General features: G+C 49.7%; 1 protein-coding gene across 1 annotated transcript; it reads right to left on the bottom strand.

Moving 5' to 3' along the window:
- Positions 1 to 29180: 29180 nt before the first annotated feature.
- NWD1 (NACHT and WD repeat domain containing 1) lies at positions 29181 to 104465 on the bottom strand. The gene is given in 19 exon segments (XM_075537763.1): positions 29181 to 29476; positions 31742 to 31847; positions 34940 to 35490; positions 37839 to 38115; positions 42819 to 42973; positions 45116 to 45206; positions 50110 to 50382; positions 51756 to 51964; positions 54984 to 55106; positions 56534 to 56731; positions 71155 to 71313; positions 71762 to 71879; positions 74524 to 74683; positions 77692 to 77895; positions 85206 to 86484; positions 92234 to 92531; positions 101091 to 101207; positions 104386 to 104420; positions 104423 to 104465. Coding segments are annotated over 19 exon segments (4692 nt in total).
- Between the last annotated feature and the right edge of the window lie 9497 nt (positions 104466 to 113962).

The raw sequence follows: 113962 nt of genomic DNA, 5'->3' as shown, positions 1-113962 counted from the left end.
GCTTCAACAGACACCTGGGACGCACGGAGCCAAAACATTTCACATCTTTACGGAAGAAGTTTGCTAACTCTTGGGCGATGCAAATGATTAAACGATCAGTCTCTAGTGGAATGGTTGGCAGGTCAAGCCGACCCAGAGTCACCTTGGAGGAAAGGCCTGGTGATTTGCTTCTGAAAAGTCTCCGTGACCCAGGAATTGATTTGGCAGCAACTACCAACAAGGGCTTCTAGAGGGTTGGGGCGACAGTTCCTGAATCTCAGGCCCTGTGCATGAATTGCGTTAATTAGTCCCTGGCTTAGTTCTGCTTCCAGCCACACGTCCCTTAGCCTGACCTCATCAGCTCCCTCTGGACCAATTCAGACATTTTCCTCTCCCCAATTCTTTTTAAAAATCATTTTATTGGGGGTTCGTACAACCTTAATCACTATCCATCCATCCATCCATCCATCCATCCATCCATCTATTGTGTCAAGCACGTTTTCCTAGCCCCAATTCTATCAGGAATCAAGATCCATCCCATGCAGCCTCCAAACCTGTGTGGTCGTCCTGTATCGCATGAGATGAAGACGAAGCACTTACCCCTCGGAGCATCAGACTCGGGCTCCACCAACGACAGCCTTTTGCAGAATTTTCCACTCTCCATGCCGAACTTCCCATCACCCTCTGACCAGCGGGGCAACTTCCTAGCTTCAACCATCAGCACACACCATTCCCTGTGCCAGGAGTCACGTGGTGTCTCGTCGTCACCCAGGAAAAGCCTACACCCCCTTCAATAAAATACATCTCAAATGCCCCCCCTCTTGGCAAGTTTCTTTTGACTCTTCCCAGGCCCCTTGTGCATCATCTTTCTTTTTTCCTTTGTCTCTAATACAAGTGCCTGTCCAAGTCTCATCCACAAATGTTCACTGAGTGAATGAATAGCCAGGTAATGACCACGTGAACTTCTAAAGCACAGGAGAGCTGAGTGTTAGCAGGGGGCGCATGTGTCATTTCTCACACATTGTTTTGGGCGTCAGAATCAGCATGGTTGACAAAAGAGAGTCAGAGGTTCCCGGAAAGACAAGGACTCACACACAGGCACACGGACTCAACCACACCTGACTCACACAAAGAAGAGACAGAGTCTCGCTAGTCAGTTTCCCACGGGCATGGAGCATTCCCTGTAACAACCGATGCAGGGATGATGGTGTGCGGGTCCTGCCAAAGGAACACCTCGTGTTCTCTCTGCCGGGAACAGATATCAAAGCGGGGGTTGTCAGGCACCATGTCACACACACACACACACACACACACACACACACACACACACACACACACACACACACACAAGCACAGGGACTCAGCCAGTGCACCCTGGTTCTGCAGAACAGAGATCTAATTTTTTGTTGAGTTTGGCGAGCCGGTTGATAAAATGGCACTTGGCTGGGCTCACAAATTTACACCCCTTACTCTTTTTTAACATTCATGTGTGCAACAGGAGTGTTCTGATATCACGTTGAAATAATAAACCACCTTTCGATTGATCATGTTTTAATACGGGAATCAGGGTATGAACCAGTTGTTCAAGTCTTGGAATCCCACCATGGCTGGAGTCGCAAGCAGACTGGGTACCCAGAAGAGGGAAAGAATTTCCCTGACAAAGAGGAGGAAGAAGCAGGGACAGGCTCAGCATTCAGCCTCATTACCAGGGAATATTGTCGCCTCAAGGACTCTGATCACATGGTTCAGGGGTGATGGTCCATCTCAACCTGTCCTCGAATTTTCTGACGGCTGCTTCCATGGGCGTTGATTGTGGATCCAAACAAAAGAAAAGGCTTGACGACTTCAGTCTTCCTCCAGGAGGTCCAGGTGGGAGGATTGGGGTTTTCTTGTTTTTTTAAATAATTTTATTAGGGGCTCATACAAATCTTATCACAATCCATACATACATCAATTGTGTACAACACATTTGTACATTCATTGCCCTCATCATTCTCAAAACATTTACTCTCCACCCAAGCCCCTGGTATCAGGTCCTCATTTTTCCCCTCGCTCCCCCCTCCCTCATGAACCCTTGATAATTTATAAACTATTATTTTGTCATATCTTGCTCTGTCCGACGTCTCCCTTCACCCACTTTTCTGTTGTCCATCCCCCAGGGAGGAGGTTATATGTAAATCCTTCTAATCAGTTCCCACTTTCCAACCCACTCTCCCTCTACCCCCCCCCCCCCCCGTATCACCACTCTCACCACTGGTCCTGGAGGGATCATCCTCCCTGGATTCCCTGTGTTTCCAGTTCCTATCTGCACCAGTGTACATCCTCTGGTCTAGCCAGACTTGCAAGGGAAAATTGGGAATATTGGGGGGGGGGGGAACATTTAGGCACTAAAGGAAAGTTGTAGTTTTCATCGTTGCTACATCGCACCCTGACTGGCTCATCTCCACCCCGAGACCCCTCTGCCAGGGGATGTCCAGTGGCCTACAAATGGGCTTTGGGTCTCCACTCCACACTCCCCCACTCATTCACTATGGTATTTTCTTTCTGATGATGCCTTATACCTGATCCCTTCAGCACTTTGTGATGGCACAGGCTGGTGTGCTTCTTCCATGTGGGCTTTGTTGCTTCTGTGCTAAATGACCACTTGTTTACCTTCAATCCTTTAAGACCCCAGGCGCTATATCTTTTGATAGCTTTCTTCACCACATTTGCTTATTCACCCACTTTGTCTTCCGCAGTTGTGTCGGGAAGGTGAGCATCATAGAATGCCAATTTAATAGAAGAAAGTATTCTTGCAATGAGGGAGTGCTTGAGTGGAGACCCAATGTCCTTCTGCTACCTTAATACTAAACCTATAAATATATGCACATAGATCTATTTTCCCATCCTCATACATAAATATATTTGCATATGTACATGTCTTTATCTAGACCTTTATAAATGCCCTTTGCCTCCCAGCTCTTTCCTCTATTTCCCTTGACCTTCCTACTGTCCCACTGTCATGCTCAGTCCCCACCAGGGTTTCAGCAATTCCTCTTGGTTACATTACCCTTGATCATGCCCTACCAGGCCTCCCACACCCTCCTCACCACCAATTTGGATCACTTGTTGTTCCCTTGTCCCTGGGTTTGTTAACACTTCCTTTCCCTCGTCCCCCTGGAACTGTCAGTCCCATTGTTTTCTCCTCCAGATTGTTCATCCAGCCTATCTTATTTACACAGACCTGCAGAGAAAATAACATGCAGAAAAATAAGACAGAGCAAAACCAAGTAACAATATACAACAAACCAGTGACAAAAAAAACACAACAAGAAAGAAAAACTTGTAGTTAGTTTAAGGCCTTTAGGAGTGTTTTCCAGTCCAGTCTGTTGGGGCACCACGCCCTGGCCCCAAAGTCCACCTTCAGCATTCTCTGGGGACCTTGCCGCTCTGTTCCCTTGCTGTACTGTTGCACCCCTTAGTGTTTTGCTTCGGTGTGGCGGGATCAGATCGGGTTCAATTCCCACACTGTGTCTCCGGTGTTGTCCCCTGTAGGGCTATGGGTCAGTGAGGGACGTCGTGTCTCATAGTGGGGCTGGCCATGTAGTCCTCTCTGTGGACTGGCTGCTCTAATTGGGACCATTGTCCTCCTGGACTGGTGGGACATGATGTGGTCCATCCACTCTCTCCTCCTCCCACTTCGTCTGCTCCCATGTGCTCCGATCAGATATGTCCATCTCCCGGAGATGCAGATTCATTGCCATCTTTTGAAACAAATTATTCTGGAGGGACGGGCAGGTGTCCACTTAGTAGTTGGGATTGGGGCCGCCCCCCAGATTGGGGTTTTCTTGACATTGAATTTGAACCCAGATGGAAAACTGTAACCCTTGATCGTCATCAGCAAGTGCTTCAATCGAGTCGCTCTCCCTTCAGCAAGCCAGGTTGCACCCTCTGTGTATCTGCCATTGCTGATAAGCTCTCCTCCAATCCCGATGCCGCGCTCTTCTTCAAGTCGTTCTGCTGCCCGGTTATTTGCTCAGCACACAGATTGAATAAGGATGGTGAAAGGATCCAGCCTTGATGCACATGATGCTTTAGGGCTTCCAAGTGTGGAAGTCTTTCTGGGAGCAGGCAGTCTCCTCTTTCTCCTGCAGGGGGTTTTCCGAGCCCGTAAAGATTTACAGTCTTGGACACCCTATAGAGGATTATAGAAATGAAGCCGGAGATGGCCTGCTCAAATGTTGCACGGCCAATGACTTCTTTCAGTCCAAATGCCTTTATTTAACCACCCAAAAGGTGAGTGTACACGTGGACTTCTCCTGATGGAATACACCGGAATCAAACGGGCTGCATCTGTGGGCAGAGATGATGGAGAAGCTGGACATCAGCAGTCCAAACAAAGCCAAGGGCCGATTGTGGACCAGACATTCAATTGCTCATATGAAAGATGGAGTTGAAGAAAAAGAAAACTAAGTCACAAGGTCCAAAATAGGACCTTGAGTCTCTCCTGCCTGGATTTCAAGAACAGCTCAAGCATAGATTTGACTCCTTGAATATTAAAGACAGAAAACCTGGCGAGCGTCCAGCCCATCATCCACGGACAAAGGAGTTCATTGAAAAGAGAGGAAGGGAAGACACAATCAACGTGGATGTCAGCAGACCCTGAAACTTGCTCTTGGTCGTAGAGTGGCCAACGAAGTCAAATGGAAAAAAGGAGGAAGTCAAAAGCGAACCAGTTGTTAACGTCTTGGAATCCCACCACGGCTTGAGTCATGGGGCAGAAGATTTCCATCGGGCGGCTTGAGAAGACAAAGATTTGTGGTTAGAAAACCAAAAAGGGGGAACGCACTCAGCCTTTCTGAAGATGAAAGGGCTGAAGAAGAAAATTCACGCCTGAGGCTGTAATACTGGAAGATTTTATGGGCACAATATTGAATGATAGAGGCTATTGAACAATCGAAAGAAGGCAAAAGGAATAGGCCACAGAGTCACTGTACAAAAAAAATAATTGGTTAACCTTCAACGCTCTCAAGAGGTAGTACATGATCAATGGTCCTGAAGGACGAAGTCCCAGCTGCAGTAAAAGTTTGCATGAAAAACAAAACTACTTCCACCGCCATCTAATTGATGCTGACTCTTAGGGACCTGATAGGACAGGGTAGCACTGCCCCGGTGGGATTCTGAGACGGTGACTCTTTATGGGATCAGAAAGCCTCACATCTCTTCTGTGGAGCTGTTTGTTGTTGTTAGGGGCTATCGAGTTGCTTCCAACCCATAACAGTCCTATGCACGACAGAATGAGACACTGTCCTGGGCCACCCTCACGTCGTTCCTATTTTAACCCACTGTTGTAGCCACCGTGTCCATCCATCACTGCTCCTCCGCTTTACCACGTGCGACGTCCTTCTCCAAGGACTGGCCTCTCCTGACAATTGGTCCAAAGTATCTAAGACGATGTTTCACCAGCCTTGCCTCTAAGGAGCACTCTGGCCGTGCTTCCTCCAAGACAGATCCGTCTGTCCTTTCAGCAGTCCGTGGTACTTTCTATATTCCTCTCCAGGACCACAGTTCAAGTGCATCAGCAGATTCACCCAGTGCAGCTCCTCTTTTGATCTCCTGGCTGCTCCTCCATGCGCACTGATTGTGGATCTAAGCAAGACGAATGGACAACTTCCACCTCTTCTGCCTTTATCATGATGTTACCTGCTGGCCTCCTTGTGAGGATTTTGGTCTTCTTTACATTGAGGTGTCATCCAGATTGAAGGCTGAGATCCTTGATCTTCATCAGCAAGTGCTTCAAGCCCTCTGCACTTCCAGCAAGCAGGGTTGTGCCATCTGCATATCACAGCTTGTTAATAAATCTTCCTCCAATCCCCATGCCACATTCTTCCCCATATAGCTCAGCTTCTCTGATCATTTGCCCAGCACACAGATTGAATGTGCGCGGTGAGAGGCAACAAATATGTGGCACACCTTTCCTGCTTTCAGACCACGCAGTGTGCCCTTGTTCCGTTCACACAACTGCGTCTCGATCCCTGTACAAGTTCTGCACATGCACAGTCAGGTGTTCTGGGAAGTCTGTCGTTCCCAAGGTTCGCCATAGCTGGGGATGGAGATGTTGGGGGTTTAGAACAGCCACATTTGTGGCAAGCAGCCCAAGGCGTGACCACTTCCCCATCGGGGCTCCAGGAACTGACGGCGAGCTGATTGAAATGTTTCAACACACCGAGGCACTGAAATCCCTCACTGACCTCTGCTGAGAGATTTGCAAGGCAGTGGCCTGGCCTACCACCTGGAAGAGACCCATGTTTGTCCCTTTCCAAAGAAAGGTGACCAAGCAGAATGTTCAAGCTATCGACTGATGATAACTATTATCGAATGATGTCCTTAATATCATGCGCAAGTAAAATGTTGCTGAAGATAATGAAAAAACAGCTGCAGTGGGACAGAGACAGGGAGTTGCCAGAAATTCAAGCCAGTTTCAGCAGGGAATGTGGAGCAAGGGATCTCACTGCTGATGTCAGATGGATCTTGGCTGAAAGCAGAGAAAACCAGAAAGATATTTACTCAGGTTTTCCTTGACTGTGCAAAGGCGTTCGACTGTGTGGATCATAACAAACTATGGATCTATTTATTGAAGAGTGTCCCATCCCGCGGGACATCAACAACGTGGACCTGAAAGAGGGACTGGGAATGAAGATGGGCAAGGGCGCGAGAAATGGAGGCAAGACAGGAATCTGATCAAGCCTCGTTTATTGAGTTGAGAGCAGAGGTTTAAATAGCCAGCGAAGGGCAGGCACCATTACGTCACATGTAAAATAAGGTACAGCTGAGGTAGCCAATAGTCATGCATCTCTAAATAAGGCAAACAGGTAAGTATGCTAACGAAGCATACCTGGAGAGCCTGGGGGGAGATGACACCAGTTATGAATTGACCAATGAACATAGCAGCTGCTAGTGAAAGAGCACCAATCCTAGCAAGGGTCAAGACAGCCACCCTCTGGCAGGAAAGAAACAAAGGGCAGTAAAATCTCAGGGCAGTTTGTATGGCAGGAAACTGAGAGTAAATTCATAAAGGTCGTACATGGCTTAAATCCAGGGTGGGGGGACACGCAGTTCCCTACAGAGGAGGAGAATTTCAGAACACTGCGCTCAGGAGGCACCTGTGCACGAACCAAGAGGCGATGATTGAAACAGAACAAGGGAATAAATACCCCTTGGTTTAAAACCAGGAAAGGTGTGCTGCGGGTTGCATCCTCTCACCGTGCACATTCACTCTGTACGCCGGGCAAATGATCCAAGGAGCTGGAGTGTATGGGGAAGAATGGAACATCAGGAATGGAGAAACACTTAACGTGCGACACGCAGATGACGCAGCCTTGCTTGCCGAAAGTGAGGAGGACTTGAGGCGCTTGCTGATCAAGATCAAGGACTGCAGCCTTCAGGGGTGATTACAGCTCAATGTCAGGAGCACAAAACTCCTCACAATCAGTGCCCTGGGAGCAGACGTCCAGACACCAAAGGATGCATTGCATTGGGTGGATCTGCTGCTCAGGGTCTCTTGAAAGTGCTGAAGAGCAAGGCTGTCATTTTGAGGACTGAGCTTCCCCTGACACTCCAGCCCTGGTATTTTCTTTCTTTCTATTTTAAAACAGTTTTATTGGGACACAATCCCCAAAGCATAAAATTCAATAGTATAGTCATACCAGTCAGAGTTGTATAATCGTCATTACAATCCATTTTAGAATATTTTCCTCGTGTTCGTACTTCTTGCCATTACCTCCCTAATCCCCCCTCCCCAGCCTCCCATCCGACACCCCTAAGCAATCATTCATCCATCGACCGTCTCTATAGATTCACTCAGCCTGAATTTCACATACCAAAACACACGCAACACAAAACAGATAGACAAATTAAAAAGCTAACAGCAAAAACAATAAAAGAGGAAAACCTCAATTGAAAAGATGCAGAAAATATGAAAAATTAGAACAACTTTAAAATGGGCCAAAAGGGAGATCCAATGAAGCCCTGCTATTCTCTCTTTTGTTTGGTTGGTTTTTTCAAATCATTTTATTGGGGGCTCGTACAACTCTTATCACAATCCATACATCCACCTATTGTGTCAAGCACATTTGTACATTTGTTGCCATCATCATTCTCAAAACATTTTCTTTCTACTTGAGCCCTTGGTATCAGCTTCTCATTTCCCCCCCTCCTTCCCCCACCCTCCCTTCCTCACGAACCCTTGATAATTTATAAATTATTATTATTTTGTCATATCTTACAACGGACCGATATCTCCCTTCACCCACTTTTCTGTTGTCCATCCCTCAGGGAGGGGGTTATATGTAGATAGGTTCCCCTTTCTCCCCCACCTTCCCCTTCCCCTCCTGGTATCGCTACTCTCACTATTGGTCCTGAGGGGTTTATCTGTCCTGGATTCCCTGTGTTTCCAGTTCCTATCTGTACCAGTGTACATGCTCTGGTCTAGCCATATTTGTAAGGTAGAATTGGGATCATGATAGTGGGGGAGGAAACATTTAAGAACTAGAGGAAAGTTGTATGTTTCATCGGTGCTATACTGAACCGTAACTGACTCGTCTTCTCCCCACAACCATTCTGTAAGGGGATGTCCAGTTGCCTATAGATGGGCTTTGGGTCTCCACTCCGCACTCCCATTAATTCACAATGATAAGATTTTTTGTTCTGGGTCTTTGATGCCTGATACCTGATCCTATCAACACCTCATGATCACACAGGCTGGTGTGCTTCTTCTGTGTGGGCTTTGTTGCTTCTCAGCTAGATGGCCGCTTGTTTATCTTCAACCTTTAAGACCCCAGATGCTATATCTTCTGATAGCCAGGCACCATCAGCTTTCTTTACCACTTTTGCTTATACACCCGCTTTGTCTTCAGCGATCTTGTCAGGAAGGTGAGCATCATGAAATGCCAGATTATTAGAACAAAGTGTTCTTGCATTGAGGGAGGACATGAGTAGAGGCCCAATGTCCATCTGCTACCATAATACTAAATTTACAAGTACATGCACATAGATCTATTTCCTCCTCATCGTATATAAATATATTTACATATGTACATGCCTGTGTTTAGACCTCTATAAATGCCCTTTGCCTCCTAGTTCCCTCTTGTATTTCCTTTTACTTTCCATTGTCCCACTATCATGCTCAGCCTTGATTTGGGTTTCAGTAATTCCTCTCGGTTACATTGTCCTTGATCAAGCCCTACCAGGTCTCCTACACCCTCCTCACCACCGATTTTTGATCACTTGTTGTTCCCTTGTCCCTGAGTTTGTTAACACCACTTCCTTTCCCCTGCCTCCCCTTCACCCCTATCCCCCTGGAACCCTGGGTCCCATTGTTTTCTCCTCCAGCTTGTTTATCCTGCCTATCTTATCTAGATAGATCTGCAGAGATAATAATATGCACAAAAAACAAATCAACAAAACAAAACAACAACAAGAAGAAAAGTCTGTAAATAGTTCAAGGTCTATTTGATGACCTTTAGGAGTGTTTTCCAGTCGAGTCTGATGGGGTGCCACACCCCGGCCCCAAAGGTCTATATTTGGTATTCCCTCAGGACTTCTTTGCTCTGCTCCCCTTGCTGTTTTGCTGCACGCCCTTATGTTTTGCCTCGGTGTGGAGGGGTCAGATCAGGCACAATTCCCACACTGTGTCTCCAGTGTTGGGTGCTATGGGTCTGTGAGGGATGTTGTGTCTCATTGTGGGGCCGGCCCCATGGTCCTCTCTGTGCACTGGCTGCTCTGAGTGGGAATATCATCCTCAGGAAGCCCTGTATTTTCAGTGGCCTCATCCACATGTGAAAGCTGGACACTGAACCAGGAAAACTGAGGAAGGATGCTGCATTTGAAACTGTGCTGGCGGAGCACATTGAAAGTACCACGGCAACACAGCCAACAAAGCTCTCTCGGAGGGAGTCCAGGCAGAGTGCGCTTTAGAACCGAGGATCACGAGACTTTGAACATGTTACCAGGAGAGATTAGTCCCCGCAGAAGGACATCGTTCTTGGCAGAGGGGCAGTGAGAAAGAGGTAGACTCTCCAGCAGATGGACTGACGTAATGGCTGTAAAACAACAGGCGGCTACAGCGACCTTGATGAGGGTGGGGCAGGAGGGGCCGTGGCTGATCTGCTCCAGAGCGTCTCTACGAGGTGGGCCCAGCTGGACAGCATCCAACAAGGACCACAATGTGCCTTGATGGCAGGGGGCTTTGTTTGGACTTGGAGCTAGGTGACTGAGCAATCCCCGCTTGGAGGAAGCGCAGCCGGAAGAGTCCTTAGAAGGGAAACTCTGGGGCGGGTCATCGGGAAGGCCAATAGCTAGGAAAAGGCACTGTGCTCCACAAAGTAGAGGCTCAGGGAAGGTGAAACGGATTGGTATGCTGGCTACCACAGGAGCCTCTGAAGGACCACTAATTGTGAGGATGCACAGGACCAGGTGGGCTTCTTTCCGGTATCCCTGAGGTCTTCGTCAGTGGACCACTATCTTGATAGCACTTAACAAACAGCAGCCGCCGCAGCAGGGCCCGGAGAAGGCTCCGGAGAAGGGGGTATTCCAGCTGAGATCTGAAGGATGCCCAGTTGCTGATGAGGAGCAAAGTCAGAGGAAGCAGTCGTGCCAAGGCCCCGAGGTGGAGGGGAGCAGAGCACATTGGAGTAATTTAATTTAAGACGAAAGGCCAGTGTACCTGGATTTCAGAAGTGGAGGGGTGTGGGGTGGGGGAGACGGGAGGATGCAGGACAAGAGGGAGAGGAGGGTAGGGTCAGACCAGACAGCACCTAAGGGGGTCAGTTAAGGCTTCCTTGCTAATGCTGTAGAAACCAGGCTTAGGTTTAAGCAGGGAGTCATCGCTTGGCACTGGGGAGTGGCTGCTCCGGCTTGGAGGGGGTTGGAAGGGAGCCAGGAAGAGTACAGGAAAGCTCCTGTGCACCGTGTTGGTCTATGCAGAGTAGCAGTGGTTTGGCCCGGGATGGAGGTGGAGGATCTGGAGGGGAGGGTGGGAGGTAGAGGGTGGTGTGGCAGGGAGGGAGAAGAGGCATCCTGGGTAGGTAGCGCGAAATCCAGCAAGGCATTCTGCTCCATTTCAGGACACTGTTCTATGAGCAGTAGCTCAGAGCTGCTTAGTGGCCAGGCCCTTTGAGGTCCCAGGGGCCGGCAGTTCTCTGGCAGCAACCTGTTAGTCTCTGAACTCTGAGGCCAGTGGTGAGTGTGGGCTTCTGACAGGCAAGCAAGGAGTTCCCTCACGGTGTCCCCCCACTCAGGGACAGTGGATTCTTTTTAAGTCTCCAGTCTTTTCAGATTTCAAATGGTCAGAGAATGCCCTCCTTCCTGTGGAGAGAAGAAAGCCACGCGAGTGAGTATCTGAGAGGGTGTGTGACAGGTTTGGGTGTGTCGTGTGTCTGTGTGAGTGTGAGTGGGTGAGAGTGTGAGTTTGTGAGTGTTGTATGGGTGCAGGCAGGTATGTGTGTGTATGTATCAGTGTGAATGTGTGTACGCTAGTGTGTCTATATGTGTGCTAGTAGGCACGCATGAGTGTGTGTATGTGAGTGCGTACTCGTATATGGATGTGTGTGGCTGGGTGCAGGTGAGTGTATATGTATATGTGTGTGTGTGTGAATGTGTGCATATATGTGTGAATGTGAATGGGTAGTATGAGTGTCGATGTGCATGTGGAAGTGTGAGTGCTTGTGAATATATGAGTGTGTGAAAATGTGTAAGTGTGAGCGGGTATCATGAATGATGTTCTTGATGTCCTCCCATGGCTCATCAGGTCTTCCGTCATCCGTGATCCATGAATCACATCTGTTCTTGAGATGCTCTCAGAATTCGGGTGAGGCAGTCTCAAGGTCGTGGTTTGGCGCTTGTGAACTTGATTTCATTTTCTTTGGCTTCAACCTGATCTTACAACAACTCACTGCCATCGAGTCAATGCTGGCTCATAGCGACCCCTGTGGGTTTCCAGGACTGTAACTGTTTCCTGGAGTAGAAAGCCCAGCCTTTCTCTGGAGGAGTGGCTGGTGGTTTCGAACTGCAGACGGACCATGCGGACTGCAGCCCTGCGTGTAGCCAGTGCGCCTCCACCTGAACTTACACAGGAGCAATTGACGGTCTGTCCACTGCTGGCCCGGGTCTCATTTCAGCTGCTGATCTTGAGCTTCTCCAATGTTTCTTCCCACATATGTAGTCAATTTCATTTCTGTATATCCCATGTTTATTCATATGTATAATCAGTATTTGTGTTGTTGAAGAAAGGTATTTGCTATGAATAAGTCCTTGTTCTTTGAGATTATTCAGCTTTGCTTCTATCACCAAGACCATCTTTCCAACTACTATTCCTTCTTCTTTGTTTCCAACATTTGCATTCCAACAGCTCATACTGATCAATCCAACTTGATTGGGTGTTGGCTCAATGTCGGACTGAAGAGTTACTAAACTGAAAAAACTCACTGTAACAACAGAAACATGGGTGAAGGGAGACAGCGGACGGTGTAAAATATGAAAATAGTAATAATTTATAATTTAACCAGGGTTCATGAAGGCGGGAGTGTGGGGGAGGGCGGGGGGGGGGATGAGGAGCTGATACCAAGGGCTGCGGAAGAAAGACAATGTTTTGAAAAGGATGATGGCAACCTGTGTACAGCTGTGCTTGACAGAATGGTTGGATGGATTGTGACAAGAGCTGTGAGAGCCCCCAATAAAATGATTTAAAAAGAGAGAGAGAAAGAGCAAAACAATGAAAACTCACCGTGTGTGTGTGATCTTCACCCTCACTTTCCGCAAGCACAGTGCAGGCTGTTCATGGGCCTTCCTCCGATCCGGATGCCGAACTCAGTCAAGGCTGACGTACGGAGACATTGTAGGACAGAGTAGATCTGACCCTGTGAGTGTCCAAGACTAACTGTCCACGGGAGTAGAGAGCCCTGTCTTTCTCCTTTGGTGTGGCTGGTGCTTTCAAACTGACGACCTTGTGGATAGCAGCCTGATGGGTAACGATTATGCCATCCTGATCCCTGCGAAGATGTTGGTAGAATTCTTCAATTTCTGCATCACAACCTCTTGTTGGTTGGTGCATACAGTTGAATAACTGTGGTCTGATTGCATTTCCTCGAACGCTTATAGATGGAATCTCATCGCAGGCCGCGTCTTACTTCAGGGCACACCTTGAAGTGCCCCTTTTGATGACGAGTACAACATCATTCCTCTTGATTGGGTCCTTCCTGGCATAGTAAGCAACATGATTTTCTGATTCAAAATGGCCAATAGGAGCTGATGCCAAGGGCTCAAGTACAAAGTAAATGTTTAGAAAATGTTGATGGCAACACATGTACAAATATGCTTGATACAACTGATGTATGGAATGCTGTAAGAGCTGTAAGAGCCCCCAATAAAATTATCTATAAATAAATAAACAAAATTAAAAATAACACACACACACACCGCCCCAAATAGCCAATACCAGGTGATTTCCGCTCACTAACTATGCCGTGGCATTGACTGCATGGATCATACAAACTGTGGGTAGCCTTGAGAAGAACAGGAAATTCCAGAACAAATCCATTGTGTTCACACTGAACTTGCATATGGATCAAGAGGCAGTTATGTGACCAGAACAAGGGAATACCACCTGGTTTAAAATCAGGAACGGTGTGTCAGGGTTGTGTCCTCTCGCTATACTTGTTCAGTCTATGTGCTGAGCAAGGCATCAGAGAAACGATGACATGAAGACGAGCTCAGCATCAGGATCGGAGCAAAGCCTACGAACAACCTGCAATATGCTTGCTGAAAGTGAGGAGGACCTGAGGACCTTCCTGATGAAGGTCAAGGATTGTAGCCTTCAGTATGGATTTCAACTCAACAGGAAGAAGACCCGGATCCTCACAAATGGACCAGAAAGGTCACATCCTGATAGATGGAGAAAAGGTTGGAGTTGTCCAGGACTTCATCTTGCTTGGATCCACATCAATGCTCAGGGAAGCAGCTGTCAGGAGACTAAGAGACAAGTTGTATTGGGTCCATCTGCTGCACAAGACCTCTGGAGAGTATTGAAAGGACAGGATGCTATTTTGAGGAGGAAAGTGTGCCTGACCCAGCCATGGTATTTTCAACCGCCTCACATGCATGTGAAAGTTGTACATGGAAAAAGGAAGACCCAAAAGGGATCGATTTGTCTGAATGGTGGTGCTGGAGAAGAAGACTGAAAGAAGCATGGGATCTATCTCGGGAGAAGTACGGCCAGAGCGCCCCTCTGCTTCGTCGGATGTACCCTGAGCATCGTCAGGAGCGATCCGTCCTTGAAGAAAGACATCATGCTGGGTAAAGCAGAAGGGCAGCAAAAGAGAGGAAGGCCCTCTATGAGATGGATCGACACCGTGACTGCACCCGTGGGCTCAGACACAGGAACACTCGTGAGAAGGGAGTGGTGCAGGACAGTGTTTCCTTCCGTGGAGCAAAGGGTGGCTCTGGGTTGGAACTGACCCAATGCCAACAGTAAGAATGCCTCGGAGCTCGAGCTTTATGCATTCCATTTAAGTTTTGACAGTTCCAGTTTTCCTGGATTCGTACTTCATACATCCCACGTTCGTATTCCTTGTAGACTTTCGCAGCTGTTTTTTCTCACGTGGGGTCGTGCCTCATAAGCAAATGAAGGTCCCTAGGGCTTTACTCCTATCGACTTCACTCCATTCCAGTCAGTACTGTCAAGTTTACATTGGTGCCCTCTGACCCCTCCGATGGGGCTCATCTTCTGGCGCTGGCGCTGACAATGTGGTTTTCAATAGCTGACAATGCTTCCATGCCATCCGTAGGGTTTGCAGTGGCTAATTCATTCAAAGTGGACAGCGTCTTCTTTCTCTATAGTCTGTTCTTAGTCTGAAACCTTTTTAATTAGGATGACCCTGCCGGGACTGAAATACCAGTGACGTACCTGCCGACATCACACCAACACACAAGCCACCACAAAGTGACAGCCAGGTGGTGGAACTTGATCATAATTATTATTAAACCCAGACCGATTATCTCCAAATCCCTGCTCTCTGTGACTCTCATTCTTTTTTTGTGCGTGTGCTGAAACCCGGCACTGAGGACTCTCATTTTGATGCCGGTCCCCTCCCTTCAGACTGTGGTTTTGGCCTTGTGTGTGTGTGTGTGTGTGTGTGTTAACATGGAAGGGAAGACTTCCAAACTTTTGTTTGTAAGCAATTCTATTGACATATAACTCGCATATCATACACTTCAATAGTTTTGCTACATTAAGGAGAGTTGTACAATCATCAACATAAATTTTGGAATATTTTCTTCTCTTGCATTCATTGCAATTAGCCTTCCATTTCTCCCCAACCTTCCCTGTCATGTCCCCAAGCAACCATTAATCCAGTTCCTGTCTCTATAGATTTCCTTATCCCGATTTTCATATACAGAAAAGCAGACTAAAACACACGCACACACACAAATTAACAACAACGAACACTCTTTATAAGCCAAACCAGAAGACAATCAAGACTCCTTTAGCTTTTGAAATCAGCCTACTGCACTATCTTAAAAACATAAAAAGTATGAGTGCCTAATAAAATGTAAAAGAAGAAAAGAGAAAAAAATGATTACGGCAAAGACTGTACAGATGTGCTTTATACAATTGATGTATGTATATGTATGAACTGTGAAAAGAATTGTATGAGCCCCAATAAATTGTTAAAATTAAAAAAAAAAAAACATAAAAAATAAAAACTGTCTAACCATCTCAATAGATACAGAAAAAGGGTTTGGCAAAATTCAACACCAATCATGATTTGAAACAAACAAACTGATTTGGACTAGGTGGAACTTCAATCTAATAATAGACATCTTTGTTGGTGTTGTATATTGTTGCTTGGTTTTGCTCTGTCTTGTTTTTGTGCATGTTATTATCTACACAGGTCTGTTTAAATAAGATAGGCTGGATGAACAATCTGGAGGAGAAAACAATGGGACCAACAGTTCCGGGGGGCGGGGGGTAGGGGGAGGCTGGGTGAAAAGTAGTGGTGTTAACAAACCCAGGGACAAGAGAACAATAAGTGATCCAAATCAGTGGTGAGGAGGGTGTGGGAGGCCTGGTAGGGCGTGATCAAGGGTAATGTAACCAAGAGGAATGGCTGAAACCCTGGTGGGTACTGAGCATGATAGTGGGACAGGAAGAAAGTCAAGGGAAATAGAGGAAAGAGCTGGGAGGCAGAGGGCATTTATAGAGGTCTAGATAAAGGCATGTACATATGCATATATGTTTATACATGAGCATGAGGAAATAGATCTATGTGCATATATTTATAGGTTTAGTATTAAGGTAGAAGAAGGATATTGGGCCTCCACTCAAGTACTCCTCAATGCAAGAATACTTTCTTCCATTAAATTGGCATTCTATGATGCTCACCTTCCCGACACAACCGCTGAAGACAAAGCCGGTTACTCATGTATAAGCCGAGTTTTTCAGCGTGAAAAATGTGCTAAAAAACTGGCGTTCAGCTTATACACGGGTCAGTGGTACCCAAGCGAGGTGTAACATCTCGTGGATGATTGCCATTCCTCCGCTGTTCATTCAAAGCCCCACTGATACTGTAGGGCTTTGAATGTTTGTTTACTCACAGCTAACCAATCAGAGCCGTCCTATGATGTGATGGCTCCAATTCGCAGAAGCACTGTTGTGATTCACTTACGCCACCGGCAGCTGAACTGATAAGGATGTGTCTGTGGCTGCGCTCATCTCTCCTCTCTGGTTTCTGTGTTAATTTGCATCCTGTATTACCCACCCTAGGCTTAGACTCGAGTCAATCTGTTTTTCTGGTTTCCCAGGTAATAATTAGGTACATCGTCTTATACTCGGGTCAGCTTATATTCAAGTATATATGGTAAGCAAATGTGGTGAAGAAAGCTGATGGTGCCGGCTATCAAAAGATATAGCATCTGGGGTCTTAAAGGCTTGAAGGTAAACAAGCAGCCATCTGGCTCAGAAGCAACAAAGCCCACATGGAAGAAGCAAACCAGCCTGTGTGGTCATGAGGTGCCAAAGGGATCGGTTATCAGGCATCAAAGAACAAAAAATCATATAATTGTGCACTCACCTCCATGATATGATCGCTGAAGACAAATGTGTGCATAAGCAAATGTGGTGAAGAAGGCTGATGGTGCCCGGCTATCAAAAGGTATAGCGTCTGGGGTCTTAAAGGCTTGAAGGTAAACAAGCGGCCATCTAGCGCAGAAGAAACAAAGCCCACATGGAAGAAGTACACCAGCCTGTGTGATCACGAGGTGTTGAAGGGATCAGGTATCAGGGTGCAATGTAGCAATAATGAAAAATACAACTTTCCTCTAGTTCCTAAATACTCCCTCCCCACCCCCATTATCATGATCCCAATTCTACCTTGCAAGTCTGGCTAGACCAGAGGATGTACACTGGTACAGATAGGAACTGGAAACACAGGGAATCCAGGGCAGATGATCCCTTCAGGTCCAGTGGTGTGAGTGGCAATACTGGGAGGGTAGAGAGAGGGTGGAGGGTGGGTTGGAAAGAGGGAACTGATTACAAGGATCTACATGTGACCTCCTCCCTGGGGGACAGACAACAGAAAAGTAGGTGAAGGGAGACATCGGACAGGGCAAGATATGACAAAATAATAACTTATAAATTATCAAGGGTTCATGAGAAAGGGGAGAACGGGGAGGGAGGGGAAAATGAGGAGCTGATGCCAGGGGCTTAAGTGGAGAGCAAATGTTTTGAGAATGATGAGGGCAATGAATGTACAAATGTGCTTTACACAATTGATGTATGTATGGATTGCGACAAGAGTTGTATGAGCCCCTATTAAAATGATTAAAAAATAGACATCTTTGAAAATATATGGTTATCACAATTCATAGCGAAAGACTGAACGCCTTTCTTTTTTCTATAGAAAATTTTTTTGTTGTAAATGAAGTGGAGCTTTACATGTCAGATGATCAACTTTGTACTTAACAGTCTAAACTGCTAATCAAGCTCCCCAATAATTTACCCTTCACCCGCTCCTTGGTTTCTCTTCTCCCTCGTGTGGACTACTTCCATTCACCCAAGTCAGCACCCATCAACAGTCTAACCCATTGCTTTGCCTCCCCTCCCATGCCCTCTTTTGCTTCACAATCTCCAAAGTCCTTATCTTGTTCCCTTGCTTATAACAGTGGTGGTCTCATATAATGTTTGTCCTTTTGTGATTGGATGACTCCCCTCAGCGTAACATTCTCCAGGTCCCTTTGTGTCACGGGGAGTTTATAGTTAACTCATTTTTTATGCTTTTTTTGTGTGTGATGCACATTATTCTGCTGGGTGCATCTACCAGAGTTCCTTTATCCATTCTTCCACTGGTGGACATTTAGGTTGTTTCCACGAATGCTTTCCTCTTAAGATCAAAAACATTGCAAGAAAGTCGTGTCTCATCAAGTCAACTCAACATTGTACTGGAGGATCATGCAACAAGGCAAGAAAAAGAAAAGATAAAAAAGAACCAAATCACACAGATCATAAAAGCATAAGGAGACCTCACATTATCCTCGAAGAAAATCACGTGACCGAAACATTGTCAAATCTGTACTGCTGCGTTGGATACACACACAGCATTTTGTCCATCTGGTGATGGACATTTGGACTGTTTCCACCTTGGATATTACGGATAAGTTTAGTGTTTGTCTGGACTTCGGTCTTTATTGGACTTGTTGGGAGGTGCAAAGTGCTAGATGCGAAATGCGAACCTAAGGAGCTGGGGTCTGAGAGGCATCTTTCATGACGAAACGACTCATAAAACTGTGTTCTACACGTGTTACCCCAAGAGTGCTGGAGGTGCAATGAGTAAGCACTTGGGTGCTGACCAGAAGCACCGCTATTACTGTGGTTGGGGTGACCCAGTGCAGTAGCTCATATTGTCACCCGTTCCTCCCACCCACCTGCCATTGGACCTTTCCCCAAAGCAGTCCACACAGAATCCTTAGTAATTTTATAACCCACTGAAATCCCCGACCAACACATGGTAAATATAGTTATAGATTGCTTACATGTAATCCCTTTTTTCAACGATATTAATAAAACCAAACTCACTACGATCAAGTTGATGACAGCTCATAGCAACCCTATGGGACAGGGTAGCACTGCCCCTGTGGATTCCCAAGACTGTAACTTTTTACACGAGTAGAAAGTCTCATCTTTCTCCTGAGGAGCTCCTGGTGGTTTTGAACTTCTGACCTTGCAGTTAGCAGCCCAACTTGTAGCCATCACACCACCAGGGCTCCTATGAATCCGAACAACAAATCCCACCGCTTGCCTGTCAGTTAATCATAGTGTAGTGGCTTGCGTGTTGCCGTGATGCTGGACGCTAACACCAGCAGGCTCGCTCCAGGTGAACCGGTTTCGGTGGAGCTTCCAGAAAGGGAACCGACTACAAAGACGGAATCGACGGCCCCTTTCAGAGGGATGAGCCACTGAAAATCTTACGAATGGCGGTGGAACATTGCCAGGTTTGAAGACGCCACGAACAGCAGCGGGGCGTTGTCGGAGATCGTGCCAGAGCATGACTCTGCGTGTCAGAAGACACACAAAATATGACCGAGGAAGAGCCGCCTTTTGGGAACACAATCTGCCGTAAGGACAGGGACAGGGTAACGCCTTTGGAACTTCATGTGCTGCTGGAGCGGGGCTCAAATGAGAGGAAACAGCTGCAAACATCTGTGAATGACTGCAACTTGGCACGCGTGAAGTTTGAATCTAGGAGCGCTTTCCAGGAGAGGGATTGACACCGTGGCTGTAACAATGGGCTCAAGCCTGACAGCCATTGGGAGGATGGCTCCGGACCTCACGGTGCTTTCTTCTCTTGTCCAGAGGGTCCCCTTGAGTTGGAAACAACATGCTGGCACCCGACAACAATCACAACACAGTGATTGAGTAAACTCTTACTACCTTGAGTTACAATATTATTCAGAGCGGTCCTTAGGAGCAAAGATGGCGAGACTTCGCCCCACGGGCTTTGATCAGGCTGCCAGGAGAGACCGGTCCCTGGAAAAGGCTATCACGCCTCCTAAATTAGAGGGGCGGAAAAAATATCCTCGATAAGATACATCTGCACAGGGGCTACAGCAATGGGCTGAAGCCTAAGAACAATGACATGACATGTAACAGCAAGAGGAGGAAGCCTTTGAAAATGTTTCTCCTGTGACTTTCCTTTCACGTTTAACGTCATTCTCAAAAAGTTACTGATACAGGATCACCAATCCAAATGACCACAATCTTACAGCGAAAACCCCACTAACTTTGACCAAATAAAACACCATCGATGGAGAGCAAATGTTTTGAGAATGATGAGGGCAATAAATGTATAAATGTGCTTTACACAACTGATGTATGTATGGATTGTGCTAAGAGCTGTAAGAGCTCCCAATAAAATGATCTTTGAATAAAATCAATCAATCAAACAGACTTTTGTTCAAGGTTTCAAATGGGTGTTTGCCAATATTTTTACTTTTTAAGTGGATGAAATAAAAAAGATTGCAAGGTGAAATTTTAAAAACCCAAAATAAAACAGCGTAGCAACGAAAACAACGGGGAATGCAGACAAAACCAGGCAATTCGAATCATCACTGTCGTTGGGGATTATTGACAGCTCAGGCAGGAGCGCAGTGTCCGCTGCTGTCAATTTGTCTCTCAGCAAAATGATGGGACAGTGAAGGACTGTTCTGTGAACTTTCTGAGATTGCAGCTCATCGTAGGAGCAGACAGACTGCGAGGCTTCCCCAAAAGCAGGTGGTGGGTTTGACCTTTGGGTTAACAGGCCAAGAAAATTAAACAAGTAAATCAGCATAGAGTTTTAGCCTTGGTATATTGATCTCTGTAGACTGGCTTCTGGAAAAAAAATTTCAGTTTGATTGGCACATAATCCACATCCTACAATTCAATAGATCGTTCCATCACATCAAGAAGAATGGTACAATCATGGCCACAATCAATTTCTGAACATCTTCTAAACTCCCCCCAGGACTAAATCACCTTTAAAAATGAACTGTGCAGTCACATTCAGTTCCAATGTCCCTTCCTGCCTCCACTGTTCACTCCCCGAGTCCCCTTACCCTCCCCATCCCCCACACCCTGCATCCCCTACAAGTCCTTGCATCTCTACACAGTGCTTCAGAAACCGTTACAGCCAACGGAAACAAAGAAGCACAAAAGTGAAGTGACGTGTAAGGACAACATAATAGCGAGCTAAAGATAGGAGCACCCCCAAGAGGAGGCAAGAAGAGGCCTCCCTCCACATGCAGAAAGCCAGCATCGAGCTAGAAGGGATCCTTGCACCTAGTTTAAATTCAGGTTGGGTCTAGAGGGGGATCAGCTGGCCAGCTGTCGAGTTGGATCGGCCTAATCAGGATCTCACTGATGGATATTGGATCATAGGCTGTTCCAGACCTTTGCCTGTGGCTAAGGGGATCTACCAGCGACTCAATCTGACTGGATACTCCACAGCTGGGGAAAAGATTTTTGTTGTCATGACTAATTTCAGGGATATATATATCTATATAGATATATAGATATCATGACAACAAAAATATAAAATTTTATTGGGGGCTTGTACAGCTCTTATCACAATCTATCCATCCATTGTATCAAGCATTTGTACACATGTTGCCATCATTATTTTCAAAACATTTTCTTTCGACTTGAGCCCTTGGTATCAGCTCCTCACTTTTCCTCCTCCCTCCCCCACCCTCCCTCCCTTATGGATCCTTGATCATTTATAAATTATTGTTCTTTTTTCATGTCTTACAATGACTGATGTGTCCCTTCACTCATTTTTCTGTTGTCCGTTCCCCTGGGAGGGGGTTACATTTAGATCAGTTCCCCCTTTCTCCCCCCACCTTCCCCTCCTGGTATCACTACGGTCATGATTGGTCCTGAGGGGTGTATCCGTCCTGGATCCAGGGATTTTATGGGGAAATCACACATTTCTACCCAAACTCGGCACACAACACTTGTGGGTGGTTATTGTGGTGTTGCCCTCTAAAGCAGTGTCACCTGGTGTGATGTGCTAAGGAGGGTGACACCTGGAGAGAACTGGCTTCCTAACGTCACCTTGAATCACTGGTCTGGATAAAAGTCGGGGAAACCATTCTCCCTTAGGCAGCGCTCTTTGAGGACTTGCCTGTGGGCAGTCAGTTTCCAGAAAGAAACGTCCAGGTCAGACTAGAAGCTGTGCCATGACAGTGTTTTTGGTCATGTTTCCCTTGCAGTCGTCATCAACGAGGTGCATGTGCATGTGCGTGTGTGTGTGTGTGTGTGTGTGTGTGTGTAGAGGCTGTAATCATGATCGGAAGTGCTTTTCTCTTTAAAACATTTTTGACTCCTTAGTAAAATGGTACCCCGATGTGCGAATCACGTGTTCGTGAGACAAAGTCCCACCATCCTCACCTCGAAGGAGCATTCTGGCTCCACGCCTTCTCAGGCAGACTTGTTCGTTCTTCTGAAAGTCCCTGGTGTGTATTTCTTGCCAACAGAACCATTCGAGTCCCCACGCAGGGTCATAAGGCAGGGTCATAATGTCGTCCTCACTCAGGGTTGCTGGGTGGACAATCAGAGGGAGCACGTGACGTTTGTAGACAGAGACATGACTCGATACACTCTGGATTCGAACATGTTCGAACCCCCCATCGCTGTGAAGTGATTCCAACCCATGGGGCCTTCAAGGGTGTCAGAGAGTCGAACGGCACCAGGGGGGTGTCAGTGACTGAGTTTTCTGAAGGTGACTGTGTCAGTCTGGGTAAACTAGGGAAACAAATCCACAGAAACTCATCATGGATATGAGAGAGTTTTATAGAAAGGGTAAGTGTACATTAAGAAAGCATCCCAACCCAGTGCTGTCCAAGCCCATAAGTCCAACATTAGTCCATATGTCTGACACTGATCTACAAAGTCCTCCTCAATCTCACAAAACACATGCAATGATGCTGAACGCAGGAGGAAAACTGAATCAGTGAGTGTGTAAGCATCTCAGGGCTGACAGGGGTCTCCACATGGCTGCTCCAGCACCCAGGGCTGCATCAGGGTAGGCCCACATGATTTCTCCTCAGGGATGTCTTGCAGAAAGTGAGCCTTTCCAGCTGAAGCAGGGAACTGGCTAAGGCAGCTGTATCCTGGTCTGACCATCAGAAAGCAAGAGATCCAAGAACTTGAAAGACGAGGTTCACCGAACCATTTATAGCTCTGCCCTTCAATTAATCCCGCATGTTTTTATCGGCCAGATTGGCACAATAAACCTTAACTATCTCAGTGATAGATGCAAGAGCTTCTCCCCAATATGCATTCATATAAGGAGCCAAGTTTGCCAACCTTTGGTCAGCAGCTGAGGCCATCCAGGGATTTCAGGAGCTAATAGAGACATCTGCTACTATTATTATTAGGTACCGTCCACTTGGCTCCAACTCAGCAGTGACCCCACGTATAATGGAGGGGAACATTGCTGGTCCTGCGCCATCCTCACAATCATTGTTGGAGCCCATCTGTGATAGGTAGGTTTATTGTGCCAACCTGGCCAATAGTAACATGTGGGATTCATAAGGTCGCAGTTTGATTGGAGGGCAAAGAGATAAATGGCTTGGCGAGCCGCACCTGTCTCTCTCTCTTGCTCTCTGGTGATTGGACCAGCATGTGATTGCCTGACCTAGTTCTCTGCCTGAACTTGTGAGCTACTCTACCCATGGGACACCCAACCCGTGGATCCTGTCGCTAGAGCGTGAGGTCCCTTTGAGACCTGCTTTGCCACACAGCCAGTGTATACATCGCTGGGCTTGGAACTATTGGACCCTGTCATCTGGCTGACTGCTGGTGACCTGCCCTGCTGTTTGCTGCCTGGGGCCAGACTGCCCGCATTGCTCTACAGAAGACTCAGCTGTCTGCTCCCTTGACCTTGGGTCCAGCAGCCCTCATGAGTTGAAGAACTTCCAGTATATTAACTGTTCCACAGAAGTTAGTTGAACTGAGCCCTCTGTATTGCTGTGTGGACTCGTTAGCTCTTATATTCTTTCGTGCTGTATCTATCTATCTATATCATATCTATATCTATAAAATCATAAGTGTCCTGGTTTTGTTTCTCTAGAGGACCCCGTCTAACACACCATCGTTGCAGTCTTGTTCAGGGTCTTCTTTTTGGTTGACCCTCTTCCAACCAGGATGTTCTTCTCTGGGGATTGGTCCCTCCTGACAACACGTCCAAACTAAGTGAGACAACGTCCCTTCACCCTCACTTCCAAGGGGCATTCTGGCTGCATTTATTCTATGACAAGCTTTGTTCACCCCTCCGGCCATTCAACAGATGCGCTCGTTCCTCTGGCTATCTTCAGTATTGCTGCTGTTACTTGTCATCTCATGCTGTCCGGAGAGACCGGTCCATGGAGGACATCATGCTTGGTAACGTCGAGCGAGCGTGACGAAGGAGAAGGCGAGGGACTAGACGGAGTGACACCGTGGTTGCAACACCAGACTCGGGCGCAGGACCAATCGTGAGGATGGCACAGGACTGGGCAGCATTTCGCTCTGTTGTGCGTGGGGGCGCTGTGGGTGTGAACTGACGTGATAGCCCCTAGCAACAGCGAGAGCTGCTGTTGATGGGACCTGATGCAGGCAGCTGGCCCCTGTTGTTGAGTGCTGTGGAGGTGAAGTGTGCTCATAGGCATGCCATGTGACAGGAACACTGCTCCATAGGGCTTCTGAGACCGAGCATCTTTATGGAAGCAGACTGCCCAGTTTTCCTACTGCAGCGCACTGTTGGGTTGAACCCGGCAACCTTCTGGTTAGCAGCAGGGTGCTTCCCCACTGCTCCACCAAAGCACCTTCTCATTTCCTGCCTGCGAGTCATTTCCAACTCACGGCGATCCTATAGGACAGCGTAGAACTGCCCCGGTGGGTACCAAGACTGGAAAGCCTCATCTTTCTCTCAAGGAGCATCTAGTGGTTTTGAACCGGTCGACTTTGCAGTAAGCAGCCCAACATGTAGCCCCCGTCCCCACCAGGGTAGAGAACCACGGCCCTTCAGGTCAGGGCACCTGAGACCTACTGATATTTGGTTTCAAATGCTAGAGACCGAGATGGGGGGGTTGGGCAGAGACTTAGGGGAGTTTATTTATTTACTCACATCAAGTAGAAAAGAAGGTGACAGAGGCGAATGGAAAAATGGTGTAGTAAATAGCCACTCGCACACACTTGCGCATGCGCACACATACACACCCACCGACTCGACTACCATCGATCAGTTCCCACTCCCAACGACCCTCTATGGGTCTCCAAGGCTGTCCGTCTTTCTGGAAGCAGCCTTCATCCTCCTCCTTCAGAGCAGCTGATGGGTTTGCAAGGCTGAGGAGAGCCGCCACAAACTAAGAATGAACCCAGGAGGGTCGCTAAGAGTTGAGTCGGATAGACAGGGTTCTAGAGGACAAGGCATCACCTACATGGAGCTGCTCTTTAATAGCTGTGCGGGGGGTGCATATTCCCGGAGTTCCTGCAATATCAGGCACGTACCTGGGGGTGACAGAGCACCCCCATGAGGCTGCTCCTGGTTTCCAGACTGATCAAGCAGAGAACAAGAGGGACCTGTGGTGTGGGAGGGGGCTGCTCACCGAACTGATCACCACAAGGTCAGCGATTGGAACACACCAGCGGCTGCTCGGGAGAAAGATGGGGCTGTCGAGTTCTGTAAAGATGTACAGTCCTGGAAACCCCAAGGGGAAGTTCAGCTCTGTCCTGTAGGATCCCTGAGTTGGAATTGACTGGCAGCGACTGGCAGCGAGTTCTTGGAATGGAGAGCGGACTTGCATCTGAGCAATGGGTGGTCTGTGCTGGCCAGCCCCTGACCTTGTTTTGACTGCTGATTCTCCATCGTCTCTTCCCCCAAAGGTCATCAATTTGACTTCTGTACATTCCATATGGAGCAGTCCATGTGGTAATTATGTCGTTGGAAAAAAATTTTAAAGGTATTTTCAATGAAGTCATTGGTCTTACAAAATTTTATCAAAGGATCACTAGTTTTGTTTCTATCACAAAGGCTGTATTTCCCAACGATTGTTCTTTCTCTTTGTTTCCAGTGTTTGCATTTCAATTGCCAACAACTATCAGTGCATCTTGCGGATCAATTTCATACTCAAGTTGGTAGACTTCTTCAATTACGTCATTACTAGCTTTAGTGCTTGGTGCACAGACAAACATCCTAGTTCTGTGCATTCGTCTGGGTTGTCTAGAACAGCAAACCAATGACACCCATTGATGCACAAGAAAGAACTTTCTCTCGGGAAGGTGACCCCGGCCAGTTCAACTCAGCTCCATAGGCACCGTCTCCAGATGTCTTTCTAGCAAGTGAACCAACCCACTACGAACCACCTGTGTTTAGAAACAAAATGATCTCCTTGTATTGCATATGGATCCACTGCTTGGTAGAAAATGCATATTTCAATTTCTTTGAGTTTTGATGGTTTTTCATAGGAACTGTTCAATGTTCTCTGTAGCCAAGTCCCTTCTCCCCCTACCCCCACCCCCTGTGTACTAAGTTCAGACCTGAGGGAGAGAGAGAGCTTCGTAGGTGAGGGTGGCAGGTAAGAGAACGGTGGGTTGATTGTTTGTGGAGGAAGGATCTTTGGGAGATGGGCTGGAATTCCCACTGAAGGAGGCAGGGCTTTCCTTGGCGTGGGGGCCACTGTGTGAAATGCTTTGGAAAAGGAGAATGTGGGTGATTATTCGACTTGAAGAAGGTAATCCAGATGCTGAATTGTACATTTAGAAATTGCTGACCTGGCAAATACCTTGTTGGGTATCTTTTTACCATGATAAAAAACAAATAGATTAAAAATGATATGTAAAAACACACACAAGATAAGCAACAATTCAGATTAGCATTTTATTAGTAAAAATGTCTTCCTTATGTTTCAATTACTATTCACATAGAAAGCAATAGTTTATCACTGAGGCCCCTCTGATGGACACACACACACACACACACACACACACACACACACTTTTAGCCAGAAGTTATTAATGACATCTCACTCTGTTACATCTACTTCATTCCGTGTTGAGTAAACCTTTGATTCACAAAGAAGTGGTGGCAGAGAAAGGCAATCTTTTAAAAGATGCCCGGTGTAGCCTAAGTGGGTTTTTCAGCTACAGGACTCATGGTAGTCAGCTCCAGCACACACTAAAGCTTGCTAGGCAAGGCATCCGACTCTGAGTTTTAGAATTACAGCTTAAAAATGTTTTAAAAACGGAATTTGAGGTGGACATTTACACATCGGACCCCTGGTTTGGGAAATGACTGAGCCAGATCATCACGAGAGTGCTACTGACTGTCCTACGTCTGGTTTTGCTGAAACGTTCTGGAATTCAAAGGAAGTGGGGACAGGGAATAGCACCTTGAAGGGGTGGACTCCCTTATTGTTAGGGCAGTGGTTCTCAACCTAATCCGCGATCCCTTAACACAGTTCCTCATGTTGTGGTGACCCCCATCCATGAAATTATTTTCATTGCTGCTTCTTCATTGTCATTTTGCTACTGTTATGAATCAGGCAACCCCTGTGAAAGGGTTGTTGGACCCCCAAAGGGGTCACGACCCACAGGTTTAGAACTGCTGTGTTAGATCAGTCATCCTCTGAAGCAAGCCGTGGGCAGCTACAGGCTTTGGGCAAGGAAGGAAGGCCCTTTCCCAGAGGTGGGAAGAATCTGATGGCTGAACTTGCAAGAGGCAGACTGCCCAAAAGCACTGTAGAAAGAGGGTAAGCACCTCTTTCCATCTGCTTCCAGTAGCCTCTGGTTTTCAAAAAAGAAGAATGTTTGTATTCTAAAGTTTTGGAAGCCAGAGAGTAGGACTGCATGAACTGCACATTAAAAATATTTTTAATTCCATTTTGAGTTTTGAAGTTGACTCGTGACCTAGAAATACACTGGTCCAATGAATATAAAGATGTAAATTGAAACCAATCACAAACTTTTAAAAATGGGAAAACTTAGCATGAAAATCTGGACTTCCAGTTTTGCAGAAGACAATAGAGAGGTCTGGCAAGAGTGCGTTATTCTCCTTGGGGGGATCCTGGGCTGAAGATGGGTTGTGGTCGCCCCATCCACTCCTCTAGTAGAGCATGTGTTCTTCACCTCCCCACAGCCCTGACAGGCTCCAACACTTTTCGGTTCACCCAGGACCCTCCCCCACCACACACACACGCACAATGATCCAGATGCCTTGCTGAGCCCAGGGACATTGCATTCTACCACCCACAGAGTAGATGGTTGTGTTTCAGAGACCAAAATGGAAGCAAGAGCGCCGGTCAAGGATTGGGACAGGTTTCCCATTCCCATGTCTCAGGGTTTGTAGCTTGAGCTTGTTCTCTGAAATAAAGCACAGCTACACTCCACAGCTCAGGCTTCCTTGTTTGCAAGGTGGAGAGGAAACTCTGCCTTCCCTAACGTATGAACTGCTATGAGGATTGAACGTCAGCGCCTGGAACATGATAAGTCGTTGTCGTTTGGTCTGACTTGCATCCATCCTCACTTTGGAGGGTGCCAGCACCGTTTCCCTTTAGGGCGGTGGTTCTCAACCTGCCTGATGCCGTGACCCTTTCATACAGTTCCCCATGTTCTGGTGACTCCCCCCTCCCCCCGACCATAACATTATTTTCATTGCTACTTCATCACTGTCATTTTGCTGTTATGAATTGGGTGATCCCTGTGATGGAGTTGTTAGACCCCCAAAGAGGTCGCGATCCACAGGGTGAGAATCACTGCCTTAGGGAATACGCTTACCATTTTCATTCCACATGTTTGGGAGGTATTGAGTCCACTTTCGGTCCCAGTGGTGCTCATTGGGTCAGGCTGGGCAGTCAGAGTGATGCACTCTTATGGAGACAATGCTTGGTTTAGAGATGGGCATTGAGCCAATGGGGGAAAAGTCCTGGGGAAAGCAAGCTCTCTCTTTCCTACTGAATTCAGAGATGGTGTGTTGGCTAGCACATTGCCTGTAGGAGGGCAGCATCTGAGAACTTTGCTAACCAGGAGGAAAGAGGAATAGAAATATGGGTGACATAATCTGAGGCCCTGGATTTGAGCATACGCCAGCAAACACAGTCTCTTTGCTTCGACCAGACTGGAGAGGGCTGAAACTCCATACCCCCCATCTGGGGCTCTACAGGATTAGACAGACTTGTGAACGTTTGTTTGGTTTGGACCCATCTCCTTCAGCACTCTCAGAGTCTTGGGTTGCTCCTGCTGCAGTCGCCAACTCTTCCCTCTGCCTGGATTTGACCAGCCACACTGCCTTCTTGAAGTTCTTCAGTGGATCCTGCTGTGAGACTCTTGATGCGGGGCACTGGAAACGCTCCCGGATGAGATAACCGTGTCTGGTGGGCGCGATGAAACCATTTGACGTTGGGATGATTCTGTTCACCACAGCATGGACAAACTGGACAGTCAGCAGGGCCCCTGTGGGGTAGAAGGAGGGAGACAAATGAGAAGGCCATGGATCAGAGGGCCGGTATCATGCCTCCTAGAGTTGGATGTTGGATTCAGATCCCTGCTGGGCCCTTTGATGGGATTCAATGTGGTGGTTAACCTCTCAGAGACCGACTTGCTTGCTCTGTAAATGGCATTGGTAGCAAACCTACCTGCCAAGGGGAGTTTTGAAGCTTTAAAGGTATTATGCATGTCACATGCTCAGCATGGGGTTATTTCAGAGCGAGCCCAATATATATTTTTATTATTGGAAAAGCAGGAAGGGAGACTGTGAACCTGCTGAGGATAGGCTCTCTACCCCCTCTCCCACCCCAACTTTTCAATAAGTCACAGATATTTATAGACTTCCTTTGATATGCTAGGCACTCAGGTGAGTTCTAAGGCTGCAAAAGTGGCAGGACTTATTTTTTTTAATATCAACTTTTATTTATGGTAAGGATGAGCTTTTAAGGGCGCAACGAAACATCCAGTTTCTAAACCATCCTGCGAATTTTTGCTAGGCATATTTGCTACACTATATTAGACTACAGTGTTACAAGAATACCGTGGAGATATCTGGTTGTAAATCCCAGTAAATCCTCTATAGTTATAATATCATTTGTGAGTGTGTGTTATGCGTATTTTATATGTTACTCAGGCAGGATTAGTGTAGGTTAGATCTCAAGTCAATCTCGTTTGAGAATCGCTTCTCAGCCATTTGGTTAAGATCAAGTGTAGAATCTCTTTTGAGATATGAAAGCGATGATTAAGCAAACAAGTACCAAATATAATTGGGGAATTGTAGATGCCAAGTCACAAGGAACCAGGAAACAGAAGCTGAAGACGGAAGGGCCTTCCATCGCACCTGACAGAGAAGGAAAGCTCTTTCCTAGAGCTGGTACCCTGATTTTGAGTTTCAACCTCTTAGCCTGTGAGGAAGTAAATTTCTGTTTGTCAAAACACCCCGTTGTGGTACTTCAGTTACAGGAGCAGCAGACAATGAACACATAACTCTACTGAGAAATAACTCATCAAATGGCCAACAAGTATATAAGATGGCCAATAAACCCATAAAAGGATGCTCATTGCCGTGAGCCAGGTTGTTGGTTAACACAGCTAATTCCCACTCATGGTATCTTCACTGGGCAGAATAGACCTGCATACAGGTCTATTTCAATGACTGATTTCTCAGAAGGAAACCACCAGGTCTGTTTTCTGGGTGGGTTTGAACCACCAGCGTTTTGGCATAGCTATTTGTTCTACCCAGGGACTACTGGCTACCCCCAAGGTCATTAAGTTGATTTCAACTCATCTCAACCCTAGAGGACAGAATTGCTCCTTAGGGTTCCTGAGAGTAAATCTTTTTAGAAACTGCTAGCCTCATCTTTCTCCTTCAGGGCGGCTGGTGGGTTTGAACTGTGACCTTCTGTTAGCAGCCCAGTCCTTAGCCCATAATGCCGCCGGAACTCCTTTATTTAAGCCCTCAGGAGCTTGCAGATCAGAGACACAATGAGATACCACCTCATGACTATTAAGATGGCGGAGCTTAAAACACACACCTACCCAAAAGAAATCACCAGTGTTGGGGAGGGAGTGGAGAAACTAGAACCCTAATCCACTGCTGGTGAGAATGAAAAATTGTACCACCGCTGAGGCCAACAGTTCGGTGGTTTCTCAGAAAGTTAACCATGGGACGACCAGGAGCCCAGCTATTCCACTCCCAGGCAGATGCCTGGAAGAAGTGACGGCAGGAACCCAAACCAAAGCCTACACACCAGTGTCCACGGCAGCACTTTTCACAAGCAGCCAAAAGGTGGAAACAACTGGACACTCCATCAGATGAACGGATAAATGAAATGTGGCGTCGATAAACAATGGGATATCACGAATATTACAAGAGAAATGAAGTCTGTATGCATGCCACCGCAGGGGTTAACCTTGAAAACAGCACTCTCAGTGCAATGTGTCACCCAAGGAGAAGTGTTATATGATTTTACGTATATGAAATATAAATATATTGAGACTGAATTTTATTAGTGGTTATCAGAGACAGGCTAGAGGGGATCAGGGACACCCTTTGTACAGGAAGCAGTGAGTTTCTGTTGATGGTGATTGGAAATTTGGCAATGATTATGGGTGATGGTTGTCTGACACGATCGCTGTAAGCGAGGTCAGTACATTGCACACCTGGAAAACGCTGAATTGGCAGATGTTGTGTCACACCGATCTTCACAGAAATAATCTGAAACGACTCACCGTCCAGTACACTCCAGACAATGATGGAGCGATCCTTCAAGCCCGCGTACACGTACTTGTCATCTTTAGAGAAGCAGGCACACTGCACCCCTCGGCAGTAAGAACTCTGCGGGAACAGACAAGGAGGTCTTGAGTCCAGGCGGAAAGCTTCCAGGAGACCAATGTCAATGCTCTGGGAATCCTGGCTTGTCATCCCCCACGGAGCAGGGGCCTAACAAACCGCTGGAGAGATAGGTAGCTGCGGTCTTCTCGGGACCCTCAACGTCAGGTCAGAGGGAGCTGACTGAGACGTTCAGAGAATTTGTGCACTGGAGAGTGGGAGTGATAGATAGGACTGACTTTCTTAAATGGCCCCCAAATGGCCCTAGTGACACTACTGTTAGTGTGGCATTGGTGGCTCCCTAGTAGAATTCTTGCCTTCTGTGTGGGAGACCCAGGTTCAATTCCTGGCTAAGCCACCTCACGCACAGCCACCGCCCCTCTGTCAGGTTGCTGTGACTTCCCTGGCCTTTCAGAATGGCATCTGCTACAAAGCACTTTACAGCTCCCAGACTCACGACATGCTGATTTCATAAAGAAATGCTTCATCAACCTCGATCTATTCAGTGCTGAGGATGTCTCTGGGGCTGTCCTGGTGGCCTGCGGTTGGGGAATTCCCCATTGAGCAGAGCATAATGCCACCTCACAATGCCTTCCTCATGAAAATGAACCCCAAGGCTGTAATCTACCCCTCGTCGGTCAGTGTGTCGGTCAGTGTGTCGTGCCGTGGCAGCATGGCTGTTGCTGGGATGCCGGAGGCTAGGCTGATGGTATTTCAAATATCAGCAGGGTCACCTCCGGGGGACACGTTTTAACAGAGCTTCTAGACTAACTCAGACTGGGAAGAAGACCCTGCCAATCTATTGCCTAAAAAAGTGGCCAGCGAAAACCATCTGAACCTCAGTGAAACAGAGTCTGATATGGTGCTGGAAGATGTGCCTCTGGGGGCAGGGGGAAGGCACTCAGAAGCTGAATGAGGAAGAGCTGTCTTCTCAAAACAAAGCCACACTGAAGGATGTGGGTGGACCAAAGCGTTCAGGACCTGCACGTGCTGCTGTGGCAAGATTCAAAATAAGAAACAGCTGCAAACAGCTCAGCTCGCTCACCTCCCCCTCTTGTTCCTTGCTCTGGCCGATGGCACACGCCCGTTAATCATCAGAGCCTGGAAAGGACAGAGCGTGGCCCTACGGCACTTGGAGGTCATCAAACATGAGCGAGAATGTATAGAAATCTAAGTGCTGGGCCTGGTTGAGCTGCAAAGACCGGATTAGCCACTTTCAATCCGATGGTCATATGCTCTACTGTCAGGAAGGGCAGAACATCATGTTCAAGGTCAAAGAGAACATTTCAAGATCTATCCTGCAGCACACCACTGTCAATGATCGGCTAGTATTTGTATGCCTACAAGACGGACTACTATTCAAATTTATGCTCCCACCCCAATGCCAAAGATGAAAACACAGGTTCAGATTAATTAGGAAACAATGTCTACCTTGGGCATTGTGCTTTTTAAAAAAATGACGCGTATGATCCAATTAACAATAGTAACTGGAAAGGGTGGATTCGAAGCCTAGGGAGTGCTGAGTTCATATCAGTGTGGAGGAATCATTTGAAAAAGAGTTTCTTGGAGGAGAAAGGGGGAAATCACTGCGTTTTTATGGATGGTGATGGAAATTTTGGCAAGGGCTATTGGTGAGGGGGCACAGCACGATTAATGCAATTTGTGTCACTAAATTGTACCTGTCAAAGAGGTTCAACCGGCAAATATTGTCAGCTATAGTTTACAGCAATAAAAATATATATGATCTATTGCAATTGCGGAGTGTTTTGGCACCAAGGCATGATGGTTAATCTTAAGTGGCGAGGTGGCCCGGCTATGGTTCTCAGTGGTTTGTCCAGATACTGGACTGGGTGCTGTTCTTGCGGTAACGTAGTGTAACGCCATTCAGTAACTTCCAGAAGGCAGCATAGTACAGCATAATGGCCTTCTAAGATGCCATGTGACGGGATGAGCCTACCAACTGATGCGGAGTTTCCTGCCCCCCAGAATATTAGCAGGTCCAGGCAGACCTTGCTCCCTTCCTTTGGACAAAGCACTCTTTGCTTCCTTGGCCTATGGGTTTGGAGTCAAAAGGCTGCAGAAATCTCCTTCCCGCCACCAGACTTGCAGACGGTGATCCCCCCAGTCTCACAGTTGCTTAAGTCAATCGCTCGAAGAAAACCTCTATCTGTGTATACATCCACAAAGGGAGAGCGCAACGACCATGAGCTGAATGGGACTGGGAGGACTGATTTGGTAAAGGATGTTGATAACATAATCAATGCCACTGACTAGCACATGTGGTGTTAGCGCATGCCTTGCTGTGTGTATTATTATCGGCTTCTTAAATAATCTGATACAAATATGACCCCGCTTAAAGTCACCTGCCATCGAGTCAATTCTGGCTCACAGTGATATGTTTATCTGTCTTAGGGAAGAAAAAGGGAGCACCATTGTAAATATAGATTACGTTGAAAATATGAGGGCACTTCAAAGTTTGTGGGGAAATTCCATGCTAATTTCGCTTCTGTGTGTCGCCTTCTCACGAGTACTGCGTGTGAAGGTGAGTGCACATATGTGGCTGTGTGCAGGTGCCTATGTCTTCACCTGTGCCAACCTTCCCACAGCTGAGCCTTTGTCTATGCAAATATGTGAGAGATTTTTCTAAATTTCATGGAAAATTAGAGTTAAAGGATAATTACATTTTCCACAAACGTTTCGAGGTTCATCTATCTGTAAGTACGTACATGTGTGTGTGCACGCGTGTGTGTATCTACCTCTGACTGTTTTCCTCCCGAGAACTCGAACAAAGTCATCGCTCACCTCCCCCTACTATTCCTGGCTCTTGCCAGTGGCACACCAGAAGCCCTCAGTCGGTGGTCACTTCACCAATTTCCCAAGGGAGCCCCCGAGTGGCCCAGTGACACAGTCACCTGCAGACTGGCAAGTTGAACCGGGGAGTGCTGGGTGGATGGGAGATCTGCTTCTGAAAGAGCCCAGCCCTGGACACCCTAGAGGCCTAATCTGTTTTCACGGGGTCACCGTGAGAAAACAAGGGACACCATAGTTTGCTACCGCCAGGAGCTGGTGCGTGGGGAAGTGATGTGGGGGCCACGTACAGTGTAACTCATCTCAAACTTCCATTTGCATGTCTGCAGGTCCCAGAGGCACAGCAGGGCATCCTCCGAGCCACTCACAGCCAGCTGCTCCCTGTGGCTAACCTCCACGCAGGCCACCCTGCTCCGGTGGGCTTCCAAGGGGAACACCTTGGAGTTGGCGCACTCATAGAGAAAGAGGTCACCGTTGGTCATGCCGTAGACCACCCGGTAGTCGGCCAGAACAGCCACGCTGGAGATGGTCTCAGGCAGCTGAGTGTAAAAGGTGTAGGTTGGCCCATCGATGACGGGGCAGGGGTCCCCGGGGCTGATGTCCAGCACCAGGACGATGTTGTCGTAGGCGATGGCCAGGCGTTCCTCACTCTTGCTCAGCGACATGCAGTTGATGGCTTTGCGGGCCTCTGGCGGGGGGATGCACATCACGTCCTGCCGGGAGTTCAGGGGGAACACGAGGACAATCCCCGAAACCAGGCCGGTGAAGAGCAGCTGGTTCTGCTCGGCCACCTCCAGGCACCTGACCTCGTTGGAGGTATCCAGAGCATCTTGTTCCTCACCTGCCAAGAGAAGAGGCCATGTTGAAAACGGACCAGGAGCCCTGTGCCTATGACCTGAAACCGTCTTGTACAGGCATAGTTGATCCCGTAGCTATTGTTGAAAACATACAGTGGAAACACACCAACTCAACCAGTTCTACGTGTGTGTGGTTCCATGGCATTGACTGTATTCTTCAAGTCGTACCACCATTCTCATCTCCCTTTTAAAAAGGATACCTCCCCCAGGGATATAACTGTTCTGCCTCCTGAACTTCCTATCGCACCTTTCGAGTTGCCGCGTGTATCCATTTGGTCCCATAGAGACAGTGCTGTGAACGAGAACCATGCACTGGGCACTGCCATGCCGCACGATTGTGGAGCAACAAGAGTGCAGCGGATCCTCTTTGTTTAAGGTCATCTGAGGGCAGGAGTTTGTTGGGGGATTGGGGGTCCTTCAGCCTAAGTAGCTTCAGAAAGTCCCTCTAAGGGAATGGAAAATTCTGTTCCACATTTCCCCCACTTTTGATCGGTGTTCTTCTCTAAAATATTTGATCAAAGGAGCCTGGGAACGACTTTTAAACCTTGGGCCCAAACGATCCCACAAAGACCTCTTTAAACTAGACTGCCGTTGAGCTCATGGGATCAACCAGGTCGGCCCTGAGCAGGGCGCTCTTTGGAAGAAACATCTCTGTGAGAGCCCATGGATACAGCAGCTCTTCAACACCCACACAACGTTGAAGAGGCAGAGAGTCTCAGTTCATGGTGGTGAAGCAACACAGGCAGAGAGAGGAGAATGGTGTGATGCAATGTGAAGCAGGGACTCAGATGCCGCCCTCCCCGGAACGAGACCCACACACATCCCCTCCTGGAAGAGCTCCCGCAGGATGGCAATGACTAACGGGCAGGGGTGCAAAAGGAAGGGCCCCTTTGTTCAGATGGGACGGTTCTCTGGTGTGTACACAGCCCAGAGCTCCCCATGTGTTGTGGATCAAATGTTGCCACAACGGCACAAACAGATGAGCTCTGCCGAGTCTCAGAAAGGTTGGCAGACTGAATCCACCTAGAGGCGCTGCAGAGTAAAGGCCTGGCGATCCGCCCCAAAAGCTCAGTTTGAAAAAAAAAATCTCTGTGGGACTGTATACACCCCAAGTCATCGTAAGCTGAGATGAGTTGGGCCCACTTGACAGCAGCTCACAACAACAATGGCCAAATAAATGTTGGAGTCCTAACCCCTGCACCTGAAGATCAGGCTCCCTGGCGGTGCTATGGGTTAGGCATCGGGCAGCCAATCACAGAGGCCAAGGTGGGCACCCACCGGTCACCCCCAGGGTAAAGGATGAGGCTGACTTTCCCCACAAAGATTTACAGGCGGAAACCCTGTATATTGGGTTCGGTATGAGTCCGAATCAACTCTCGGCCAGGGGGTTGGTTGGGTGGTGCTTTTCCCGTGGGTGTAATTATGTCCAGGGATATGGCTTTCTTTGGGATGTTAATAAGATCACATCCCAGAGAAACCAAACTTACTGCCATCGAGCTGATGCCAACTCACAGCGACCCGATAGGACAGGGTAGAACTGCCCCTGTGGGTTTCTGAGACGATAACTCTTTTCAGGAGTAGAAAGTCTCATCTTTCTCCCTTGGAGGGGCTGGTGGATTTGAACTGCCAACCTTGTATTTAATTACCCATCGTGGAACCCGCTGCACCATCAGGGCTCCTACCAGCACTAGGGATCTAAAAACACCACAGGGTCAGGCTGATCCCACATCCTCACTTAGCTCACCTCTGTCCCTTGCTGCTCCCCACTCCATCCCTCCAGGCATCATCTATGCAAATCTCCCTACCTCAGACCCTACTCCTAGGCCACCTGAATTAGCAAGGAGCCTGGGGAGTACAAGCACTTTGTGATGAGCTGCCAACTCAAAGGTTGGTAGTTCAAACCCATCTGGTGCTGTGGAAGAAAGGCCTGGCCCACTGCTTCTATAAATTGACGAGACCCACTGCCATGGAGTTAATCCAAAGTCACAGGGACCGAATGTAGGGTTCCCAAGGCTGTATGTCTTCACAGGAGCAGACCTCACCTGTCTCCCTCAGAGCAGCTGATAGGTTTGAACCCCTAACCTTGTGGTTAGCGGTCTAGGACTCCATAGAAGGAATGCCATCCAGAAAGCCCTATGGAGCAGCTCTACTCTGGAATCCACGGGGCTACCAGGAGTCAGGGACCAATTCAACTGCTCTCCACTAGCAGAGTGCAACAGCAAGCTCTGCTTTCTATTGTTAACTTTCCAGCTGACTGGCGTGACTGCGCCTTCACTTCGCGCCCAACAAATAATATAAGTGGTCCTTCTGCTCATACTTAGTTCTTACAAACCTTCCGCCATGTCCCAGATGGTGACTTTGTTTTTGTCCCCAATCTTGGGGAAGTAGACGTAGCCTCCGTTGTGTGACACAGCAGTGAGGCCAGTGCGGTCCAGAAAAGGGACGGAGACGCGGGGCTTCTGGGAGCTGGTGACATCCCAGACTTTGAACGATGAGGATTGTTGGGAAGCGGATGCCACCAAAGGTCCTCCTCGGACCAGCAGGCTCACAGGGGCCCCAACACCTTCGAGGACGTCTAGCAGGGTCCCCTGTTCTGAGAGGCTCCACACCTGAGGATGAAGAACACAAGGAGTAAGGCCGGGATTCCCTGAGCGGGTTCCAGGGACTCTGGCGTCCTCGCCTCTTACCGATGCCGCAACCGAAGGAGGTGGATTGGGAGAGCAGAGAGTCATCAAGTGAGTCCACATGGACGAAGCACACCAGCCTGCGTGGTCCAAAGACGGCAGATAACAACACCCGAAGAGGATGAAGGGAAATTGTGAACACACCACTGGGAGAAGGCTATGGAGGACGGTGGAAGCCCAAACCCATCTGCGGAGTTCTCTGTGTGGATTAAGTCTCCGGCAGATCCCCAATGGCAACAGGCAAGATGATAGTAAATTTGACTCTGGTAGAGGGAACCACAGTCTAATACAATACTTGGTCTAGTTGACCTTCCTTTTGACCCATCCTGAATTTACTCTAGCTTTAAATATTTCTCACTTGTTCCTCACCAGAAAAGTTCTCTCTGGCTTACTTTAATATTGCCAGTGGTCTTTTCTTTCTTTCTCCCCCCACCCTTCTGTTTTGTTCTTATATATTTTTCATTGTTTCTGGTCCGTGTGGCCATTGCAATGCATTCTCCACCCCAGCAGGGAAGCAGGCTGGTGGGGGAGAGCCAGGCCGCTTGTCAGAATAAGGTGCAGAGAGAGGGAGGGTGGAGCGTGCCTGGCCTTTGCCTTTGGCAATCGGCTTGGGCTGGCGCAGAGTTTGAGTTTCCACTCTCCTGACGCGGGAGGTCTTCAGATGTCCCCCACCCCTCTCCATGACCCTCCTTCAATTACCCACATTTAAGCCTTTCCCTGCCTTCTTAACCCTCTCTTTTATGAACTCAACCCAAACTGACCAATCAAAGATTTTATTGTTATCCCTTGTTAGTTTCTGGCCCTGTCTCCATCACTGTCCAGGGCCCAGTCTCTCTGAACTGGCCATGTCTTCGCTGGTACAAACTGCTGATATTCTGTCTAGATGTCTCTTGAATGTGTATATATATATATATATATACATATACAAACACATACATATATACATACATCATATATACAAGAGGGTACCCCCCAAAACCCCAGAATTTTTCAAAGCTATGTATTTTTTTATATATAAAACAATCTTTTTTTTCCTCTTCTTTTCTTTTTTTTTACATTTTATTAGGGGCTCATACAACTCTTATCACAATCCATACCTATACATACATCAATTGTATAAAGCACATCCGCACATTCCCTGCCCCAATCATTCTCAAAGCATTTGCTCTCCACTTAAGCCCTTTGCATCAGGTCCTCTTTTATATAAAACAATCTTATCACCTTCAAAGTGCTCTCCATTTCACTTAATACATTTATCAAATCTGCAATTCTATTATTGAAAACATTTTTCAAATTAATCTGTTCGGATGGCTGACGGCACCTCCCTTCTTGTTTTTCTTTGCCTCTTCCATGTCTTCAAATTGCTGTCCTTTCATGTCCCTCTTCATTCACAGAAACAAAAAGAAGGTTCACAGCACAAGGTCAGGTGAGTGAGGGGAGTGGGGCAAGAGAGGCATGTTCGTTTTTTTGCCAAAAACTGGGGCACTGAGATGGCTGCATGAGCAGGTGCATTGTCATGTGGCAGAACGAGGCCCCCATCTGCCACAAATCTGGACTTTTTTGGTCACACACTGTAATACTATCGTTTCAGAACCTCTAAGTAGAAAGCTTGATTAACAGTCTGCCCAACACACTGTCTCCCTCACATCAAAAAACCAAACGAGCATCTTCTTGATCTTTGATTTCACCTGACGAGCTTTGGGGGGGAGGGGAACAGGTGATGATGGAGTCTTCCACTGGTATTTATTGATGTTTGCTTTCGGAGTCCTAAGAATAGCACTAGGTGTCCTCATTAGCAATGACCTGGGGGGGGAGGGGGGGCAGTCTGGGTCCTTTTGGAACTGTTCTTACAAAGCATGGCATGTTCCACTTGACGCCCCTTTTCCTGGTCAGTCAGAACTCGAGATACAGATGTCACAGTGACCCTTCTCTCTCCCAAATCTTCCATGTAGATTTCCTGAACTGAGCTCCGAGATAGTCCAGATAAGTCCCCATCTCTTCAATGGTCCATCATTGGTCTCTGAGCGCAACTGCATGAATTTTGTCAACATTTCTGTCTGTTCGGGAAGTTGACAGATGTCCAAAATGAGGTTTGTCATCAATTGATGTTTCACCTGTTTGGAAACCACTCATACACTTTTCCCATAGCGCTGTCCTTATAAGCTGTGTTCAACATCACAACCGTTTCTGCGGCATTTTTCCAGAGGAGGATACAAATTTCACAGCCACATGTTGTTCTCTTAAATCAGTCATCAAAAAAACAAGGTTCAAGCAAACTGCTTTTATGAAAAAAATTCACTGTGACCAGAGAGAACCTTCCCAGGCGACACCACTGGGTGCACTAACTCAAAGTGAGTTGCTTAATGTTCGCCTAGCATGAAAAATGCATACTAAGATTTTTTTTTTCATTTTGGAGGGTGGGGTACCCCCATATGTTTTAAGTAATTTTTCATAAGATCATGTTTATGTTAGTATATAATGGTTTTTTAAATTAAGTTTAAAGCAATTAGTGATTTGGCATTTTAGGGTTCCTAAATGTTAACTTGGTAAGTCTCAATAGATCCTAAATGCAGGGTTGGACCCTGGACTGGATCCTGGAGCAAAGCCTGTAGAACAGTTAGTTGTGTTTCCCAGCGTTAATTTCAGAATCTTGTTAATGTAGCAAGTTCATGTGAAATGTTGACACTGAGGGAAGATGGGTCAAGGGTACTACAAAAGCCAGAGCTTTGAATATGCTGGGCAACTCGGCACACAGTGGGTCTTCATGAGTAAGAATCGCCTCAACAGCAACAAACAAAATCACCACCTCCTAAACTGTGAGAAAATGAATTTCTGTTCTGAAAAGCCACCCACTTGTGATATTTGTGCTACAGCAGGTCAGGCCATGGAGACAATGCTCATCAATCAGGGCCATGGGATTTAGGGTTAGAGCTTGGATCCCTGCTGGGCAGCACCACTCATCAACTGGATGACCCTGAGCTAGTACCTGGACCTCTCATGGCCTCAGAGTCTTCACCTCTTAAGTGATGATGGCCGTAGGGCGGCAGGTGACAAGTATTGGATGTTGCCTCCCACACAGCCAACCCTCCTAGAGTAGCAGCTAGCACTGGGGTGGCCTGTGTGTTGCTGTGTTGCTGGAAGTGATTTCAAATACCAGTCGGGCAGCTCATGGTGCATAGGTTTCTGCGGAGATTGCAGGCGAGGAAGAAAGGTCTGGTGATCTGCTCTAGACCCCTATGGACCATTGTCTGACTCGCTTGTTTTAGATGGATCACCAGGAGGGACCAATGGCTGGAGCAGGAAGGACATCGTGCTTGGTGACGAAGAAGGCCAGCAGGGGAGATGCCATGTGAGATGGAATGGGGCAGGAGCCACAGCAGAGGACCTGAGTGTGCTGGTGATTGAGGATTCTGCAGGACCAGGAGACATTGGGTCTTGTTGCACAAAGATCTTCACGAGTCATACTTGACCCAATGGCATTGTCTGTCTATCATCTCTGTCTGTCTGTCTGTCTGTCTGTCTGTCTGTCTGTCTCTCTCTCTCTCTCTCTCTCTCTCTCTCTCTCTCTCTCTCTCTCTCTCTCACTCCCTACCTACCTGTGATAGTTCGGGTTTATGGCAACTGACTGAGCCTGGATTGTTAGTGGTTTGGCAATTAAAGCCTAGCAATCTCTCATAATGTGACCCAACACAGTGTAATCAACTCCACAAGGAATCTGCTGGGAGCAGCCAATCTGCTGTAAGAAGACTAGGCTAGAACGTGATCCTTACTCATGTCACAGACTTGATGCCATTGAAAGGACGTTTCCTCAGGGGCACTTCCTAGATAAGTGGATGCTGCAGGAATGTTTTCTAGCTTCTTGCTGGATCTGGATCCTGCATCTGACTTATCGGCCTCCAGTTCTTTGGACTTGAACCAACTGCCTCTCTTTGCCCCATGCGCCTTACTCACCTGACCTCACTCCGTGTGACTTCTTTGTGTGTCCCTGAATGAAGAGGGGCATGAAAGGACAGCAATTCCACGACACAGATGTGGTGAAGGAAACTGAGGGAGGAGCTGTCAGCCATCCAAACAGATTTGAAAAATGTTTCCAAGAATGGAATCGCAGCTTTGACAAATGTATGAAGTGCCATGGAGAGTACTTTGAAAGGGATAAGGTTGTTTTGTTAAAAAACAAAAAAAATCCAGGGTTTGTTTTTTTTTGGCTCCCCACACCCCCCCACCCCCACCACCACCCCCGCCGTATGTGAAACGTCATGGAGCTCCACTATAAAACAGTGGAGAAACATTCTCCTACAGTGCGGTTTCCTCACCCGCCTCATAACTTTACGCTTAAACAGAATGTTCCTTCCCTGGCCCAGCTATGCCCTGCAGGCAGGTCCGCCCCATTTTCCAAGCTAATTGGGAATGGCCTCGCCTCTGATATTTCAGTAACCACACCTCAGTGTGCTGCTGAGTCCCCGGACACAACTCTAAAGCTTCTCGATGGCCTGCCCTATTTTGCCTGTGCTAGTTTTTGTGGGCTTCTCTGCCTGGAAGCTAAGCGGTCCCCAAAGGATCCTATTTTGTATTCCAAAGGCAAAGGCAGAAGAGGGGGAGGGAGGTGCCAGCTAGAATCTCCTCCCTACCTGAACGAGTGAGTCGCGGGATCCTGTCACAATCAGATTGTTCTTGGGGCCAAAGACGGCCGTCGCTACTGTGTCCTCGTGTTGCAGATCGGAGGCCATGAAGTGGTGGAAGCCCCGCGAGTCTGCCAGGAATATGCGCACCGATCTTCCGAAGCCTGAAACAGCAGGGACGGGGTTTACTCTTTCATCCCTTGAACGGGAGAAGCATTTAATCAGCCAGGATGTTTTTGAGCACCTACTATGTGCCAGTGGAAGTGACAGTGAGGGCTAAAGCGGGGTTGCCTGCCCCAAATGCCCGTGCTAGGCACCAGCGATGGGATATCACACAGGTGCACCTGAACTCAGCCAATAAGGTCTGCCATTACCCTCAACCACGCCCCCTCCAGTCATGCAGGAGGGGGGAGGGCCCACTCTGGCAAGGCCTCTGGGGATCTCCTGCTCTTGGTTCCCCACTTGTGACTCCGAGCTCCTGTTCGGGTCATTTTCATGCTTCCCTGAAGTGGCAATCTTCGGTCATAAGCTCTTGTGCTTTCTCTGCATGGCCTTGTACCCTTCCCAGTAATGGCATGTCCTTTTTGAGGCTGAAATGCCTTTCCCTCACAAAAATTCCTTGGATATACAAATGTGCTTCTGCCGTGTGAATTCTTTCAGAATTGAGAAGCAAGAACCGGGGTCAACCACCCACCGGAAACCTACGAGAAGGAAGAGGGTGGGAGAAATGAGAGAGATGGTCCCAGTTATGACCCCACAACTCAGAATATGAATTGTATTCCTCAACCATATACCTGTGAGTGAGACGGCAGGTTGCCTAGGGCAAGGCCTCTTTAAAGAGCAAGGATGTCACTTCTGACAGAGAGGGCGAAAGAAGAGCAGAAAGAGACTGCTGTTAATCAAAGTACCAGAAATGTAACATAATTTAAGATAGTTTGTTAAAAATCGAAAATGTAACACCTCCTTCCCTTTCAGTAGCATTCCTTCTGGGCTTAATCAGCAGGGGTGTTCGGACTCAGGAAGGAAGCTAGCAAGGCCAGTAAGCTAACTATCCAGATACAAAGTATCCCCATGCAGCAAAGCCAGGCACTGAAGCATCCCCCAGTTTAGATAAGAATGGGTGCACGAAGCTTCAGGGTTTGGTGGGTGAATGGTCACTGGAGAAGTGTGGATATAGAGAATCTTCTAATGATCACTGTGAAGCCTGCCTTCTTGGAGTATCGATTATGTATCCTGTGATTGATCATTGTGAACCCTTGCTAATCTCTTCCTGTAATCATTGTTAATAAAACAAACCCCCAAACCCGTTTCCTGTCACCTAGGGCAGTGTGTTCCCTTGCTGGCCTGGGACAGAACTCTGACGCAGCTCAAAGGAACCCGGCTGCTTTTTGTTTGCAAGTTCTTGCAGGAATAAACCTAGGATTTTTTTTTTTAATTAACCTGTTCTCTGTTTTTGGCTAACGCAGTCACAGGCTCCCCCGAGTCCTTGCAGTTCGACAGCACTTTGAGGACTAAGGTGCGCCTGACCCAAGCCATGGTGCTTTCAGTCGCCTCGTGTGCCTGTGAAAGCCGGACATCGAACAAGGAAGACAACAGAAGAATGCAGGCCTCTGAACAATGGCGCCGACAATGAACATCGAACGTACCACGAACTACCAAAGAACAAACACATCTATCTTAGAAAAGTACAACTGGAGTTCTCCTTAGAATCAAGATGGCAAGGCTTTGTTCCCAGGTGCTTTGACATGTTGAGAGGGGAGACTGGTTCCTGGAGAAGAACTTCATACTCGGGTGGAGCAGAGAAAGGTAATAGAACAAGAGGAGAGCCCTCCATAAGGGAGACTGGCAGAGTGACTGCAGGAACGGACTCGAACATAACAGCCATTGTGAGGATGGCGTAGGCGGAGCAGTGTTTCATTCTGCTGTGCACAGTGTTGCCATGAGCAAGGACGGGCTCAAGGGCACCGTGAACCAAAGCAACTGCCCGCCTGTGGAGCAAACCCATTTGGGAATAGGCTCCTTTGTTGTGTTGGTGAGGCTACACCAGTATAGGGAATGCCTTAAACCAATCGCTTCTGAGATAGACTAGAAGTCAATTAGGCTCAGAACCAACCAATCCCACAAGCATTTTCATCTGAATATTGCAGGTGATTAACAAAGCTCTCAACTCCCCAAATACTTACTATCTGGTCCTTGACACAAGAAGTGGACGGGGCGGGAGCCTTTCCTTTCCCCAAGGCCCATCTCCCTTCCAACCAGATCTGGGTTTGCCTTCTCCACCACCCCCAGTGAGAGCCCACCCGTACCTGCAGCGAGAAGTGACTCGTCCTCAGAGGTGACCAGGAACCCCACAGCTTCCGGAAGCTTCTCCAGCAGACTGTCTCCTTCGGAGGAAACCTGTACCAAGTCGAGGATACTGATTATTGATGGAACCGTGTCCCTGGGCTGGACTCCTCCCCCGATACCTGTACACCTGTTTGAGACAAGGGTTTATGGTATGCTAATGAAGCCCGATCTGTATACATGAAAGACGGTGGCTTTCAGAATGGATTGCACCGCCGTGTAAAGAAAGCAAAAATACAGCCGGGCTGACACACAACATCATGGCAAGTGGAGAAAGGCTAGGAGTTGTCTAAGAGTTCCTCTCACTTGGGTCCGCCATCAGCACTCATGGAAGTGACCAGCTCAGAAAGCAAACCACATCTTGCAATGGGCAAGTTGGCTACCCGAGAGCTCTGGGAAGTATTGAAAAGCCAGGCTGCCACTTTGAAGACTAAGGGTCACCTGACCCAACCCAGGGGATTTCAGTCGTGGACCACCTGGACAATGGATAAGGAAGATCAGGGGGAAATTGGTGCCTTTGAATGAGGGTGTTGGTCAAGACCATTGAGCATGCCGTGACCTGCCAGGAGAATCAACAAGCCTGTTTTGGAAGTACAGCCGGATTGCTCATTAGAAGCAAGGATGACAAGACTGTCTCTGTATGTTGGGCCTATTAGGAGGGACCAGTTCCTGGAGAAGGACATCATGCTTGGTAATGGGTCAATGGACAAGAAGACCCTTAAGAAGATGGAGGGACACAGGAGCTGCAACCGTGGGCTGAACCGTAAGAACAGTTCTGAGGATGGCACAGGGTCGGGCAGTGTTTCATTCTGTTGTGCATAACGTTTTGTTACGAGGCAATGCCAATCAGGTGACACCTGATAATGATGTGGATCCAGCGTGTCTGACACCAATCCTGTTCTCCATCTAAATGAGCTGATTAGACACAGAGAGTTGTTGCTATGGCATTGGCCCTGACTGCCAAGCAGAAGAGCTATGCTCCATGAGGCTGTGAAGGCGGTGACCTTTCTGCTGTGGATTTCCAGGCCTTTCTTCCACGGGACTTCTGAGTAGGTTCAACCCATCCATCTTTTGGTGAGATGTCGTCAACCTTTTGGCTTGACTCCGACACACAGAGAGAGAAAGCAAAATAGGGAAGCGGCTGTATTTGACATGAGGAGATCACCAAGAACCAAGAAATGCAGGGTTACAGAAACTGAGACCAAGGTCTTCTCTCTGAGCTATGAGAGAGAGCTTTTGTCCACAGCTGGTTCCCCGACTTCAGGCTCCATTCCCTGGAGTTCCCAGGCGACACAATGGTTTAGGCACTGGGCTAGCAGGCAAACGTTGTGAGACCACCCAGACGAGCCTTAGAAGGCCTGGGGATCTACTTCTAAGAGTTAACAGCCCTGAACCTGTACGGAGAGTTCTGTCCTGTGCACACCGGGTCACCACCCTTCAGAAACGGTCCTGCTGTGCCACCGGGATGACTCCCTTTGCCGAAACACCCCACCACCATTCACCTAACCTGGCTACCCCCCTAGCCAAGACACCCCTCCTCTTCTTTTCCAAAAAAACCCCAAACAAAACAAACTCACTGACCTTGAGTCAATTCGGACTCATAGTGGCCCGATAGGACAGGCTAGACCTGCCCCCATGGGTTTCCAAGGCTGTAGCTCTTTATGGGAGTAGGAAGTCTCATCTTTCTCCCACGGAGCAGCTGGTGGCTTGAACTGCTGGCCTGTGGTTGGTCAGCAGCCCAGTACATAAGCAGCGTGCCAGAGCTCCCCTCACATGCCACAAGGGGCACCCTAATCCTCAGTTGTTTCCTTATATTTGCTTAACCACACGAACAGGCTCGGACACGGCGAGGAAATCAGTTTCTGGCCTTGAAAGCCACCCACTTGTGATGCCTGTGCTCCAGCTGCTCTTCCTAGGACCGCAAGCCAATGTCCATCCATCAGTGCCATGGGGCTTGGAATTGGTGCTGGATGTATCGCCTCAGAAACCCTAGGGCGCAGTTCTACTCTGCCCTATGGGCTTTGTGTCTGTTGGATGACTTTGTGTCAACTCGAAGGCGTATGACAGTGTGGGGTGCAATCCAAGCTGTCAATCAGGTCACAGGATGATGGTGCTTCCTCAGGGGTGTGGTTTTCTCATAAGGAGGGTCCCAGGAAACTTCCTTCTCTCTCTGCCCCTTTGCCTTCCTGCCTGGCCCTGAGAGTTACTGACCCTGTCACGCTTCCACCGGCTTTGGATCCACAAGGCTCTGCACCCTCCAGCCAATGATTTTCCTGCATTCTGCACCATGCCATGTGGCTGTGTGAGTCTGGAGAGGGACTTATGGACTAGTATATTGGACTTATGGACTTGAGTTGAACTGGGATGGCATGTTTTCTTGATATAAATCTCTTCCTTATTCTGTTAGTCCGGGTTAACTAGAGAAATAAATCCATAGACACTCATTTGTGTATAAGAAAGAGCTTTATATCAAAGAGTGATTATTTATGGAGAAAACATCCCAGCCCACATCAAGTCCATACGTCCCATATTAGCCCATTCCTCTTCAGACTCATACAGCCATGCAATGATGCAGAGTGCAGGAAGATCACAGGCCAGTGGGTGGAAGGTCTTGTGGAGCCAGTGGCGGTGGAAGCATCTCCACGCTGCTGCAGGTCGCCAGTGTCTCTTCCAGCTCTGAGTGTGCCAGCAGCAAGAAAGGGAGGCAGAGAGTGGGTCTGGCCTCCAGTGAGCTATTGACCTCTGGTGTGCCTCCAAATGAGGTCATCAAACTGCGACCTGGTTGACAGGCTGGACTCCACCCCTTTGCTCAAGTTGACAGATTAGGGAACTGCCACACATACACACAGGAGGTCACTGGATTTGGTTCTCCAGTCAACCCGGCTGACACAGGGCTGCTGTGAGTCAGAATCAACTTGACGGTAGTGGCAGGGGCGGGGGGAGTGATACTGGGCATCTGCTTGTTGGACTTTTGTATGTCTCCTTTGGTGGATAAATGATAGATCACTCAATTTTTTAAGGCATGTAGCCTTACTGAAGGCACAAAAACAGGATTAGACCAACACCTTATTTTCTTTGTTTCTTTTTTGCTCTTTTTCTAAAGTTAGCTTCTGTCCTGGCTTCGTAGGTAAGAGGAGAGCAGCACCACAGATATGGTTATACTTAGGCAAGGAGAAAGTACTGCAGGAAATCTATAAGCTGTATTGTGCTGAGGGTTGGTTTGTCCTCAGGACGTACGTGATAACACTAGATCTTGGCTTATATCATGTTTGTTCTCAAGAAGCAGATTTGTCGGGCCGATCTTGCTGAAGATTCTTGTGCTGAGAGCAGCCTCAGAAGGATGTGCCCCTCTATGGGCGTGCATTTTACCCGATGTGCGTGTCTGATGACTGAGACGCTTCATAATCCTTGCAACGAACTAACATCATTAACCATACCTATATGGTGTTTTAATCCATGTCAACCGATCTGGGAAAAAGCATTTAAAAACAAACAACAAAAAAATCCTGTGTCCTGGGAGCACTCTGCAGGGAGCACTGGACACCTTTCTTTGTGTTTCTTGGCGATGGCTGCCCTGGGGCATGGCGGCACTTTATCCCCAGGAAAAATTCCTCTTGCATTTCATTTGCATCAGCCTTTGTGCATGTTAAGGAGCCCTGGTGGCGCAGAGGGCTTTGCCTTGAGCTGCTAACGGCTAGGTCAGCAGTTCAAGCCCACCTTGGAAGAAAGGTGAGATTTATTTCCCCTCTCAGAAAAATGGACAGCTTGGGAATCTCAGGGAGGAGATCTACTCAGTCCCATGGGGTTGCTGTGAGTCAGGGTGGACTCAACAGCAGTGTGGGGGTGGATTTGTGAATTTGGGGTCCCTAAAGTATTGGGTGTCAGAAGCCAGAACTTTTGAGTCCTACCACAGTTTGCATGTGGGAAGGGGGTCCCTTTCCCAGGCCCAGTTCTCACCAATCGCCAGCTTGGATACTGATAGAGGCACGAGCTAATCAGACGGCTCTGCATCCTTGACAAGCCCCGCCCCACGCAAGGGGGGTGTTACTGGAGCGCGGGGCTTGGGATCTTGCATTCCCATGATCCCTCTAGGCCTCTTCAGAGCATCAAAAACCAGGAGGTTACTTGGAGGACTAAGGTGGGTCTGACCCAAGCCATGGTATTCTCCATTCCCTCATATGCCTGCGAAAGTGGAACTCTGAATCAAGAAGACGGAAGAAGACTCATGCATTTGAACAGCGGTCCAGTAAAACCAAGCTGGCCTGTCTTGGAAGAAGTCAGGCCACAGCGCCCCTTAGAGGCAAGGATGGCAAGTCTTTGACTCACCCCCTTTGAACATGTTGTCGGGAGAGACTGGTCCCTGGAGAAGGACATGTTTGGAAGAACAGATGGGCAGGAGAAGAGGACGGGGTTCAAGGAAATGGTTGCCTAGGAACAAGTGTGAGGGTCACGTGGGGCTAAGCAGTGTTTCAAGCTGGGGCGCATAACGTCAAGTCAGGAAGGCCTCGATGGCCCCTAACAATGACAATAGCAACTCTAGGCCTAACACGGTCCCTAACCTCCAGGAGTTGCCTCTAGATGTTTCTCCTGCATGGCTCCGGGCAATAAACCCCTAGAATTCAGAAGAGGTCCCTGGGCGAGCCAAATGGTCTGCACTTGGCTGGTGACCTAAAGGTTGGCCATGTGAGCCCAGCTCGTGGCAACACAGAAGAACGACCTGGTGATCTGCTTCCATGAAGCTGACAGTCAAGAGCACGCACACACACACACACACACACACACACACACTCGTGACGCCTCCATGAAATGGAATGGACTCAAAAGCAACACCAACAAAGGATTCAGGAACCAGTGGCGTCCATAGAAAGATTCACGGGGAGAGGATTTCTCCCACTTCCCAGAACACCCGAGGTTTGAGGTCTGAGCGGATGTCATCGGACTCAGTGAAGGTGCTTACCAAAGAGATGGAGCCGCTGCTGAACCCAGTAATCAACCTTCCTTGTTTCTGCACCGCCACCCCACAGGTGGGTGTTTCCTCTTTGATGCTGGACAGATGCCGCTTCCCCCGCAGTTCTCCTGTGGCTGAGCTCCACAGACTGACCACGCCATGCATGGACACCATCAGCAGCTGGGCTCGGGAGGCAAGGACTGCGGCGCACACCCAAGGGTCTGAGGTATCTCCCAGCACCCGAAACACTGGCTCTGCGGCCTGCAGACTCCATGCATTAACCTAATGACGTAATGAAAAGGGGGCAAGTAATAACGAATGAAGATGTAAAGCTCCGTGACCTTGTAAGGAATTGAACTGTGTCCCCTCTCACGTCCAAGCTATGCGCTGGAATCCTAGCCCCTCTACCCGCGGCCGTGATGCAATGTCATCATATTTCAGAACAACCTAATGCAATCACTTTCCATGGCTGTTGTTCCAAGCCCTGCATGCAGAGTCGAACCGCCCCGTGGGGCTTTCAAGACTGACATTTCAGAAGCGGGTCCCCAGGTTCGCTTTCCAACGTGACTCTGGGCGGATTCAAGCTTCTGACCTTGGCTATACTTGAATACACAATGATTTCCACTCCGTTGGCGGCCTGGTGGCTTAGTGGATTATGTGTTGGACTCCCAACTGAAATTTGGTTGTTCAGGCTGACCTGGCACGCTGTGGGAAAAAGATAAAGCTTTCTGCTTCCCCAAAGATGGATAGCCTCAGAAACCCAACGGGTAGTTCTACTCCACCCTGTAGGGTCTCTGAGAGTCAGAATGGATTTGATAGCAGTGGGTGGGCAGGAACATAGCGGTGCATGGAGAAAGATGGACGTTGTCAAGGATTTTGTCTTGCTTAGATCCACAATCAGTGATTCATGGGCGCAGGAGTCAGGTGATCACACTGTGCTTTGCACTGTCCTGGGTAAATATGCTGCAGAAGACCCATTTAAAGTGTATTTAAGGTGTGCCTGACCCAAGCCATGCAATGTCCACTTGTCCTGGATGCATGTGAAAGTTGGACACTGAATAAAGAAGAGTTAAATGCTAGGGTTATGATTAAGTGGAATGACATGATGGAATATGTATTATTTTAAGATGCTTAAGGAATAGTCACCCCGATAGGGCATTTTTAATTTTGGCCATGAAACAAATAGAAGTAAATTTAGAAGGATTCAAAATATATCCTTTGGCTACAATGGAATTATATTAGGGGGAAGCAAATAACAGACAGTTATTTGGAAAACCCCAAAATTTTTGGAAACTAAAAGCTTCTTTCTAAATAACTCATGGATCAAAGAAGGAGTCAAAAGGAAAATTTTTAAAAAATATTTTAAGCTAAATACAAATTAAAATATAACAATCAAAGTTGTAGGTTGCAGGGAAAATGGTACTTAGAGGGAAATTTATAACCAAAATGGATATAGAAGGGAAACCCCCCAACTCTTAGGTTAAAAAGAAACTACCAAATCATCTAATTAAGGATGAAATTCAAAGCCTCTTAGAAGCATCCTCTTGCCTCAGTTTACAAACCCCCTTATGTAAGAGAGCCCCTCCTTATAGAAACAGCATGCTGCATCTTTGAATGTCCTAGACATAGCCTTCTATAGAGCAGATGTTTGTTACCTTTGAGCCAGATGTTGAATACACGACTTTGCTTGCTTCATCCACATGAAGGTTGTAGAACTGCAGCTCTGTGGGATCTTCTGAGCCTTCATCACAAATGACGGCTTTCTCCTGGCCAGAGAGTAAGTCCCACAAGCGCAGCGTGTGGTCCTTGGAGGCCGAGATGGCAAGCGTCCCTTTGTCAATAACTTGCACACACCTCACTTCTCCTGTGGCAGGTCGAGAGAGGAGGTCATATCAGCTGGGAAGATTTTGACCTCCTACTGGCGTGTCATACGGTCAGATGGTTCCATCATATTAAGAAGAGTTCTTATGCCATCATGGCCACAAGCAACCTTGGAACGAGTTCTTCTTCGCTGGACCCATCCAGCTGACCCCCCATCACCCCCACAACCTTCCCTTCTGGGCCCCCTGGTAACTAGTCCAGTTGTGGTCTTCACAGACCCACCCATCCTGACCTCCCTCTAGAGACACACACAAAACAAAGACACACAAAAGAGAGAATCCAGCCATGATGAAATAAGACAGGGGAAAATCTCAATAGAAAAGAACGCAGAAAGTATTGGTTGTTGTTGTTTTTTTTTAAGAATAAATTCAAAATGGGTCAAAAGGAGATCTCAGGACAAGACCCAACCCAGCCCAACCACAGCTACCCCCGTCCACTGTACAACACTCTCTGTCTGAGAGTAAGGCTGTTCACGTTTCTAGATGGAATGGTCAGTGGGGAATCGCTGGACACTCAGTCCACATTGGGATCCTGCACATGGACTTTGGGCGTCCACACACCAGGGGGTTAGAATTCAAGTTCTGATACTGTTCCCTCCCTTGAGTTTGGATTTTATTATTTACAATCCTTGGGTCACACCAGCTACTTCTTCCATGTGGACTTAGCTGACTCCTCACTTAGATGCCTGCTTGTTTTGAGACAAGCTTTTAAGAACACAGGTTATTTTTTTTCTGATAGCCTGGCATCATATTCAGTATTCTTTTTTAAAAAATCATTTTATTAGGGGCTCATATAGCTCTTACCACAATCCATCCATCCATCCATCCATCCATCCATCCATCCATCCATCCATCCATCCATCCATTGTGTCAAGCACATTTGTACAATTGTTGCCATCATCATTCTCAAAACATTTTCTTTCCACTTGAGCCCTTGGCAATCAGCTCCTCATTTTCCCCTCCCTCTCCACTCCCTCCTCCCTCATGAACCCTTGAAAATTTATAAATTATTATTTTTCATGTCTTATACTGTCCAACATCTCCCTTCACCCGCTTTTCTGTTGTCTGTCCCCCAGGGAGGGGGTTATATGTAGATCCTTATGAAAGGTTCCCTCTTTCTCCCCCACCTTCCCCTTCCCCTCCTGGTATCACTACTCTTATTATTGGTCCCAAGGGGTTCATCTGTCCTGGATTCCCTGTGTTTCCAGCTCTAATCTGTATCCGTGTCTATCCTCTGGTCTAGTAGGATTTGTAAGGTGGAATTGGGATCATGATAGTGCGGGGGAGGACATACCAGTGTTCTTGTCAGTTTGAAAATAACCTGCTTTGGTAAGAAATCTCATGTTTCGAAAATGACCATGACAACTCTGTAAAAGTTTGCTTGATGTAATTGATTTATGGATTGTTATCGTATCTGTAAGAGCCCCCAATGGAATGATTTTTAAGTGCATTCCTTCACATTAATTTATCTGTAAGTGTAAAAAGTAAACAGTGACACTTAGCTCTGCAGGAACAGACAGCATTGTCTTTCTTCTGAGGAGCGGCTGGTAGGTTTGAACTGCTAAACTTGCAGCTAGCAGCCCAGTCTTACCCCACAGCATCATCAGGGCATCAGACTTTGGTGATTAGATGCCTCAAGACTCTTCCAGTTTCTACCTATTTAGTACCTGATTCCAAAACCACTTCCACAGGTTCGGAATCTGTTAAAGCTGTGTCCCACTCTCAGTGCCAAACTTTGTTTCGGTTCATTCATTTGGTGTGGCCCTGGGTCTTCATGGCTCTGACCAAAAGACTAGGTGGGACCATGTGGATGAGGTGCTTGGTGATAACATTTATGGTACAGTACAGCCTGGTGGGGATGGGACCAGGCAAGTAAGGGGCTTCATCAGTTTTACCATCCCATTAAGCTTAAAAGAGAGAAGCCCTGGTGGGGTAGAGGGCTGCTAACCATATGGTCAGCAGTTTGAGACCCCCAGCTGCTCCATGGGTGAAAGATGAGATTTGGCACTCCCGTAAAGAATTGCAGCCTGGAAAACCCACTGTAACAGTTCTTCCCTGCCCTATGGGACCACCGTGCATTGAAAATGACTCAATGGCAGTGAGTTTGTTGGGTTGGGGTTGAAGTTTAAAAAACAGACCATGACAAATCACAGGGGCTGGGGGGATACCCGACTACCACTCCCAAGAAGAGTCAGGGACAGAGTGTGACCTTTGAACTTGGGATCTCCAGCTTCGTGGGCACCCGTGTGTGCACAGTGGGGCTGCTTCACAGGGCTTTCCACGCAGTGGCCTCTGGGAAGCAGATCATCACTGGTTGAACTGCCAACCAGTGGGCTAATATTGGACTAATCATTTGCACTACCCAGGGTAAATTGGGATCATCATAAAGAGGCAGAGCATGGCTGAGAGGGGGAATGTGCTCTGTGTTGGAAGCTTCCAGAAAGCCTCCTGCTCTGGGCTAAGTTATACCTCTGGAGACTGCTTAATACTAGCCTCCCAAGTGAGTCTTTTTTTGGTCTGTTTGGCCTCTACTCACCAGCGCAAAGCCTCAGGCGTGGCCTAGAAATCCCAGACCAAGGCCCTCCATTTACTCCAATAGCTATATCTCTGAAGCCAAGGCCACAGACCGCCTTGCTTAGGGTAAGATTCACTCTTTGGATGCATAGAAGCCTTGTGTGTTTCTGCCCTCCTCTCTGCATGGGTTAGTGTGCTGGGGGATGAGAGGCCTTGTGGAGCAGGGTTGACTAGTCTCAGTCAAAGTCATCTTGGATCAGCCAATGTCCTGCTAAGTGACTGCAGATGGATGAGCAAGTTCAGCTGAGAGCAGATGAATCACCCAGCTGAGCCTAGCCTGAATTGCCAACCCACAGAAGATGACTTACATAAAGGGCTGCTAAGGGACCTTTGTTATGCACCGAAGCAAAGGCCAAAGTTTCAATCCAGGGAAGTGAATCAATGGTGGAGAGAACCTTAGGGAAAAGTGGATCAAGTGGTGAATCTTACCTGTGTGCCCAGTTAGGAGGTGGATCACGTGGTGCTCTTTCATATCCCACACAGCCATGGTGCCATCCTGGGTGCCAACCACCAGCAGCGACTCCTCCAGGCTCCATGCCATAGCAGTGATGCCTGCAGCCACACAGACAACAATTGGGAGCCGAGTTCTCGTGCCTGAGCTCTAAGCCAGGTGGAGTCCTCTGATGAGCGAGCACTTCACAGATCAGATGACAAGCAGAGTCCTACAGTTAGGACGTGTCAGAGCTGGGATTTGAAGTGAGGGCTATCAGACACCAGCATCAGATGCTCAGTTGGAGAGTTTTTGTTGCTCTGAGGTCATCCTATGGATTTATTGTGTCTCCCCAAAAGTTATAAACCCTAACCTCGGTTCCTGTAAATAGGAACCTGTTTGGAGACTGGGGTTTTCTTTTGTTACATTAGTGAGGTCTTGCCAGAGTAGGGCAGGTCCTAAACCTAATCCCTTCTAAGTGGTGTCTTATAAACAGAGCTGAATAGGCACAGAAACCCAGCTGAAAGGGGAGAGGGGAGCAGATGCCAAGGCCCCAAGGAATAGGAATAAGCAGAAGGAGAGAGGAAAGAAAAGAGGGAGAGAGGGGAACAGATATGGGGTGAATGGACAAGTGGAGAGATAAAAGAGGTGACAGGATAGATGGATGGATAGAAGCATGGAAAAAGGAAGAATGCATGACGACTGATGGAAGTATGGGTGAAAAGCCAAATGGAGGGAAGAGTGAAGGGATGGATGGGGAGAGGAAGGGAGATATGGATGGATGGTGAGTGGGTGCACAGCAAGAAGGATGAATGACTAATGATAGAAGGATAGACAGATGATAGCAGGATGGATAGATGGATGAATGGAAAGATGGATGGAGGACAGGTAGGTACGTGATGGATGATGGATTCATGAAAGGATGATTAAATGGAAGGAAGGGTAGATGGATAGATGGTGAGTAGATGGATGGATGGATGGATGGAAGAAAATAAAGGTGGGTGAGCAGATGATAGACAGGTAGGTCGATTGATCATGGGTACATGAAAAGATGGTTAAATGGAAGGAAGGGTAGATGGGTGGATGGGTAAATGGGTGGATGGGTACATGGATAGATAGGCAGGTATACAGATGATGGAAGGCTAGCTGGAACTAAACCCTCCTTTACCCCTGACATCCCCCGATGCTCTGTGGGAGTCAACAACTCCACCAGCCTCTCAGGGGCCTGTCAGGAATCACCCCCTGGCTTCCGGAGCAAACCAGCACACCTCTGCCAGTTTCAGTAACTATCTGATAGGCGAGTGCTTGGTATCTCTGAGATGCAGCGGGCATCCCCACAGCCCTGGCTCATTAGCAGTATTTACGCTGGTAATCGACAGTCCCTGGGGAGTCAGAGAGAGTGAGCCAAGTCATCATGAGACAGCAAGGGCTCGCCCTGATGACACCCTGGGGGCTGCTTACTGGTGGAGGGGACCCCAGAGAGTAGCCCAACATACCTGCCCTCATCTACCCTGACCAAGCAGGCGCCTATAATGCTGGGGAGACTCACCTTTGTGGCAGCCAGTGAGGGTTGCCTGGAGGGGTCCACCGGGGGGTGGGAGGAAGCCTGTGAGGGGCACCAACACTGGGTGGGGGCACACCCGGAACCAGCTCTGCGCCTGTTGGCACAGCTGCCCCACCAGCGCTGGGTGCGAAGTGGCAAAGAAATGGAGCCTGGCCAGGAGTTCCGTGTAGAGGACGCTTTTCTCTGGAACAAAAGGGAGCAGCTTAAGTGGGGGCAGGTGGAAGTGGGGGGGGCACTGCTGGTCGGGTTGAGCCGTCCTTTGGGGGCTACAGAACAGAGAAGATGCAACACCTCAGGTATCATTTAGTCTAATCTTGGCAAGGTGGCCAAAGCCTTCCATGAAGTAGCCTCCACGCCCCCTGGGCAACTGCCCATCTCTTCACTCCCTCCCAGCGGAAACCTCTGACTCTGCAATCCCTGAATGTGCTGTGCTCCTCCCCACACCTGCCTGTCTGCTCTTCCCCTCCCTTTACTTCCAGTCCTACCTCCCTCCCACCCGCCTCCTCACAGCGAGCAAACTCTAGAAACTCGCCCGGGCTCTCTCCTTACCCAGACTGAGACCGGTCTTCCCAACACACGCTACCCACAGCACTGCTGCAGTCTTACGGCACATCAAGACTATCTTTTCATGCTTACCATCTCTCTTTTATTTATTTTAATGTAATTAATTAATTTATTGATTGATTTTAATGTTCCCTCCTTTTGGAAAGCCACACAGACCAATATTTAGATCAGAGGGGTAAGGACTCTGGAGTTTTTTGGTGTTTTTTCGTTCATGGGGCAACTTTTATTTCGTTTATTTATTTTCCTGTTAAGCCCTCCATCTTTTGCCCCCGCCGCCCAATCTCTTCCCCTTTCCCATCCCTGTCCCTGATCTCCTCATCGTCATCAAAGTCTTGGGCTTTTTGGTGCCTACAGGACATTTTGTCTTCGTTTTCGCTGATAACAATGGCGATATTAAATGATAGCGACAACGGTGATATTAAATGCTTATCTGTGAGATGGCCTGAGTCTGCTACGCAGATCATCCTGTAGTTTTGCCCGAGTCTTGTGAGTTGTCGCTGTTTTTTATTGATGCGTGAAATTCCATAGAATAAACGTGCCCGAGCTTATTTATGGATCCCTCTACACGTGGAGTGTTGGGTTGTTTCCCTGTTTTTGTTGTTCCACGTAGACGTAAGCACAGGTATACAGCAGTCTGTTCGTGTTATGGTCTTTTGTGTGTTCTTTCTATCCTTAATTTCGTGTTTACCACGTCTGTTATTGCAGTACCAGAACTGCCGCCTCCTCCGGATTCAGTGAAAGTCTGATAAAGGAATCGTTGACTTAAGAGGTTGTTGCTAATCTTGCTCCTACAGCCACATTGTGCCAAGGTAAGCAAGGACAAATGGTTAAGTCATTGGCTTGATTAAGGCTATTTTCCCGAGACTAACTCTGTGGGAAAGTAGCACCGTTTTAAAAAGGACATCAGGTCGAGTTCCTGGGTTCTCTCCGATCTCTTCCTCTGACCCTCGGCTAGGCTCCTGGGGCCCCCAGATATACCAGGCTTGTGGTAAGGGGATGAGGGAGGGGTGCGACCCTCCTATCAGGCCACATCTCTGACCCAAAGTAAGAGATGCTTTCCTGGGGCGTGGCCAGCATCCTGTGCTCTCTTACAAGAGAGACAAGGGGAGCAGAGAGCAGGAGGAGCCTGACGACCACCAAGAAAAAGAACCGGACGTAGAATGCATCCTTTGGAGCTGGGGCCCCTGAGCTAAGAACCTCCTAGACCCAGCGGAAGGCTGATGCTGGGCTACAGGAGGTCATCCAGGGGCACCGGGCCTCCCGATGTTGAACGGAAACAAGGACCCCCTCCCCAGAGCGGACAGAAAGAACGCTCTCTCCTGGAGGTGCCACCCTGAATGTGGGCTCTGAGCCTCCGAAAATACGAGGGGAGGCATTTCTGTTTGGCAAAGTCATCAGAAGCGTATTTCACGCGCGTGTGTGGGTAGCAGCCCGAGCAGAAACCAAGACAGAGGGCCTCCGAGCGCTGGTCAGTTCCAGGGGATCAGCTTTCCAAGGCTGCTGTCGCCAAACAGCCTCAGTGGCTGGAAACAACGCTACTTGCCCTTTCACAGCTCTGGTGCCTAGAAATCTGGAATATCAATTCCCAAGGCTCTAGTGGGGAGTCTGTTTCTTTTCCTTATAGCGTCTAGCGGCTCCCGGTGTTCCCGGGCTGTGCCTGTGTCTCAATCTCCTCGGCGTGCCTGTCTGCTCTCCCATCTGTCTCAACTCTCCGTCCGCCTCTCTCTCATAAGGATACAGGTACTTGCATTTAGGACCCCATGTGGATGCCCTAGGATAAGCCAGAATCGAATGATTCTAAACTGAATCACACCGTCGGCCATCGAAGGCAACACCCACCGGTTCCTGGACTGCTGTTGGGCGGGGGGGGGGGGGCGGCTCTGCTGCGAGAGCAACCTGGGGTTCAACAGCACACAATGCGGCCCAGGCGGGCCTGACTGGCACTGACAGTCGGTGTCACGTCTGACTCTATCATGGTGGCTATTGTGTCCATTCAGCTCACCCAGGGTCTCCTCTGCCCTCCCCGGCTCTCTCCTTCACCAGATACGATGCCCCCCCCCGCCCCACCCGCCTCCAGCTCCTGGATCCTCCTGTTGGCATGTGCAAAGCACCGGCCAGGGAAACGTTCTCGTGTGATTCGGTGGTGATCTTTGGCAGTTGACCACCAGGCCTTTCTTCCTGGTCTGTCTTATTCCGGAAGCTCTGCTGACACCTGTCCTCTGCAGGTGACTGAGCGAGCATTTAGCGGTCTTCGTTATCTGGTGCTGCCCTACCTCCAGCAAGGGGCTTTAACAAACATACAGTGTTGCTTTTCTCACAGGAAGGGGCTTAGCCGTTCACATCCAGGGTGCCGGCTGGGCAGAAAGCTTTCTTTCTCCGTTGGCTTCCGAGGAAGGCCCTTGTCCTTTAAGGTGACCAGATTTTAACATTGGTAAAGCGGGACACCATTGATAAAACTCATATCCTGGTGAAATAGCCACATGGCAGCCAAAAACCATACACCCTAGCTTGTCGTGCATTCTTTCCAAAACTCAGGACTTTTCAAAAAATGCCGCGGGATAAAATCCGGACGGTCCTGCCAAAAGCAGGACGTCTGGTCCCCTTACTGTTGGGGCTTCTGCTCCTGAGTGACCTTCACGTGGTTTGATATCTCTCTTCTCCCATCTCTGCTAGCTCACTTGCATGCTCACTTTTATATTTCAAAAAACATACCCTACCTCGGCTTAGCCCCCGAAGAGCCCCCCAAAATAGACCTCAGTCTCGGAGGGGCGGTGCCCAGGACCAGTGGAGAGATAGTCATGAAGGTCAGCGGACAGACCTGGAATTATCTATGCTTTTTCCGTTTTTTCCCTAGTTATTATTTTCTTTACATATGTATAGTTTTCTATTTTTTCAATTATTTTATTTCTTTTTGTATTATCTCCGTTATTGTTGGTTTGCCTACTTATATAAGATAAGCATGGGAAGCAAGCCCAAGGAGAAAGCAACAGGACTGAAGATTCTGGAGGGACTTGGGGGAGAAGGAGGCGGGAGAAGGGAGTGGTGAGCAAACAACACCGTAGACAGGGGAACAACTGGGAATTACAATCAACACCGAGGAGGACGTCGAGCTCCTGGGGGTGTTGGAACCACAGCAAGCTAGCTGAGAGGAATGACTAAGAGGCAGAAGAAGGGCAAGCGTGATGGTGGGAAAGGAGGAAGGAAGTTAAAAGGAAACAGAGGAACGATCTAGGAAGCAAAGCTATGGACAGAGGTATAAACATAGGTGTGCACTTGTGTAAATACATTAATTCATAAAAATAGAGGCTCTTGGCATGTGTACATATATTTATATGGAAATACATTGAGGAAGTGGATGGACTTTGGGCCTCTGTTCAAGCCCTCCCTCGATGCAAGAACACTTTGTTCTAACAACCTGGCATTCTGTGATGCTCACCCTCCCGACAAGATCGCTGAAGACAAAATGGGTGCACAAGTAAAGAAGAAAGCTGACTGTGCCCGGCTATCAGAAGATATAGCATCTGAGCTTTTAAAGGCTTGAAGTCAAACAAGCGGCCATCTAGCAGAGAAGCAGCAAGCCCACATGGAAGAAGCACACCAGCCTGTGTGATCATGAGGTGTTGGTGGGATCTGGTAACAGGCATCAGAAGACCCAAAACAAACAAAAATATCATATTGTTGAGAACGAGGAGGGGTTGGAGCAGAGATGTAAAGTCCATCTGTAGACAATGGGACATCTCCTCACAGAAGGGTCGCAAAGAAGGGATGTGACAACCAAGGTCAAGTGTAGCCCTGATGAACCACACAATGTTCCTCTGGTTCCTTGAGGCTTCCTCTGACTCTGCAATCCCTGAATGTGCTGTGCTCCTCCCCACACCTGCCTGTCTGCTCTTCCCCTCCCTTTACTTCCAGTCCTACCTCCCTCCCACCCGCCTCCTCACAGCGAGCAAACTCTAGAAACTCGCCCGGGCTCTCTCCTTACCCAGACTGAGACCGGTTCCTGCCAATGTCTTCCCAACACACGCTACCCACAGCGCTGCTGCAGTCTTACACCACATAAAGACTGTCTTTTCATGCTTACCATCTCTCATTTATTTTTAATTAATTAATTAATTAACCATCTCTCTTTTAATGTTCCCTCCTTTTGGAAAGCCACACAGACCAATATTTAGATCGGAGGGTTAAGGACTCTGGAGTTTTTTCGTTCATAGAGCAACTTTTACTTTCACTGTGGGCTAAACCGCAGCATGTGCACAGGTACAGATAAGAGCTCAGGACACTTGGAATCCAGGTCAGATAAGCCCCACGGGAACAGAAATGGGAGTAGTGATACCAGGAGCATAGGGGGGAGATGGGGAGAGGAACAGGGAGAAACTGGGGAGAGGCGGAGGGAGATAGTGGTCAAAGTAAGATATGAAAATAATAATAATTTATAATTTATCAAGGGGTCACGAGGGTGGGAGGGGAGAAAAGAGGAGCTGATAAAAAGGGCTCAAATAGAATGTAACTGTCTAGAAAATAATGATGGCAACATAAGTACAAATATGCTTGATACAATTAATATACGGATTGTTATACGAGCTACAAGAGCACCCAATACAATGATCTTAAAACAACAAACCATAGCCTACACTACTACTGCTTCATTCACATAAAAATAAAAACCATCGCAAGCTATAATCTGTCGAGGCCATGAGCGCGGGAAGGGGGAGGGAGGGGGAAAGAGGGGCTGATCCCAAGGGTTCAATGGAAAGTAAATGTCTAGAAAAGAACGATGGAATATATGTACTAATACGTCGGATCCAATTGATGTATGGATTGTAACGAGTTGTAAGAGCCCCCAGTAAATGATCTTATCAAAAATAAAAATAAAAACCATTCCCAAATGTATTATAATCACAGGTATGGGAGTCAGATTGACAACACAATTCCATCCATAACCTGGTGGCACAGGTTGAGTATTTATTTCATGACAGCAACACCTCGTCCACTGCAGGGTGGCGTGTGGACAGATGGGTGACGGTCCCAGGACTCTCCAAAACCAAGCTCACTGCCATGGAGCCGAGTCTAGCTCATGGTGACCCTGTTAGGCAGGGTAGAACTGTCCCTATGGGTTTCCAAGACTGGGACTCTTTATGGAAATGGACATTTTGGGAATACCGATCATGTCTTGCTTTAAAATGTTGTTTTCACCTCTGTCTGTCAGTTGACATGTTTGTTGGAGGTCTCTGGGTGGTACAGTTTACTTTGGACGACTCACCGAAAGGTTTTTTGGTTTTTTTAATTAATCATTTAATTGTGGGGCTCTTCAGATCTTATGACAATCCATCATTCAATAGTATGAAGCACACTTGTGCATATGTTGCCATCAACATTTCCCAAACAATTTCTTTCTCCTTGAGCCCTTGGTATCAGCGCCTCTTATTCCCCTCCCACCCTTGTGAATCCTTGATCAATTGCATATTACTGTTGTTATTTCGGGTCTTACACTGTCTGTTGTCTCCCTTCACCCGCCTTGACCTCGAGATCTGGCCTCCCCCGGTGGTGCTATGAAAGAAAGGCCTGGCGGTCTCCTCTGTAAAGAGTGTATCCGACCTCTCGCTTTGAGGACGCCCAGTGAGTGGTGGCCCAGGACCACCGTATAGTTACTACTTTAATGCGCCCCTTGCTGTCTTAGGGCATGTATTAGTCTGGTAGGCAGGGCTCTGCCTCTGAATGGGTTTATTGAAAGTTTTTCCCTTAGCATTAACCCCCCCCACACACACACACACATTGTTCATGTAATAGTGTCCAATCACTTAAGCACTTAATCTGTACACGTCAACAATCACGTGTTGTGGTCTGAAAAGCTGGGCTTTACACGTGTCATTTCCTTTTCTCAACAGTGGCTTCAACTCTAGACCTCTGGCTAACGTAATGGCACAGCCAGTAGCATCACCTCATGCCCCAGGGGGTGATTTATAATGAGCTCTCATGTTTTCTGTGGTGTGGGTGAAGAATATCGAACATACCATGGGCTGCCAAAAGAACAAGCAGATCTGTCTTGGAAGAAGTACAGCCAGAAGGCTCGTTAGAGACAAGGAGAGTAGGGCTTTGTCTCAAGTGCTTCGGACATGTTGTCAGGAGAGACCAGTCCTTGGAGAAGGACATCACGCTTGGTAAAGTGGAGGGACAGTGATCCCAAAAGAGGAAGACTCTGGACACGATGGGTGGACACAGTGGCTGCGACCATGGGCTCAAACATAAGAACGATGTGGGGCTGGGGTGGACCCGGCGGTATGCAGGTCACTAGGAGCTGGACCAGCCTCGGGGGCCCCTAACAGCAGCATCATGAAGTCACAGTGTCTCCGAACTGAAGCAGAGACACACACAGACCGTCGAGCTGTGAGCAGATTTGGGGCTGACACTTCATTCTAGTCCTGGTCCAAGCTCAATTAGTTCGTATGACATAGCCTTACTCGATTCTTGCCCTCATAAATAGACCCCTGGAGATATGAGTGCTATATAAAAATGTGGTGTAGACACCAGAGGATGCCCATCTATGAGAAAGAATGGCGTCTGGGATCTTGAAGGTTTGTGTTCAAACAAACAGGCATGTAAGTGAGGCTACTGTATATACTCGTGTATAAACCGAGTTTTTCAGCACATTTTTAATGCAATTTTTGTGGTAAAATCAGGTGCCTCGGCTGATATTCGGGTCGGCTCATACTCGAGTATATACGGTAAGTCTACATGGAAGAAGCATAGCAGCCTGTGTGATACAAGCATTGCGTGAATAAAATCCAAATCCAAAGAGGAAGCAGTGCCAGAGCTTACATTCGAACACTCCGTTTGCAGAAGGCTGTGAACGACGGCGAACGCCCACATCCACACGCAGGGTCCCCACGTGGATTCAGTCTCAAGTGCACCCCCTGGCCATAATCTAGGGGTCAGTATAGCCTTGCTCTCAGACAGACAGCGTTGGAAGGGGAGTATGGAAGATGCAATGAAGTTAAAATGTAACACTCGATCCGTGGATCAACCTTGTGAGTCATTTTTCACAATTGCTTCATTTTTAAAATATGTTATGCTTTCTTTGCAGTCGAGGTTTTCCTCTGTTCTGTTGTTTTTTCTTTGTGTTCTGTCTGATTTTCTGTATATGCCCATGGTAAGTAAATCTATAGAGATAGTGAGAGGATTAAGAATTACCTAGAGGCACAAAAGATCCTTGCCGACCCAGTATGGGCAGAACAACAACACTCACCAAGCATAAATAAGAGACCACCACATAGAACAACCTCACACAGAGAGCAACAAAGAGAAAACAGACCCCAAGATACATTGACTTAAATATAGAAAGACTTGAAAGGCTGCTGAGGTAAGTTTAAAAAAAATTTTTTTAAGGCAAAAGGGGCATAGGGAAAAAGCCACAGTATACATATATTCCTGGGGTGAGGACCAGGTAATATGGCAGGAACCAGACCAAATACAGGGATACACATGGTAGACAACTAAAAAGAAGGTAGGGAAAGAAAAAAATAGAAAATAAAAGGTTACGGGGGCACAGGGCACTAACCCATCCAAGGGGAGGACATTGTTTGTGTCTCCACAAGGAAAGAGGGACCAGACTTCAACCCGATTCTCCAAGATGTGAATGCAACATGCCAGAGTGGAGTAGAGAACCAGTGGAGAGGTCTGGGGGGCCATCTCTAACCCCAACTACTAAGGGGACATCTGCCCCTCCCCTCAGAAGAATTTATATCAAAGGACGACACTGAATCTACAGCTCCGGGAGAGGGACATATCTGATCAGAGCATACGGGAGCAGATGAAGGGGGAGGAAAAGAGAGTGGAGCACAACCTGGCCCACCAGGCCGTGAGGATAATGTTCCTGATTACAGCAGCCAGTCGACAGAGAGAACCACATGGCCGGCCCCACTATGAGACATGATGCCCCTCACTGACCCATAGCCCTACAGGGGACAACACCGGAGACACAGTGAGGGAATTGCACCTGATCGCAGATCCCGCCACACCGAGGCAAAACACTAAGGGGGTGCAGCAGAACAGCAAGGGAAAGGAGCAGCGAGGTCCCAAGGGAATACTCAAGGTGGGCTTTGGGGCCAGGGCATGGTGCCCCAACAGACTGGACTGGAAAACACTCCTAAATGCCAACAAACAATCCTGGAACTAACTACAAGCTTTTCTTTCTTGTTGTGTTTTGTTTTGTTTTTGTCATTGGTTTGTTGTTGTTGTATAGTTGCTTGGTTGTGCTCTGTCTTGTTTTTGTGCATGTTATTATCTCCACAAGTCTGTCTAAATAAGATAGACTGGATGAACAATCTGGAGGAGAAAACAATGGGACCAACAGTTCTGGGGGTGGGGTAGGGGGAGGTGGGGGAAAGGAAGTGGTGTTAACAAACCCAGGGACAAGGGAACAACAAGTGATCCAAATCGGTGGTGAGGAGGGTGTGAGAGGCCTGGTAGGGCATGATCAAGGGTAATGTAACCAAGAGGAATTACTGAAACCCTGGTGGGTACTGAGCATGATAGTGGGACAGGAGGAAAGTCAAATGAAATAGAGGAAAGAGCTGGGAGGTAAAGGGCATTTATAGAGGTCTAGATTAAGGCATGTACATATGCAAATATGTTTATATATGAGCATGGGGAAATAGATCTATGTGCATATATTTATAGGTTTAGTATTACAGTAGCAGAAGGATATTGGGCCTCCACTCAAGTACTCCCTCAATGCAAGAATACTTTCTTCCATTAAATTGGCATTCTATGATGCTCACCTTCCCGACACAACTGCTGAAGACACAGTGGGTAAACAACTAAATGTGGTAAAGAAAGCTGATGGTGCCCAGCTATCAAAAGAGACAGCGTCTTGGGTCTTAAAGACTTGAAGGTAAACAAGCAGCCATCTGACTCAGAAGCAACAAAACCCACATGGAAGAAACACACCAGCCTGTGTGATCACAAGGTGTCAAGGGATCAGGTATCAGGCATCATCAGAACAAAAAATCTTACCATAGTGAATGAGCAGGGGAGTGTGAAGTGGAGACGCAAAGCCCATTTGTAGGCCACTGGACATCCCCTTACAGAAGGGTCTTGGGGAGGAGACAAGACAGTCAGGGTGTGATGTAGCAACGATGAAAAATACAACTTCCCTCTAGTTCCTAAATGCTTCTTCCCCAGCCCCTCCCACTGTCATGATCCGAATCCTACCTTGCAAGTCTGACTAAACCTGAGGATGTACACTGGTACAGATGGGAACTGGAAACACAGGGAATCCAGGGCGGATGATTCCCTCAGGACATGTGGTGTGAGTGGCGATACTGGGAGGGCATAGGAAGGGTGGGTTGGAAAGGGGGAACCTATTTCAGGGGTCTGCATGTGACCTCCTCCCAGGGGGACATACAACAGAAAAGTGGGAGAAGGGAGATGTCGGACAGGGCAAGATATGACAAAATAATAATTTATAAATTATCAAGGGTTCATGAGGGAGGGGGAAGCGGGGAGGGAGGGGAAAAAATGAGGACCTGATGCCAGGGGCTTGGGTGGAGAGCAAAAGTTTTGAGAATGATGAGGGCAATGAATGTACAAATGTGCTTTACACAATTGATGTATGTAAGGATTGTGATGGAAGTTGTATGAACCCCTAATAAAATGATTTAAAAAAAAAGAATGAGGAGCTGATACCAAGGGCTCAAGTAGAAAGCAAATGTTTTGAGAATGATGATGGCAACAACTGTACAAATGTGCTTGATACATGGATGTACATATAGATTGTGATAAGAGTTGTACGAGCCCCCAATAAAATGATTGAGAAAAATAAGAATTTCCTGGAGGCCGGGGAGGGCAGGTGGAGAAAATAAGGAGCTGGAACCCGTAAGAGAAGGAATGTTCTTGTATTGATTGTGGCAATGACTGCTCAAGTTTTCTTAATGTAACTGAGGGACTAAATTGTGTGCTATGTGAATTCAATGCCAATAAAACGATTTTTAAAATGCAGCCCAGCTTAAACCTAAATGAACAACAAAAAAGATTCTAGCCAAGAAAATCCGAAGGCGCATTCCCACCTGTAGCACCCGGAGCGCTGTGGTGTGAGTGGACTCCACGGCAAAGGGGTGTTTTTATGTACCGACTTGTTTCCTCACTGTGCCAGGAGCTGTGGTGGCAGAGTGGCTAGGTGTTGAGCTGAGGACCACAAGGTCAGGACTTCAAAACCACCAACTTCCCCTTAGGAGAAAGACGAGGCTTTCTATACCTATCAGCAGTTACAGTCTCAGAAACCCACAGGCACAGTTCTGCCCTGCCCTAGGGGGCAGTGGGTTTGGTGTGAGTTTATCTTGGTTTGGACGGGCTCGAGAACGTTCTGAGAGCAAGTGGTGGCCCAGCTGTTCCCTCTGGTGATGGCATCTGTCCCGCGATGGGAAATAGGGGCAGGGTGGGAGGGTGCTCACAGGTTGTAGATTCAAAGAGTCTGCCAAGAAGGGGCAGTGGTTTGGGGCTTTTAAATCTTTCCATGAGGGAGGAGTTGGGCCCATGCTGTTTTGGGTGGAAATCTTCCTCTGCGAGGTTTAAGATCCCTGGGAGCCTCTGATCCCTGACTGTTCCTCTCTCTGTTCCCATCTCCTCTCTTGAAGGATGGGAGGGGCTTGAATCCTCCTTAGGCTTAAATAACAACAACAATCATAATTAGGGCTCTGTGGGGCCTACCACTGAAGTGGGAATGAAGGCAGGGTCACGCCCATGCTTGAGAGCGATGTGAACAATCGGTGGCTTGGGAAGGGTCCCCCCAAAAACAATACAAACCCGCTCAACCTTACAGGACAGAGCAGAACTGCCTTTGTGAGTTTCCAGGACTGTAACTTTCTTCTTTTTCTTTTTTAAAATATTTAAACATTTTATTGGGGGCTCTTAAAGCTCTTATCACAAACCACCCATCCATCCATTCTGTCAAGCACATATGCTGTACATATGTTGCCATCATCATTCTCAAAACATTTTCTTTCGACTTGAGCCCTTGATATCAGCTTCTCATCTCCCCCTCCCCTGGCCGTAAGTCATTACAGAAGAGCCTCTTCTTTCTCCTTCGGCTTGCCTGCTGGCCTTGCAATGAGCAGCCCAGCCAGTAAGCACCAGGACCCAGGACACACTTTGGTCTGACTTGGCGTTCACAGATGAAGTGGCTCGTCCCAGACCATGGTGTCCACTATATTAATGCTACAGTGTGACAGTAACAGGCCTGTGCACTGTGGCGACACTTGACGTGTATAATCCCTCCCGACAGCCCGAGTCTATCTGTATTCACATCGTGCAGATGGGGAAACAGAGGATGGGGTGTTTAAAAGACTTCCAGTACCACACTGGCAGTGACTGGCGGAGGTCGGATTCAGATGGAGGCATGGGGCCTGAAAGCCACAATCTGGGCCCGGACTTAGTACCATGTAGGTACTAAGAAAGAACTGCCATGGACCAAAGCTCAAGGCAATGGTATAAACTGCAGGGGTTGGAAGGGCAGGTGTCTGCTTCAGAGGAGACTGGGCGAGGCCCTTGCAGGAAGGGCATCTGACCAATGAGAGAAGAGGCCACAGAAAGACTAGGGGGCAGGTCAGACATGGCCCCAGGGCCCGGTGACAATGATTCCCACAGCCAGGCATGTGAGCTCCAGGCATTTTCCCTCTCCAAAATTCCAGAGTGGCAGAGGCAAAGGGAGCATCTCCCAGGAGACTGGGGTTTCTGACGCCTGCAGTTTTGGGTGTCATCTGATTTGGAAATATGGTTTCCTTTTTATATTACGGAGGCAGGACCCATGTAAGAGGTGTCCCTAAAAAAAAATCACTTCTGAGTGACAGAGCAGCCTAAACGAGAGCAAAGCAATGCTGTGTGGAAGGAGCCAAGGAACTCGGGACATCAAGAATTCGAGAAATTCTGAGACAAGGATTTCCCTCCCAGAGTGAACAGAGGGTAATTTACTTCTCCTCCTGAAGTCAGCTCCCTGACTTCCAGTCTGCGGAACCCCAAGATGATACATTTTCTGTGTTATGTTGCCCTCCTGTGGCGCCTCTGTTACAGTCACACTTAGGAGCAGACAGGGCATTTCCACCAGAAACCTCCAGCCCAGGCGACTGAGAAACTCTTCCGACCGCGGCCCCTGACCCAAATCCAGCCCATGCCTCTGCCGGAGACTAATGGACCGTACCGATGAATGCTGACATCCGCGTAGAGGACAGAAACCCCGAAAAAGAACTCCCGTACACTTGTTCGAATGATTGCTGTTCTGTCCTTAAAAGCGATGTGTGTTGTAAGGAGTCTTGGCGGCACAGTTGTTATGCACTGTCCCACTAGCGCAAGGTCAGCAGTTTGAAACCACCAGCCGCTCCACGGGAGAAAGACGCAGCTGTCTACCCCTGTAAGGAGTCACGGTCTCGGAGACTCACAGGGTCACTCTGAGTAGGCGTCAACTCGGTGGCGGGGAGGTGGTTTCGAGTTGGGATCTAGGTTCTCCGTGTGGCTCTATCTTTAGCAATGATTACTGTTGTATTTTGTCAATAGTGGTGTTGTCACCTGCTGCCATCGGGCCGGCCCCAGCTCACAACAGAATGGGGTGTCTCCTGGTCCCGGGTTGGGGCAGATCAGATAACTGGGATTCACGGGGGTTTTACTGGCTGATTTTCAGTGGCAAAATCAGGTCTTTCCTCCTAGTCTGTCTCAGTCAGGAATCGCCTCTGACATCCTATGTGCCCGCTAGCAGGTGGGCAGCGGAGGCAGCAGAGACTGAGAGTGTGGCGCACTGGCCGGAATGGAACCTGGGCTGCCCTTAGGGTCAGAGGGAAGTCCACCATGAAGGCTCCACTGTCCCCTTCTGTTTAGTCGCAGCAGCACCTCTGTCTTGTCCTCGGGGACATTTTTAGAATATAGTTTGAGTTTTGCCCATTAAAATATACATATTGTCATTATGTGGTTGTTAGGTGTCGAAACCCCACCCGGTCCCGTGACCCCCTCACCATTGTGAGGCTTGAGCCCATTGTTGTAGCCATGGTAACAATCATGTCATCGAGGGCCTCCCTCTTTCGCTGCCCCTCTGCTTTACCAAGCACGACGTCCCCCCCAGGGACTGGCCTCTAACAATGATGTCATGTGATGTACCTATGACTAAAAAGTAATGAGCCGCGGAGCTGACCCAGAGTCCCGGCCACCCCTGCGTGGCCGAGCAGAACTGGGCGGACATGCAGGGGCGGTGGAGGAGCTCTCTAGACCTTTCTTCCAGAGCTGCCCTGGAAGACCCCAGCCTCCAGCACGTCAGTCTGTGAGGGACCTCACTGTTCTGAAACACACCAAACCCAACCCACTGCCTTCTCCCCATTCCTGCTCCCAGAGACACCCCAGCACAGCCCCGGGGGCGTTTTGGACCATGCTCTTGACTGGAGAGACACGGCCACATCTTCCCCTGCAGAGCAGCGGGGAGCTCCGACCATGGACCTATGGTTAGCCACGGAATGCTTAAATTCATCTCTGTTGAGGCGATTCGGACTCATAGAATCCCTGAAGCGTAGACCAGAACTGCCTCTCGGGTTTTCAAGGTGGCAAACGTAGCGAAAGCCAACTGCCACGTCCTCTCCCCTGGAGTGGCTGCTGGGCTCAAACCATGGACCTTCCGGGTCATGGCTGAGAGGCTGAGCCACTTCCTAAGGCACCAGGGTCCCCGCTGTCACAGGGGCACCTGTGCGTGTGACGGCTGGCTGGTGGCCGTGAGCTCAAACATGAGGATACTGTGGGAACCACACAGGACAGGATGGGCGTTCGTCCTGGGTTGCTGTGAGTCGGCACTGACAACTTATTCCTGGTTTATTGGGCCTCCAGGGAAAGGTGGCTGAGTCCAGGGCGGGGACCAGGCACCGCTCTGGGGTTTCCTTGGTCCACGGCCGGAGCAAACCTAGAGCTTTCCACAGGAGAGGGGGTTGGGTAGTGGGAACCAGGTGTGCTCAGAGAGCAGACTGGGCCAGATCCAGCAGCTTCTCAGACCATCCCCCGGGTGTAGGGGCCCCACTCACCCAGGCCCCGGAGCTCCACGGCGGGGCAGGCAAGCTGCAGGGCCTCTCGGACCAGGTCAACCTCGGGCGAGTCCACGTGGGGCGCACACAGGTCAAAGTCATCCAGGAGGTCCTCAAGACCCCCGGACACGGCCCGGCAGGAGATCCAGCTCATGCTGCCTGTTGGGGGAGAAGGAAGAAGAGGGGCTGGATGCCTGCCGTCTGGCCACCCTGGGATACGTTCCCTGCAAGCTGGGGCCCTGGGGTCACCTCCAGCTGCCCCAGGGGGCTCTCAGACTGGGCACTGAGGACATTTGGGACTCTGGTCATTCCCTAGGGACCATCCTCTACACTGTAGGGTGTTGGCTGCATCTCTAGTCTTGACCCGCTCCACATCAGCACTACTCCCACCCTCAGCAGTGACAACCCACAATGTCTCTAGACGTCAGCACACGTCTCCACCCACTTGATGCCTGCGGCCCCCTCTGCCCCTGGTGATGACCTCAAATGTCCCCAGAGATCACCAAGTTCCCCTGAGGACAAAAGCCACCCCAGGGAGAACCGCTCTCTAGAAAGGAGTTGGTTTCCCATTTGCCCTTGGCCCCGGCTCCCAGACAGGGCGCCTTACCCAGCACGTCCTGCTTCAGCTCCTCGATGCGGCCGGCATGGAGCAGATGGAAGGGCAGCTCCTTCAGCTTTCGCAGATTTGCCACCGAGTCTGAGAACCAGAGGGGTTGAGGGGCCACCTGGGGGCAGGGATGGGGGAGGAACTGGAGGTCAGTTACTAGGACCCCTGCTCCTCCATTCACCTGGCTGCAAGCACCGCCGAGCTAGGTACCAAGGGGTGGGGACACAATGGCACACAGAGGGCCCCAAACCCAGCCCACTGGCCTCGAGTTGATTCGGATGCATCGTAATCTGGCCCACGGGGTTTCTAAAGCTGTACATCTTCACAGAAGCAGGAGGGCACCTTGTGGTCCTGCAGCACATCCGGTGGGTTTGAACTGCCAGCCTCTTAGCACCGTTGGGTGCTTTAAAAAGAACCCACCCACCCCAACATCCCCTCGGTGTCAGTCTGGGGCAGAGGGTGGGGCTTGGGGTCAGGGGGGCAGCATTCTCCAGGGACTAGAAGAGGTTTCCTGAAGCAGGGGCATCGGGCTGGGCCTCAGAGCATGTCTAGGAGTCTGGCAGGGAGTAGGTGCTGGAAAACCAGACAGGTCAGGCCAAGGGATTAGCCCAGGTCAGGACCCAGAGGGGTAAGAGCAGTACCCCCATATAAGATGGGGGGTGGGGATCTTAGTGATGAATGAGACTAGGGAGGTTACGGGTGGTGGATCTTGGACGTCACTGAATACCAGGCTGGGGGCTGCGCTTCATACAAAGGGCACTGGGGAGCCATGGGCGGTGTTAGAGAAGGGGAGGCATGATCAGCCTTGTGCTTTGGAATGGCCTGTTGGAGGTCCTGAAGCTAGGCTATCAGGCAGGGAGTCAGGCCACGTCCCCGATGGACAGGATGAAGCTGCAGCTTCAGGGCCTGTGGCCAGATGTGGAAGAGGGCCTGGGTGCTTGGAGATTTATTGGAGAGGAGGAAAGAATCCCCAGAAAGAGGAGTTATTGGAGGAGGTAGCCCCCAGACAGAACCAGGCCTGGCCCTGCCTTCAGTCTCCCCATCTAGTTGGGGCAACAAAGAAGATCATCTTTAAACCCAGCAATGCCTGTCCCTCTCCCCTCCAAAACCTCATTGCCATCAAGTGGATGCTGACTCACAGCAACTCTGTAGCCACCAGTTTAGCTTAATTCATAAAGAGCTCCTGCTCTGAGGCTTCTGTGCCTTTGAAAAGCTATCTCTATGGGATCGAACTGACCGTGGCAACTCGAAAGGGTAGATGAGACACCGAGCGAGCCGTGAGTTTACATTCACTGCGGCCAAATGAAATGGTAGCAAAAAATTTAAAATAAAAGGTAGCGAGACTGGTGGTTCATCTTGAACACCGTGACCCATGTCATCGAACCCCCACGTAGACATGGTTGAACTGGTGCATCTTTTGCTGTGTCTATTTTCACACAAAAAAGTAACTGAAATGTATCCGTATATCAGGAAGGTGTCCTGTCTGGGGCGATTCCTAAGATGAGTGTTGACTTAAATGACTAAGTTGTTTGTTTGCTGTCTGGGGTGTGCCTCAGAGTGGAAGGAGCAGAGAGCAGGACAAAATACTCCCAATCCTGGCAGACTTCCTGCAGGAAGCGGTATGTGAGCGGCCATTGAAAGTTTGAAGGGGGAAGGAGGTGGCTGTGTCAGACTAGAGCTCGTGGGCGCCTGAGGGAAAAGAGACTAGAAGGAAGTGTGTGGACGGGTGTGTGGTTGAAAAGGGTGAGGTGCGTGACCCGGGAAGGGGAGAGATCTTCCTGAAAGGGGAGTTGAAGGTAAATTTTAATTTATTCTTTAACCTCTCTGAGTGGGTTGTGTTGACCGTACACTAATAGTCGCTGGGTCAAGGACCCAACTCGAACCAAAAGGTTGGCAGTTCAAAACCACCCAAAGGTTATAATGCTATATAATAAGAATCGTAATGGTTCTGAGGGGTGGGAGAGGGTGGGAGAGGATGAACGGGAACAGATAGCAAAGAGTTCATGAAGAAAGAAAATGTTTAGAAACGGATGGTGGTAGCAATTGTACGATTATGCTTGGTCTAATTGAATTATGGAATGTTATAATATCTGTAAGAGCTCCCAATAAAATGATTGACTGGGGAAAAACAACAACACCACCACCCAAAGGCACCTGGGGAGCAAGACCTGGCGATGTGCTGAGAGCCACGGCCGTAGCCCCATGGCAGCGCTGGGCCACCCCGGGATGCACAGGAAGGTGCCAGAGGACAGCGGGGACCGGGTGACACGGTTTGGCCTCAGACACAGAGGGAGCGGAGCTTAGCTAATTAAAGCGCCAAGATGCCAGGGGGTTGAGGATATGGGCGTGGCTGCACCCCAAAGAGTTGGAGGCCCAAGCCTACCCATGGGCATGTTTGGAAGAGGGGCCAGGAGACGCCCTTCTCTGAAGTCAGTCATTGGCACCCGAGGGAGCACCTCTCCACGTGGACGCCCAGGGGGTCGCCGTGGGGTGGCGTCAACTCAGTAGCAGGTGTTCCTGTTTCCAAACCTTGTGACCAAATCAGCGCCCTTGAAAAGTTAGAGGAAGGGCCGGATCCTCCCCACACGTGACTCACCATCTTCCAGATGATGCTCCGAGGCTGAGGGGGGTCACAGAGGAGCCGAGGCGACATCTCAACCCCCACAGCAGCAGGAGAGGAAGGAGGCTGGCCACACCAAGCCAACACAGAGCGCTGGGCTGGGTGAGTGAGGCCAGGCGGTGAGCCTGATCCCTGCCCTCACCTTGCGATCCAGGTTCAGCGGCTTCCCCAGGAGAGGCAGGGTGATGAGCTTCTTGGTGCCCTGACTCCAGGCCCCCGAGAAAAAGTCGGCCAGGACACCATGCCGCTTGACTCCCTCGGGCCCGGACAGGTAGCGCTCCCGGACCACCTCGGACAGCTGTCTGCAGAGAGGGGACTCGGTCAAATGAAACCCATGAGTTCAGAGGTGGCCCCCGGCCTTCCTGGAGACGTTTCCAGGCCCCTGTGCTCGTTTTGTTTATTAATTGTTGCGGAAACACAAACATTTGTCAGTTCAACATTCGGCGGGGGGAGGTGTACCATTTACATCAATTTTCATGATCATGTTAGCCATGTTACATCATGTTCTATGCACGGGGTATTTCTGCTGACGTCAGAGGGCTCTCGGCTGAAAGCAGAGCACCTCAGCTAGACGCTTACTTGTGCTTCATTGGTTATGCAGACAGGCAGGCAAACATTGCAAGAATGGGCGTTCCCAGACGCTTCATTGTGCTTATGCAGAACCTGTACACTGACTAGGAACAGAAGAGGAGACGCCATTGAGTGGATTCTGACTCACAGCGACCCCATAGGACTGGGGAGAATGGCCCCTGTGGGTTTCTGAGGCTAACTCTTGGCAGGAGTGGAAAGCCTCGTCTTTCTCCTGCAGAGTGGCTGGTGGTTTCAAACCGCTGACCTTGCAGTTAGCAGTTCAGCACACAGCCACTGAGCCACCAAGGCTCCTAAGGGAAGGCCACATGTTTTAAAACCAGGAAAGTTTTGTGTGTGTGTGTGTGTGTGTGTGTGTGTGTGCTGTCTCCTTTCCCTGGACTTCTTCTATCCATGTTGAGCAAATCATACGAGAAGATGGCTGATAGGAAGAAGAACTTGGCACCAGGACTGGAGGGAAGCTCATTCACCACCTGCGCTCTGCAGACGAAGGACGTAAGGCCTTGCTCATGAAGACCCCGGCCTACAGCCTTCAGGGTGGATTATAACGAGCAGTTACGAAACCCCAAACCCACACAATGGGTCCAGTAGATAACATGTTGGTAAAGGGAGAGAAAGGCTCGAAGACGACCAGAATTGCATCCTGCTTGGGTCCACAGTCCGTGCTCACGAAAGCAGCAGCCGGGAGATCAAAGGACGCCTGGCATGCTGCAGGTCTGCTGCGAGGCCTCTTTGAAGTGTTGAAGAGCAAGGATGTTACCTTGGGGACTCAGGGGTTCCTGACCCAGGCCATGGGATTTTCAATCACCTCCTATGCGTGTGAAAGTTGGGCAAGGCAGAAGGAAGCTGCAGAGGAATCGGTGTGTTTGTAGTACGCTGTCGGTAAAGAATAATGAAAATCTCACGAACTACCAGGAGACAAGAAAAATCCGTCTTGGAAGAAGTGCATCCACAAGGCTCCGTAGACTCGATGATGGCGAGACTTCGTCTCACGTACTATGAACATGGGATCAGGAGGGACCCGTCCCCGGAGAAGGCCATGATCCTTGGTAAAGTGCAGGGTCAGGGAGAAAGGGAGACTCTCGGTGCACTGCACTGACGCAGCGGCTGCAGCAATGGCCTGGAGTAACAACAGCAGGACGCGGCCGGTGTTTTGTTTGGAGCTGACTGGGCGGCATCTAACGACAACGGCCATCCTGCATGATTGCTGCCAAGTGTCTCATCAGGACACACAGAGGCACGGGGCCTCCTGAAAAATGACTCTCCTCGCCCCTCCTCTGACTCCGGTCACCAGAGTTAAACTCTGGTCTCTGTGCAGTTGCTGATTGCTGTCATTTCTTATCCAGGAGACCGTACAGTTTCTGCCCTTTTGTGATGGAGTCGGCTGCTTTCATGACGCCTCCGTGCTGTCGCGCGGATCAGGACTTTGTCTTTATGACTGAGTCACAGTCCAGAGCGTGACTGCGTGTCCATCATCTGTGGGTGGACATTTCAGTTGTTTCCCCCTTTGGGCTACTGTGAACATCAGTGTGCGCGGAGTCCCTCCCATCGCGTTGATGCCGACCAAGCGGTGCTACGGGACAGGGTAGAAGCAATCCCGTGAGCCTCTGAGACGGTCACTTTACAGGAAGAGAAAGCTTCGTCTTTCTCTCACAGAGCTGACGGTGGTTTCTAACTGCTGACCTTGCAGTTAGCAGCCCAATGGGTGACCACTACGCCCCTCAAGGGCTCCTGTCAGGGTGCCCACTAGTAATATGCATCTTTGACTCAGCCAGCCTGCTATCTTCTTACATTTACATTAAAAAGGCGTTTGGGGGCTCCTCTATAAATTAAACACAGAGTTGCCACATGACCTAGCAATTGCACTCCAAATGTATTCCTTAATGTCCATAGCAGCATTGCTCACAAGATCCAAAAGTGGGAACATCCCAAATGTCCACCGCCAGAGAAGTGGATAAACTCAGTGTTGATTCATCCAAGCGATGGAATATTACTCAGCCATGAAAAAGAACGGAGTTCTGTGAGATGCTGCACCGTGGATGAACCTTGAGAACGTGATGATTCGTGAAAGAAGCCACACACAAAAGACCACATCTCGTATGAGTCCACTTAGCAGTGGCTCTCAACCTTCCTCAGGCCACGGCCCTTTCACACAGTTCCTCAGATTGTGGTGATTGACCCCCCTAACCATAATATTATTTTCATTGTTGCTTCATCATTGTAATTTTGCTACTGCTATAAATAGGGCAACCCCTGTGAAAGAGTCGTCCGAACGCCCAAAGGGGTCGCGACCCACAGGTTGAGAACCGCTGACTTACATGCAATATTTGGAAATAGGCAAGGTCATAGAGTCGGAAAATACATCAATGCTTGCCTCGAGCTTGGAGGAATGAGAGGTGACTACTAGCAAGCACAAGGCTTCCCTTGGGGGGGATAGGAAGGTTTAGGAACTGGATAAAGGTGGTTGCTGCAGCACCTTCAGGATGGACTAAGTACCTGGAATTGTGTGCTTAACGTGGTGAACTATAGACCGTGTGACTGGCATCTCAATTGAAAAAAACAAAGTTAACGTGCGCCAGTTGATGATATGGAGATACTAGAATGTCATGTTAGGTCCTTTTGGACCGAATTCTGTGGGCAGGAGAAGCCCCGGAGGGATCTGGACCAGGGATAACATTGGTCAGAGGGTCCTGAGATCAGTGCCCCGTGGCACTGAGCCTACCTGTAGGTGAGGTCCAGGAGCGTGGAGCCGTCCACAGGCCGCCGGGTCAAGCAGGTGCCCAGATCTCGCCGGAGCCTCACCCACAGCAGGGGTGGGAAACGGAGCAGCTCCTTGCTGGGTGGCGTCCAGTCCCGGTACACGGCCTGCAGGACCTCGTCATCCAGGGACAGGACATCCTTCAGTTCAGCCTCCGAGAGCCCATGCCTGCGGGGGGACAGCAGAGTCCTGTGTCCTCTGGGCGTGGAGGCTGCAGGAGCCAAGGGCAGGTGAGATCCAGCTAGCCCCTCTGCCTCCTGAGATAAACACGTGGTGCTCTTTAAAAGGAAACCTCGCGCTCTCCCCGTGGGAGGGAGTGGGGGGGCACAACTCCCCCCACTTGTAGTTACTAAGTGAGAGGTTGGTAGTGCAGACCCCACCCTGCCCCCATCCCACCACAGAAGAAAGGTCTGGCAACTTGCTTCCGCACAAAGTACAGCGAGGAACAAGGAATCTCCGGGTTCCTCAGCCAGTTCACACAGAAGCACAAAGCTGTTTGCTGCTCATTCTGCCATGGTGTCTGGGGGTGGGGAGTCGACTCTGACTCCTGGGGGCCCCGTGTCTGTCTGAGCACAGCTGACCCGTGACTTTTCCCTGGCAGATTTTCCCAGAAGCAGATCTGTCGTCTGGGGCAGCTGTGGGTGGATTTGAGCCACGAGCCTTCTGGCTCATTTGTAACCCCCAGGGAGTCCACGAATTGCCACGTGGTCCTGCAGTCTTACTCCTGGGAGTGTCCCACACAACCCCCCCACCAAAGAAGTGAAAAACCGAAAAAAGCTGACTCCCTGCCATCGAGTGGGTTTCGACCCTACATGACAGGGTGGAACTGCCCCTGTGGGGTTTTCTGAGAGGAACTTTGTATGCGGTCAGAAAACCCTGGCTTTCTCCCATGGAGGTGCTGGTAATTTCGAACTGCCAGCCGCGGGAATCGCAGACCAAATGAATAACCACTACACCACCAGAGCTCCTCAAAGAAGTACAGGCAGGGGCTCAAACAAAACCTGCGCACCAAGGTCCACAGCAGTATTGTTCACAACAGCCGGAAGGCGGAAACAACCCGAGTGTCCATCTAGAAGCCAAGGGAGGGAGAGATGTGGGCCACTGCTCAACGTCCACCAGGCCTGAGAAGCAGCATTTCGACAGTGCACGGGTCCCACTGGTTCCGATGCCCAGGCAGAGTAAAACCTTGCTGGGTCTTTGCGTCTGCTTACCCATCCCTGCCGGATAGTGAAGTCGGCCCTCTCCTCCCAGCCACAGAAAGACACAGAAAGAGTACGTGACTGGACAGTCCGACAGACCCTGCTGTGCTGACCCCACCCCTGCCTGAGAAGGCGCTGCAGGAGAGCAACACAGCGCCTTTCAGTGGAGCGAAGATCTTGGTTTCTTAGAGCCGTCGGAACCGACGCAGCAAACACAGGTGTTTGAAGAAGAGGATCTTCCAGGGGCTGGAAGTCCAAACCAGGGTCTCAGCCTGGTTGTTTCCTTCCGGGTGGCTAGTCCTGGGTGTCTGGGCTTCCGGGCAGGTAGACAGTCCTCACTCCGTGACTGTCTTCTCCCGGTGACGGTGTGTGCTCTTTTTATTAACTTGGAAGTGATTAGATTTGGGACCCACCCTCCACAGATATGGTCCCATGGACACCACCAGGGCAACCCGGTCCCCAGACAGAGGAGCCAGAATTCTAAGGCATTCACAATAACGATGTTGGCCTGGAGTGGATTTTCTAGTATCTGTAGTTATTAGAGGAGCCTTGGTGGTGTGGTGGTTATGCATTGGGCCATTCACTGCAAAGTCAGCAGTTCAAAACCACCCACTGCTCCTCGGCAGAAAGACGAGGCTTTCTACTCCCTTAAAGAGTTATTATCTCTGAACTCCACAGGGCCTCCTACCTGTGCTATAGGGTCACCATGCGTCAGGGTCAACTCAATGGCAGGGAGTCTGGGTGTTTGGTTTGTTTCGATTTGGGCGTCTACGGGTATTAGGCAGTAAAATACAGAATCTGCCTCCGGTTCTGTCCGGGGCCAGAGCAGTTCCAGGGAGGCCACTGCAGAGCAGGGAGAGTAAGGCTGTTTCCGATGTGCGCCTGAGGGAGCCCAGCTCAGTGAGGTGTGGGCGCAAGTGCACAGCGAACATCTGTGGGTGCTGCCTCTGTGACAGACGCCGTGCTGCCCTTGGGGACAGAGAGGCCAGCACGGCAGGAACTAAGCACAAGCAAGGAAGAAAACAAAACAGGCGGCGGGTCGTGACAGAGAGTGGTGAGGTGAGGGGCCAGCGGCAGAGAGATTGTTCTTAGAGCAGGTGGACTTCTCTCTGAGAAGGTGCCCCTGCTGCTGGGCCATGAGAGGCGGACGCTTGTCAGACTGGGCTCCTCCCTGGTCGCCCACTGCCCTCCTGAATAACTGGCACAGACCTAAGGGAGCAGGAAGAGCGAACGGGCCCCCAAGCCAAGGACAGCCACCTTGTTCAACCTGCCTGAGCGAGACTCGAGCATGAAGGCACACCTATTTTGCTTGGTGCCGCTGCTAATTGGCCTCCGGCAGGCCCTCCTGAGGGCTGGAGCGTGGCTGCCCCGGGGCCTGATTAACGCTCACTGCCACGGAGGCTCGTTATTTCTGACGAGCTGGGGCCTTCCGAGTCTCTGCACGGACTCCACGGCAGGGAGCTTGGCTGGGGTTGGTCCTTTGAGCAATCCCTCCTGACAGTCACAGCCCAGACGGCTGGCATTGACGAGCTACATGCATTTGATGACGGATGATGGAGAGGGACACGGTGCCCAGAGGAAGGCATGGGCCAGAACGGAACCCGGGTCTCCGACGGGGAAGGGAAGCGTTCTGTCACTAAGCACTAGGAACCCCTTGGAAGGCTTCTGCTGTTTGGACTTGCCGGTGCCCCAGGCCACGCTCCTGAAGTGCAAGTGCGCTACTTCTGGGAAATTGGCGTGAAAGGATTTTTCTGAGCCTTCCCTGCATATAAGGAACCATTTGCCGAGTCAACTCCTGCTTACAGCGAGCCCTGCCGCGTGCCCCACCCTACCCCACCGCCCCATGCGTGCAAACCAGAAACATGCCACAGAGAGCTCTCATGGGAACTCACCAGGTGTGTCAAGTAGCCTCTGGGCGCATTCCAGTCCCTCCATCACTGGTCACCACTTACTCACGTGCAGCAAGGAGCTGCTAACCGCAAGGTCAACAGTTCAAAACCACCGGCCACTCCAAAGGAGCAAGAGGAGGCTCTCTACTCCTGTAAAGACTTTCCGTCTCGGGACCCCGCAGGGGCAGCTCTGCCCTGCCCTCTACGGCAGCTGTGAGCCAGAATGGAGTCGATGGCAGCGAGACCCATGTGCACTCACGGTTAGAAACGTGCATCTTGTCTGGGGAACAGCTCTCTGTCTTCCCAAGAAGGGCAGACACCTGTCAGGCCTCACCTGACTCTGAGCCCCGCCCCGCCCAGCTGGAGGGGCCCCTGTGGCTGCCCACCCCCGTGTAGCCCCTGAGCTGGCAGCTTCAGCATCAGCAGGATGTCAGGGGTCTCCGGGGCTCCCCAGACTTCAAATCCTCATCCGACCATCACCAGAGGGGGAGGGAGGGGACAAATGAGGGGCTGAAGCCAGCAGCTTACATGGAGAGCAAATGTTTTGAGAATGATGAGGGCAACGAATGTACAAATGTGCTTGACACAATTCATGTATGTATGATAAGACTTGTATGAGCCCCCAATAAAATGATTTTAAAAAATAACAAAACTGTTACAATATTAAAAGAGAGAGAGAGAAATCATCACCAGAGGATGCAGGGTTCGATGCCCTTCTGAGGTGAATCGTGTCCCCAGCAAGTAGGTACTGGCTCCGGGCTCTTATACTTGTGGATGTGTTTCTGTTTGGAAATGGGGGGGTTCTTTTGTTATGTGAATGAGGCTACACTAGTGCAGGGTGGATCCTAGACCTGAGCACTTCGGAGCCATCCAAAGCAGAATGGACACAGACCTGCACCTGCAGGGGAAGCAGATGGCAAGGAGCACCCGGCACAGAGGAGCATCGCATAATGCCACGGGGGTCGAAGACACTCGGGAGCACCAAGATCACCAATAGACAGCTGCATGGGGCTTCTAGCCTCCCGATCTGGGAGAGAGTACATTTCTGCTCTTTAAAGTCACCCACTGGGGGTCGTGGTGGTGGCAGTCCCCTAGGACATGCAGACACCCATCAGGGTTAGGGAAGCCCCGGTGGCATAGCGATTATGAGTTGGGCTACGAACAGAAACAGAAAGGTCCTCAGTTTGAAACCACCAGCCACTCCTTGGAAGAAAGATGAGGCTTTCTATCACAAAGAGTTAGTCTTGGAAGTTATCGGCGGCGGGGGGGACAGTTCCAGCCTGTCCTCTAGGATCAGGCTCTGAGCCGGCCTCGACTCAATAGCAGTGAGGCTGAGTTTGTTTGTTTATTTGTTTGTTTGTTTAACCTATAAAATAACCAGCCTGGAGTTTCCAAGCAAACAAAGGCAGACTAGGGATTACTCCAGAATCAGGGAACCCAATGGCACTCAACACTGATGCCCCAGGAGACACAGGGCGAGAGAAAAAGGACCCTGAAGGGCAGTGCGGGGGCAACTGCAGAGCCAGAGGATGAACCACGTTAAAGAACATCGGTGCATCGATGACACATTTCCCGCTGCGGCCTTGTGGGAAGGCGGCCGTCCTTGTTCTGGGGAATGCATGAGGTGTGTGAGTATGTGGTGATGCCTGCAACGAGATCTCAAATGGCTCAGGGAGACACAGAAGCCTATACACAGAGGTAACATTACATAGCCATATACCATACGCTATATGTGTAAACATACTCTATATGCTGTAGTTCACACTATACATGTGCACATACCACACCATATGTGTATCATACTAGTTCTATCCCACGCTGTTTATGTAGATGGGAGTCTTGATAGCATAGTGGTGACGAGTTGGCCTGTTAAGCACAAGGTCGGCAGTTTGAAGCCACCAGCTGCCCTTCAGGAGAAACATGAGGCTCTCTACTCCTGTAAAGAGTCTCTCATGAAATTCAAATATGACAAAGGGGAAAGTAGCAGAGCTAAAACGATGAACACCCAATTGGTAGGAGGCTATGGAGGACGGTGGGAGCCCCAAGCCCATCTGTAGAATAACTAGGTAGATTAAGCTGCTGGCAGATCCCCACTGGCCACAGGCAAAGGTCTCAAACAGCCTTGCTAGCAGACAGAGGTCAACCTAATCTTTTTTTTTTTTTGATTAACCTAATCTTGATTTCGCTGGATCGAATTTGATACTTGGTCAGCTGACCTCCCTATTGACCCAACCTGAATTAGTTCTAGGTGCAAGTATCTCTTGCGTGCTCCATGACAAACATTTCTTCCCTGGCTTTGAAAATATTGATGGTGGTCTTTTCTTTCTTACTCATTATTTGTATTTTTATATTTATGTTTTTACTACTATTGTTTTATCCTTACCACTTTGTTTCACGTTGTCCTTTATTGTTTGCGTTGGGTTTCCCAGTGTGTGAAGCACGGAAGGAGTGCTTGCACAGAGACCATAACTGATGCAGGGTTTGTAGGGCATGTAGTGGTGCGTGGGGGGGAGATAGGGAGATTAAAGGGATTTCAGGGGTGACAGTGAAGGTGGGAGCGGGGAGAGAACACTGGAACGCATAATAATTACACAATTCATTCTAAAGGCTATTTAACCATAGCGGGGGGAGGGGTTCTGAAATTGCCTGTGGTGATGATTGTACAATTCTTCTTGATATAATTGAAGCATTAAATTGTATGATATGTGGATTAGGTGCCGATAAAAATGTAAAAGAAAAACACAGGGAATTCAGGGCAGATGATCCCTTCTGGACCAGGGGTGTGAGTGGTGATACCTGGAGGGTAGAGGGAGAGTGGGTTGGAAAGGGGGAACCGATTACAGGAATCTACATATAACCTCTTCCCTGGGGGACGGACAACAGAAAAGTGGGTGAAGGGAGACGTCGGACAGGGCAAGATATGACAAAATAATAATTTATAAATTATCAAGAGTTCATGAGGGAGGGGGGAGCAGGGAGGGAGGGGAAAATGAGGAGTTGATGCCAGGGGCTTAAGTGGAGAGCAAGTGTTTTGAGAATGATGAGGGCAATGAATGTACAGATGTGCTTTACACAATTGATGTATGTATGGACTATGATAAGAATTATATGAGCCCCTAATAAAAATGATTTTTTTAATGTAAAAGAAAATTTATTTCCATTTAAAATCCAGGTCCTCCTCATAAAATGTATGATTGAACACACACGGGGAACCCACAGGAGCAGTCCCCCCGTCCTACAGGATCACTGTGAGTCAGAATGGACTCGGTGGCTGGGGAGTATCTTTTGAACATACGGAAAGACACCTAGTCAGTACCAATGATTGGCATCCTCACTGAAAGGCTGATGGTTCAAACCCGCCCAGGGTCTGTGCACAAAAGGCCTGGTGAGCTGTAAAGACTGGAGCCAAGAGAACCGTATGGGCCATTGTCCCCTGTAACACATGGGGTCCCCTGCATGAGAATCCTTTTGACAACAGTGAACTTGGTTTTGGGGGAGTGTGTGTGTATGTGTGTGTGCGTGCGTGTGTGTGTGTGTGGTGGGGAGAGAGACAGACAGAGACAGACAGAGAGAGAGAGAGATCAGTGAAAAACCTAGCACAGACATTTCTGGTTCTGGTTCTCCGTCGAGGGCAGTTCTGTCGATCAATGTCTAGAGATATTTGTGGGTACCTCCCCTAAGGGGCAGGGCCGTAAGGTGACCAGATTTTAGCATTGGTAAAGCGGGAAACCAGCGGGACACCATTGATAAAACTCATCCTGGCGAAATAGCCACATGGCAGCCGAAAACCGCATATTCTAGCTTGTCGTGCATTCTTTCCAAAAATTGGTGCTTTTTTAAAATGCTGCAGGACGCGGGAAAAATTGTTTAAAAGTGGGACTTTCCCGCCAAAAGCGGGACGTCTAGTCACCAAAAGATGCTGCTCAGCACCCCACAGCACACAGATGCCCCACCACAGAGGAAGATCCGCCCCCCCAGAGTCCACAGGACTGGGGCTGGGAAACCCTGCAGGCAGAACTTGTTTCCACCACTCGCAATCTTGCATGCTATTTGTTTCAACGCAGAAGAAAAGTTTCCCTTACTCTGTCCTGTGACAAAGTTAGACAACAACATTAAACAGACAAACAGACAAACAATGAAAGACTGATTCAGGGCTGTAATCTGAGGCGCTGTGAGAGGGGAGGGCGGCTGCTTTCCCACAATGCACTGCCAGGCCTTTCTTCCAAGGTACCTCTGGGCAGACTCGAATGGCCAACCTCCCCGTTGGCAGGCGAGCACCACCGGGGGGCTCACGGAAGCCTCCAGACTACAGAGCTCTGGCCCAGAGGCCTCCCACTCAGACACGAATTGTGCTATTCTTTTTTGAATGAGGAAAAAAAAAGAAACTCACCGGGAAGCCACGATGTAGCCCAGCACGTGGGCCACCAGGAGCTGGCCGTGTGTCTGTTCCAGGCGGCTGCACAGCTGGTGCGTGGCCTCCTGGGCCGTGGAGGCCAGAGGGGTGGGCACGGAGTAGGAGGCCCACTTCCGGGCCTCCTCAAAGGCCAGGCGCAGGCGGCCGGGGTGCCCGCACTCTGGCAGGCTGGCCCACAGCAGGTCATGCTGGGTCTTGCTCAGGGTCCTCCTGGCGGCTGCCAGTAGAAGCTCTATCATCTCCCGCCCTTGGTTGGCAGAGAGGGGCTTCACCTCCCAGTAGGCCCCGGGGTCCTGGACGGTCCGACGCACAGTGTCGAGCACCCCGTGTTGCTGCCCCGAGCAGGCTGAGAGGATGAGGTGGACCCTTGGGGGGCACAGCGGGGGTAGCCAGGGGACCCTGCGGGCGCGGTGGACAACAGCGTCCAGGTCATCCAGGGAGTCCAGGAGGATGACGAGGGCCTCGAAGTTTCGGCGAGACACAGTGTGGAGGAGGTGGTGGAAGAACTGGACCACTCTGTTGTGGGCCTCCAAGACCTGGGCGGGTGGCAGCGGCAGCCCAAAGGCCAGGCACACCTGGAAGCAGATGCTCCGGAGCAAGCCGCGGGCATCCGAGCTCACCTGCGAGGTCCCCAGGAGCCGCAGGACGGTGACTGTCTTGTGGCCCAGCAGCCCGGGCACTTGCTCGGCCAGCTTACACATCAGCGCCGTCTTTCCGATGCCTGGGGGGCCGCAAAGCACCAGGGGACTGTGGGGGACACTGTGGCTCTGCCGGAGCCGCTGCCCGAGCTGGGCCAGCAGCTCCCGGCGGCCGCAGAAGATGTGAGTGGCCCCCGCGCCCTGGCTCAGGTGGTGGCGGATGTCCTGGTACAGCCAGTCCAGGTCCCGCGGGGCCGCCTCCAGCTCCCGGAGACGCTCCAGCACCTGGTGGTTGGTCCGGGCCACAAACTGCTCCCCCAGCTCCTTCAGGTACCTGGCATGGGCCTTGTTCTTGGGGTTCACCAGGTCGCGGCTCCACGGCAGGTGGTGGGTCTTGAGAGTGCCGGGGTGTTTTTCGGTGATGCGCCCCTTGAGGCTGCTGAGCAGGCTCTGGGCGTCGGTGTCCAGGCAGCCATCCGGCAGTCTGTCCACCAGCCGCAGCCCGCAATCATCCAGGATGTGCTTGTTGAGGTCCTGGATCTCCCGCAGGAAGACGGTGGCACCCTGGTCCCCGTCCTCCGGGCTCAGCAGGCCTCGCTCCATCTCCCACTCCATGACTGCAAAGGGAGGGGGTGGAAGGTGAAAAGAAGCTTGCTAGGCCCCGTGGAGCCCACTCCCTGGAGTGGGTCCCACCTCCCAACACCGCCCCAACTCACTGCATCCAGTGGAGCCTGACCCCGGCGATCCTACAGGACAGGGTGGAACTGCCCCGTGGCTTTCTGAGACTCAGTCTTAATAGGAGTAGAAAGTCTCATCTTGCTCGGGAAGAGCAGCCTGCGGGTGTGAACTGCTGACTTGCAGTTAAGAGCCCAATGTGAAACCCGCGACACGACTGGGGCTTCTCTTCAACCCCCTTCCAAACCAGAACCAAACTCATGGCCGTGGTCGAGTCGCCGCTGACACGGTGACCCTGAAGGACAGGGTAGAACTGCCCCTGTGAGCGTGCGAGACTGTCATTCTTTGTGGGAGTAGAAAGCCTCCTCTTTCTCCCTTGGAGCAGCTGGCGGTTTTGAACTGCTGACCTTGCGGATCGCAACCCGACCCGTCACCACTACACCTGCAGGGCTCCCTGTTATCATCCTTAAAAAAGAGCTGTGGTCAGGTCAACTCTGCCTCCTGGTGGCCCCGGTGTGTCTGCATCGAAGTGTGCACCGCGGGGTTCTCAGTGGCTGGTTTCTCAATAACAGAGTGCCAGGCCTTTCTTCTGAGGCACCTACGGGTGAATGTGATCCCCCCCATGTTTCTGTCAGCAGCCATACTTTCGCAGCATGTGCACGGCCCAGGGGCTCCCCATTTAGGAACTCTGGTGGTGCCGTCAGGTAACCACAGAGCTGGCTATTCAAATTGCATCTGCCTCTCCTAGGGAGAAAGCTGAGGCTCCTTTTCCCTGTAAAGATGTTTGACCTCGGAAACCCTGTGCAGGGGCTCCGTGAAGTCGGAGCTGACTCGTCCCCCAGCCATGAACAAGAATGACCAAAGGGCGGTGGATGAGTGAGGTCTTGACACTAGTAATGAGCCCGCTGCCGTCTCATAGAGCCCACTCATAGCAGCCCCTGGCAGAGTGACCTCCTTCTTTAAGGACTGGTCCCTCCTGATAACAGGGTCAAGGTCAGTCAGAGGAAGTCTCGCCATCCTCACTTCTAAGGCGCATTCTGGCTGAGCTTCTTCCCGGGTGTTCTTCGGGGCCCTCGAGTCAGCTCCGCCCCTGTCAACCCCAAGCAAGCAGAAAGAAACACTGCCCAGTCCGTGGGAAACAGAACCGCAGAGTGTGGGAAAATTCTCCTATTTTAAGGAGCCGGCGAGACCGAGGCCCTCGTGGAGGGAGGCCTTTATGTTTCTGAGTTGGGGATGAATCCCAGTCACTAACAGTGACTCCCCACTGTGTCCCCCGTAATCATGGCTATCTGTAGATGCTTCCCGCAAGCACGTGGTTGCTACTACACACTTGACGGTCATCTGCTGAAGGTCGTCTGCCATCTAGAGCAATCAGACCACCCCACCCTGCCCGAGACCTTCTGATAAGGATCACGGATTTTTCCCTGGAGAAAAGCTTAGGAACACCCAAGGTCAGGCCAGTTCAGGGTCGGCCAAGGTTACGCTGCCATCTTAACTCTGGCACCTGGCCATCTTGTTACATAGGTACCTTCCTGTTCGGTGTGTGTCCCCAGAACATCCCTACCTGCTGCATGTATGCCTCTCACATACCCCCTGCCTGTCACATATGAGCTTGACTGTATGACGCGGCTGGACTACCCGAGATTATATCAGCCTGTGAGAGAACGCCTTCCTCCTCTCTCTGGTTCCAGATTCCAGGGACGAGATGAGCCCTCACATGCCTTGGCTGATGTTTCTTGAATTCCACTACACAACAGCCCCTTAGACCCACTCAGTTGTCTGAATTCAGAGCGGTCCCCACATCAGTCCTGCACCATCCTCCCAATTGTTTCTAGGCTTACGTCCGCTCTTGCAGCCACTGTATCAATCCATCCCATTGAGGGCCTTCCTCTTGTTCCCTGACCCTCTACCAAGCACATGGTCCTCCTCCAGGGACTGGTCTCTTCTGACAACGTGCCCAACGTGCATGAGACAAGCTGGCACCATCCTCGTCACTGAGGAGCACCCACTCGGCAGTTCTGGTGCACGACATGTGTGTTTGTCCTTTGAGCAGTCCATGGTACCTTCAATATTCAAATGCCTTCATTCCTTATTCAGTGTCCAAATTTCACATGCATGTGGCTTGGGTCAGTCCCCCGTGAGCTCTCAAGGGAGCACCCTTCTGTAAGTCTGCTCCGTACATCCCCGCAGTGACAACGCCACAGTCAAGTGCACACTCTTCCTTCTTCATCGTCCAGCTCTCATGGGCGGACGAGGGCGGTCAAAAGACCACAGGCTTGGACCAGGTGCACCCTTGACACCAAACGAACCATTCTGAGATCTCAGATTCTCCAGAGCCTAGTGCTTGAAGTACGGTGCTGACAAAGAGGACGGAAAGTGCCGTGGCTGTCAGAAGAACAAACAAATCTACCCTGGAAGAGGTACGGTCAGAGCGCTCCTTAGAGGCAAGGCTAGCGAGCCGTCACCTCACGTACTTTGGACAGGTTGTCAGGAGAGACCAGTCCCTGGGGAAGGACGTCGTGCTTGGTAAGGTAGAGGGGCGGTGAACGGGAAAGAAAACAGAGATCCTCAACACTGGACAGATAAATAGTATCATGACAAACACGGAAATATTGAAGCAGCAAAGGATCTCACTTTTATTTGGATTCACAGCCTATGTCCACTGAAGCAGCAGCCAACAAATCCAACGTATAAGACCTTTTCTGTGTGATTTCTCCCAAGTTGTCGCCCCCAAATATGTGCCAAACTTAGCTGCTTGCGAATGACTGTACACTTGGAGGTTATCAGGAGTAGGTCAGGGGTCATTCTCCCTAAGGGTTATCAGCCATCCAGAGCAAGCAGACACCACTGTTTATCCCACAAGTAGGGCCCGCTTCCTTCTGATAAGGATAGTAGTCTGTTCCCTTGTAGGAGACCCCAGAGAGTCAAGCCCACCTAAGGGTGTCCAAGGTTAGGCCTCCATCATGAGTCTAGGGTCCGCCCATCTTGTCACAGGTATCCCTCTAGTCCCTCCCCTTTCTATCATGTGCACACCCCTAGCTCATCCCCTTCCTGTCAGCTTAAGCCTGTCGTACATCCCCTTCCTATGATGTGTATGCCTATTGTACTGCCTCTTCCTGTGACATGTGATTACCTGGAATCATGCCCCTAAGTAGTTATAACCTTTGGTTAGCAATAAAGTTGGGGCTCTCTCTTGCTTTCGCACCCGGGCTCTCCCCACGAGGACCACCAAGCAGGGCTGAGGTGAGCATGCTACCATGACTTGTGTCTGACTCCATTATTCCATTTTCTCCTCTATCTCTCGTGCTCTCTATGACTTTACTGTAACCTTGACTTATTATCGCTGTACAATTGCGCCTACCGGGCCTGTGATGGTTTGTTGGGGCCCTCCATCTCACCCCCCCCCCCGCAGTTTTTAAAAGTATTAAAGATCAAGGATGTCACGTCCAAGGACTGAGCGATTCCTGACCCACGCCAGAGTCCTTTCGAAGGCCTCTTGTGCACAGGAACGGGAGCGCAGGACACTGAATAAGAGACCAAAGAAGAATTGATGCCTTTGAATTCTGGGGGTGGTAAAGAATTTGGATGGGGGAGGGAGGGAAAAAAAAGAGGACCTGATGCAGAGGGCTTAAGTGGAGAGCAAATGCTTTGAGAGTGATTAGGGCAAAGAATGTACGGATGTGCTTTATACAATTGATGTGTGTATATGTGTGGATTGTGATAAGAGTTGTATGAGCCCCTAATAAAATGTTAAAAAAATAAAATGCCATCAATTAAAAAAAAAGAATTTGGATGGTATTGTAGGCGCCCACAAGAACAAACAAATCTGTCTTGGGAGAAGGATCGCCAGAAGGCTCTTTAGACGCGAGGATGACAAGATGTGTCCAGTCTTGGAACATGTTATCAGGAGAGGCCAGACGCTGGAGAAGGACCTCGTGATGGGTACCGTAGAGAGTCAGAACACACGAAGAAGACCCCCAGTCGCTGCAGCAATGGGCTCAAACGTAAGGACAATTGGGACGATGCTGTGGCCCTGGCCGTGTTCGGTCCTGTCGGGCGCAGAATTGCTCTGAGCTGGAAGGGACTCCACAACACCTAACCTCAACAACAACAGGGTCACGGGGTCACCAGCACAGCCTCTTTGGAGGCTGTTATTTTGAAGTAGCAGTCAGACCAAAGAAGTTATTTTTGAAGCAGCTCTGGGCTCGGGAGCAGCTCCCAGCTCTCTGCTGTGAAGCAATCCAGATCCTGGGGGACCAGCTGAGGCCTCAGCGCCAAAGACAAGAGTCACTCAGCAGCCCTCTAAGGAGCCGACACATACACCCCGTCTCCCCGGGAAGGTAATTAACAAGCCCAAGACCGGATCCTTCTCGGACACATTTGGGCGTGAATCAATCCGAGCCCGTCTGGCTGGCTGTGAGACCTCGGGCCAGTCACTTCACCTCTCCGAGTCCCCACGTCACACTCACTACCATCAAGTCAAGTCCAACTCATAGTGACCCCTGTTGGTTTCTGAGGCTGTGGCTGTGGACAGGAGCAGAAAGCCCAGTCTTTCTCCCTCGGAGTTGCTGCTGGTTTCAAACTGCCGACCACTCGGATCACACCCCATTACATAACCATGCCACGACCCGGGCTCCTGGAGCTCACCTGTCAATGTGCCCAAGGCCCATGGAGGGAACGCAGGGCCCGGTGATGATGTTTCAGATTCTGTGCGCCTGAGCCAACCTGACAGTGTAGGGGACCAGCCTCCACCACCCCACAACCGGGGAACTGAATCAGACCCACTCCATGACACTGGTTCCATAGCAGTTGCTTTGCTTGATATTTTGAAGGGTCAAGCGTGTCGTTCAAATTTTGAGATGAGCATACGAATCTCTCCTGCACTGACATTAATAATCCAAACGCCATCGCAGAGCCTCGTTTCTCTCCTGACGGGAGGCAGAGTAATAATGGTTGATGATTGAGAAAGAGCTTTCTGGCAACCAGCCTGGCAGAGGGGAGGTGTGGAGGGTGCGGCGCGAGGGAACAGACTGAACCAGCAGGGAGAGGGGCGCAGAGAGACCTCTTGGTGGGGAAGCTCACAGGGCTGAGAGCTCTGGGCTCAACCACAGGTGCCAGCTCCCACTGGGTGAGTGAGAGCCCCTCTGCCCCTTTCGTGCCTCAGTTTACACCTGGCAGACGCAGGGCAGGTAGACATCTCGCACACAAAGGTGGCCAACCCTGGTTTAACCTTAGGGGCTCCTCAGGGGAAATCAGGTGAGAGCAAATGAAGCCAGATGAGGGCCCCCTGCCTACGAATGCCTGATTTGATCATGAAAATGCCCACCTCCTGGGCACCTCTCATCCCAAGCAGCCCTGGATGGCTGGTCCCCCAAGAGCATGTCCCAGCCCCTTAATGCCTCCCTGAGGAAGCGAAGAAAGTAGGATTCCACCTGGACGAGGCTGAGCGATCTCCTTCCTTGTTCAGAACCGCAGCCTTAGGAGAGGTTTCCAGAGGACATCACTGTGACCTGGTAGTAACCTTGGGTGTTCGTTTGACTAGAGAGTCGGTTTCACACTGACTCCTAGGGGGATTCCTATGACCTCATGGGACCTTACCTGGCCTCACCTAGGTCCTCTTGCCTTCACCTGTTCCCCCCTGGCACTTGCCTACACCTGGCCTTACCTGACCATGGGCCCCCAAAGCCTTACCTGACCGGTAGTATCGATGCCACTGCTCCTGGGTAATCAGGCCCAGCTTCAGGGCTTCCTGGGCCCCAGCTCGCAGGACAGAGATCAGGGGGGCCTCCTCAGGCCCTCGGGCCTCCCCAGCACCCGTGGCCTGCAGCACGTAGGCAGGGGGCACAGCGTTCTCGTCCTTGCGGAAGTGGCGCGCCACCAACTCCAGGTCTCTCGGCCGGGTCGTCAGCTGGGCCCTCAGCGCCTCCCACTCTTTCTCCTCGATCAGTGGGGGGACAGGGCAGGGGCCGTACTGGTCACCGACGAGGGCCTGGGAGAGAGAAACACAGCTTCGAATCTTGGCATGGGCGCCCAGCCTCCAAGGGCACGTGCTCCCCTCAAATGCATTTGGGAGTAGCCGTGATTCCATCGTAGGACTCTCCGCTTCCCACGCGGGAGAGGTGAGTTTGACGGATGCCCAATGCACCCGGCATCCAGCCACCACCTGTCTGTCAGAGGAGGCCTGCATGTTGGGATGATGCTGAGCTGATACCAACAGAGCGTCCACATTAGGGTGGGGCAGGAAAAAAGGCCTGGAGACCAACTTTGACAAATTAGCCTAGTGGAACTCCAAGCATCAAGCAGTCTAATCCACGTGCCATCCTGGGGCTGGTGCAGGGCCGGGCAGCCCACAAGGACAGCAAACAAGTCTAGCAAAGTGCCCCTCCCTGGGGTTGGGTGGACAATTCCACTGAGGGCTGCCATCGGAGACTTGGGAAAGTGCCTGTGTGCAGAGGTGCCTGGGAGGCTGTGACCTCAGAGTGCTTTAAGTTTTTCCTCCGATGGATCCGCCTGCCTCCCTTCCCTGCTACCCAAGCCATCGGCGGTTCGTAAGATCACAGAGACAGGTCAGGTCCTCAGCCTCCTGGGCCTTGGAGCCCATGGGACTGTCAGACAGCAGGGAGTCTCACAAATGTACAGCTGAGAGGCAGACTTGGTGGGGCGGGGTGGGGGGGGGTGAGTCAGAGAAACTCCCCTGAGCCGGGAGTGGGGCCTGAGAATGAATTTTCCGAGCAGAGCCCCTGTGTGCAAAGGCCCTGGGACGGGAGAGGGTGTGTGCAAGGAAGCCAATGGAGACTGGAAGCAGCAACAAGGGGGCATGGGCAGTGGAGGGGGGCAAGACTGCCCCGTGGGGCGAGATTCTGTGCGCCGTGTAAGGCCTTGTGATTTGCGTCCTCACGCCGAAAGTGCCACAGAAACAAAATGAAAACCCACCCTTTGTCTTTGAGTCCCTCGCAGTTCATGGGGACCCCACTTGTCACAGAATGGGACTGCTCCAGAGGCTTCCTAAGGCTGTCCTCTTGACTGAGGAGCCCCGGTGGTGGAGTGGTGACGAGGGGGTCCGCTGACCACTAGGTCAGCAGTTCAAAGCCACCAGCTGCTCTTCAGGTGAACCAGAAAAACCCAAACCCACGGCCATCGAGTCAATGCGAACTCAGAGTGACCCCCGTGGGCTTCTGATGCTGTGCGTGTCGACAGGAGTAGAAAGCCGAGTCTTTCTCCCACGGAGCTGCTGAGGGTTTCGAAGTGCCGACCAGGCAGATTGCAGCCAGACACTACCCAGTCCACCACCATGAGAAGATGTAAAGGGTCCCAGTCCTGGAAACCCGCAGGGGCAGTTCTCTTGTTTTGTAGGGTCTCTGTGAGTCAGAATCGATTTGATTGGCAGTGAGAGAGAGACTCTTTACTGAATCAGAGAGCCAGGCCTTTCTGCAGTGGCACCTTTGCGTCAGTTTACACGATCTTTAGTAGTAGGCTCCTGCAAACCCAGGGACCCACCCAAACCAAACCAAACTCACAGCCGCCCAGTCAATTCCGACTCATAGTGACCCTGCAGAACAGCATAGAACTGCCCCCGTGTGTTTCTGAAGCAGTGACTCTTTAATGGAAGCAGACAGCCTCTTCTTGCTCCCAAGGAACGGCTGATGGGTTTGAACCGCTGACCTTGTGGTTAGCAGCCCAACTCATAGCCCACCGGCCCCCATTTCTGCTCTAACACACTTGGAGAGAACCCAAGTGGAAGGCCAAAGAATAACACCCAGAGAAGCCTAGGGCATCAGGTCAAGGCTAATGCTTAGACTTCGCTCACCAGGAGATGGAAACTGTCACATCTCCCTCTTTCTATTGAGTTGTTCCAGAACATTCTAGGGGCAAGCACCGGGAACTCTGGATAAATAGAATCCTTGAGGAGGGGAGTGTTGACAAGGACCCTGCTCTCTAGGGGCCCTTCCAACAGACCAGCTTCTAGAGGAGGAGGAAGAAATGAGGTTGGACACGGGGAAGCCAGCGCTTGTCTTTGGTTACAAAATGCCCCGCAAAGACAGGCCTGGGAAACAGGAAGCGTTAGCAAGAGGGGGCCTAGGAACCCCAGGAGCAGCTCTCTAGGGCTCTGGAGCTCCTGGTTGCCCAAGAGACACCAAGTCCCTAAAAGGAGGTGCCGTGGGGACCTGCCTCCTGCACGGATGTCTAATGACTTATTTACCTGAAAGTCAAGGTGCCTCTCTAAGGTACACAGTGACTCGGGTTTGTGTGACAAGTCCCCAAACCTGAGTTTCTGACCAAGAATGGTGACTTGGGGGTATCAGGGATGGGGAGGGGGCGGGGAGAGGAAGAGGCTGGGTTCTGAAGGAAAGCTGTTAGTGGAGAGGTCAGGGGATCCTGGGGGATTTGTCCAAACAGCCATTTAGGAATGATGCTCAGGCTCTCCCTCTGGCTGTGCCTGGGGGAAGCTTAGAGCTCATTCTCCAGCCCCCCTGTGACCTGGAAGCCCTGCTGTGCTTTTTGCTGCCTTGCATTTGGGTTGCAAAATCTCATTCCTCCTGGAATTCGTTTTCCTCTTCTCACTCTCGCCCTCTTCAAGCTCAGAGAAAAGACTTCCTCCGCTCCACTGAAACGCAACCAAAGGATCACCAGACTCGTTTGGAACATTCAATTAGAGGACTGGAACATAATTGGGAAAGAGCCACGTAAGCAAGAGCAGAGAGCCCGCCCAAGGTTAGAGCATGTTTGAAAGCAATGACAATGAAACAGTGGCCCCAGCATGAAGAGAGAAACACACAGCAAACAAGCTGAATCAGAGTGGCCCTGCCTGACCTCTGGAAAGCCAGCCGTCAGCAAGGACGCCTCTCAACGCCTCTTCCTAGGGAAGCTTTGCCTCGGTTCTGACCCATGGAAGGAAAGCTCATGGGTTACAGAGAACTGCTCTGTCTTTTCTTGGCTGTTATCTTGACACACACAGATGTGACCAGGCCTTTCTTCCGTGCACTGCTGGGGTGGGTACAGTTGCCATCCTTCTCACACACAAAAAAAGTAATGCCCACCTTGGCAATGAACAATGTTTATAAGCTAGCCCATAATCCAAGCTATAGTACAGGTATCTGCTCTTGCAGCACCCACCCCCCCCGGATTGTTTCAGCACCCCTGGGGGGGTAGCAGTGTAGCCCACTGTAGGGAATATAGGCGACCCCTCTGCTGACTCATAACAACCCTACAGGACAGGGGAGAGCAGCCCCTGTGAGTGTCTGAGATGCTAACTCTCACTGGGACTGGAAAGCCCCATCTTTCTCCAGAAGAGTAGCTGGTGGTTTCAAACTGCTGACCTTGTGGGTTGTAGCCAAACAAGTAACCACTAAGCCACCAGGGCCCCTGATAGGTGAGCAGTCAAGTGAAATCATTTACCCCATATGAGGGGCTCAAGCACAACCACTGTGAGGGCGGCTCAGGGCCAGGTTGCTATGAGTTAGGGACCACAAAATCATGCCTAACCACAACAGCAATTGCTGAAGCCAACAACCCTGGCTACACAGTGGTTCAGCGCTTGGCTGCTCCCCAGAAGGTCATTGGTTCAAGCCTACCAGTCGTTGTATAAGAGAAAAATAAGGTAGTCTGCTTCTGCTAAAAGGAAAAAAAAGAAAAGAAAAGAAACCCAGAGGGGCAGTTACCTCCCATCCCATAGGGTCGCTATGAGTCATAATCAATTTGGGATCATGATGCGTTAGAATCGACTTGACCACAGTGGATGTTGAGTCTCTAAGACAGAGTCTGGTGGTTCAAATGGTGAACAATACCTTCAGCAGCTCACCCAAAGGTTGGCAATGTGAGACCACCTGGAGGTACCGTGGAAGAAAGGCCTGGCGATCGACTTCTGAAAACAATCAGCCATCAAAAACTTTGGAGCCCGGTTCTACTCTGGCATGGCCACGTGTGACGGCTGAGCCATGGAGAGGTGGGTGGTGAGGCTGCAGAGCTGAAGCTGGCCTTTGACGTGACTGGAATGAATGTAAGTTCCAGCATCCACCCGCCTGCAGCTGAGGGTTACCATATTGGCCACAGGGTGGATCGAAGAGAAGTTGGTTGTCATGACAGGGAGCACCCTGCCCTGCGTTCAACCCTGTCTCACAGAGAGGTTCCGCGGCCTTCCCCTGCGCCCTCCCAGCTGCTCACCCCTGCTTGGTGATGGGGGGGTGTTGGCTGAGTGCTTTCTCTACCCTCCCCCTTTGTGTACTACAGGGTCGCCATGAGTCGGAGCCAACACGAAGGCAGTGAGTCTAGTTCGAGTGTATTCACTTGGACAAAGAGCTCTGGTGGTGGACCAGATAATTGCTTCACTGAACACTGAAAGGTCGGTCAGAACTTCAAGCTCACCCCACGGTCCTACAGAATCAAGACCTGGTGATTGGTGCCCGCCAAGACTCAACCACAGAAATTGTAACATCTCACTGCCACACAGGCCGTTCTGACTCCTGGGCACACTGGGGGATGGGGTAGCACTGCCCCTTTGGGCTCTCTGGGCGGTCAGGCTTCAAGGGACCAGAAAACCTTTCTGTTTGTTTGTTTCTTCCGAGCAGCAGCTGGTGAATTCGCACTGCTGACTTTGCAGTGAGCAGTCCAATGCTTAACCCATGGGGCCACCAGGGACCCTCCATAAGGACACCAAAGAACAAAATCCGCTCTCACTGCCTCTGAGTCGCTTTCAACTCCTAGTGACCCTTTAAGACAGGGTGGAATTGTCCTAGAGTTTTCCAAGACCGTAACTCTTTATAGACTCTTTATGGAGCCTCATCTTGCTTCTGGGGAGCAGCTGGTAGCTTCGAACTGCTGACCTTGCCCAGTGAGTAACTGAGACAGACTCGCACTAGCCACTGTCATGCCCTCTTGTTGGCTGGAAAATGACCCACCTCCTTCCCCTCCCATCTTGGAAAGTCCCACTAGTGATTGATTTTAGGATGTACTCTCATGTTCCCAAGATCAGAACATTGTAATTAATAATATTGTACGACTATGTCAGACACAATTAATGTAAGGTTCATAACAAGAGTTGTAAGAGCCCCTAATAAAATGATTTTTAAAATAATAATATTGTTCCTTTTGATGTTGTAACTCAGATATTACTATTTTTATTTTATTAACCAGGATGTTATGATCAGTGCTGGACCCTGTAACACTCACTAACTCTAAAGAATAACAACATTAATTTTGCTTTATGTTTCTGTCCATGATGACTTAAGTTCTAGACAAATGATAAATGAGGTTTTGCCTTTATTTTTTGTTTGTTGAGTTTTTGCCTTTAAAGAGGCACCGAAAGCCTGCTTTTCCCTCGCAAAACTCAAATCTGTGCGCTTGGTACCAAATCCAAGTATAACATTCCCATTGGATGTCATACTTACATATTTCGTTGTAAAGAGCTTTTGATGTAAAAAACAATGTTAGCATAATTGTGTAAGCTACAGTCAGTGGAATCTACTACCATAGTTCTTGTCCGTAAAAGATGGTTACATTATTTTCTAAGAAACAATGGAAACATTGGATAAGTCTTTGAAGTGAATTTTAGTTGTTACTAAGTAATTTAGAAGTTAATCATTTGTTAGTAGAAACCAGTTCAGGGTCCACTCTAAAGTGAACTACCATTATTTCTAAGCACTTAGTGACTGATAGTACATTGTAACCAAGTAAGTTGCCCATGAAATGTCTCAAGTAGCATTAAAAAAAAAAAAAGAGGGACTGAAATGTCCACTTGGGACCCCACTCCAAGAATCACTTTTAGATTCCAGCAGTCCGGTGATAACCAAATAAAGTCTCTTCTAAATTATCAAGACATTTTAGTGGCTGTCACTTATTTGAACCTGCAACATAACCACTATGCCACCAGAACTCATTGCTTGAAAATCTAGAAAATCCTGTGAGGAATTTCGGCTTTGTTCCTGTGGATCGAAATCAACCTGATGGCGTGGAACAATAATACTGACAACATACTCTAAGATAAAGATCACCAAATGTATTCTGTGAAGAGCCAAGTCGTACGTGGGAGACTGAGAACTGGGAAGAGAGAATATATCAGCAAGTTCTCTATGCTCGCATTGTAAGGAGTCTGAGGGGCAGATTCTGATGGAGGGAGGCCTTTCCTCATGGGTTGGAGATGCATCCGGTGACATTCTCCTAACTAAAGTTATTCCCCACAATGCCCTCCCCCCAATAATGCCAATTTTAAGGTGCTGCTTGCAAGCACAGGGTTTATTACTATACCCTTTAAAAAAAATTTTAGGAGATTACTATGCTCTTAAAGGTTATCTGCCTGAAGGTTACCTGCCATCAAAAGCAACCAGGCCATCTAACCCTAAATATGGCCCACTCCCTTCTGAGAAGGATCGTAGATGGTTCCCCTGGAGAAGAGCTCAGGCACACTCAAGGTCAAGCCAGTTCAGAGATGGCCAAGGCTAGGCAACATCTAACTCTAGAACCTGCCCGTCTTGTTCCATATGCACCTTCCTGTCACCTGTCCCAACTACTCAGCTCAGGGGTGGTTTCCGGAAAGCAGCCAGCAGTAGCATTTGCATGACTGAGTGTGGCTCTGTACCTATAAGGTTGATTGTCAGTAACAAGCAGGGCCCAGAATGCCCATGGGCTCTAAGATTTGTGACTCAAAATGGCATCCTTCTTTGACCTTGGAATGTCTCTCAATAGTAATAGACCAAACTGCTCGTTGTGGGGTTCAGGTTGTTTTGGGGACAGAGGGAGGCAAGCTGGGAAGCTGGGAAGAGAGAAAAGACATTTAATAATGTAGAAAAATTGGCCTCGCCTAGGATGGGAGGAAGGATTTCCAGTGGCACAATCAAGTAAGCACTCAGCTGGGGTTTTTTTATGTGGGACCCAAGTGAGTTTTTATTTATTTATTTATTTTTAAATCATTTTATTAGGGGCTCATACAACTATTATCACAATCCATACATACATCAATTGTGTAAAGCACATTTGTACATTCATTGCCCTCATCATTCTCAAAACATCTGCTCTCCACTTAAACCCTTGGTATCAGCTCCTCATTTTTCCCCTCCCTCCCCCCTCATGAGCCCTTGATAATTTATAAATTATTATTTTGTCATATCTTGCCCTGTCTGATGTCTCCCTTCACCCATTTTCCTGTTGTCCATCCCCCCGGGAGGAGGTCACATGTAGATTCTTGTAATCGGTTCCCTCTTTCCAACCCATTCTCCCTCTACCCTCCCAGTATTGCCACTCACACCCCTGGTCCTGAAGGTATCACCCACCCTGGATTCCCTGTGTTTCCAGTTCCTATCTGTACCAGTGTACATGCTCTGGTCTATCCAGACTTGCAAGATACAATTCGGATCATGACAGTGGGGTTTGGGGGAAGCATTTAGGAACTAGAGGAAAGTTGTATTTTTCATCGTTGCTACATCGCACCTTAACTGACTCATCTCCTCCCCTAGACCCCTCTGCAAGGTAATCTCAAGTGGCTGACAAATTGGGCTTTGGGTCTCCACTCTGCACAACCCCCTCATTCACTACGGTAAGATTATTTTTGTTCTGATGATGCCTGATACCTGATCCCTTCGACACCTCGTGATCACACAGGCTGGTGTGCTTCTTCCATGTGGGCTTTGTTGCTTCTGAGCTAGATGGCTGCTTGTTTACCTTCAAGCCTTTAAGACCCCAGACTCTACACCTTTTGATAGCCGGGCACCATCAGCTTTCTTCAGCACTCAGCTGTTAATTGAAAGTTGGGTAGTTCAAAAAACAAACAAAAAAGAAAGTTCAGTAGTTCAAACCCACCACGAGGCACCACAGGAGAAAGACCTGGTGGTAGGTTTTTGTAAATATCACAGGCAAGAAATGCCTATGGGGAAGTTCTTCTCTGTCCTGTGAATGGCTCTCAGCCAAAAAACAACTCAACCACACCCAACAAGAGCAGCAACAGGATGGAGAAGGGCATGTCTCTGAGGTCGGCTCCCTTCAGGGCAGGAAACCTGCTGGTGATCCCAGTGGGAATATGGAGGAAAAACAAAACAAAATTCAGTGGGAGTCCACCTTCTCTAGGGCTTTCTGGGATCCCAATGTGAATAGGACCAGGTGTACCTCAAACTCTTAAAATTCTTCCCAGCTTTTACCGATCCACTCTCCAGCATTCATCCTGATTCTAATGGCCTGCAAAGGACTGAACTCCAGCCAGCCCAGCAGGAAAAGAGTGCTGTGATCAATTAGTGATGTCTGCCTGGGTGAGAAGAGCTGTAGTGGTTTAGTGTGCTACATGAATCACAAGGTCAGTAATTCCGACCTACCAGCGGCTCTGCAAGAGGAAAAGGAGGCTTTCTGTCCTCATAAAGATTTACAGCCTCAGAAAATGGCAAGGGTAGCCCTTCTTTGTCCTATAGAGTCCTTATGCGTTGGAATAAACTCCGCAGCCTTGAGGAGGACTATTCCTTTTGGATAGCCAGGGCGAGGCTATAATGGCTGGGTATAATAGTGAACATGCTGGTTCACTGGTGATGGAAACAAGAAGTGAGAGCGAACCCATCCCTCCCATGAAACTCACCACAAAAGCCGGCCCAATCGATGCTCTCCGACACCGGTCAATCTCCTCCAGGCAGAGTTCCGTGGTCATGTGGTCAGTGGCCTCGCTGTTCCGAATACCCCACCTCAGGTCAACGACCTGAGGATTACAGCCATGGGTTTGTCAGGGAGGTAAAATGCTGGGTGATTTGTTTGTTTCCAACTTCCTTTGACAAAGGTAGAATGGCTGCTTCAGCGCCTTTTGACAACCCCTTCCCAAAGAGGGGCCATCTGGACTGAAGGAACCTGAGCAAAACCTGCTGCCCCAGTGCAATCTTGAGAAAAAACATCAGGGAGACAGCGATTGAAGGCCATTCTTTAGGGTCCCTGACCCCTCCTCCTCACAAAGCCCATGGCTGTGACCCATGAGGAAGAAACCATCACAGCCTGGGGAAACAGGACAGCTAAATGTCATGGGGTGCCCTAGGTGGGATCCTAGACCAGAAAAAAAAATGGCACGGTTGGAGACACTGAGGGAATAGGAACAATGTTCAGAGTTTAGTTGATAGCAACGCACCCTATAGGGTGCCGTTAACCCCCGTATGTGACCCTTTGCTTGGGTTCTTTGGAAAACAGCTTGAGGGGTATTTCCCCCAAGCCCTGAGTACTTACCTTTGCCCAATTCTCTACCCTGGAGCGTTTGTTACTTTCATTGATATTTCTTATGTAAAACGTAAACACTTTGTGGTTTGATACTTCTTATCTGGCCCTGGACTACAGCCTGCCCTGTAATCGGGCTGCACCTTGCAGGGATTGGTCAAGAGACTTTGCAAGTGAAGTGACTCCAGGCCATGCAAATAAAGTCCCTATGGCCTACTATGTGAATGAAGTGTCCGTGGTCTACCAGAGGGGGATTGGTAGGCTCACAGTCCTGTGAGAGATCCATACCTTGAGATGGATGAGGCATTTTGTATATATGCAGCCAACTCCACAGAGGTTTTTTGTTTTTTCAGAAAGGAAGCAGGCATAAGGGGAACAATGGAAAGAGAAGAAGCAGAGAGTCCGTGCCCACCCAGGGATGCCAAAAAAAAAAAAAAATAAGAAGAAGATAGAAGAGGGGAAAGGAACCTTCTATAAGAGCTGTCACACAGGTCAAGACTGGTAACGCTAAGACAGCAATAGGCCTGGAAGGGGTTCTGTGGCCAAGCTGGTGGTGACAGCAGTGCCTAGGGGAGCCTGTCCCAGGGGGGCCAAAGGTATGTCTACATGGCCAAGATAGGGTATGGGAGGGGGGCATGCAGAGAAGCACAGAGAGAGCTGCCCTGCCCTGAAGAAGTTAGGTTTGCTCTTTCTTGGGGGAAGGCTTCCAGACTTTGCTCCATCTTCCTGATTCTGAATTGTACCCCTTCAGTTAATGAAGCCCTGCCTGCGAGAATCCTCTGTGAGTACCATGTGACCATCGCAACAGATCATCAGCCCAGCAGGAGGGTAACAGGGGTCAAGACTGGTCCAAGTTAAGAGAATTAGGGGGCGGGGAGTGACTTCCCCCTTCGAGGGATCAGCCTTGGGCTCATTTTCATTCACAGGATTGACACACAGCCCCCCACCCCCAGCTGAAGTTTGATGGGTTCTACTCCACTGCTGTTTCCATTTCCATTTCACACCCTCCTGCAAAAACCATTCAGCAATACAAGAGTGGCTTGTCTCTGCCGAGTGGCTGCAGGGAAGCTGACCCTGACTCACGGGTGACCCAGACACGCAGGGTAGAACTGTGGCCCCTGGGCTTCGGCCCCTGGGCTTCTCATGCCTGTGACCTTTCAGAAGCAGATGCCAGGCCTTTGTTCCACAGCACCTCTAAGTGGGATTGAACCATCAAATTGGTGGTTAATCACCAATTTGAGCACGTAACCATTTGTACCACCCAGGGACTCCCAATAATATGAGCTAAAGTTCGTTTCTTAGTGGTGACTAATGTTCCGTGGTCATCTAACAAACAAACAACCAAAGTCACTGCCATTGAATCGATTCCAGCTTATGAGTATGGTGACCCTATAGGGCAGAGCAGAACTGCTCCGGTGAGTTTTCGAGACTACAAGTCTTTAGAGGAGTAGAAAGCCCCCTCTTTCTCCTGAGGAGCGGCTGGTGGTTTCAAACTGCTGGCTTTTGCAGTTTGCAGCCCAATGTGTAACCACCATCCCACCAGGGCTGTGGGCATCTAAGATGCCGACATTAGAGGAAACTGGATGTCTGATGAAGCCCTGATGGCATAGATGGTTGGTTACATGTTGGGCTGATAACCACAAGGTCGGCGGTTCAGACCTACCAGCAGTTTCACAGGTGAAAGATGAGACTGCCGCCTGTGTGAATATTTAAAGTCTCAGAAACCCAAGGGGACAACTTTACTCTGTCTAATGGGGCCGCTGTGAGTTGAAATGGACTCCGTGGCAGAGGGTGACTGGGGTCTCTGATATACAAGAACTCGTTACCATCGGGCAACTTTTCCATAAAGTTAAAGCAGGTTCCTTAATAGAAAGCTTCTCTGAACACAGAATTCTGAACGTGTTGTATGCTGCTGTTTCTCTATAAAGAAGTTGGCTGTTTTCTAACTCTTCCTTTTTCAGACAAGGACATGTCCACATTTGTTCCCAGCGTTGTTTTTACAGAGGGGACAGTGTCCTTTCGCGGAGAACGGCCCAAGCACGGTTTCTTGGGCAACCGCATGCCTGCGAGCAGACGGAGCAGAATGGCCTGACTCGAGAAAGCTAAGCTGACCCCGTGGCTGGCTGGGATGACGGAGGACATTCCGACTGGTCCTGCCCCCCTAAATTCTGCAGCCCGGACAGAAAGACAGACATTCCAGAATAAGAGGGCAGCCGTATGAGCGAGGCAGGAGGGAGAAGGGGGTGGAGAGGCAGCTACTGGAACCTTGGAGCCTCGGTCCCTGGTATTGGCTGCCTCATGGTACTCGTGTGGACATGGGAAAGCACAGTAGATGTTTTATCAGTTCTCAGGATGCCTGTTTCCCCTTCTTAAAAAGCCCATTGCTGAGCACTGACCTGGGGCCTGGGGGGCCATGTGTGCGTCTGAGTGAACTGGAGTAAAACTGGACAAGGGCCCTGCGGGTTCTGACTGCTGCCTCCTGGTTTGCTGGCCACTCATGACCACTGGGTCTTCCTGGGTCTTCTTGGCTGCTTCCTCAGGAAGCAGGTAACCAGGTCTTTCTTCCACGGTGCCACTGGGTGAGTTCAGCGCCCTGCCTTTCCAGTAGCTGTAGAGCACTTAACCATTGCGCTACCAGGGCGCCCTGCTGGCATTTGAGGGGGTGGGCAGACTCTTACCTCAAACATCAGGCCGTGCTTCCGGCAGAAGGTTTGCACTTCTGGGTAGGCGGAGTTCTGCAGGGCTTCCCGCTCTGCATCCATATCTGCAAGGAATTGCACCAAAGCCGTGAGGGTCCGCTGAAAGCCCCAGGACGAGGGCTTGCCCATGGCTCTAGCTTCAGCCCCCTTCACCTCCACCAAGCCTGGTCCGTGCCCTCGAACCCTCGGAGAGTGTGAGGTCGACGCCCAGAGACCAGCTCTGCTGGCTGACCCGGGGCTCCTGGTGCTGCCTTAGCAGTTCTGCATCCAGGAGAATGCTTTGCTGTTGGGCCAGCCAAGCTGGTGGGTCCCACTAAGTGAAGGCTGCCAGGTGAAATTCATGACACCATTGCAGCACATTTCAGACAAGCCATCATTTGAAACATGTGTACCCCCCAACCTGTGGATGCACTCGCAGGCCCAGTAGACAGTTCATAAAGTGGCAGCAGGAGTATATCCTAGGACACGCACTATGTTGAGACATTTGCATTTCAGAGAAGCCCAGTGATAATTTGTATTTCAGAACACACATCATTGTGAGCCTAAGGAGAAAAGGGTTAAAGAGTGAAGATGTCCCTTTGAAGACGAAGGCGTGGGCCCAGCCATTGTATTTGCAGTGACCTCATGTGCGTGGGAAAGTTGGACACTGAATAAGCAAACCCTGCGGCGGAATCGATGCATTTGAAGGATGGGGCTGGAGACGACTCCTGAAAGTCCCACGGCCCGCCGAAAGGACCCACACATTTGTCTGGGACGAAGTGCAGCCAGCAGGCTCCTCAGAGGCAAGGATGGCGGGGCCTCCCCTCACGTCCTTTGGACGCGTGCTCAGGAGAGACCAGTTCCTGGAGAAGGACATCATGCTTGGTCAAGTCGAGGGGCTGCGCAAGAGAGGAAGCCCCTTGAGGAGACGGGGGACACCGCGGCTGCCACCACAGGCTGGCACAGAAGAGCAACGGCCAGGATGGCTCCGGGCCGCGCAGCATTGTGTCCTGCTTTGTGAGGCAGAGCCCACTGGACAGCACCCAACAACGCGTCCCAGTCCATGTGGAATTTGGACAGCGCTGCATTTCAGACTCCCTTGAACTGGCATTTCCGAGAAATAGCAGTCATTTCTTTAGAGTCCCTCAGTCCCATTCTGTGCAGTATTTGAGTACGGCTTCAGCTAGTTGGGTGTTCTCCCGTAGATTCCCACCCAGTGTGCGACAGACCAAACATTGCCCGGTCCTGTGCCAGCCTCGAAATCATTGCTAAGTCTGAGCCCGTTCTTACAGCTCCCAGGTCCCTCCATCTCCAAGAGGGTCTCCCTCTGTGCGGTCCTCTCCTGTACAAAGCAGGCTGTCCCCGTAAATGTATGGTTCAAATAAATGGTTGGCATAATAGGTGCCCCGCCCCCACGGCATTTCTGCAAAGCTGCATGTCAGATAAACCTAGATACATTTGCATTTGAGATAAACCTTAACGGTTTTTTTAGCATATGTACATCCCAGCCCTGGTGGAATGGTGGTTTATGCACTGGACTGTTAACTGCAAAGTCAGCAGGTCGAAGCCACCATGGGAACAAGGTGAGGCTTTCTACTCCCATAAAGAGTGATGGCTCTACCCTATCCTACAGGGTCAGTTCTACCCCGTCCTACAGGGTCAATTCTACCCCGTCCTACAGGGTCAGCTCTACCCCGTCCTATAGGGTCAACTCTACCCCATCCTACAGGGTCAGTTCTACCCCGTCCTACAGGGTCAGCTCTACCCCGTCCTACAGGGTCAGCTCTACCCCGTCCTACAGGGTCAGCTCTACCCCATCCTACAGGGTCAGTTCTACCCCGTCCTACAGGGTCAGTTCTACCCCGTCCTACAGGGTCAGCTCTACCCCGTCCTACAGGGTCAGCTCTACCCCGTCCTACAGGGTCAGCTCTACCCCGTCCTACAGGGTCAGCTCTACCCCATCCTACAGGGTCAGCTCTACCCCGTCCTACAGGGTCAGTTCTACCCCGTCCTACAGGGTCAGCTCTACCCTATCCTACAGGGTCAGCTCTACCCCGTCCTACAGGGTCAGCTCTACCCCGTCCTACAGGGTCAGTTCTACCCCGTCCTACAGGGTCAGTTCTACCCCATCCTACAGGGTCAGTTCTACCCCGTCCTACAGGGTCAGCTCTACCCCGTCCTACAGGGTCAGTTCTACCCTGTCCTACAGGGTCAGTTCTACCCTGTTCTATAGGGTCACTGGGAGTCAGAACTGACTTGATGGCAGGGAGCTTGGCTTTGGTTTTTAGGTTCCAGCCCAGACAACATTTGGGATATGCTTATAAGCAAGAATGATTCATAATTTCACCAAAATGCAAATTTAATGGAGCACTCTCGTTCTGTGGGAGTTTTCTGTGTTTGTTGGGCTTTCATTTTTTTTATGCACTTGCTAAATCCGGCCAGCGTGCTGAGTTAACCTGGCTTCCAACATCCTCTCCATCACTGACTCCATTGTGTGGGAAATAGCAGGGTCGCCTTGGTTTCCCCTCTCCGTAAAGCCTCTAACTCAGCAGAAGCTGTAAACATCCCAAGGTCAGAGGCCTGGGCTTGCTCTGGTCTCTATTCAGCCCTTGGGGCTCAGTCGTGGGGCTCCGTTAGGGGTGCTCGGGTCCCTGAAGGTTGTGGGTTGTTGCTGCTCGATGGATTCTGATGCCCAGGGATCCTGCATGTGCAGATCACCAGTCCTTTCTTCCAAGGCACCTTCCCCACCAAACTCACCGCCCTCAAGTCAGTTCCAACTTTCAGCAACCCTAGAGGACAGTGCGTGACTGCCCCTGGGGGTTTTTAGGCTGTAAGTCTTTATGGGAGTAGCAAGCCTCATCTTTCCTGAGAGCGGCTGGTGGATTCAAACTACTGACCTTGCAGTTAGTAGCCAAACCCCAAAGCCAATCGCCATTGGGTCAAGTCTGGCTCACAGTGACCCCAAAAGATAGAGTAGGGCTGCTCCCAGAATTTTGGAGGCGGCAACCCCTTATGGGAGGAACTAGCCTCACCGCACTCCTGCGGAACCGCCGACCTGGGCCGAGCAGCTCTGCGTGCCATTGCGGTGCCTCCGGAGCTCCCCGGAGACTGAGCTACAGTCAAGATGAAACTTTTATGTTCACGGGACAATTGCTTATTCAATACTCGATTTTTTTTTTTTTTTTGGCCGTGGTCTGGAAGGAAACCCAAAATTCCTTTGAGGTAATACATATGGATACAATCCTGTTTGGGAATAGGGTTTTTGTTATGTTAATGGGCCCTGGCATCTAACCCTAACTTCATCTGGGTTCCAAAGGGTAATCTGGACATCACCAGAAGCAAGCATGGACAGGGAGAGAGGGGGACGGATGGGACAAAAGCACAGGTGCAGGTTGCGGGAAGACTGGGGCTGCAGAAGCTGAGCAAAGGGCTTTTTCCAGGCTGACCAAGAGAGCCTTTCCCTGTGGCCGCCAGCCTGAGTTCTAACTTCTAGCCTCCTGAACTGTGAGGAAATAAATGTCTGTTCATTAAAATCACCCCATTGCCCATAAGCGGATAAAGAGAGTATGCTACATAGACACAATGGGATATTACACAATGTTCAGGAGTAATGAGGAGTTTAGGAAATACCTCCGAACCTGGAGGACGTGATGGGGAGAAATATAATTCCATTTTAAAAAGGACAAATACTGTATACAACCACTAGTGTAACAAGTCATGAGAAGGCTTGCATACGGGAAGAAGCATCATTTGATAGCTACCCAGGATGCTATTTTGAGGACCAAGGCCCTCCTGATTCAAGTAATGATATTTTCCATTGCCTCCTATGCACGTGGAAGTTGGACCTTGAATAAGGAAGACCGCAGAACAGCAGTAACATCACCTCATCACTTATAGGTGGGTACTCAGATAGACAAGCCAGCTGAACAGGTGTGGGAAGGCGATGGGATTTCGCCCATGAATACAGCTAGGTTTGGCAGAGGATCGTTCTGCATGCAGATTTTATACATGCTGCAAACAGATTCATGCACGCAAGCACAGTTGTGGACACTTTTAGTACTAACCACATGCCCTACAGGACCAAATCATTGGGCTTGTGGATTTAGGACCACAGCCCTGGGAGACACATAGATCATTTGGCATAAACACACACACACACACACACACACAATATCAAATCACTTGCTGGTGAACATCAAGGATTGCAGCCTGCAGTATGGATCACAATGCCAATATAAAGAAAACCAACATCCTTGCAACTGGACGGGTAGATAACATCATGATAAATGGAGAAAAGATCAAAGTTGTCAAGGATTTTGTCTGGCTTGGCTCCACCAACCGTGCTCATAGAAGCAGCCATCGAGAGACCGAACAACACACTGCACTGGGCAAGTCTGCTGCACAAGCCCTCCTTGAAGTGTTGAACAGCAAGGATGTGACCTTGAGGTCGAGATGCCCTTGACCCAGCCATGGGATTTCCAATGGCTCACAGGCGTGTGAGAGCTGGACACTGACTAAGGAGGACTCATGAAGCATGGATGCAGTTGAGCTGTGGTGCTGAAGAAGAATGCCGAAAGTTCCACGGACCGCTAAAGGACAAACCCATCTGTGTTGGAAGAATACAGCCAGAACGCTCCTTAGAGGCAAGGATGGGCCAGAGACTTGGTCTCAACATACTTTGGACATGTTGTCAGAGAAGCCAGTCCCTGGAGAAGGACATCATGCTTGGTCAAGTGGATGGGCAGTGAAAGAGAGGAAAGCCTTTGATGAGATGGAGGGACCTATCGACAAAACGCTAGCAAACATAATAAAGGGAGAGACGGAGCAAACATCAATGTCAAGAATTAGGGATGCTGCGGTGAGTGCGCAACTATAGCAGGGCCAACCCAATCCAGGGATACGTACGGCAGCCAACTAAATAAGAGGGGGAAAGAGAGAGGGAAAAAAGACGTGGGTAGCGGGGAGCAGGGCACTAACCCATCAAAGGGAAGAGTATTGTTTATATCTCCACAAGAGAGGGAGAGACCAGGCTTCAACCTGATGCAATGCGCCAAGATGTGAATACACCATACTGGCATGTACCAGGGAACCAATAAAGAGGTCTGTGGAGCCTGCCCCAATCCCAACTATGTGCACACCCCTGCCTGCCCCCAGAAGAATGCACTTCAGAGGCCAACACTGGGGCTACAGCTTGGGGAGAGGGGCGTGTCAGATTAGAGCAGACGGGAGAAACGCAAAGGGATGGAGAGGAAGGAGAGAACATCCTTCCCACGAAGCCCCAAGAATGATGTTCCTGCTCAGAGCAGACAATGCACAGGAGAGCTGTAGGGCTGGCCCCACCACGGGACATGGCGTCCCTCACTGAACCATGTTGCTGCGGGGGACAACACTGGAGACACAGTGTGGGAATAGTGCATGGTCTGGCCCCATCATGCTGGGGCAAGGCACTGAGGGCATGCAGCAGAGAAGCTGTGGGAACAGACTGATGAAACCCTCAGGGAATAACAAAAATAGACTTGGGAGACGAGTGTGGCACCCCATCAGACTCGACTAGAAAACACTCGTAAAGCCAACAAACAGACCTTGAACTATTTATAGGCTTTTCCTTTTTTGTCAGTGACTTTCTTTTTGTCATTGTTATCTTGTTTGTTTGTTGTTGTTTTGTTGCTCTTGATTTCCTTTGTTGTTTTATTTGGCTTTGCTTGGTTTTACATTTATCAATGTATCTGCATGTCTATCTAAATAAGATAGACGGGATAAATAATTCAGAGATGAAAAGAATGGGACCAATGGTTCCAGAGGGGATATGGGAGAAGGGGAGTTGGGAGAAAGGAAGGGGTGGGGAACAACAAGTGAACTAAAATCTATGGACAAGGGAACAACAAGTGAACTAAAATCTATGGAAGGAAGGGTGTAGGATACCTAGTGGGACTCAGTCAAGGGCAATGTATCAGCGAGGAATTACTAAACCCGAATGAAGGCCGAACATATTGGTGGAACAAGAGGGAAGTAAAAAGGAAATAGAGGAAAGAACCAGGAGGCAAAGAACATTTATAGAGGCCTAAATACAGGCATGTACATATGTAAATACATTTAATGAGAGGGGAATAGAACTATGTACTCATGTTAAGAGTGTTAAGAATTAAGGTTGCAGATGGACATTGTTAAGAATTGTTAAGAATTAAGGTTACAGATGGACATTGGGCCTCAACTCAAGTACTACCTTAACACAAGAACACTTTGTTCGAACAATCCTGCACTCTGTGATGCTCACCTTCCCAACACAATTGCTGAAGACAAAATGAGTGCATAAACAAATGTGGCAAAGAGAGCTGATGGTGCCCAGCTATCAAAAGATATAGCATCTGGGATCTTAAGGGCTTGAAGATAAACAAACAGCCATCTATCTCAGAAGCAACACAGCCCACATGGAAGAAGCACATGAGCCTGTGTGATCATGAGGTGTCGATGGGATCAGGTATCTAAGACCTAGAATAAAACCATAACCAAGATGAATGGGGGGGCGGGCATGGAGTGGAGACCCAATGCCCATCTGTAGACAATTGGACATCCCCTCACAGAGGGGTCATAGGAAGAGATGAGCCAGTCAGGGTGCAGTATAGTGCCAATGAAACACACAACTTTCCTCTAGCTCTTTGGTGCTTCCTTCACCCCACTATCATGACCTAAAGTCTACCTCACAAATCAGATTAGACCAGAACATGCACACTGCTACGGATATGAGCCTGAAACACAGGGAATCCAGGGCCAACAAGGAGAGTAGAGATTCCAGGAGGATTAGGGAAGGGTGGGGGGAGAAAGGGGGAACCAATCACAAGGATCAATCTAGAACCCCCTCCCAGGGGGACAAATAATGGAAAAGTGAGTGAGGATTGATGGAGGGTGATGTAAGATATGAAAAAAATAATCTATAACTTATCAAGGATTCATGAGGGAGTGTGGGGGGGGGGAGAAATGGGGAGCTGATATCAGGGGCTCAAGTGGGAAGAGAATGCTTTGAAAATGATGATGGCGGCACATGTGCAAATGTGCTTGACACTCTGGAGGAACGTATGGAGTGGGATCAGAGATGTAAGAGTTCCCAATAAAAGCATTTTTTCAAAAAAAGGGATTTGCCAGCATATCATTCCATGTAGTCTCTGCCCTCGTGGAATTTGCGGCCTGATCGGGCATTAAAGAGGCACCAAACACACCCACTAGCTAATTATGGTTTATGGAGAGGACTGTCCCAGAGAACCCAGTGGCAAGCTGACTTCTGGATGTTTGTAGCAGCGCCAATCTCAATAGCCAACAGTAGGAACGAGCCAAGTGTCCAGCGGCAGGCAGGTGAAGGGACGGACAAAACACTGTGCTGGAGAGTGTTACATGGAATAAGGCACCGGTGAGCACTACCCCTTCAGCGAACCCTGAGCACCTCCTGCTGACGGCAAGACACCAGACACAAAGGACAAATACCACCTGGCCTCCTGTCTGCAGACTAGGCAAATCAACCTGATAGCGACTTGAGGTTCTTTGGGGGTACCAAAGGTGGGAGGCTTGGTGTCAGGAAGAGCTTTACTTTAGAGGGCCGTGAGTAAGGTGGAGTGTAGTGGTTATGCATTGGGCTGCCATCTGCAAGGTCTGGAGTTCGAAACCACCAGCTGTGCTGTGGAAGAAAGATGAGGCTTCCTACTCCCGTAAAGAATTAGTCTCGGAAGCCCACAGGGCAGTTCTACCCTGTCCTATAGGGTCGCGGTAAATCAACATCAGCTCGGTGGCACTGAGCTGGAGCGGGAGCTCCTGAGAGTGGTGGCAGAATCCTCAGGAGGTGGGTGAGGCTGGCGGTTACGAAACACGCCGACCACCATTCATGCCACTGGATTGGAAACATGAAGAATGTGAACTGGCGTGTGTTTTGTTACATATCTTTTTATCACATAAAATATATTTTTAAGAAACCTATGTGGGCTGAGGTGGAGAATAGAGACTTTAGGGGGAGGGGCAAAGCAGGTCTGCCAGAGGAGGGGGGACATTTAAGCAGAGAAAGAGGGAGAGAGGATGTGTGGGTTGAGAGATCTGAGGGGGCCTGGAGCCTGATGGGCTCCCGAACCTTCCAGAGCTGGCGTGCCACAGAAAATGGACCAGAGGGGGGTGGCAGGAGATAAAGCTGGGGACGTGCATCTGATGTCTCTGACGCAGTGCACCCACTCTAGACCTTCACTGCAATATCACTGAGCAGTCTCAGCTCCTCTGCTCAAGTTTGGACTCTGCTCAGCTTAGCTAGGACAGCAATTCTCAACCTGTGGGTCGCGACCCCTTTGGAGGTTGAACGACCCTTTCACAGGGGTTGCCTAAGACCATTGGAACACACATATTTCCAATGGTCTTAGGAACTGAGACACCGCCCCTCTATCTTAACCTTCCCACTGAAGTTGGCTTTCTACGCATACTGTCGCAAAATGTAGCGATGTAGTTTACTGTTGTTACATTAAGACTGCTATCCATGCTAGACCATGCTTCAAGACAAAATTTACTTATCTGTCATTAGAAATAAATATTTCGCAATATAGAATTACTGTGCTTTCATGATGTTCAATTTGTAACCATGAAAATACATCCTGCCTATCAGATATTTACATGGTGATTCATAACAGTAGCAAAATGACAGGGATGAAGTAGCAACGAAATAATGTTATGGTTGAGGGGTCCCCACCACACAAGGAACTATGAAAAGGCCATGGCACGAGGAAGGCTGAGAACCACTGATCTAGGAGGTCATGGAGGTTCCAGAAGCTTCCGACATACCATGTCCCACATGGGTCCAGGCTCTGAGAGCTACCCCCAAGTCCTGGATCATCCCCAGGGCCCCAGCGCCCTGAGAGAGCCCACTTGTCTCCAGGGTCCCAACCCTGAGCCCACCTTACCCGAGACTGTGGAGCTGACGAAGATAGACACACCATTGGATGGAGGTGCCGGGAGGGGGCCTGGCTGGCCCTTGAGAAGTCGCCGGCGGGTGCCCGGACTGAGGGGCCCCACACTCATGCTGCCGTCCACCTGGAGGACCCTTCCCCACCTCAGAGACCTCTCTCACGCCCTCTTGGGAGGCCAACCGGGCAGGGCCATCTGGAGTGGGGGGCCTGGCTCACACGCAGGGGCCCCTTTAGTGGCCCCCCGCCCTTGTCATTCTAGAACCCCTGCTGCATACGGCTTGCCTCAGTCTGCAAACACTGGAGGGGAGTGAGGTGGTGGTGGTGGGGGCCGTGGCATCCAGCGAAGCCCCTGGACGTGACTCCACCGGGCTCTGGAGCCTTCTCCCCCTCAGCCCAGCATCTCCTCACCCTCAGAGCTCAGCGGTCTCCACAGCAACTGTGGTTTCCTGGTGCTGGGCCTTGGAGCCCAGGGACCAGGCCGCCTCTCCAACAACCAGGTCCCCTGAGGCCTCTGTGAAAGTCGAGCTGGGCCCAGGTGGGCAGGAGGGGCAGCTGCAGGGTGCTGGGAGCCATGCCCAACCCTTGGGGGGGACAGGCAAGAAGTGAAGTCCCCACCCTGTCCTACACTCAACTCCGACTCCAAAGAA

The sequence above is a fragment of the Tenrec ecaudatus genome, chromosome 1 (assembly GCF_050624435.1).
Source record: "Tenrec ecaudatus isolate mTenEca1 chromosome 1, mTenEca1.hap1, whole genome shotgun sequence".
Taxonomy (NCBI): Eukaryota; Metazoa; Chordata; class Mammalia; order Afrosoricida; family Tenrecidae; genus Tenrec; species Tenrec ecaudatus.
This window is presented reverse-complemented; position numbering and strand designations above follow the sequence as displayed.